General features: G+C 47.6%; 6 protein-coding genes, 1 long non-coding RNA gene and 1 other non-coding gene across 13 annotated transcripts in view; 2 read left to right on the top strand and 6 right to left on the bottom strand.

Moving 5' to 3' along the window:
- Rara (retinoic acid receptor alpha) overlaps positions 1-7,068 on the bottom strand; it is a 45,249-nt gene extending 38,181 nt beyond the window's left edge. Inside the window, exon 1 of the mRNA XM_059271720.1 lies at positions 6,968-7,068. The gene's annotated coding sequence lies outside the window, so the exon portion shown is untranslated. The remainder of the gene's footprint in view (positions 1-6,967) is intronic.
- A 5,624-nt stretch (positions 7,069-12,692) lies between these two features.
- On the bottom strand, positions 12,693-25,615 carry Cdc6 (cell division cycle 6). Its single transcript, XM_059271714.1, has 12 exons — positions 25,259-25,615; positions 24,484-24,677; positions 22,261-22,536; positions 21,939-22,138; positions 21,489-21,664; positions 20,957-21,063; positions 19,952-20,091; positions 18,658-18,758; positions 17,038-17,102; positions 14,771-14,973; positions 13,701-13,841; positions 12,693-13,408 (listed from the first exon to the last, which is right to left on the bottom strand). Exons 2-12 carry the CDS (start codon positions 24,662-24,664, stop codon positions 13,319-13,321), a joined length of 1,680 nt encoding a protein of 559 aa, XP_059127697.1. The 5' UTR covers positions 24,665-24,677; positions 25,259-25,615; the 3' UTR covers positions 12,693-13,318.
- Positions 25,616-29,968: 4,353 nt separating this feature from the next.
- On the bottom strand, positions 29,969-68,274 carry Wipf2 (WAS/WASL interacting protein family member 2). 3 transcript variants are annotated; one of them, XM_059271715.1, is made up of 8 exons: positions 68,043-68,274; positions 48,362-48,493; positions 43,113-43,245; positions 42,270-42,386; positions 40,558-41,214; positions 37,127-37,336; positions 33,966-34,067; positions 29,969-33,667 (listed from the first exon to the last, which is right to left on the bottom strand). In XM_059271715.1, the coding sequence occupies exons 2-8, from the start codon at positions 48,422-48,424 to the stop codon at positions 33,627-33,629; spliced, it is 1,323 nt and encodes a 440-aa protein (XP_059127698.1). In that variant the 5' UTR covers positions 48,425-48,493; positions 68,043-68,274; the 3' UTR covers positions 29,969-33,626. The 3 variants fall into 3 exon arrangements, with proteins under 3 accessions (XP_059127698.1, XP_059127700.1, XP_059127701.1); XM_059271717.1 differs by having other exon boundaries at positions 68,081-68,274; XM_059271718.1 differs by lacking the exon at positions 68,043-68,274 and adding an exon at positions 67,797-67,914.
- LOC131918099 (U6 spliceosomal RNA) lies at positions 62,085-62,189 on the top strand. Its single transcript, XR_009380847.1, has one exon. It is a non-coding gene; the product is annotated as a U6 spliceosomal RNA (small nuclear RNA).
- Positions 68,275-78,555: 10,281 nt separating the features above from the next.
- On the bottom strand, positions 78,556-93,456 carry Rapgefl1 (Rap guanine nucleotide exchange factor like 1). Its single transcript, XM_059269672.1, has 15 exons — positions 92,666-93,456; positions 89,999-90,074; positions 88,378-88,519; positions 88,052-88,149; positions 85,155-85,267; positions 84,859-85,026; positions 83,961-84,058; positions 83,726-83,848; positions 81,226-81,404; positions 81,031-81,121; positions 80,471-80,521; positions 80,286-80,373; positions 80,016-80,080; positions 79,602-79,656; positions 78,556-79,357 (listed from the first exon to the last, which is right to left on the bottom strand). Exons 1-15 carry the CDS (start codon positions 93,183-93,185, stop codon positions 79,233-79,235), a joined length of 1,992 nt encoding a protein of 663 aa, XP_059125655.1. The 5' UTR covers positions 93,186-93,456; the 3' UTR covers positions 78,556-79,232.
- A 4,837-nt stretch (positions 93,457-98,293) lies between these two features.
- Positions 98,294-125,078, bottom strand: Casc3 (CASC3 exon junction complex subunit). Its single transcript, XM_059271713.1, has 14 exons — positions 124,409-125,078; positions 124,018-124,045; positions 123,559-123,596; positions 110,264-110,419; positions 110,027-110,178; positions 109,189-109,365; positions 108,342-109,030; positions 103,628-103,692; positions 102,187-102,301; positions 101,875-101,973; positions 101,416-101,627; positions 99,786-99,908; positions 99,448-99,512; positions 98,294-98,605 (listed from the first exon to the last, which is right to left on the bottom strand). The coding sequence occupies exons 1-13, from the start codon at positions 124,634-124,636 to the stop codon at positions 99,489-99,491; spliced, it is 2,106 nt and encodes a 701-aa protein (XP_059127696.1). The 5' UTR covers positions 124,637-125,078; the 3' UTR covers positions 98,294-98,605; positions 99,448-99,488.
- A 1,749-nt stretch (positions 125,079-126,827) lies between these two features.
- Positions 126,828-138,821, bottom strand: Msl1 (MSL complex subunit 1). 4 transcript variants are annotated; one of them, XM_059271709.1, is made up of 9 exons: positions 137,850-138,820; positions 135,162-135,385; positions 133,781-134,163; positions 131,854-131,901; positions 131,335-131,399; positions 130,507-130,574; positions 129,992-130,116; positions 129,518-129,590; positions 126,828-129,271 (listed from the first exon to the last, which is right to left on the bottom strand). In XM_059271709.1, the coding sequence occupies exons 1-9, from the start codon at positions 138,618-138,620 to the stop codon at positions 129,181-129,183; spliced, it is 1,848 nt and encodes a 615-aa protein (XP_059127692.1). In that variant the 5' UTR covers positions 138,621-138,820; the 3' UTR covers positions 126,828-129,180. The 4 variants fall into 4 exon arrangements, with proteins under 4 accessions (XP_059127692.1, XP_059127695.1, XP_059127694.1 ...); XM_059271712.1 differs by lacking the exon at positions 137,850-138,820 and adding an exon at positions 135,744-135,867; XM_059271711.1 differs by lacking the exon at positions 137,850-138,820 and adding an exon at positions 135,720-135,845.
- Positions 130,276-132,516, top strand: LOC131917694 (uncharacterized). Its single transcript, XR_009380727.1, has 3 exons — positions 130,276-130,594; positions 131,731-131,934; positions 132,137-132,516. It is a non-coding gene; the product is annotated as an uncharacterized LOC131917694 (long non-coding RNA).
- Positions 138,822-140,817: the final 1,996 nt, after the last annotated feature.

Genomic DNA, 140,817 nt, shown 5'->3' with positions numbered 1-140,817 from the left:
GATGCTGTTTCAGGAGAACAGAGAAGTTAGATTATAACAAGAGTCTAGGAAGAGAAGAGCCCCCCCCCGGGGGGGGGGGACTCTTTAGGAAAGACTCCTAGGGCCTCTACTATCCCTGCACAAAGGAGACAGGCTCTGTGGGGGTGGGCAGGACACTTCCTCCCAAGACAAGAGTCCCTCTTCAGACTAGTGGAGGCCAGAGAGGGCTCGGATAGGTCATGACAGCTGTCCAGTGACAGCTCCCAGTCATGAAAGGAGTTGCAGCCTGTGGGAACTCCTGAAGAACAGCATTAAGCCAGGATGTGGGAGCACACACCTGTAACCTACAACACCAGCACTTGGGGTGGATGGTCCAGCAGGAGCACTGCTGGAGTTCAAGGCCAGTTTGGGCCAGCCATGGCTACAGAGAGAGACCGTATTTTCAAAACAGAACAGGCAAAGAGTTAGCATTACATTACGTCAGGCGTGGTGGTGCGTAGATATGACCTCAGCGTCCTGGGTGAGGTGGGAGCAAGCATTAGGAGTTTGCAGTATCTGAAGAAGAGGGCATGGGGAAAACTTGTCTCTCCAAGACCACCTGGAGGTGGGTGCGGCCAGAGGCACTTGCTAGAACCAGCCTTAACTCGTTCCTCCTCCCCCAGCCTCCCGGCTTACTTATCCATAAGGTATACTTCCCGCGATTATCTTGGATCCACTTCTTTCGGTCCAACACGAGTCCCGTTCCCATAGTACAGAATAGGAAACTGAGGCTCAAAGAGCAATTGCCAACCAGCTGGATGTGGCAGTTCATGCTTATAGTCCCAGCCCTTGGGAGACTAAGACAGGGGGTGGCCATGAGCTCTAGGCAAGCCAGGGCTACTAGTAAGTTCCATGCTGGCCCGGGCTACAGAGTAAGAACCTGTCTCAAATGAACAGAACAGAACAAAAATGAGCCAGGCAGTGGCGGAGCACACCTTTGATCCCAGCACTCGGGAGGCAGAGGCAGGCGGATCTCTGTGAGTTCGAGGCCAGCCTGGTCTACAAAGTGAGATCCAGGACAGGCTGCAAAGCTACACAGAGAAACCCTGTCCTCGAAAAAAAACCAAAAATCAAACAACAAACAACAACAACAAACGAATTGCTTTGCCAAGGTCATGCAGTCCGTCAGGGCAGATCTGGGATTCAGACTCAGCTGTCTGCTCCCAGCCTGGCCATCACCACTACACTCCCCGTTTCCTTCAGACCAAACATATCCCGCTCTGTTCTGAAGCCCTGCTACTTCCTCCTTTACCTCAGCAGAGCATGTGGAGGAGGCATCACACTTGCCTGGCTCTGCAGGTTAGTGGGTAGCGCCAGGAGATGAAAGAGACCAGGGAAGACACTGAGGGTACACATATAACCACCACCCTAGCCCGAGCATGATGCCCACCTACCAGGCGGGCATGGCCTTGGTGACTCAGCCGCATCCGGGGAAGATGCCAGGGCCGTGACTCACCTACCGAGAAGGGCTGAGTCTGGTACTTTGCCAGCCCCGGGACAGAAGCGACTTAGTCACTACCAGGGCTGTGCTGCCCAGCAGGCATGGCCTAAGGATCAGGGACAGGGGCCAGCTATGGCCTCCTTGGTTAGTGACATGCGCCCCCTGGTGAAGGCAGGCCTCATCATCCAGCACCGAACTGTGGCTCAGCTGGCCCCCTACCTCCGCACGATTGCCCAGCCCCACGATACCAGCTCTGCTCTAGCGCCAACAAGTTGAGTGAGACCCTTGGGCAGGGCCGCCCCGCCCCCTTACAGCCTGCCCCGCCCCCTTGCAGCCTGCCCCCCTGCCCATCACTCACCACCCACTCTCTCTCTCTGACTTAGCCCACCTCCTCCCGCCACCCAAGTTGTACCCAGGCTATGAGTCTCCTTTAAACATGTCTTGGCAGCACTCTTGCCCCCACAGTCCCTCTCACCCTCCCCACCCCCACATACACACACACACACACACACACACACACACTCCTGCCAGCAGCTGCTGAAGTTGTTGAACAGGAGGGAAATCGTGAGGGTGGGGCCAGGGATTGAGTTACCAAAGCCAATGGGGTGGGCTGTCACCCAATCCCTTCTCTAGCTCCTTCCGCATCTCCCTCACCCACCTGCCTCCCTCCCCACCTCTGGCTGGCAGCCCGCTGCCCTTTGAGCCCCTCCACCCCCACTCCACCCAAACTAGGAAATAAATGTTCAAGAGTATTTGTCATGCTTAGACCAGCCCAGCCTATGTGAGAGGGAGAACAGGAGAGAGATGGAGACAGACAGAGTTCCTGTGCTCCGCGCGTCTCTGTCTCTGTTAAACCAGAAAGGGGCAGACTGAACTTACAGGGTCCCAGCGGAGTTGGAGGGGCCCAAAGGGAGTCGACAGGCTGAACAGCCTCAATCCATTTGCTCTATTGATTTCTCACACACTGCAGCACGCCTGATTGGGGGGGGGGGGTATGATAAATCAGGACCCCAGAGACAGGGAAACTGAGTGGAGAGGGGGGGAGGGGCTCCTGTACCATAATTTGTGACCCACTCAGAGCTTCCTGGTGAGGAGGTGGCCAGCCAGAAAATGGGGAGGCTGAGTGGCAGGGGGCAGAGCAGGAAGTAGGTGTTAGATTTCAGCCCCATCTGCAACAACCCCCCCCTAGCTGGCAACACCGGAAGGTTCTGGAACAACTATAGGGGGGCGTCATTCACCTCTCTGCACCCATACAACATGGAGCCCCTCAGGGAGACGGAATGCAGACAGACAGATTCCCAAGAGACAGCGGTTCCCTACCTACCAAACTGTCTCCCCATACCAGCCTCTGCTCCTAGGCCTCAGAGGGCATCTGCTAATTGCTCTACTCCCTTTCTGTGCAGGAGGCAAGGGCATGGGTCCTGGGCATGGGTCCTGGGCATGGGTCCCGGGCATGGCAGGAGCAGGCTCACAAAGGGTTCTGGAGGGTCTGAAGATCTGGATCCATGTCCTCCATCTGTCTCCCCAACTCATCTCGCAACTGTGGACAAATCCTTGGCCCTCTCTAGGTCTCTAAAATGAAACAGCTGGACGGGATGTCCCTTCCGAAAGGTGGCTCCAAGCGCCACAGCTTGCCAGCCTGGGAATGTGCTGGAAGCTGTCCAGCACCTCCATTCACACCCGTGGCCACAGGCCACCCAAACAAACCCCAACCCCAACCTTCTTCCAGGCTGGATACAGACTCCTTCCACATGGTGGACATATAAACAAACCAAGCTGGGGTTTACAGAGACCCTGCACAAACAGGCACAGAGGGGAACCAGCCCTCCCTCAGGTCCCTGGCCTGAGGTTCTCCTTGCTGCAAACCGGGAAGGAAGCACACCCGCGTGGTAGAGACCAGAGAAGAAGGGTGCAAGCACCTGGAGCAAAGCTGTTAACTGGATGAGAGTCCTAGGGTCGAACATGTCCCTCTCTGGTTCCCCTCTGTGAGGGGAAGGGGCTTGTCTGGGCCTCAAAAGTCCCTTTCAGACCTGAGGGAAACTGAGAACCCTGAGGAGTCCCCAGAGCTCCTCCGCTGGTCTGAGCTGGGTCAAGCCCCTCTGTGCAAGGTTGCTCCCCTGGCCAACACACTTCCTTGTTCTATCGGCTACCCCTGGCACTTCCTCACTCCTCTGCCTGCCTTTTTACCCTCACCTTGGCCAGCCCCTCTGCCTGCCCCGTGCTTTTCTGCACGTCCCTCCTGCCAGGGGACAGACCAACTAAAAATAGTCAGTCCCCACAGCCTTTCTCGCCCACAGCTGCCCAAAGAGCAGGAAATGAGGGGGCAGGGAGGCCTGTGCCCTGCCCTCACCCACCAACTAACTCTCAGCTCAGAACAGTGTCCAGCACTCCAGCCCTGGGGCTAGTGCCAACTTGGCCATCTCTGGGGCATCCCACACTCCTTCCCTAGTGGGGGAAGGCCTGCTCATAAGTGCCTACAATCACAGAGTCGCCCCAGCCCTGTGGGAGAAGAAAGAACTCAATTGGTCTAGAGGGAACCCTTCCCAATTTCTGACAAATCAATGCCAACCACATTGTGGGTACCGAGAGGGGAAGGCCTGGCTCTACCCACTGGTCTTTTGAGGGCAGAGGGAATTAGCATTTGGTAAAGTTGGTGTGTCTCTTTTATCCCAGCCCAACTGGAGGGAAGACAAACTAGTACCCCAGTCCCAATTATGCTAGTCATTTGCTCCCCAAAATACACATGGTTCAGATACAGGGGTTTCAACAGGCACCCCTACCCCCCAGATACCACAGCCAACAGGGTAGCAGAAGATCTTGGATACCCACATGTAGAGCAAGAAGCTTGGAGGCAGGACCAGGCCATGTCCACCATGCTGGGTATGCACGGCCCCCAAGCTGAATCAGAGGTCGTGAGGGAGAAGTCTATTCTCACTGGCGCCACAGGCTATAGCACCTTGCGACCTATCCCATCCGGGATTTCTGACACCTCCCAGCTCTAGGGGAAGGCCCTCCCCATGCAGGACTCAGGAAACCAGTTTAGACTCTCTGGAGGCCGGCAAGGGAGCCCTGTACTGTGAGGCAAGAGGAAACCCAGGAGTCCTGGCTTCCAGCCCAGAGAGTGAATGAGAAAAATATCTCCAAGGAGAGGGAAGGAAACAGTCTCGATAGGGACACACACACACACACACACACACACACACACACACACACACACACATCACACCACACACATACACGCACACCACACACGGTGCCCTGGTAGCTACAAGATATGACCCATAGGAAGGTCCTGGCAAGATGGGCTGGATTGGAGCAGCAAATACTACTATGAACAGGAAGAGAGAAGAAAGCGGAGCCACAGGAAGAGGGGAGACAGCCTAGCTCCCACCTATGGTCCCAGGGTGCTTGCATTTTAAGGCTAAGCATCAACCATGGCCTCAGGTGTGGGATCCACCCCGACCTCCAGTCCCTAGTCCCTAGCCGTCCTTTTCCCTGGGCTTCCTCTGGCTCCCCTTCCCTGGGACCAAGCCAGGAGTCAGCAAGCCCAAGGTGGTGCTCTCTCTCTCGCGGGAGCCAGGGCAGTGCCAGGGGCTTCCCTCCCGCCTGCCTGCCTGCCTGCTCGCCTGCTTTCAGTCACCGCACATATCTCAGCTGTCCAATCCGATTAGGGCTCCTGCCCAGTGAGCCGGACAAGGAGGCCACTGGGCAGGGAAGAGACAGACAAGGACGCAGACAGGGATGGGGAAAGGAAGGTGGAGAAGAGGCTCCTGAACTAAGCTGTGTGGCCTCTGAGGGGAAGATAAAAAAAGAGCCTGGTGCAAAGATCTGTGCTGTCTGGCAAGCGCCCTGGTGACAGGGCCAGCTACTGCTCTGAGGAAGTTCTGCATCCTCAGGCAATAGCCCTGCAAGGCTCCTCTGTCCCCTGGGCAGTGGTAGAGGGAAACTGAAGAGAGAGACTGACCCAGATTTAAGGAGGGTTCCTCTCCTAGAGCTCTGCAGTCCTAACGAGTTTACACGGGGCTTCCCCATCCTTTATCTCCTGGGGCCTTCTATGGCCGGGAGACTGTCAGGTAAGCCTAGCTATGGCCAGAAGTCTTTCACAGATGAAGAAACTGAGGTTTAGCTGAAAGGAAGATTAGAAATGCATAGGGTTAAGAGTCTCAGGCCTTTGGCTCCCAGTCTGTTGTTCACACCCAGGAATCCATTCATTCCATTCCGGACCCTCTCCTCCAAAGCCAGCCCTCAGGGGGACCTTGGGAAACATGAAGGAATCCAGAGCACATAGCCAGTTTGCAGACAGGTGCATGTCACCCACCCTCACAACATCCTGAGAGCCAAACTATGATGGGTCTGGATCTTTTCTATCACATCACACCCCCCCTCCCATTCAGCTACCCCCAGAGGCAAGATACACACATGGCTACTAGTTATTCAGACAAACCACCTGCCCTTCACATAAGCCCACCAACCCATGATGAGATGCCCCCATCTTCAGGAAGCAGGGCCTGTCAGCCCACCACTGGAGGGGAAACCCAGCCAATGTAAACAGTAGGTACCATCCAGCTCTCTCCCAGAGAGCCTGCAGGAGGGCAGGAGCTCAGGGACCTCCCAGCTCTAGGGTAACACCAGGAGCCTGAGGCTCTGTAAGTCAAGGCTTGCAGGGAGCTGGCATGGCTGATAGGCCTTCCAGATCTGGTCCACACCCCCTTCCCCAGCCATCTGGACTGAGCCTGATCTGGCTCGGGCCTCACTGGGATCTCTCCCCTTGGATGCATACAGGAACCTTTATCCAAAATTTATAGGTCCTACAACCACATGGTTACACACAGGCACTCAAGGGAGGGGCTTCCGCACTAGGTACTGAGGTGTTGGCAGGAATGAGAGTTGTAAGCGGAAAGGACTTTCCCTAGAGAACAAGGTCAGCAAACCTCCGCCAGCCATCCACAAAGCCCTTGTGCACCCAAGTGTATCTGTATCGTCGTGCATCTGGAAGGAGGAGGACCTGGGCTCCCTACATAGTGAGAGGGAGTGGAGGCAAAGTCCCGAGCTCCAGGCTGGGAAGCCTCGAAGAAGCAAGGGAGAATCCCTCAGGGAGAGTAGGGTTCCCTTCATGCCCTCTCCACTTTTTCTGTCTGGCCATCACTTCCCAATTCTCCAGTCTAGGTGAGGTGGGGGTGGGAGGTTGAATCAATACTGCAAAGGAGGGTGCAAGGGCGTGGGGCCTGGGCAGACCTTCCCCCACTTTCCATTCTTAGCTAGAGAATGGAGCACGCCTGAGGGGGGGGGGGGGCGAATTGCGAGAGGCGCTCCGGGGGTCTCGGGTTCAGAGCTTTCCAACGCCCCAGGGTTCCCAGGCTCCCACCTCCCTGGACTACTGTGAGCAATGGGGGAGGAGTAATGGGGAAAGCCTGAACTGCCGAAGAGGGAAGCGGCCGGAGCACGAGCAGGGAGACTCCAGCAAAAGAAGGCCCAGGGAGAATTGGGAGGGGGTGTGCATGATCCTACCTGCTCAGGTGTGTGCCGGCAGGGGGGCGATGGGGTTCCCAGGAGAACCGGGGAAGCCCTCTCAGCTCGATTCAGGATTCCCCCCTGCTTCTGGGTTAGGCTGCTGCAAGAGGCACGGTTCCCGTTGGGTCCTAAAGCCCACTCTCCAGATTGTAGGCTTTCCCTGCCCTCTACTACCAACCCCCACTTGGTTAGCGGGTGCAGCGCTGAGGACTGATGGAGGAAAGCTAACCCACTGGAAGAAAGATGGGGGGATCTGAGCATGGGTAGGGGCCAGGAGCGGTATCAGATCTCAAGACACACCACACAACGACAGACAGACATTTCTTTCTGCCTCTCCTGAGCCTATGGATTTGGCCTTGGGCCCCGAGGATGGGGTTGAGGACTTTATTCTGCCACTCCCATTGGGCTATTTAGCTATATCAGCTATGGGACTGTCAGGGATGTCTGTCCTTTTAGACAGACACACACACACACTTCTGTCCTCTTTTTCGGACTATATCGGTCTACTCATCCCACACCATTATTCCTAAGTGCCTAAGGAACCATCCCAGGAGAAACCTTGGTCTTCAGCAAGAGGGCCGGATGTCTCAATGGCAGCTGGAGACTGTGGGTTAGGCTGTTAGACTACAGGGCCTACTATGGTGTACTAGGGAGCCTGTGGCGTGCACTCAGGTATAGGAGGGGCTGAGCAGGTGGGACAGGAGAGGAGGGGACGTCTTCGGATACATCTAGTACCAGAGATGGCAATTAGCAGGGGATGCATAAGACACAGAACCTAGAAGTCAGCCAGCGCCCTTGCTCAGCCCTCAACAGGACCTTGAGTCTTTTTTACCATAATGAACACGTTAAAGGGTATTTCCCCAGGTATTATTCTGGGACAGACATCTCTTAACACAGTAGGTCAACTTCAAGGTCACTGGCTCTGTAGTAGAGGATAATGGGCTTTCTCCAAGGTTGTTCCTTCTCTGGTCACCCTGAAAGAGAAATTCAGGCATGGTGGGCCAGGTGGACAGTGGAGAGAGGTCTGAGGAGTCTGCAGAGCGCTGGACTGAGAACATTTTGCAAGGAGTGTTGCGTACTATTTCCAACAGCAGCAGCAGCAGCAGCAGCAGCAGCAGATGCGGGGGAAATGTCATGGAGTGAAGGGCCAGGAGAAGTCCAGGGCATATTGAGGGATGGGAGAAAGCAGTGGCCTCTTCCTAGAAGGGCAGAGGGCAGCAGCCGAGTCTCCAAGCTCACCGTCTTGCAGGAAGAACTGGAAGGGAGCAAGACGGCATGGATGGAAGCCCCAGGGTGGAGTCTGCGGGGTGAGCTCAGGTCAAGCCTTTCACCCTAATGTGCCTCAGTTCTCTCCCAGCTGTTAAACAGGACTCGGGATTCTTCCCAGGCAGTTAATGAGTGTTTACCAAAGGGCTTGGAGATCCTCAGATCTCAGCTGGGCCACCACTACAGTTAGAAAGCTCAGTAAGAGCCCAGTGTTATTTGGGGAGGGGAGGAACGGAGGAGGAGAGAAGCAGACGACTCGAACAAGCTGAGGATGAAACCGAGCTCCCGGAGAAGCACAGGCCCAGCTGCCACAGGATATCCTTGTACCCAGGAATGGAGGTCACCCTCCCCTCCCCCTAACCACCACCGAAGGCCTCCAGCTAGCTGTAGGCAGAACCCAGCCGGGCAGCTGGCCTTCATTAACTCCAGCTTTTTCGCCCCCCACTGTGAACCCACAGCTTCTACAGGCCTAGGCTACAGGGGGCTGCCCTAGCCTGACCTTGCAGCTGACACTGGGGTGGGGGGGTACCACAGCAAAGGCCAAGTTACCAGCTGAAAGGAAAGTCAAGCGGGACTCCTTCTTCTTCCCACTGGGAGCCAGCCGAGAGGGAAGGAGTGTGGCGGTGAGAGGGTGGAGGTGGGGGAATTTAGGGCAAACAGCAGGCAGTGAAGTCAGCTGGATTGAGGCCCAGAAACCCCCACACCCCGAAGCCAAGTCTTACTCGAGCTTTGCTTTCAGCCAGAGTCTTGGCGAGGCCCCAGACTAGGGAAGGCCCTGGCTGCCCCTTTCCGCCTCCCTGCCCCCACCCTTATTAAATACACATTTTATCTCTCAGTATCTTCATTATCTTAACTGAAGGAGACAAGCCGTGGATGGCGGCAGCAGAGAGCGTCGGGGAGGGGGGGTGTGGGGAGCAGGCGCACCCTTGTTACAAAGTGCTGATCCAGCTCTTTCAGGCAGTGTGGGAAACGGAGGAGGGATCAAAGCGAATGAGGCTGATTCAGAACTCAATTAGAAATTAAAAAAAAAAAAAAAGAAAGAAAAAAGCCAACACGGAGCTGGCTCCTTTTGCCAGCCTTCACTTCGGCCTCTACCCAGGCTCCTTGCACCCTCTTAGCTTCCACCGGCAGGGTCTGGACTGGTGGAGTTGGAGTAAGAGAAGACCAGAGGGCACACTTCTGCCCCGTGCACCTTCCTCTGTGGAGGGGAAGCCGGCAGGAGGAAACTGAGCTAACTTCCCCCACAAAGCCAGAAAGTAGGACATCCAAGGTGGGTTCTTCCCCAGTCCCTTACAGACTAGAGGCCGTTTTTCTGGGAGATCTCTGGGGACATTAGGTAACTTCTGGACTGAACCACCTCTTCCTAGCCTGCAGGCCAGGTCTCCAACCCAGAGCCAAAGCCTCCCTGAAGCAACAGAGATTGCCCGAAGCCAATTACTAGGACATCCAGCCCAAGGGCTGAGGTCTGATCAACGAACATGCCCGGCAACTGCAATCGGGAGGCCTTTTGCAGGGGCTCAGCCCACCTGAGTGCCTGGGCAGCAGAGTTTACCTCCAGCTGAGAACCGTTCTCCAGATGGGGGGAAGGCTGTATCTTTCTTGTGTTGTTCACGGAAAAGTAGTTAATGAATAGCTACCAGAGTTAAGTGCGGGAGACCGACACAAATGTAAATAAATTCTCGCTCTGGGTTCAATCCCCTACACCATAAACAACAAAACCCCACTTTGGCTCCCCCGCCCCCCACAGTCAAGATATTTTTGTGAGTGTGTAGGCTAAAGGTCAACCGTAGGTATCATTCCCCAGGAGTTGCCAGGCTTGTTTTTTTACTACAGAGGCGACTCTTACTTACCTGACCTGACCACGTAGGGGCCCCAGGGGTCTATCTGCCTGTCTCAGCCTCTCCAGCGCTGGGATTGGATTACTAGTGTGTGACTCCGTGGTGGGGTGTCCTGGAGATTGGGCTTAGGGCCTCATGCCTGCAGTCTCCCCAGCCGGCCTTAGTGAAGGCATTTTTACAAACACAGGCTTAAGCTACTGGTCCTGACTGTGTCTTTCTTTTCCACCCCCACACCGAGGACCGAACCCAGGGCTTGGTGTATGCCAGGCGAGCACTCTTATTTCTGAGCTGGCCCTCTTTCATAAATTCTCCAGGTTGGCCTTGAACTCACTCTCGTAGTCCAGGCAAGCCTTGAACTTGTGATCCTCCTGCAGAGCTGGGATTGTAGGCCTGTACACCAGGTCCAGCTTATTGTGTATCTTTAGAGGGTACTTAATAAAAGTGGGGAGGACTGGGTAGTCGAGCGGTAAAGTTCCTGTGCTGGGGGTGGGGTGGGGGCAAGAGCAATGGGAGAGGATGGGGAGGGGAAGGGGCCTGCCAGGTTTCCTGACTTCTGGGTAGCTAGCCTGGACCTCACACACTCTTGCAGTTAGCTAGCCACAGGCAAGTCTTCATGGAGCCAGAACTGTCAGTGGCAGTTTGGGGTTGATATTCATACCAACTTTATTGGGTCCATGTTCTTTCCACAGCAATACCCAACACTATGGACGCTTAATCTGGTTCTTAAAAAGACAGACAGACCAGGATAGACACACACATCCCACCATCTTCAAAAGGAAAAATGTAGGTCAGCCTCTTTGCCACCACTGCTCCATGTGGAGTGGCCTACGATGATCCTGGCAAAAACTCGTAACCACAGGCCCGTCCCATCCTACTTAAACTCCCACCACCTTCCCATAGCTCTCAGCCTCAGTGAGAAAAGCGGCCAAGGAAAGGGCTCTCTTCCCTTCTGCCCCGGCCGGCCGTCTGAATCACACTTAAGACTTCACTGACATACATCAGCCTCTGCTCCCACAAGGGCAGCGGGAGCCAAGCAGGGACTCTCGGCTGCTTCACGCATCATTGACAGAACCAACCCCATTCCAATTGCCGAAGTCTTAAGAGTGGCAATGACCTAGAAATTGTCAGTGGGGGCACTGGGGCGGGGGGGGGGGGGGGGGGAGCTGAAGGAAACTAACAAAACAGTACACAGAAAGCCCTATTTCTAAACTGGGGGGGGCGCAGTGTCGAGAAAAAGAGAAAAGGTAGAGAGGGGAAGGAACTTGGCCCCTTTGAATCTGCAAATATGATCTTGGCCAGAAGCCAGGGAGGATACAGCACAGTCCCACTGAGAGTCAAGCCATGTTCCCGACTCAAGCCCCACAGCTAGAGGAAGGCGCCAAGCCTCAAATACAACGAGGTGGGGAGGCCGCTCCTTTTTGGGCAGGATCCTACTGTGGACACAGAACAGACAGCAGCTACCCACAGTGTGGAAACAAACTGTAAAGCAGTCACGTCTCTTAAGGCTGCAGCATCCAATAAAATGTAATTTAAATCAAGCCTCACATCTGTTCTCAATCCCATTCAGTCTCTGCTTTCCATCAGTCTTCGGACAATCTTTACAATTATGCTTGTTAACCCTTATAGTCCCAGACATTTCCCGAACTTCTTGGTAGAGAACCGTCCTCTCCACTTGTACATTGCCCCAGAGGGGAGGAACACTGTAGTAAAGGAGTGTGTGTGACATCCAAACTCCTATCTAGACTCTTCTGCTACACACACCAGCGGGCAGTATGCATTTCAGAGCGCTCACTGCCCTTCTATCCCATCCCACCCCACCTGCTGTGGCGCAGATCACTTTACAAGGATACAGTGTGCAGAATGAATCAAACAGTGGCCAACGGATCTTCTGTGCGCCTATCAAATTCCCAAACTCAAGGCCAGATCAGACAAGGAGGCAGCAGCCTCTCTCAGAGGAAAGAGGTTCAGACCATCCCTAGCACACTGTTTACAGCTGACCGTCTGCTCAGGTACAAAGGAATAGCAATTCCCCAAACAAGTCCTCTTCCTGCCCCTTCCCTCCAAAACCACCTCTGCCCAGTCCCACACTTTCAAAGCAGTGTTATAATGGTGCCCTCTGCTGTCCCTGTCACAAATTGCCACTTAAACCGCTGGAAATCAAACCCAGCAGTGTCCTCGGTGACCATATGGATAAACTTATCTAAGGAGACCATGAAGTGTTCAGATGAAAATCCAGGCCTGACCTGAGCCATTTTGAAACAACGGCTTCATCTTCGGGAAGCTAAGACCTTAGCACAGTATGAGAAGGCCTTTTCTGGGGTTTGTTTTTTTTTGTTGTTGTTTGTTTGTTTGTTTTTGAGACAGTGTTTCTTTGTGTAGGTCTGACTGTCCCCAAACTGGAACTCCCCTGAATGTGACTCTACTTAGAGACAACAAATGCAGGCCCACGAAATGGCTCAGAAGTAAAGGTGCTTGCTGCCACGCTTGGTGCCCCGAGCTCAGTCCCTGGGATCCGCAAGGTGAACAATGACTTCTGCAGTCGTCCCCAACACGAACACGGTGGCACCCATCTGCCCACACACAAAGGGGTGACAAAGGTAACAAATGCAGCCCAAAAATGAAACTTGAAAATAAATATATTTACAATCTGCAGTTACATTCTCCTTATCACCCCCCACATTGCGTGGGAGCACTAGAGAAACTCCCCGAGTCCTTAAAAAGTCCAACGAGGCAGTACCTGTCTGGGAATGTAGTAAACTCCAGAGTCCTTTGACCAAAAGATCCTTCAAATTTTCCTGGAGGCTTGTATATTTTTCTGGATCATTCCACTTCATCTTTAAACCTCAAAGTTCTTCACAAAATATATCGTTTATATTTAGAAAAATAATACATACAAATCCTTCAGCACAAGTCTGTATGTCCTTGCAGGCACATTGGTTAGGTGCAGAAGTGGAAAAGTTACCGAATAGTACTTTAAAAGGGTCATTGGTTTTGTCTTTAGAGTGTCTGATGTAGTCCAGGCCAGCCTCAAACTCACTATGTAGCAAAGGATGGCCTTGAACTCCTGATCCTTCTGCCTCTATTTCCCAAGTGCTGGGATTACAGGCATATGCCATCACACCCAGCTACTCAGTCATTTTTATGAGTAAAAACAGTAAGAGCCAATGAATCCATACACTAAAATGGAGATTCCCCAGTCTGCCAAATGTCAGCGGGACACTTGCAGGTGGGGTGGGAGAAGCATTCAGGGCAGTCCAGCAGCGAGGATATTACCAATGAAAGCTTTGCCTTTCAGGACATGCTCCAGTTCCCTTTCTTCAATCTTCAGAGACACCTGGGAAGAGGAAAGGGTTTTTCATGAGGAAGAACGAACACACACACACACACACACACACCCGCACACACCATGACACTCCCTATCATATTCCACGTTCCTTGGCCCGGCAAGTCCAACCCTGCTGTTTTCAATGGCCTAAATCACACCACTCCCTCCCCTCTCATCTGAAACCCTAGCTAGCAGAAAAACAAATTGCTCACTAGTCATTTCTAATCTTTACTCTGGCAAATGACACACTCTCTAGAACAGGACAATTAAAAGCAGGGACACCATAAGCTGTCACCTGTACCTTGGTCAGGCGGCTTTCCTTATTTTTCTTTAATCCCAAAATGCCTCTGGACTCCAGGAGTCCCGACAGGGACAAACACTCAGACTGGTCCACAGCCGCCATCTGCTGTTTGCGACAGATGCTGCTGTAGGCCTCGTATAACTGGGAGGAAATGAGGGGGAACAAGCGTCACTTAAAAGTCACATCTCATAACCTCAGATGAAAAAGCAAAAACAAGCCCAGGAACACCGTCTTAAGTTACCTGTATATTCTATTTCCCCCTCTTCAATAAACCCTCAAACAGGCAATACACCTTCTGCACTCCCCCTTCCTATACTTTAGGGTTCTCTTGCAAAAGATGTTCTTTAATTTCCTGGGTCTTGCTGGCATGTATTTATGTATGGGCACCGCACTCATGCCCAATGCCCATGGAGAGCAGAAAAGTTGTCAGGTCCCCTGGAACTAAAGTTAGATTGTTGTGAGGCACCACATGGGTGCTGGGAATGGAACCCAGGTCCTCCGCATGTACAGCAGCAACTGCTCTGGACTGCCGAGTCATTTACTTTAATATAAAATGTAGGAATTGCTTGTAGTTCTGGCTGGCGACCCTCTTTAATCTGCCTCCTAAGTACTAGAATCACAGGTATTGAACCACTCAGTTTCTTAGTTTTTTGGGGGTGGTGGTGGTGGTGGTGGTGGTGGTGGTGGTGGTGGTGAGGCAAGGGTCTTTCTACATATCCTTGGCTGTCCCTAGAACTCACTATGTGGACTAGACTGGCCTCGAGTTCAAAGACATTCACCTGTGTCTGCCTCCTAGCCTTTTGGGATTAAAGGCGTGGTCTACCACTGCCTGGCCTTAACTCATGTTTTTTGTTTTTTTTTGTTTTTTAAAGATAAGGCTACTATGTAGTCCTGGTTGGCCTAGAACTATGTAAGATCAGGCTAGTTCAAATCTTCAAAGATCCACATGCCTCTGCCTCCCAAATGCAGTAATACCAACATTTATTCTTACCGATAAAACCTATTTTTGACTCACTCCTATTGCCTAGAAGACCTGCATTCCACTCCACCTGCTGAGACCCCCAGCTTACCTTCCCCAGAGTGACCTCTTTGATCTTCAGCCGCCTGGTCAAGAGCAGCAAAGAGCAAACCAAGATCTTCTGCTGGAGAGGGAGGGAATCTTGTGTTGTTTCTTGGCTCAGAGTCACCCTGTTCCCATCCACTTCCGAAATGACTTGGGATATGTGAGCAAGGCCAACACGTTTGGGAACTGGCGCCTCAGAGGGTGATTGACCTGCAAGGTAAGCAAGCCAAGCTTTGTTCAGCCTCTAAAACTGTGTGTGCGGAGACACACAATGCTGGTGTTAGCTAATGTTAGCTAAAGGAAACCCAGGTGCGGGCACAACGGCAAAGTGGAGGTTCTGTCTCCAAGGCGGAAGAGGAGGAAAAAGCAGTTCCGGATGACTTGGGAGAGCAGGGCTGCCTTTTCTCTCAGAAGAATAATGATCTATTTTGTCCTTTAGGATACAACTTAATGTTGAGAAGACCACTGATCTACCTTCTGAATTAGCAAGAACCTGACAGAAGCCACCAAGTAGGGCTAACTGCCTCAGAGGTTGCCCAGTGCAGACCCCCTGGTGTGACTGATCCTCAGCACAAAACCCTGCAGCAAAGCCGACTACCTGGCAGTTAAGGAAGGAGAAGTACTAGTTGGAAAATTTATCTAACATTTTGAGTCAAATGAGTGGGTAAGTACAGACGGTAAAGTCAACCCCACTCGAAGCCCCCGCACCCCAGATGGCTTCCCTAGATGAACCCTGAAGTTTGTTCACCCCTCCAAACCGGTCTGGAAGACAGCAGACAATATCACTGGATAGAAAGCCTAGCTATCTACACGGGACCGTGGTCCCACTGTTTGGAGAAGCACGTCTGTGCGATAGTGGCAGGTTTTGCTCCTGAACAACCTGTGCCTGCACTTGCCCCACAACAACCCACAAGCAGGAAGCTGCACAGGGCTAATAGAGGAAGCAGGGCTCACAGAACAGCAGAGGTTCCCTGATGAAAGGAACTAGGAAGTCCCTTCTAAAACAATCCCAACGGGACGTCTACCCATTTTGTTGTTGTTCCACGGTTTAAGAAAGTCTTTCTATGCAGCCTCTGTTGGCCTTGAACTTATAGTGATTCTCAAGACTTCAGCCTCCTGAGGGCTGGAATCATAGGTATGGCCCACCAAGCTTGGCATCCAGCTAATTTTTGTTTGCCTATCTTCAGTGCTGGGGAACCTAGTTATTTCTATGTATTAGAAAGTTCCTGCCAGGTGGCAGTGGGGGTGGGGGTGGCGGTGGCGACGCACGCCTTTAATTCCAGCACTCAGGAGGCAGAGGCAGGTGGATCTCAGTGAGTTCGAGACCAGCCTGGTCTACAAAGTGAGTTCAGGACAGCCAGGACTATTACGCAGAGAAACCTTGTCTTGAAAAAACCAAAAAAGTTCCTTTACACAGAGAAACCATGTCTCAAAAAACAAAAACAAAACAATAAAAGACAGGAATTAGGGAGTCCCATAAGTTACTCCAGGACCCTGAAGCTCTTTCAGCAGTGTGCACTAGGTTCTCCCAGGGCCACTGACAAGCCTGTGTGTTACTGCTAGGAGTGAGGAAGGAGACAGAGAACATGACCGAAGTCCACACAGTGGAGTATGCAGCCTACTCACAGCCCAAGCACTAATTTGGGTTACTTCTAAAACCCTTTAAATTGTTTCTTTCAATAAATACTGACGAGTTCCAGGACAGCCAGAGCTGCTACAGAGAAACCCTGTCTTGAAAAACCAAAACTAACTAACTAAAAATAAAATAAATACTGATGAAAATCTGCCAGTGAAGAAAACAGGGTTGAGGAAAAGGGAAACTCAAGCTCGTTTGTGACAGCGTTTGGTTTCCTGGCCACAGACGTTTGTGCTCTGCCCTTGTAGACTGCCTCACGACACCGAGGTGAACTCCTCATCTGCTCAGTCCATAATACGACTGTCTTTCCTTCCCTTCCCGGCCACTGCTTTCTCCTACGTAAAAACTTAAAGGGCACTCATCGTAAGGAACCAGACAGAAGGTGACTCACCCTGAGAGCCTTGGAAGAAACCTTACTACCTGAGCCCCACCATTTAGGAACACCCCGGGGAACTCATTTCCAGTAACACACAGACTACTGGCAGGCAAGACTGAAATAAACTAGATGAGACTACACCTTGCTCCCTCGTATGTGCGCGCGTGCGTGGATTTAACTGTGTCTGTTTATCTTCCCCTTTCCTCAGGAAACTTAACTCTCCATCTACAGATGAAGACAGGAAGCAGGTTAAGCTACTCACCTTCAGACAGTGGTTTGAGGACCGTCTGGCTTTTGACGTCCGACTCCACAATTTCAATAGCTCGCCTATAAAAAAAAAAAAATTTTCTAAAATTTAGTCTCAGCCAAACCAAATACCACACCAAGGGACCATGCCTCAAAGCAGGCACATTAACTAAAAACCCGTTTTTAAAAAAATTAAGGTAGCCGGGCGGTGGTGGCGCACGCCTTTAATCCCAGCACTCGGGAGGCAGAGCCAGGCGGATCTCTGTGAGTTCGAGGCCAGCCTGGGCTACCAAGTGAGTTCCAGGAAAAGGTGCAAAGCTACACAGAGAAACCCTGTCTCGAAAAAACAAAAAAAACAAAAAACAAAAAACAAAAAATTAAGGTCCCTTCCAAGTTTCGTGCCCAGCACCTACACTAGGCAGCTCTCAATCCCCTGTAACTCCAACTCCAGGGGATCTGACACACTCTTCTGACCTGCACAGGCACACACGCATGAAGCTAAAATGTAAATCAATCTTAGAGGCCAGTCTGGTCTACACAGTGAGTGAGTTCCAGGGGAGCCAGTTACCCAGAGAGACCCTGCCTGAAAAAATAAAAATTAAGGTCCCTAAACAAACTGGGTTAAGTCGCAGCTTCAGGAGGACTTGACCGCCTTCAACATGAAAAGACCGGGGATTTGAGAGACATGCTACTTATCTTCCTCTGACAGATGTCAAGCAGGTTGCCACACATTAAGCCAGTAACATTTTAGATGAGGAAAAAAGTCATGGGCAGAGCGATATGCAGTGTGGGGGTGGACTAAGGAGGTCTTACAGCACTCCCACACAACAGACCCACAAGGGGAGTCCTCAGATAGACTCTACAGGACACATGTAGGCTAATCTTGCTGACCTACATGGCTATCACTCATAGCTGTAGTCTTTACTCAAGTACTTTGCTGACTAGGGGACTTTCACATTCCAGATCATGCAATCTAGCAACAGGAAGAGCGTCCTCTCCCACCGCTCTCTCTAAAGTGTTTTGCCCACGGGAAGCCATAAGGCAGACCTGGATCTTTGGCAGGGCAATAGGAGGAAGTTGGACCAGCGGGCCAGCACAGCAAGGATCATTTTAATGGACCCAGTGCCCCTACTGGGAGGAAAGAACTTTCATCAGTCAGCACAGAGGCTTTCCCCAGCAGGAGGGGCAGAGGGATGGAGGAGAGAAAGAGGTCTAGGGTAGGACTTGGGGGACCACCAACTGGAGGGAGGAAGGGGTGCCCACAAAAGGAAAGGAAGAAGAAAGTCTAAAGGCAAAGATGGTTCAGGTCCATAAATAAACCTGCTTGAGCCCAGCGAATGGAAAAGCAAACTGGAGTCTTTTTTAATACAAATGTAATTAACCAATCTATAATCACCACAGGGGGCGCCAGCAACATCTCATTTGTTTCCCCCTCTGTAGGTAATGGACTGATAATGTTTCAGACATTAACGCGGTGGAAACCCAGAGCTCCCCACTGAGAAACAAGTCCTCTTTTCTGAGCATAAAAAAGTAGCAGAACGGGGCCTCTTAAGCCACATTCATTTGAGTTCCATGAGACAACTGACAGCATTTCTTCTTCTTTTTAAGAAAGACAGTCAACACTGCCATAACTCACCTACAAACATCCAGTGCTTTACGGATGTCTCCGGAAACAGCAGATACTTTGCGGGCACAGAACTGAATGGCAGCACTGTCCAGAACCTGGTCTCTTGACACCTTCAGACAAGACACAGATAACAACTGAGTCAACCTTAGGAACGAACACAGGCCCATCCATAATCCTAGCTACCTGCGGACACTAAGGCAGGAGGAGCTAAACTCAAGTCAACCACAGCGAGGCTGTCTCAGATAAATATATAATAGCTGGGCAGTGGTAGTGCCGCACGCCTTTAATCCCAGCACTTGGGAGGCAGAGGCAGGTGGATCTCTGTGAGTTAAGAGACCAGCTTGGTCTACAGATTAAGTTCCAGGACAGCTAGGGCTGTTACAAAGAGAAACTCTGTCTCAAAACACAACAAACAAACAAACAAAAGAATCAAGTCACATCATTTAAAATAAATAAATATATAATAAATACAAAATAAATACAGCTCTGTGTAGAGCACTTACTAGCATGAGACCTTGTGAATCCCAGTACCATCAATCAATAAATAAACAATAAAATCTAACTCTGGGACTGGACGTATCACAAGGTCTAAACCTGATTGACCACCTTTAGGTGTAAGGGACATATTGCATATATTTAAGAATTTTATAGGAATGTGCAGAGGTTCCTGAACAGAATAAAAAAGTAAGTGAAACTACAAATGTTTTCCCATAGGCTCTCTTGTTTTTTGTTTTTTTGAGACAAGATCTCTCTGTGCAGCCCTGGCTGGCTTCCAACACTGGGCACTGTCTGCCTCTGCTTTCCAAGTACTGGGATAAAAGGTGTGCACCACTACACCAGGCTCATAGGCCCTACTCTTAAAATTTTATTCCGTTTGTTTATTTTTGTTTAGAGTAGGGGTGGGGCAGAGCATGTGTGCCAAACCTGTGGAGCTCAGCCGACACCTTCCAGGAGCTAGGTCTTCCTCCCACCATGGGGGTCTCAGAGATGGAACTCAGGTCATTAGAACTGGCAGCCAGTGCCTTTACCTGCTGGGCCACCTCACTGGCCCAGGCCCTACTTTTTAAAGGCCATTAAGGAAGCATGAGTCCTCTAATTCCTACTTTTATTTCAACAGTGAAGCAGCCAATAAATGAAACCACGTGTAGATATTCACGTAAAAATGTTCTCACTCATTATGGTCCATGGGAGCTTGCCACACCATTAATAAAGCAATCAAATCAAAATATTTCAAATCTATTGTTAGCTTTCCACCACAGAGATTATCCCTGCAACAGAATTTGGCACAATGGTCAACGCTCACCTGACTGAGTCTATCCTGCAGGATCGTAGCTATCTGATTTCTGGTGTAAGGGGGGAAGTTCAACAGCTGCGGCTTACAGTTTTCTCTAGCTTCAAGTCTCGGCAGAATTCTGTCTGTGAGATCTAGGGTATTAGCGATACCTGAGGAGAGAAATAACAATCAGCAGACAAATCACCCTACAAGGAAATTAAAGCCTTCGAAGGATAAATTCCCAGTCATAACCCAGTATTTCAACTGCTGCTCCCACTTGCTCTCCACCTCACACTAAAAGGTAAGCTGGACCTACTAGGGATGATACAGTGCTTAGGCAGGTATGGGGAAGCATGCTCATAGTCTTAACACATGGGAGAATGAGGCAGGAGGATGGCGGGTTTAAGACCGCCCTGAGCTATAGACCTTGTCTCCAGGAAGAAGGGAGTGAGAAATGAGGATGGGCAGGCAGATTTCCGTTGAATTCCAGGCCAGCCAGGGCTGCCCTGAGACCCTGCAAGCCAGGCGGCGGCGTGGTGCACTCATCCTCCCAAATAACTGGGACCACAGGGATGCAGTGTGGCGTCTGCCTTCTTTGTCATTTTTATCCAGACCTCACAAAATCTATTAAAATTACTATCACAGTAAATTTTCTTATTTCCATAAGACAAAAAGCTGGCTTAAGTATAAAATAACAGGTGGGGCTGAAGAAATGGCTCAGCGGTTAAGAGCACTGGGTGCTCTTCCAGAGGACGCAGGTTCAACTCCCAGCAACCACATGCCTGCTCACTACATTTGTAACTCCAGTTTAGGGAATCAGACATCCACTTCTGGCCTCCATGGGTATCCGGTATGCAAGTGGTGCACAGACCTGCGTGCAGGCAAAACACACACACACACACACACACACACACACACACACACACAAACACACACCCATACTATACCCATACTATACACACATAAGTTGAACAGATTTTAAAGGATTAACAAAATTTCAAATTCACCACGTGACAGTAACAACTGAGCACTAACCAATGAGCACCAATCGGGAATTGCTTAGCCACGGCCATTCAAACAGTGTGTATAAAACATCCTGCCCTTTGCTGTCCAGCTGATCCATCTCGTCCAACACCAACACACTACATACAAAGAGAAACAATTAGTACCAATCACATTTTCAGGCTTCCCATGCTTGATCTGAGCTCACCTTAGGTTATAGCCAGAAAGCTCAGCTCAGCTTGCAGACCATAGCTCATCTTGCCATTAGCCAGGGTTAGACTAGCATCCCCCATTACTAACAAGTGTCACCCAATTGTTTTCAAAGGACTTGCTTAAAAAAAGTTATCTCACACACACACACACACAGGGCCCTGGCTTTGAGTCCCAGTACCATCAATAAAGAGGTTAGTACAATGTTTTTAAAATTAGAAAATACATTATCTTTTTTCTTCAAGCATATGTACATACTTCTCAGAGCAAAGTTCTTTTCAGGGCAAGTTCTTTTTTTTCGTGGGTAACATCTTGAGGATTTTTACTGAGCAACACGCAGCCGAGAAATACTTACATCATGGGGCCCTTCTCTGCAGTCACATGCTTTTCCAGTTTTCTCATCAAGTCCTTCCCAGCTGGTCTGCATATTTCCTCCCGACCAATCTCCTGAGCAATAGCTGGGAACACAGCCTGGGCACTCCTCAAAGACATGCAATTCAGCAGGATCGTTTTAAAGCCTTTCACTTCCTTCTAGGTATATTAAAAAAAAAAAAAAAAAAAAAAGATGCAAACATGGGCGATATGTTGGCTTCAGACAAAAATTTACTGAAAGCTGATCTGGTCTCTGAGAGCTAAGAGAACACAAGAGCGAAGCTCTACTTTCCTTTGGAAAGATTTATACCCTGAAATAACAAGAATTCTTACTTCTGGGAAGCATTCAATCACATAACAGTCTATTCTTCCTTAACCCTTAAGAGTCAAATCTTTTTAGCAAGAGCATCTGTCACTCAGACTCTCAGCGTACCCTGAGGTCTTGCAGAATCCGGCTCAAGCAGGCAGTTTTTCCGGTCCCAGGAGCACCAGAGAGGTAGAGACTTCCAGCTTTTTTCCCACAGATGTGCTCCTTCAGGAAGGCCCTGATGACGTCCATCTCCTTTTCTCTGGCAGGCAGCCGATCTGGGACAGCTGTGTTCAGGACAAGCTTTGCTTGCTGATAGCAAGTTCCTGTGCCAGACATAAAAGGGCAGTTAAGACCCAACAGAAGGTGACTGAAAAGACTCCCTGGGTTTCATTCTGTGTCATCTCTGTTCCCAATGGCACACCAACAGCTGCCATTAAGAGCCCACCTTCTTGTTTGAACAGTCTCACACGCGCAGATTCCTTCTCCGGTGGACATTTCTGCTCAGAATTTGTTTCTTGACCTTTTTGAGCTGAGGGAAGTATTTGGTTTTGGTGAACTCGGTCTTGCTCTTTTTGGTTTGAAGACTTAACCGTCAGCTCCTCATCGAATACTAATCTGCATCCCTTCCGAGTACGTGAGTGAGGTGGGCCGTTTTCTTTCTTGCCCAGCTTCGGTGGGGAACAGGAAGACAAATGAGGAGCGTTGCACAGGTTGTCATCACCTGAACCGTTAAAACAGAACATGTCGGTCACAGCAATGCCATCCAGCACCCAAAACACTGAACGCAGACCGTGGTCCTTCACAGTGGAGGACAGTAAAAGGAAGTGCAAAGACTTTCCCACACCAAGAAGAGCAGAATTTTGTTTTCTTTCTTTCTTTCTTTTTCTTTTTTCCCCCCAGTTTTTCAAGACTAGGTTTCCCTGTGTAGCCCTGGTTGTCCTAGAACTAGCTCTGTAGATCAGGCTGGCCTTGAACTCAAAGATCTGCCTGCCTCTGTCTCCCAAATTCTGGGATTAAAAGCCAAGAAGTGAATTTCTACCTTAGTCAGAACCACAAAAGACACTTCTCACTAAGGAGCACACACGGCCACCAGATGGCACCATTGAATCTTATCAATTGGTAGAAACCAAATGAGTTCTAGTGAGGTGAAACTGTAAGTTATTTTAAAATAGGATTTAACACCAGCTGGTGGTGGCATACGCCTTTAATCCCAGCACCCAGGAGAGCTGTTACAGAGAAACCTTGTCTTGAAAAACTTAAAAAAAAAAAAAAAAAAAGACATCAATCTTGACGCCACTGACATCTTGGAATGAATAACTTTCCTCTGTAGGAAGCTGCTGTGTGCATTGTCGTGTTCAGAAGCATTGCTAGCGTTTACACATTGTTCCAATACTATCCCCTCAATTGTAACAGACTAAAATCTTCAGATATGTCCAGATCACTCCCCAACAACATATGCTCTGCTACCACTAAGCACAATCATATCTATCAATAATAATACTAAAGTTCTTAGACTGGGCATGTATAGCTAAGCAGTATAGCACTTCTTAGGAAGAACGAGGTCTTGTGCTCAATCCACAACAACCAGTAGCATCATCAACACACACAAGCCAAGTGTGGCCCGCAGTGATGGCGCACATCCTTAATCCCAGCACTCAAGAGCCTGGTCTACAGAGCAAGTTCCAGGACAGCCAGGGCAACACAGAGAAAACCCTGTTTTAAAAAACCAAAACCAAGGGTTGGGGATTTAGCTCAGTGGTAGAGTGCTTGCCTAGCAAGCGCAAGGCCCTGGGTTCAATCCTCAGCTCCAAATTAAAAAAAAAAAAAAAAAAAAAACAAGCTGGGCGGTGGTGGCACACGCCCTTAATCCCAGCACTCGGGAGGCAGAGCCAGGCAGATCTCTGTGAGTTCAAGGCCAGCCTGGTCTACAAAGCAAGATCCAGGACAGGCACCAAAACTACACAGAGAAACCCTGTCTCAAAACAAAACAAAAAAACCAAAAAAACCCAAAACCAACCAAACAAAAATGTATGGTAGTGGGAGAAAGATCACAAGTTTAAGGCAATCGTGGGCTACAAAGTGAGCTCCAGGCCAGCCTGAGTTAGAGAAATTTTTTTTCTCCAGAAAAACAAATGGAACAGTGAAAATGTTCAGTACTATTTTAAAACAAAAATAAAAAATATTAAGAATGTCACCCATTTGTTTCTTATTTTTACGAGTATGTAGGCAAATTTCATAAAACCATATGTAACTTTAAGGTAATTTTAAAGGACAGAACTAAGAAATGAAGATCAAACCTAGTAAGTCCCTCAGAAAATGATCTCTAGCCGGGCGGTGGTGGCGCACGCCTTTAATCCCAGCACTCGGGAGGCAGAGCCAGGCGGATCTCTGTGAGTTCGAGGCCAGCCTGGGCTACCAAGTGAGTCCCAGGAAAGGCGCAAAGCTACACAGAGAAACCCTGTCTCGAAAAACCAAAAAAAAAAAAAAAAAAAGAAAATGATCTCTATTAGTGAATGGCTTAACTGTGGAGTTCAGTACGTACCTAGCAGCCATTATGAAAACAGATACAGCCAAGGTTTTAACTGCCTGCCAGGCATCTCAGCATCAAGAAAAGGAAGGCCCGAGGGCTATTAGTCACACAGCTGTGCTTACAGAGTGGAAGACTTACCCAGACGTTTTCTGGGACTGAGAGGCAGAACTTTAGCGTTTGCACGTGGAGCAGAAGGTTCAGCCTGGACGTCTTTAAGTTTTACTTTACTGTCTCTGGAATTCGTTTTGCTCAGTGTCTTAGACAACTTCTTTTTCGGAAAACCGATGGTAGCTTGTGCCTGGGATCGGGTTTGAGGCATAATGACCACTCAACTGGGTTAAAAAAAAAAAAAGCCAGGAAGCCTGGATTTACGAAAGCAAAAAGAAAAACATACCGAGTTTATTTATATTGGTGACCAACGCTCACTTCATAAATTACGTTAACATGGTATTTTCAACACAGTTCTGCTTCCTATCCAAATCCATGTAAATAACAGGTAACATCTGTCTACCTAGTATGTGTAACATACCGTTACGCACATATTACACACTTCAGTCTTACCATAACTCAGATGTAGAAACTATTATCCCTCTCTTAGAGACAGTCACAGAAAAACACGGCTATCACCCCAAGCGTCCTGAAACCAGAATCCAAGCTCTTACACTTGAGCAATGCCAGTTCATCTCCAGTGGTTTCTAGAATACTTCTAGCTCCTTCACTCCAGACACATGAGACATCTTTAGCACTAGTTTAATTCCATTGCATCCTCCTCTGCCCAGGACTAGCCTGCGCTCCACACCGCTCTCAACCCCACCCTACACCGTTTCCTCCCAGCAGCTCTCGGCTCCTTCCCACCACTCCGGGCTCGAACGGCTTGCAGGCGCACAACCCCCTCCCTGACCCAGCCACAGACCTCAGGCGATCTCCGCTCTCCACAGGCCACGCTCGAACCAGCCTCAACTCTTTGGGCTCCGGGCCAACTCTCAGGCCTCACGGAGCAATCTGCCCCTTTACACGCTTCAAGGCTGTGTCGCCGCAGTGCACGTTCCTGTGTTTCGATCACAACCGCAAGGGATCTCCCGCCACAAGATGCACAGCTGAAGCGAACTCAGCTCGCGCCAAATCTGCCCTGCCTCAGCGTTCCCGGCTCGCGCCAAAGTCCAGCCACGCTTCTGATTCGTTGCCATTAATCACCACGCCTCCGCCGGTGATGACCTACAGCCAATAAGACAGCCCCAGGTCTCAGAGCCCAGCATGAAGCCACACCCACTCACCGGGGAGGGCGTTAACATGAGACCGCCGCGGGAAAGGCGCGCTTGCGACTCATTAGGTGAGCACGCCACGCCGCAAGGCCTGGCGGGAAGTGTAGTTTTTGTCCCCACGCAAGTCTACTTCCATTTTTTTTTTTTTTTTTTTTTTTAAATTTCTCCTGGGGTATCTTTATCCTTCCTCTCTGCCAAACATACCTGTTTTTTTGTTGTTTTTTTTCTTTTTTGAGACAGTTTTTCTCTGTGTAACCGCCCAGGCTGGCCTGCCACTGCCTCACGAGTGCTAGGATCAAAGGTGTGCGCCACCACCGCCTGGCGTACCTATCTATTTTCATTATGAGGGCTACCACACAAGGCTTACTAGTTTGTGAGTGGTCCTGTATGGCATGACGGTGGCGAAGGGCTGATAACTGAACCAGGGCTTTTTTAGGTCAAGTTCTATACCTGTATAAACAAACTGACATCATCTCCGTTATTTGTTGACTTGCACTTCAAAAGTGAGAAATAAGACCAATAAATACTAAATATGCAATTTTGTTTTATTCAAGGTAATATATTCCGTGTGCCTTGACATTAATCTATCTACACTTCGTAAGGAATAGAATTATATCCCTTGAATATCATTTATGGCCAAACACTAGGGTTTCGGGGCCAGGAAAGACAGTTATAGGAGAGCCAAGCTGAGCATTTAATGAAAAATATAAATTAGAGCAGCCATTTGCAGACCAGGTTCCAAGGCTGGAAATCCACCTCAGGTTCCTTTAAAGGCCAGAACCCAATTCTAGGTAACGGTAAATTTTATGTTTGTTTCAAGACAGGGTTTCTGTGTAGCCCTGGCTGTCCTGGAACTCACTATGTAGACCAGGCTGTCCTGGAACTCAGAGATCCGCCTGCATCTGCCTCCCACGTGCTGGCATCAAAGGAGTGGGGCCCCCACACCTGTCTTTCATCCTCCCCTATCAAATAAAATAGACATAAAGCTAGGAATAGGAAAACAACATCACAATCTATGGTTAACTCAAAACAGTTCATTTCAAATGGTTACCTCAAGCCAGTATGAGTCCTTAAGTGTGTAGTGGCTGAGTTCAGTATTTTTCTTTTCTTTTTTTTCTGGAGCTGAGGACCAAACCCAGGGCCTTGCACTTGCTAGGCAAGTGCTCTACCACTGAGCTAAATCCCCAACCCCATGAGTTCAGTATTTTACCTGTATCACCTTCATCAGTTTTTCCAAGCACCCTAGGAAGTTGAGGGAAACTGAGGCAGAGGGACTGAGAAAATTGGCCCCATGTCAGACAACTAGAAAGTGGAAGAGCTGGTATTTACACTCTAATGACAGAAGACCAAGCTCTTGACTACTTAATCATGGAGGATTAGAGGGGTGGGTTCTAAACAGGACAAGAGGTTGAAGGGGTACATTTTGTTAAGGCTTCCTAACAGCTAAGAACTCCAAAAGAAAACAAGCTGCCATCAATGGGGAAATACCATGGAAAGAAGGCTTTCAGATCATTCAGTGTTTCTCACTTAGCAGGACAAGGGAATTTAAGACCACCTCTACTTCTCACAAGTTTATAACCTGAGGACCTAGAGCCTACCCTCACAATCTGAAATAGAAATGTAAGCTATGGAAAGGATGGTTACAGGAGAGAGAGCAGGGAAACTGTGAGTGCTTAATGTGCACACCACGGCCCAAGAAAGCACTTACCAGGTTCAAAAGAAAAAAAAAGGCACCAGCTCAGGAAAAGTCTGCAACAGAAAATGACTACTGTGCAAGCAGAATGTGAGGACTGAACTGGAAAAGGTTATCCCCTGGAGGCTTTTCCTCCAGTAACCTCACACACGTGTCAGTTCCTCATTTCTGTACCTTTGTACCCACTGTTTCCTGGCTAGGATGTGTTTCTCTCCTTCCTGGTCAACGCCTATGAAAATCTTGCAATACCCTGCACAGGTTCCTTTGGATGACCGTAATCTACTAGACTACGGGGTTTGAAGGCAAAGACCATGTCTTAGGTAGGCTCCTGTGTGGACTTCTGCTATAAAGTACACGACAAACACTTGCCAAATGAAGGGATGAAAAGGGCATTATGTCAAGCTGATGTCCACTATTTGCATAAATGATTTTTATGGATGGATTGCATATATAGTCCTTTAAATCTCACAGCCATAAACCTAAGAGAATAAATTTAATTAGGTGTAAAAACAGTTCAGACTGGGCGTCAGTGGTGTCAAAGGTGAAACCCTTATAATTACTCTCTGGAATGGTCAGGATCCTGAGGTTGACTTTTTTTTTTTTTTTTGTTTTTTGTTTTGTTTTTGTTTTTCGAGACAGGGTTTCTCTGTGTAGCTTTGCGCCTTTCCTGGAACTCGCTTTGTAGACCAGGCTGGCCTCGAACTCACAGAGATCCGCCTGACTCTGCCTCCCGAGTGCTGGGATTAAAGGCGTGCGCCACCACCACCCGGCTGAGGTTGACATTTTAATCCTCTTACTACTGACAAGAGTATTGGGAAGCTAGAGAAAGGCAGCTTCCTTCCTGCATGTTGCAGCTCATGGTCTGGGCCAGGAAATACTTAAGAGCACGTCCCCAGCATGCACAGCTGGGCCTCAGTAATCATCAGTGAGCAATCTAATGTTCTTATCACCTAGCTTAGTGTCACGGAGCAGGAATCACAGCACACTGGAAAGACCTGTCTGGCATCTTTCTGAGTGTGTGTAAGGGTACACACACAGACCAGCAATCCTGTCCCAGTGAGAGAACTTACACGGTTGGGAAGTTGAGGGTCATTTCAGCAAGTTCCACATGCAGGCTACTAAGTTAGGAAGAACAATGAAATCAATAAATAGTTTATTAATCATATTAATAACAATGATGGGTCAAATAATCATGAATCCAGCCACTCTGATGGCTGAATGCTAATCTTCCCCCACAGGTTTTCCTATCTAGATTATGTGAGCTTGGTCCACACACCACCCATTCTAAGTCCGTAAGGCGGAACTTGCACTCTGCCAGCAGTGAAAGTACAAGTTAAGCCCAGTGGACTCCTGGTTCCGGTCAGCTGACCACAGTAACAAAGAAGCCTGGTTGAATTTTAACACCTAAAGTCAAAGTTCAAGAAAACCAGCTTAAGATTTCAGCTTGAAAAGCAGTGAAGATGTGGTGTTACATAACTTTGATCTCAGCCCCCAGGGAGGCTGAGACAGGTGGATCTCTGTGAGTTCGAGGCCAACGTGGTCTATAAATCAAGTTCCAGGACAACCAGGGCTACACAGAGAAACCTTGTCTGGGGAAAAAGAAAAAAAAAAAAAAAGACACACTCAGTAATCACTATTTCTAGACTTGAAAATGGTAGCCAAGGGGTGGTGGCACATGCGTTTAATCCCAGCAATCTGGGAGGCAGAGGCAGGAGGATCTCTGAGTTCCAGGACAGCCAGGGCTACACAGAGAAACCCTGTCTCGAAAAACCAACCAACCAACCCACCCAAACCAAGTAGTGAAGAGAACTAGACAGCACCTACAAATGGATTCTCCAGATCCCAAAGCCCCTCCCCCCCCACCTTTTCTCCCACCATCTGGTTGAGAATCAGCCTCAAGGCGTAGGCGCAGGCGCAGGGGCCACAAGGAACAAACACCAAGGAGAAGGGAGCCTCTGGGGCTCCTTGAGATCAAGTTAACAAATAAATACAAAACAGAATCACTGCTCAGTGAGGCCAGACAGCAATTTTTAAGACAGCCAGGCAGAGAGAGCCCTCGGAGAGCTGCTGGGGCTTCTGCCATGCACATCCGTCCACACGTGTCCTTCCTTGGGGACCTGAAATCAAACTGCCACGCTTACCCAGCAGAGAGGCAGTGGCTTTCCTCCCCTCCCCTTGCCATCACTTGAGCCAGTATTACTCATGACAAAAATACACAGTTTTCTTTTCTGTTTGTTTTTTTTGTTTGTTTTTAAGGTTTAATTAAACTGCACAGCATCCAGAAGAAAGAAATGTACCAAGGAATTCAACCTGAGACCAGATTATACATTTTATGTCGGGGGATGAAGGGTGTGGGGATTCGTTTTGCTATTGTGGAGAAGCACTGAAACCAGAATAAAAATTCCAAAATAAATCACACAATAAATTATTTTTTAAAGAAACTGATCCACATGCAGATGATGGACACACGCGCACATGCACACACATCACTCTGGTCTTTTATTCAGTGTGGACTGTAACTTCCAGACTGGAAACTGTGGGAAAGGACAAAAGGCAGACAGGAAAAGGGAGGGTTACTACAGCCCCTCGGCCATCAGGGAGTAAGACAAGACAGTCTGAGAAGAACCCCGTCGAGCTGAAAGAAACAGGAGCAGAAAGGAAACAGCAGTTATCAAGGAAGATTTTAATTACTTCACAGAGGGAGGAGGAAAGCACATAAATCTAACACAAGTAAAGGCACAATGAACGTGGAGTTGAGTGGAACCGAACCCTTCCTTCAGTTAATGGTTGCTGGGTTTTTTGTGTTTGTTTCTGCATGTGATTTTGAAGGTGGTTATTTTATTTTCAAGAAATGAGTCTTGAAGGCAGAATTATAATGGCCCCCTCTCTTCCCTCTCATTCCCTAAGTTTGGGTGGCTTAACAGAGTCACCTGGACCACATAGCTAGGGACTGAGAGTCACAGGGAAAGAAAAGTTACACCTGGAATGGGAAGACGGTTTCGCAGCTGATTGTAGGTTTGGGTTTCCAGAAGGACAGACCACGCAGTACAGCGCTATCGAAGGGCCTCCGGTGCCCTACACTCCACCCCCACAGCTTCACAGAACGAAGGACCCTGGAGTCACATTTCTCCCACACTCCCATAAGCACTCAGCCTACAGATTATTTCAAGTGATCAGGAGAATTAAAACACGCCCAACCCTGAGTTGCTCTGTAGCAAATCTATTTACAGTTATTTTTTTCCCCTCACCTCTCCCTGGAGGTAAGTCTGGGTTTCAAGCTGGGAAGCTACTGGTAAGGGGATCCCCTAGTGCAATGCCAGTGACCAGTTTCCTTGCCTTTACTAGGGAAGGGGGCAGGGACGAATTCCTGGCAATGACAGCCTCACATCCATTGGCTGGGATAGCCTAGGTTATCAATGAGCCTAGGCTGTGAAAATGGCGGGCTCTGCAGCTGCAGCCAATCCCCAGGAGAGAAAAACCACACCTGGAATATCGAAGTGCTTTGGTCCAGGTTTGGTAACTGGAGAAAGGAAAGAGGGGCATCTAGCTCATTTGAAAATCAGAGGCCACTGCCCAGCTTCAGGTAGGGCAGTGAGAAACAGTTACCAAGTGTTTCCTGTTAGGGAAAAACACCACAAAACTCAGAGGAGAGCTGTTGACAAAGCTTCCTGCTGCTTAGCTGGGCAATGTCTCTTCCCTTTGGGAGGGGACAAGGGAATTAAAGGGATAGGCAAGAGCCTCAACGTGAGACCACCCATCTTCCACTGAAGAGACAACATTCCCATGAGCAAGCAGATAAAAAAGCAGTTCAAAAGGGGAAAATTTTCAGGGCTCTTGCAGCCCACCCACTGTAAACCTGTATTACAAGCTTTGTACAACATACAAAATAGACCAACAATTTTGAGGATCACATTCCCATCTTCAATAGCAAATATACATGATAATAAATCTGTTATTAACAGCGGGACCAAATGATGTATAAGGCAAAGACATTTAAGTTAGGTGCTGTATCATAAACATGCTCTAGAGCAGCAAACCCATTTATTCAGATCTAATCCCAGGCCTTTTTTTGGTTGTTGTTCCATTGAAAATATAATCAATACCCACATGACACAGTCCAAATTTGGGGAATATAAAGGATGCAGTTCATGTGGAGGAAGGGATCAGCCCCAGTGAAAAGCTGAGATTTGGCTTTATTTGCTATATTATATATTCTGGTGTTCTATGTTTCAGTAGGGAAATCTCTATACACTTTGATAACATTGTACAAAAGGCATCAACTCCCATTTCAAACACAAATGGGAAGGACTTCACAGTCAAAGTTCAGTAATTAGCATCTCCCTGGAACTCTTGCAGGATCAGCTCTTCTCCTCTTAGCTCTGTTCACTTTAGGATGCTAGGGATACTCCTGGGAGGTGACTGCTAACGTATTTGAGAAGAACATAAATAGAGAACAATTAAAATCTGATGAGATCCAATCATTGCCTGTCTGAAGAGTCCAAGTGGTCCAGGAGACACCCAATAAATAAATAAACCAAGTTAAGCCCACCTTCACCAGCACTGGAAGATTTGGGTTTCACCTGGCATTATGCACAGATCCTTAGCCTATGTTCCACTAGATTAGAAAAGTCCCTATGAGCAGGGTGTGGTAGTGTACGACATTAATTCCAGCACCCAGGAGGCAGAGGCAGGTGGATCTCTGAGTTTGAGGCCAGCCTGGTCTATAGAGCAAGTTCCAGGACAGCCAGGGCTACACAGAGAAACCCTGTCTTAGAAAATAATAATAATAATGATAAAGAAAAGAAAGGTCCCTGTGACAGTTTAACCCTGTGAAGTGTCTGAAGGTTTTTAACTAGCTTCCCGACTATTCGATTCAAAGAACCTGGTCTCCCCACAGTCATACAAGGTTTGAGCAGCCTTTACCCATGGCTACGACTGTAAGAAACCAACTTCTCCAGTGTGTGGAGTCCCCGTGCCCCACACTGCTGTTGGAGAAGAGACACTCACTGTCCAATAGACCAACCTCAGTTGGAACATCCATTTTTCCTGTGCTGTTCACCTACAACTTGGAAGACAAAGAAACAATGTATTGCTGGCCGCCAAGGAAGACCCACTGACTGGACTGAGGCACACCTCCCTAAGTCTTTGTGCTTCTTGGTTTAGAAGACTCTGGATACGCCCTCAAAGGCCCCACGTATTTCCTGCCATTTTCTACTCTGTGGTCTTAGTCCTCGCAGCCTTGGGAAGGTAGGGTGGCAGAGAAAACAGGGAGAAACTGCTGGGTCAGATGGGTGTGAGGTGGGTATGAGCCCCCAGAGCCAGACCCTCCCGTGAAGTGCTTCCTCCTTCCCTTGGTCTCCCTGGAGCACTCTCCAAGAGCTGAAGGACCCTGAGGGCTGCTGACCACTTCAGGGCTAATCAGAAGAAACTGAGGCCAACTCGAGGCTGAGGTTAAGGTCCTCACTCCCTCTTTTCATCTCTCACAGGAAGTTTCTGGGGGTTGTGAACTGGGAATATGAATAATGGACCCAACAAAAAGTGGCTCTTGTCTTGAGGGACTGGGAAAGGACATCCTTTAGCCTAGCACCCCAGGGAAGGGCAGGGGGTCCGGAGTTCAGATGGCCCTGGCCCCTTAGCTGCAGAAGAGCTGACTAGCTCTGGAATGATTCTCAGTTTACTTCATCCCCTTCTTTTATTGTTTAGATCAACTGATTAGTATTTAGTGTATGTACAACTTACCCCTTGGGGTCCCCAGGGGAGAAGAGGGATGAGAACAAAACCAAAACACTCTTAAAAATAAAGAAGATCCGTTTCCTTGTCCTTTCTGTAACCTGACCTTTAAAACAGATCACTTCTCTGCAAACCCCTTTCCTGCTTCACGAAAAGTACCCTTTCCTCAGCAGTCCTGGCCATACCAACCTCCTAAACTATGGAATTTAGTGCACACACCATACTCCCCCTTGGTGAATAACAGCAGACAGGGGTACCATTTTCCACCCCGCCCAACGGGAGTCCATTCATTCTAACAAGGCACCTTTCCCTGGAAGAAAGCAGGAGACATGGAAGCTTTCCCCTCTTCTGGCTAGCAGGGCTTGCCGGAAGAGGGCTGGGCACAGGGCCTGAGACCCACTGCCAACAGAAAGAATCCAATCACCAGGTCCAGAGATAAGATGCACAGATGGAGCTGGGCCGGGAGGATGCTTAGAGTCTAGGGTTGGTTGCACTGGAGGAACACGGTAGGAGCTCTCATGCAGGTTTTAGGGGTTGGGGACCGTCTGAGAAGAGGAGGTCCATCCTTTTCCTGAGGAGCAGGACCAAGCCAGGCTTCACCTGAGAATGGGTGGCAGAGGTGGGGCTCCACGGGCAGCTGGAGAAACAAAAACCACAGATATTCAGCTCACATACCAGGCCCTAAGTAACATTTCTGAAATGAGACAGGCTCTAGAAGTCAATTTTTAACATCAAGGACTAAGGCTAAAGAGATGGCCTGAGGGGTAGATACTGGCTGCCCAGCCTGCTGACTGGAGTTTAAGGCCCAGGATCCACTTGGTGAAGGAGAAAACCAACTCCTGCTGACCTCTACTGTGCAGAAGCGCATTCTGACCCCAGAAAACACACACACTCTATGTTGCACACAATCATGACGCTCCCTCACTCCTTCGCACCTCGGTTTGTTTTGCTGGGGTACACTCTTTGAAGATGCTTATACTCTTCTGGAGCAGGGAAGTCCTCTACTGGGTGGAAGGAGTACTTGGACTCAAAGTCATCTGTGGAAAGAAAAGAGTATTACGTCATGCCTCCCACAGACTTCTGACTTCTTAGGACCCTCCTATTACTATTTCCTGTGGGTTCTGCTGTATGGAGAGCCTGCTCTACCCACCAAACCCAAGTTCCCGAGACACACCAAGCATCGCCCTGGGTGCCTATAGTGTACAGTGGATATCCAAAGACCCTTTATCTGGAGCCTAGGGAGGTGGCGTGGTCAATGAGGTGTGTGTCTGTGTACAAGTGTAAGGACCTGAGTTTGGGTTTCCAGCACTCATGTAAAAGGCTGGGTATGCTCACAGAAGCCTGTAACTGAGGGCTGTGGAAGCAGAGATCAGAGGATCACTGGGGATTGCTGGCCAGGCAGCCAGACCAACTGTGGAGTTCCAGATTCAGTGAGAGACCTTATCTCAGAAAAATATGGTGGAGAGCAACTAAGGAAGGCACCTAATGTTGACTTCTGGCCTCCATAACCACCTGTACACATATATATGCACACATACATACGCACATGTGAATACATACATACAAAAGAGAAAAATTAATTCTTTTAAATTGTGTGTGTGTGTGTATGGGTGTTTTGTCTACATGTACATTTATGTACATGTGCACACAGCACCCACAGAGGATAGAGGAGGGCATCAGATTTTCTGAGGCAGGAATTACAGACTCTTGTGGAGGCCCCATGTTGGTGCTGGAAACTGAACCTGGGTCCTCTGAAAATGTAGCCAATACTCTTAACTACTGAGCTATTTCTACAGGCTCTTTCTTTACATGTTAGATAGTTTTATGTTAACTTGACACAAGGTAGAGTCATCTGAAAGGAGGGAACCTCAATTGAGAAAATGCCTCCACAAAATCTGGCTATAGGGCATTTTCTTAATTAGTGATTGATGGAGGATGGCTCAGCCAATTGTGGGTGGGGTTGCCCCTGGGCTGGTGGTCCTGGGTTCTATAATAAAGCAGGCTGAGCATGGCCTCTGCTCCAGCCTGCCTCTGAGATCCTGCCCTGCTCGAGTTCCTGTCCCAACTCCTTCAGTGATGAACACAGTGCTCAAGTGTAAACCCTTTCCTCCCCCACTTGCTATGGTCACTGCAACAGAAACCCCAAACTAAGACACGTAACTATTAGTACTATTATTGTTAAAAAAGGGTTTCTCTGTGTAACCCTGGCTGTCCTGGAACTCACTCTGTAGACCAGGCTGGCCTCGAACTCAGAGATCCACCTGCCTCTGCTTCCCAAGTGCTCAAGTGCTGGGATTAAAAGGGTACACCACCACAACCAGACTAAATTAGGCAATGTTTGGAGCCCTGGCGTCATTAACCTCAAATGGGAATGTGTCTCTAGCTAGTGAGAATTTTAGCCAGAAAATTTTCTTTCAGCCTTGGATATCTATATTGCTCTGCAACCACAGTTCAGTCAGCCATGTCCTGCTCCATTCCTACTTTCTATGACCCTCTTCATAAGATTCAAAAGTCTTAGGGGTTTGGCTTGATCACACTTCAGGAGTTCCTTTTTCTAGTGAGAGCTTTCTTTTTTGTTTAGATAGGGTCTTGCTATGTATTACAGACTGGTTTTGAATTTAAGATTCTCCTGTGTCCACTAAACCCTGTGCTCTGGGATTACAGACACATGCCATGGTGCCCCACTACATTCAAAGGTTTCTACAATAGGCTGTATGTTCAAAGCTAAACCCTGGTGTGTCTGTTAAGAACAGGCTGGACTGTGTTGTGGGTAGTGATGGAGGAGCACCCACTGGAGAATCTGGAGTATTAAGTTTCAAGAAACCTCACGATCTATTCCACAAGTCTTCAACAGAGCCTGATAACACCTCTGGACAACTTTTACTTATGGCTCTATTCCAGACCATGAGGTGAATTCTCTTAAGTAAAGACCTCAACACTTAAAAGCTTGGAAAGTTGTGGTGGCCCACAGAGGCTTCCTAGTGAGACCTTACTCAGGGTCAGAAAATCTGAGCTTGCTTTACCCAGCAGGGCTGCATAACAGGATGATTTGGCCAGTGGCATGTTTACCAGGTGTTTGGAAGGGTCTACACTTGGCTGTACGGTGTGCTTTGAACTTGCAAGGGGATGGTCTTTTGCCTCTCCCCTTGGCATATTATAAAAAGTCCTTTTGAATAAAGCTCTGAGGAGTTGGGTATTGACCCAGGGACCTCCCGAAGCTATCCTGTGTCTGTCTTTCTCCTCACTGTCTAGGTCTATCTTTCTAACTATTATTTCCTCACTCCTCTCTCCTCTACCCAAGAACCCTTTGATAGGTGGAAGCAGGCCAGAGCTGGATTTCCACAGACTCACAGAAAGTTGATTCGATATGCTCCTGAGCTAGTCAATTTCCCGGTTCTGTACATAATAAAAATGGAGTACAAAGAAATGAAATGACTTCCTCAAAAACACAGAGCTGGTTCACCCCTGGCCTCTGTATATTCTGTTTTTGTAGTGCAGGGGCTCACACTGAAGGCCTCCATCAGCTAAGCGTGTTTGCCTTTTTGTGCTGTTTTGTACTGTGGGCTTGAACCCGGTACCTTCACATGGTAGGCCAGGGCTGCACCACTGAGCCTCTTGAGTTTTTAAATAACCAGGAAGGAACCCCCTCCTTAGATACCTAATTCTAGGACATATGTGAATAAAGAGGACAGTCGCTGATGGAAGGCCTAATCAGCGATTCTTGTGGAAACTTGAGAGCAGTTTTAGAATTAGCATGACCCCTGATGTCAATGGATTGGAAGCAGAAGTCAGAGGAAGAGTCAGGAGGGGAACTGCTGTCAACAGAGACTGCTCCTGGCTATTCTCCATCTATAGGAGCCCTCTGGCAGCTAAGGCACCAGAGTCAGTGAAGTCACCACTGCAACTACAAGACAAAGTCACTATTAGCTGGGGGGTGGGGGTGCACACCTTTAATCCCAGAACTTGAGAGGCAGGAGCAGGCAGATCTCTTTGAATTTGAGGCCAACCTGGTTTACAGAGTGAGTTCCAGGACAGCCAGAGCTACACAATGAAAGCCTGTCTTGAAAACCAAACAAACCAATCACTGACTACTTACCCAAGAAGGAACGAACGGTGGTGATGGAGTCTCTATGGCCATTCCTCAGGGGTGGCGGTGGAGGAGGGGGTGGTCCAGCTGGCGTCCTTGAGGGTGGAGGTGGGGGCTTTCCTCTGCTTGGAGGTTCTGATCCGTGCATTCGGTAAGGTGGTGGGGGAGGCGGAGCATCCCTGGCCCCATTTCGGACCATGGGCGGTGGGGGTGGAGGAGCTGCAATTAAAATCCAAAGCGGTTAGGCTTGGGTTGGAGCTGGCGAAGGAGAGAGGGTTTGAGAGACAGAGTAAGAGAGCAACCTGCGGAAGGCTAGCGAGGGAGCAAACGTGAGAAACGCACCGGGAATCAGATGGGGAGAAATGCTGTGACGAGATCCCTTGTTTTACACACTGACATAAAAAATCATAGACTACCAGGTAATGGTGGTTTTACACACTGACATAAAAAAATCATAGACTACCAGGTAGTGGTGGTTTTACACACTGACATAAAAAAATCATAGATTCCGGGCGGTGGTGGCGCACGCCTTTAATCCCAGCACTCGGGAGGCAGAGCCAGGCGGATCTCTGTGAGTTCGAGGCCAGCCTGGACTACCAAGTGAGTCCCAGGAAAGGCGCAAAGCTTCACAGAGAAACCCTGTCTCGAAAAACCAAAAAAACCAAAAAACAAAAACAAAACAAAACAAAAAAAATCATAGACTACCAGGTAGTGGTGGTTTTACACACTGGCATAAAAAAATCATAGACTACCAGGTAGTGGTGGCGCACGCTTTCTAACACTTTGGGAGGCAGAGGCAGGTGGAGCTCTGAGTTCAAGGCCAGCCTGGTCTACAGAGTCCCACGACAGCAGGGCTACACAGAGAAACTCTGTCTCAAAAAAACGAAACAAAGCAAACAAACAAATCATGGAAAATTAAAGAGAGCCTCAGACTCTCCAAAGGGAGCCTTGGGGTGGCAAGGTAAGTCTCAGATCCAGAGCTGCTGCTCGGCTCCCTCGCTCTCATTTGTCTGTTTAGTTTGGGTCTGTTGGGTGTTTGGGGTTTTTTTTGCTTTTTATTTATTTTTTTTATTTTTAAGATGGGGCTCATTTTGTTTTTTTGTAACGAACAGGGTTTCTGTGTGTGTTGCCCTGGCTATCCTGGAACTCACTCTGTAGACCAGGCTCATCTGGAACATACTGCTTCCTGCTCAGCCTCCACAGAAACAAATATGCATTAGCATATAACACTGTCACAATGTGATGTAACAGCAATAAGTCCATGAATTACTGAGGCGCCCTTTACATAAAACAAGTTTATCAGCGCACTGCATTTTTACAGACACTTCTAGCTTACACACACACACACAAACTCAAGAGACTCAGAGAAATTTGCCAGTGTTACACAACAAATACAGCCCCTGCTCAAAAGACTGTGGGCGGTCCAGCCTGCTGCTCTGGCTAGTGAGGGGCAGCAGGCGGAGGCCTCTTCTAGCTCATGCTGCTCATGGTTTACTGGACAGAATACAACCCATAACATATGAAAAGCAGGAAATCTGCAGGCACTTGAAACTACTCACCTCAACCATGTATCAATTTCATTTTCTCAGCTTTTATTACAGAATGGGATTATAAATATATGGGATAATTCACATGACGAGTCTTTTAAGGTGGCTAGAGAGATGGCTCAGTGGTAAAGAACACTGGCTGCTCTTCCAGAGGGCCTGGGTTCAATTCCCAGCACCTACGTGGCTGCTCACAATAGTCTGTAACTCCAGTTCCAGGGGATCTGACACCCTCACACAGACATACATGCAGGCAAAACACCAATGCACATAAAATAAAAATAAAAACAAAAACAAAAACGTAGCTTTAAAAAAAGTCTTTTAAAGCCGGGCGTTGGTGGCGCACGCCTTTAATCCCAGCACTCGGGAGGCAGAGCCAGGCGGATCTCTGTGAGTTCGAGGCCAGCCTGGGCTACCAAGTGAGTCCCAGGAAAGGCACAAAGCTACACAGAGAAACCCTGTCTCGAAAATCCAAAAAAAAAGTCTTTTAAAATCTCCAAGTTAAAAACTTGTATTTATTTATTTTAGATTTACTTATGTGTATACCTGTTTACCTGCATGTGTGTATGAACCATGTGTACACCTAGTGCCAGCAGAAGTCAGAAAAGAGTACTCTTCAGTGTCCCCTGGCACCGGGTACAGGGAACTGAAGAGCGGCCAGCATGCAACTACTGAGCCACCATCTCTGTAGCTGTACCCCAACCTGCTGTGCATTTTTTTCTTTAACCCTGAACTTCACAGAATCCTGAGCTACCTATGGCTCTAGGCAGGGAAATACCCGTCCCTGTTACCAGGCTGCCGTCTGGGGTGTCCTCTAAAAGACTGCTGCTGAGAGTGCAGTCTACCTGCAACATCGTCTGTATTTATTTTTATTTATGCATGCGTGCGTGTGCGCCTGCGTGTCTGAATGTGCACCATGTGCCTGATGCTCTCAGAGACCAGAAGAGAACATCAGAGCTCTTGAAATTGACGAGACAGACGGTTGTGAGCCAATGTGTGGGTGCTAGGAAAGCAACCCAGGTGCTCTGGAAGCGCAGTTAGTACTCTTAACCATTGAGCCACCACGAACGTGTCTGTTGCTGGTTGGTTGGTTGGTTGCTTCGTTTTCGAGACAGGGTTTCTCTGTGTAACAGAGTCCTAGCTGTCCTGGATCTCGCTCTGTGGACCAGGCTGGTCTTGAACTCACAGAGATCTGCCTGCCTCTGCCTCCCGAGTGCAGGGATTAAAACACTACGCCCAGCTAGCAATTGGTTTTTTGTTTTCATTTTAGTTAAAGTTTACTTAGATCCAGGTATGCTAGTGCACACCTTTGATCCCAGCATCCCAGAGGCAGAGGCAGGTGGATCTCCATGAGTTCAAGGCTAATCTGGTCTACATAGCAAGTTCCAGGCCAGCCAAGGATACACGTAGAGACCATGTCTCAAAACATCAACAACCAGTGGTGTGGGAGCAGTGAGCCCAAGCCTCCCAAAGTCCTCCACGCTCCACACTCTCCCGGGGGTCCAGCTTCCCACTTCCGTTCTGGCCGCCCCCTCACTCATCCAGTCCTTTCACAATGACCTCCCTGCTAGTCCCTGTCAGGAACAGTCCAACCTCAGACCTTCTTCACTGTTACCAGACAGGCTAAGTTTCTTCTCAGTCTACCCTCTCCCCCAATTCAAAACCCCCACCATCCTTCCCTATGTGTCTTCTTCCCTGGTTTGGCTTTCTCTAGAACATACTACACACCATTATTTACATCTAGTTACTAGATTGTGCACAAGTTTTTCTCTCCTCCCTCACAATTACCAGTACATAAAAAGGTACCAATAAACTGGGTGAATACATGAATTCTTGTTCTAATCACTGAAGAGATGCTCTTAGAAACAGCAAAGAGAAAAGCTTCCAAACACTTACCTGCTCCCCTACTAGGAGGGTCTCGGGCCGGCGGAGGTGGCCTGTTACTCAACAAAAAGGGGGAGGCTGAGGTGGGTGGAGGAGGTGCAAGGCCTCTAACGGGCCCTGGTGTCTTCCTATGCAAAGAATTGTGTCTCTGTGGCAGCTCAGGGGCTGACTCATTAGTGGGGCTTGAGGGCCCATTGGGGACCCCAGGAGGCTGGCGGTAAGGCGGTGGGGGAGGAGCCAGAGACTGGCCACTTGGTCCCGTTCTGATATTCACAGGGGAAGGAGGTGGTTTCAGAGGGGGTGGAGCAGGAGGTCCTTCTCGGCTGGGGTGCAGCCTCTGTCCAGGTGTTGGAGGCAAGGGTTTCTCCCTGTTGTAGACCTGGGCCTTGCTGCTGTGCATAGGTAGTGGGGTAGGGGGCGCGTTGGCACGGCGCCCTGGAGGCGGTGGGGGAGGAGCAGAGGAGCTGTGTTTCATGCCTGTACCGCTAGTGGCATTGGGACGAGAGAGGTCCGGTAAAGAGGGTCTCTGCATCCGGGGCAGTTCTGGGAGGGAGGCTCGGCTGCTGTCGGTATCATCTTGAGGACGCCCACTGGCTGTAGACACTGGAGGCCTTGGAGCAGCAGCTCGAGAACTGGGAACTTGTAGGGCTGGCTTACCAGCTAGAGTCTCTACAAATACACCAGACAACACCGGATTACCAGTTAAGTGTGTATCGCTCCGTCTCGGTTGACCCGGCCTCCTCAGTGCACCTTGCACAACAGCTGAGGAAGTACCGGCAAAGGTCTTGGGTTTGTTTGCTTTCCTGTGGCCCTGGGATCAAGCTCAGAGTGTCAGGCATGCAAAGCACTTGCTCTACTGCTGAGCTAGATCGCTAGCCCTACTTCTGAGTTTTAATCAGGTTTCAGATTCAGGGCCTGTTGACATAAGCTGAATACATTTGAACTGAATTACATTTATTTTACCTTCTTTGGGGGAGGGGAGGGGTGTCTATGTAGCCCTGGCTGTCCTGGAACTCCTCTGTAGACCAGGCTGGCCTCAAACTCAGAGATCTATCTGCCTGCCTCTACCTCCTGAGTGCTGAGATTAAAGGCCACCATACCCAGCTTGTCTTTCTGTTTCTGGCTTATTTCACTCGACGCACTTGGGGTGGGGGTGTGTGTGTGTGTGTGTGTGTGTGTGTGTGTGTGTGTGAATATTCTGAATGTAGTGATTTGCGTATTTAGAGACTGGGTATCATGTAACCTAGGCTGGCCTCAGACTCAGTATGTAGCCAAGGATGACCTTGAATGTCTGAGATTCTCCTGCTTCTACCTCCCAAGTTTTGGAATTACACGTGTGTACTACCTAGTTTGGTTCATGCAGTGCTAGGGACTGAACTGGGGTCTTCATACACACTAGCAAGTCTTCAACCCAGGACTTAAAATCTTTTTTGTTTCTTTAAGGCAGGTTCTCACAATTGTGGTTCAGTCTGGCCTCAAACTTGTGACTTTCCTGCCTCAGCCCTGCAAGTGGGACTGCAGTCACGCACCGCGCCACCAGCTCACATTTTCTCGACCTAAGCTAAACACTGTTTATTTACCTCACCTTTGCTTCACTGGGCAACTACTCCTGTTTCTTCCCCCTTCCACCCTCAACCCCAGTTCTCAACCAGACAGCACACTTGGAGCAGGTCCAGGAAACAGACACAGCTGGGAGACAGCCCAGGAGGTCATTTCTCAGATACCTGAAGCATCCTTGGCTCCCACAGGTCGCAGCTTCGGCACTCCTCCTTGGAAGAGACCTCCCTTGGGTTGCAGAGCAGCAGCTCCAGGGCCATAGCCACCACCACTCCCTTTGGGCTCTGGAAGGCACAGGGAAGGTTTTCATTTCACACGCTCTGAGCTGCCGACCAAGTCAAGCCTGAGATGAAACGATTCCTCTACCTAGGCTCTAATTCACAAACCAACCTACCAAGAAGCGGCAGCCACACCAGCATCACTACCACCAAAACACACAGACCAACCCACAAACACCCAGGCCTTGCGGCTGCACACCTTCATACAAGAGTTATTACAAGAAACAAGCAAAATAAACGGACAAAGGGAAGGAGGAGTCATTCTTATTTAGGGGGAAGGAGAACAACTCAATTAAAATAGATATGCTCGACATTGTTCTCTGGGCGCTCTTCCCCACAAGGCTAGCGGCTCAGGGGGATGAAGTGCGAGCAAACTTTGCTGAGGACTACAGGAACAGACACGCACGGCAATTGTAAAGCCATCCCTGGCTTCGGCCAGGAGGCTTCTCGGAATGTGGTCGTCTCCTAAGAGAAGAGCCATGGCTGTGCCTCGACAAACATTACCAGCATCAGGGGAGGAGTTTTAACCCGGAAAAGAGTTAAGGAGAACTTTCCTAACATTCAACTCCACAGCGGGGAAGGATGTCAAGATACCCAGGACACCATTTTCCCACTGGAGAGAGTACCCAGGACACCATTTTCCCACTGGAGAGAGTACAATGAATGTGACGGTCCAGAAGTCTTCCAATCCTGGGACCCTGACTCTACCCGAGGCCAAAAACGTAGACTCACTCTCGATGATGGGAGCGCTCCGATCGTTAATGTTGGTCACCTTCTTCAGTTTGGTCCCTTTGCAAATGTCCTGTAAGAGGGCCCCTCGATTCCGCTGCTCATCTCTACTGAGTTTGGGCTGCTCTGTGTTTGCCTGGAGGAAGAAGGAAATGTGTAACTTTACCCTAAAGAGCTCCTTTTTTTTTTTTTTTTTTTTTTTTTTAAGATTTATTTATTTATTATGAATACAGTATTCTGCCTGCATGTGTCCCTGCAGGCCAGAAGAGGGCACCAGATCTCGTTACAGATGGTTGTGAGCCACCATGTGGTTGCTGAGAATTGAACTCAGGACCTCTGGAAGAGCAGTCGGAGCTCTTAACCACTGAGCCATCTCTCCAGCCCTAAAGAGCTCCTTTTATCATAAGCTTGGAATAAATGACTTAAGCCAAGGGATTCTATAAGATGTTGCTGCAGGGGCTGGAGAGATGGCTCAGAGGTTGAGAGCACTGGCTGTTCTTCCAGAGGTCCTGAGTTCAATTCCCATCAACCACTTGGTGGCTCACAACCATCTATAATGAGATCTAGTGCCCTCTTCTGGTCTGCTGGGATACATGCAGACAGAATACTGTATACGTTTGTTTTGGGTTTTTTTTTGGTTTTCCGAGACAGGGTTTCTCTGTGTAGCTTTACTCTTTTTCTGGAACTCACTCTGTAGCCCAGGCTGGCCTTGAACTCACAGAGATCCACCTTCCTCTGCCTCCCAAGTGCTGGGATTAAAGGCGTGCGCCACCACCGCCCGGCTAGAATACTGTATACGTAATAAATAAATCTTAAAAATAAACCAACAAAAAGGTGCCACTGCAACACATTCAGACATATGTGCCAAGTAACAACATGAATGTGTACCATCATTCTTCCAAATTCCCTGCTTCCTCCTGTGAAAGACACAGACCTCCCTCCTATTCACAAGCTTCTGAAGGGAGAGCAAGACTAACCGTGAATTTGTGTCTTGGACATGTTAACATGGCACCATCACCAGCACAAGCTTTTACTGTGCACCTACCATGCCTCAGGCATTGTACTAAGTATTACTTAGATTACCTCATTTAAAACCTGAAATACTCCCACAGAAAGGTATGATTATCATCATCCACATCTGAAAAGTGTGGATCAGAAGCTGAATAGTTTCCGATGGTCATGCAACTAGTAATTGGTTGGACAAGAATCCACAGCCAGGGCTGGGGATTTAGCTAGTGGTAGAGCGCTTGCCTAGCAAGCGCAAGGCCCTGGGTTCGGTCCTCAGCTCTGAAAAAAAAAAAGAATCCACAGCCCAACGCTGACGCTGCAGAATCTCATCCCAGCACAGCCTGCTGCCTCCTATTACTCTATCTTATACATGATGTTATACAGTAGACCTTGAGAGTCCGCCTCCAAAATGAGGAAGTAACGGTTCTAGAACGTTCAGGGCACATGACTAACAGACACCAGAACCAGTATTTTAAACTTCAAAATGTTCTTTGTCATCACTGTCTATTCGAGGTCAGAGGGCACCTTTCCCGGGGTCCTGAGACAGGTGTCAGGTCCTGAACACAGGTGTCAGGCTTACACAGCGAGAGCCTGTGCCTGTCAAACCTGAGCTAAGTTTTAAATGCTGATGTCACTGCCTCAGAGTCCCCGTCTCTTTCCACAGCCTGTTCCTTTTCAGTTCCTTCATGTTCCTCTTATGTCACTTCCCAGAGTTCTATCCTTAGCCTCCATCTAAATGTTTCTGAAAAAGCCAATCAGGATTTGCACACTATATATAAGCCCCTAAATCTGGGGGGGGGGGGGTAGACTAGACATGATCATGTATATGTATGTGTGTGCACATGCATGTGAAGACCAGAGATTGACATCACATATCTTCCTCAACTGCTCTCTACTTTTATTTTTTGTATTTCTTTTTATTTTATTTTGGAGACCAAGTCTCATTATGCAGCCCTGGCTGGCCTGAACTCATAGAGATCCATTCAACTCTAGCTCCTGCTACACCCAGCTTTTTTTTTTTTTTTTTTAACATATGTGCTAGAATAAACTGAGGTCCTCACACTTAGGATGAAAGCACTTTACTGTCTGAGTGGCCCATCTCCCTGTCTCCCTATCCCATAGATTTTTTTTGTGTCACTCTCATGTCTGATCTGAGCATCACATACATACCAGCAAGTACAGTACATATTCAAATGAAAAACCTACACACACCTCAAATGTAACACACCACTGTCATGGTTCTGAATATACTTGTTAGACCTATGTGTATGCGTGCATGTGCATGTGTGTTAGTGCTGGGGATCAAACACAGGGCACTGTGCATTCTAGGCAAGTGCTCTATCATTGAGCACTAGCCCCAGTTCATCTGTTAAATCTTAACAGTGTTAATTACTATTAAGTGTAGAGCTGCTTTTCATTTTCTCCATTTATTTATCCTATGTGTCTATGTGTGCATGCACGTGCACACACACCTGCGTGTGCTCACATATGGAGGTCAGAAGACAACTTTCAGAAGTCAGTTCTCTCTCTCTACCATGGGATCAAACTCAAGTTGCCAGGCTTTGGGAACCATCTTTATCAGCGGAGCCATCCCGCTAGTCCACGGAAAGAGCGTTTTAAGCTCTCAATGAAACTTTTTGTAGACCATTAAAAATTAAAACCACTCTAAAGGTGAGTGTGACAGCACACACCGATACCCCTGATAACCTTAGCTGACTGAGGCAGCAGAATCTGGAGTTCAAGTCCAGCCTAAGCAACAGTGAATGTAACTATGAGCAAAGGCTCACGGTTTCTAACAACAGTCAAAGCACAGGGAAGGACTGAAATCTGCAGAACCATAACATAGAAAAATGTTTTACAAACCAACAGTTTAACCAAAGGACACGGCAATGAAAAATAAATGAAACAGCAAATAAGTATTTAAAAATTTTCAGCAATACTAAAATTAAAAAGAATGCAGGGCCGGGCGGTGGTGGCGCACGCCTTTAATCCCAGCACTTGGGAGGCAGAGCCAGGCGGATTTCTGTGAGTTCGGGGCCAGTCTGGTCTCCAAAGCGAGTTCCAGGAAAGGCGCAAAGCTACACAGAGAAACCCTGTCTTGAAAAACCAAAAAAAAAAAAAAAAAAGAATGCAGGGTCTGAAGAAATGGCTCAGAGGTTAAGAACATTTGCTGCTCTTTCAAGGGAGTTCAGTTCCCAGCATCCACATCAGTCAACTCACAACCACTCATAACTCCTGCTCCAGATCAAACATCCCACTCTGGCTTCTGTAGATACCGGCATGCATACTGTGCACATACATACAAGCAAAAACACTCATTCACATAATAATTTTTTTAATTTAAAAATATTTTTAAAACTAAAAAGAAAGGCTAAACTATAATACAGTTTATGCATTAAGTTAGTAAAGATTAAAACTATAGACTGTATAGCTTCAGGACAACAGGACCACTGCTCACTGCTCTACAGTGCCTGACATACGAAGGAAAAGTGCAAAAACTGTTTAGATGAAAGCTGAATCTGGTAGGAGGTTGAGCCAGGAGAACTATTCACATGCAGACCAGCTTAGGCTACATAGTAAGACCCTGTCTTAAAGACAAAACAGCAAAGGCTGAGCGTGGCAGGCACACCTTTAAGTCCCAGCACAGGAGCTAGGAAACCCTGTCTCAAAACAACAGGGGCTGGAGAGATGGCTCGGTAGTGAGAGCACTGGCCGCTCAATCAATGTCAGCAGCGCGCGCACGCACACACACACGCACACACACACACACACACACACACACATACACACACAAAATTGTAACTCTAGCTCCTGGGATCCTCTGGCATCTGAGGGCTACTGCACTCCAGTGTACACACCCATATGCAGACACACACACAGCTACACACAATTAAAAATAATAAAAACTAAATCTTTAAACATAATAAATAAGCCAGGCATAGTGTGGCGCACATCCTTAATCCCAGTGCTTAGGAGGCAGAGGCAAGCAGATCTCTGTGAGTTCAAAGCCAGCCTGGTCTACAGAGTGAGTTCCAGGACAGCCAAGGCTACACAGAGAAACCCTGTCTAGAAGCTCAGGGAGAAACACTAGCTCCGACTCCATGTGTCTAAATCTCCATTTGGAATGAATCAGGACAAGGAAACAAACTGTCAGTGCAGTCCTCAGAGGACCTCTCAGAAGTCCAAACCAGCTGGGACCCAGGCTTGTGTGTTCTCTATCTCCCTACGCTGCCTGCTATTAGATGTGTCTCCTAAGCATCTGCAAGAATCCGGGATGCAGCTGGGCAGTGGCTCAGGCCTCCAATCCGGAAGGCACGCAGAAGGCAGAGGAAGAAGGGTCACACTGCAATTTAGAGGCCAGTCTGACCTACAGAGCAAGCTCTCAGCCACTCACACAGCGAGATCCTGTCTCAAAATGCTAGGGAAAAAAAATCTAGTTACAAGTTCAAATATATATTAAAATTATAGATGGTATAAAAAGATTAGTGGGCATGGTTATCTCATATCTATAATCCCAGCACTTGGGGGAAAGAGGCAAGAGGACCTAAAGTTTAAGACCAGCCTGGACTATCCAGCAAGCACAAGACCAGCTTGGGTTACATAGCAAGCTCCTGTTACAAACACAATCAAAACCAAAACCACAAGAGGGGTGGGTGCTGGAGAGGTGGCTTGGTGGTTAAGAGCATTTGCTGCTCTTTCAGAGGACCCAGGTTCAGTTCCCAGCACCCGTATCTGGCCATACAGCTGCTTCTAACTCCAGTTCCAGAGGATCCTGAAGTCCTCTCCTGCCTCCTGGGGCACCAGGCACACATGTGGTGCACATACATACATGCAGGCCAAACACTCATACCTGTAAAGTAAATATAAAAGAAATTAAAGAAATAGAACTAAAGAGCAAGCTCAGAGTAAAGGAGTGGTTAGGTATGAAAATCTTGAAGTTTTTTTTTTTTTTTTTTTTTTTTTTTTTTTTTTTTTTTTTTTTGGTTTTTCGAGACAGGGTTTCTCTGTGTAGCTTTGCGCCTTTCCTGGAACTCACTTGGTAGCCCAGGCTGGCCTCGAACTCACAGAGATCCGCCTGGCTCTGCCTCCCGAGTGCTGGGATTAAAGGCGTGCGCCACCACCGCCCGGCTCGAAAATCTTGAAGTTTTAAACAAAGGGGACTGAAAAGAAAAGGAACAAACCAGTGTGTGAGTCTACCGATTTACTTAAAGGTTTGAAGACAGCCTAGTGGAGAGATTACGTACCTGATTAAAAGTGGGAGGTGGGGGAGGACCAGGCGGGGGTGGGGGGGGAGGAGGAATTGGCATCCTTGCCCTGCTCCCAGTTGGCACCGTTCTCTCTCCGTCTTTACTTGCAGCTTTAGGTCATTCATATACCTGTAAGCAAAACCAAAATTCAAAAGAACCGCTTTATAATTAGAGGCTCTGCATGCCCAGGAGGTCTGGAGGATTGGACAGGGACCAGAGACCCTGAACACTTCATCCCCTACATAAACACTCTCTGTGAAATGCCAACTTACAGTCTCCTTTTATACAATATTCTTTGTTAGTGGAAGTGGGAATGAAACCCAGGGCCTCAAGGGTGCTAAGCATGGCCTTCACCACTGATCTCTACTCTCAGACCAATTAAAACAAACAACAACAAAAATCACTTTATATTTTAGAAGTTTTAGGTTTATAGCAACACTGAGCAAGAAGTACCACAAGTTTCCATGCACGCATCTCATCCCACAGTGTGACTGCTGGATCATGCATGCATCTCATCCCACAGTGTGACTGCTGGATCATGCATGCATCTCCCCTCACAGTATGACTGCTGGATCATGCATGCATCTCACCCCACAGTGTGACTGCTGGATCTTGCATGTATCTCACCCCACAGTGTGACTGACTGCTGGATCTTGCATGCATCTCACCCCACAGTGTGACTGCTGGATCATGCATGCATTTCACGTCACAGTGTGACGACTGCTGGATCATGCGCTAAGGGTATGTTTGACTCTTTAAGAAGCTGCCAAACTTCCTCTTCCACAGTGGCTCCACCCATCTGGGGTTTGCACTAGCACTGAAGCCCTGCTGCTGCTCCACACCTCTGCCGCACTTGGTGCTGTCAGTTTGGAGTTGGCTACTCTAGTCAGCTTGTCTTCATTTGCAATTCCCACAAGTCCTCACGCTGATCACGTGTTCAGAAGCCTCCTTGCCATCTATGTATCTTCCTGGCTGAGGTGTCTGTTTAGGTCCTTTGACTTTGCGGCAATGGTGCTGAAGGTATGGTAAGCCTACATTCTACCAACGAGCCATTCACAACCCTAGCCTTACTTTTTTTTCCAATTAGACTTTTCCTTTTACTGTTGGGTTCAAGAACTCTGTCTCTAGTGAAATATTTTCTTCTAGTTTGTGTGTGCCTTCTCACTCTCTTAATTTTTTTTACAGCCTTTTAAGAATATGAAATCATTCTCAGTTTGTGAGGCATTCAAAAACAAGCTGTAGGCTAGATTTGACTCACAGGCCACAGTTCACCTGTACCTGGCAATAGTCACACCCATGGGACCTGATTAGAGAATGCATACCACGTGAGAAATTGCCTCCTGACTTGGTCACACAACACCTAGCATCTGAACCCTATGGCAGCTGCCCATTGCTGTGTGCTACATTTCAGACAGGACTAAATGAGGGAAGTGACTGACTAAGATATAACCGGAGCTCAAGAACAGCAAGTCCTCCAAAGCTTGGTCCCAAGAAAATCTCCTTTCCTGATCTCTACACATGGAAGCCAAAAGAGCATGGCACCATGAACGTGAATGACCAGATAGGAAAGACAGAAAAGAAAGGACCGCAGAGATGCCTCAGAGTTAAAAGCACTGGCTGCCCTGACAGCTCCCACACCAGGCTGCTTCCAACAGCCTGGAACTCGAGTTCCAGGGAATTCAATGCCCTCTTCTGGCCTTCATAGGCACCCACACACATGTGGCACACAGACACACAGAAACAAAAGCAAAAATAAATCTAAAGAGGGGAAAAAAAAGAATAAAGTCAATTAGTCAGTCCACAGAGGAACTGCTTCTAAATAAAGGAGTTAACGTAATTAGGGACCCCGGAGGTTCTCAGTAGGCCACAGTATAGATGGGAGACCATGTGTACCAAGCCAAACCTAAAGTCAAGCTAGCATGGCAAGTCACAGGAAGGCCTAGTTTTGAACTCCTTGTAGAGACATCCAAAATCCACTGTGAATAAGAAGTAATTTTAATAGTCTTTCAATGTCCTGGAGTGAAGAAAGGAAAGAGGAGATAGTCACAGACCAGAAACAGCTGCAGGAGAGTAGAACTGATCAGAAACTTGACTGGACATCTCCACCCCAACTCCTGCCTGTGCGATGTCCAACAGAGCCATCTGCTTCCAACAGACACAGATCTGAACAGTACCTGGATGGGAAGTTCTCACGGAGAATGACGTCTACACTCACTTCAAAACCAAGAGGTGGGGGGGGAGGGCCTTTGCCTCCAAGCCTGACAACCTGAATTCAATCCTCAGGGCCAACACAGCTCAGTGGTAGAGCACTTGCCTAGCAAGCGCAAGGCCCTGGGTTCGGTCCTCAGCTCCAGGGTGGAAGAGAAAAGAAAAGAAAAAGGCTCCAACAAGTTGTTTTCTGACTTCCACACACATCACAGGAGAGACTCCAGAGACAGCTCAGCTGGTAATGTGCAACAAGTTCAATCCCCAGAACCAACATTTAAAAAGCTGGGTATTGAGCTGGGCAGTGGTGGCACACTACTTTAATCCCAGCACTGGGGAAGCAGAGGCAGGCGGATCTCTGAGTTTGAGACCAGCCTGGTCTACAAAGTGAGTTCCAGGAATAGCCAGGACAACACAGAAAAGGCCTGTCTCTCACAAAACCAAAAAGAAAGAAGAAAAAAAAGACTGGGTGTGGCGGTGCACAACTTATAACCCTGGTGCTGAGGAGACTAGAGAGGAGGAGCCAGTCTAAGCTTTAACAAGTTCCAGGCAGTGAGAGACTGTTTCTACATAAGATGGGTGGACAACATTCTTAAGAAAGGGCATTCAAGCCGGGCGGTGGTGGCGCACGCCTTTAATCCCAGCACTCGGGAGGCAGAGCCAGGCGGATCTCTGTGAGTTCGAGGCCAGCCTGGACTACCAAGTGAGTTCCAGGAAAGGCGCAAAGCTACACAGAGAAACCCTGTCTCGAAAAACCAAAAAAAAAAAAAAAAAAAAGGAAAAAAAAAAAAAAAGAAAGGGCATTCAAGACTGTCCTTCCATGAGTACACACACACACACACACACACACACACACACACACACACACACACAGAGTAGTTAGCTCCCCTCCAAGGGAAATCTCATTTCATTTCTGGGTTCAAACCCGAGTGTGGCAGTCCCCCTTGACTATCAGAATATGCTAGGAGAAGCAGTGCCCAACACCTACGGTCCCAGCTACTTGAGAAGCTGAGGCAGGAAAATCACCTAAACCCAGGAGGTCAAGACCAACCTGGACAAAACAGGACCCCATCTCACTCAATGACCCCAAACAAATGCTCAGCTTCACTAAAATATTAATTAAAGTAGTAAATCTTCCTAAGTCGAAACCCTATCACCAAGGGGATACATTTCAAATAAACTTAAGGAGTCATTCTGGATCCAAATCCAGAACAGTCCTTCTCTAGCCAATAGGCCAATAACGCCAAAAGCCTGCATGAAGCAACAGCTTCCGACTCACAGTGAATCAGGAGCACAGTTAGCTCACTAATCCCACAGACACAACACAATCTCTTACCTTAGGACGATGGATACTTAGGCACTACTTAGAAGTCTTCTAGGGTTAAAAGTCACCACGTGGAATGTGCTTGCCTGTCTACCTGCCTTTTAATATTGCTTCTAAAAATCAATCCAAGTCTGATATGGTGGCATGTGCCTTTAAGCTCAGCACTTGAGTCAGGTGGATCTCTAAGTTTGAGGCCGGCCTGCTCTGCGTAGGAAATTCAGGCCAGCCAGGGATGTATAGTGAAACCAAGTCTCAAAAGCAAACCAACCACACAAAACAACAACAACAAAACAATTAAGTTGGGAAATCAGGAGTTCTTTAGCATGGTGCTGTAATGGCATCCAGTCCCCAGGACAAGGAACCTCAGTACAGAAAGAAGAGAAGGAGTGGTCAAGGGGATGGGCACTCCTCTCCAGGAGACTACTCAACAACAGGAACCAAACAGGTTCCTGTACTTACTGATGTCCACACAGAATCAAGCACACACATCCTGTGTTCTAGGTCAGGTTAGAGACGGTTCCCACTAATGCTGTTCTAGTGTCTCTAAAACACAATGAACCAGGCAAGAGCGACGTTCATGGTACACTTACTTTTCCATCACTACTCCATTAAAATGGTTATAGAGTTCAGAGTTCTCTTCTCTCAACAGAGAAGGTGCCAATTCTTTTCTGAAATTCAGTCCAGTCAAATGTCTGGTAACACAGATTTCTATCACAAGCAGAGATAGAGTTAAAATTCCAAGGTGAATCCCAGCACTTGGGAGTCAGAGGCAGGCAGATCTCAGAGTTCAAGGCCAGCCTGGTCTACAGAGCAATTCCAGGACAGCCAGGGCTACACAGAGAAACCCTGTCTCAAAAGGGGGAAAAAAAAAATCCCAAGGTGATTTCATGAAGGGAATTTTTCCTCAACTATAGGTAATTTTTTTAACATATAAATTTAACTGTGTAGCAAGCCTGACTGGCCCAGAAAGAAGTTAAAAATCAAATACTTACCATAAATATTTTTAACTAAAAGTCTTAGGTAGTCTAAAACAGATTATATATGGGCAGTTTTGATTTTTGTTTGTTTTTTTAAAGCAAAGTTCTAGCTGGGAGTGTTCGTGCACACCTCTGATCTCAACTCTCAGACAGAGGCAGATAAACTTCTGAGTTAGAGGCCAGCCTGATCTACACAACAAGTTCTAGGACAGCCAGTGCTACCTAGAGAAGACTCTGCCTCAAAAACCAAGGGATGGATATAGGAACGGATAAATAAGCAGTCTCAAATAGCTGTGGCTAGCGCTGAACTCTCTATACAGCCAAGGACGACCCTGAATTCTTGGCTCTCCTGCCTTGGCCTCCTGAGTGCTGAGGTTACAGGGACACGGCACAACTGGCTCCTTTACTCCAGGATGGTGGCTTTCCAGTTAGAAGAGGCACAAAAGCTGGGTCAGCAGCACACCTGTAACCCCAACACGTGGGAGGCAGAGGTAGACGGCTAGGTGGATGACAGCAGACCCTACCTACAAACAAACAAAACGGATACAGCCCAATCAGCCAGCTTTTTTCCCACGAGGAGCTTTCTCTTCTTGCCCTGGATTATTTTTTAAGCTCCAAAATGTAACTGTAGATGTCTACTTATTTCCTATATGTAAATATTAGGTTATTTCTAGATGCAGGAAAGCCCAGAAGGCAAGACTTCTTATCTAAAATGACAAACAAGGAGACAGGCACACTCACTCAATTAAATAAGCACAGTGCAAAGCATGGCTTCATACTAATGAAGACTAGAGATAACCAACACAAGAGAACTGCAGATTCAGTGTCTGAACAGCACCCCAAACACATCAGGGAGGGACCTCACTCAACACCTCCAGCCCTACCGTGCTCCTCCCCTCAAGGCAAAGACAATCCAGCTCCAACAGAGAAGCACAGAATACAATATTAACTGCAATAAATCGGAGGTAAAGACAGTCAGTGATGGAGAATCACAACACATTCACATTTTTTATTCGATGTTAGTTTTTCAACTTTGTTTACCCAAACTGTTTAAACTTGTAAAAGCATTTTAGAAAGGGTCTAGGATAGCATGGGCCAAGGAGGTGCCTCAGCAGATAAAAGTATTTGGCACGAAAGCCTGACAACCTGGGCTCAATCCCTGGAAACCATAGTGGAAAGAGGGAACTGACTCCCAAAAGTTGCCCTCTGGGCTCCACACGTATACCTGCACATGCATACACTGAATACACACAAAATCATTTTCCATTTCACCAGAGACATTACCATAGTCCTGAATTTTGACAGTTAAATGATAGAGTAGCTCAATGTTTATAATTAATATTTCCTCCCCACCCACACACACAAAATCATAATAAATTAAAGTTTTAGAAAAGATGGGACCTAGGGGTGTGGCTCAATGGTAAAGTATGTACGTAACATGCACAAAGCCTGGGGTTTATTCCTCAGCAGAAAATAAAATACATAAAACATAGAGCTGTTTCTATAAAGCCACTCATCAGAGAATGTAAATGCACTCAATGCCAGAGTCAATGTGTCTTAACTAACAGACACAGGGATTTCTAAGAACTGGTCACGATCCTCCGCAACATTAACTACAAGTACTACGAAGCTCCTGACCTCCAGGCAATTGACAACATCCAAGGAGTAGCCAGCTGCAAACATATTTTCAGCTGTTTAGCTGACTAGCAGTAAAGGACAAAGCAGTTCTTCTTTCCTGTGAACCTATCATATTAAGGGGAGATGCCAATGTGCCCTTCATATGGTCACAGTTAAAAAGCCAGGCTTGGTGGCACATGTCTACAATCCTAGCACTTGGGAGGTAGAGGCAGGATTGAGAGCTTGAGTTACTTGAGACCCTGTCTCCAACACCAAAAACCCAACTTCAAAATCTCAGTGCATTATCATCCCCAAAAAGACGTTGTGAAAATCCAAAGCAGATGATTTACATGTTCTTTCAAAGACTGCATCCATTTTCCATTTCACCAGAGACATTACAATAGTCCTGACTTTTGACAGTTAAATGATAGAGTAGCTCAATGTTTATAATTAATATTTCCTCCCCACCCACATCTCCCAGCAACCAGGGTGCTTAGAGACATCGGCAAGAAAAATGGAGTCACACAGCTAAAATTTATTACCATCAGCCAGCTTTAATACTAGGGAAGGTCAAGATTTAGGATACTGACTGACTTTGCTCCTTTACTAAAGAATTACCTGAATAAATTCCTCAAAAATGGGGGAAGCACTCTCGGGAAGAGAGGAATTAGTCAGACAAAAGACACATATTCTAATTTAGAAATCCAGACCAAAAGACCAAAGCTAGACAGACTGAAAACTGTGAATATAAAGGCAATACTAGAGAAAACCCACGGAGTTTGCCCTGGAGATGTAAGAGGGCACCAACGTTTACAAAGAACTCTTTTTTTTTTTTTTTTTTTGTTTTTCGAGACAGGGTTTCTCTGTGTAGCTTTGTGTCTTTCCTGAAATTCACTCTGTAGCCCAGGCTGGCTTTGAACTCACAGAGATCCTCCTGGCTCTGCCTCCGAGCACTGGAATTAAAGGTGTGCGCCACCACCACCTGGCTACAAAGAACTCTTCTAAAGCGGGGTCTCTGAGCTCACCTGTAATAAGTCATATTTAGGATATCTGTTTAAGAAACAAACGCAGAGTCAGGTGGTAGTGGCACACACCTTTAATCCCAGCACTCAGGAGACAGAGGCAGTCGGATCTCTGAGTTCAAGGCCAACCTAGTCTACAAAGCAAGTTCCTGGACAGCTAGGGCTATTACAAAGAGAAACCCTATTTCAAAAACAAAACAGGGGCTGGAGAGATGGCTCAGAGGTTAAGAGCACTGGCTGCTCTTCCAGAGGTCCTGAGTTCAATTCCCAGCAACCACTTGGTGGCTCACAACTATCTATAATGAGATCTAGTGCCCTCTTCTGGCGTGCAGGCATACATGAAGACAGAATACTGTATACACAATAAATAAGTAAATCTTAAAACAAAACAAAAACAAATGAACAAACAAAAAACCCTGGTGATATAATTCCAATCCCTAGAACCCACCTAAAGGGAAACAAAGAGAACTGACACATAAAGTTGTTATCTGACACACGCACACCATAGCACACCTATACCCACAAACACATCATGCACACACACAAAATAATAAAAAAAAATTTTTTTTTGGTTGTTTAAGACAGGGTTTCTCTGTGTAGCGCTGGCTGTCCTGTAATTCACTCTGTAGACCAGGCTGGCCTCAAACTCAGACATCCACCTGCCTCTGCCCCCTGAATGCTGGGATTAAAGTAGTGTACCACCACACTCAGTTCTATTTGAATCTTGAAACTATGTATGTATTTTTTTTTTAATGCATTGGTGTTTGACCTGTATGTCTTTGTGAGGGAGTCAGATCCACTGGAACTGGAGTTACAGACTATTGTGAGCTGCCATGTGGTTGCTGGGAATTAAACCCAGGTTCTCTGGAAGAGCAGCTAGTGCTCTTAACCGCTACGCCATCTCTCTAGCCCCTGAACTATGTATTCTTACTGTTTTAATAAGAAGACAAGCTGGGCCGGGCAGTGATGGCGCACGCCTTTAATCCCAGCACTCGGGAGGCAGAGCCAGGCGGATCTCTATGAGTTCGAGGCCAGCCTGGGCTACCAACTGAGTTCCAGGAAAAGGCACAAAGCTACACAGAGAAACCCTGTCTCGAAAAACAAAAAACAAAACAAAACAAAAAGAAGAAGACAAGCTGGGTATGGTGGCTCATGCCTGTAATCTATCTCTCAAGAAGCTGAGGCAGAAGTGCTTCCAATTCAAAGCCAGTTTGGGCTACATAATGCAATCGTGGTTTGGTTTTTGTTTTTTTAAAAAGAGAAAGAGAGCCATGTGGTTGGTAGTTCACGCCTTTAATCCCAGCACTCCATAGGCAGAAGCAGGCGGGATCTCTGTGAGTTTGAGGCCAGCCTGGTCTACAGAGTGAGTTCCAAGACAGCCAGGGCTATACAGAGAAACCCTGTCTCAAAAAACAAAATAACAACAAAAACCTGGGCATGGATGCCTGTGATTCTAACACCTGGGAGGTGAAAGCAGGCAGACCAGAAGTTTACGGACTTCCTCAGCTACAAAGCAAAACTAAGGCCAGCCTGGGCTACCTAGTGACTGTCTCACTGCTCCCCCACCACTTATTATTCATTTGTCTGTATGTTCCACAGTGTACATGTGGGAGGTCAGAGAACTCTGTGGAGTTGGTTTGTTCAGTTCACGTTTATGTGGTTTCCAGGGATTGAACCCAGGTCACCAGGCTTGAGTGGCAAGTGTTCTTTTTTTTTTTTTTTTTTTTTTGGTTTTCTCTGTGTAGCTTTGCGCCTTTCCTGGAACTCACTTGGTAGCCCAGGCTGGCCTCGAACTCACAGAGATCCGCCTGGCTCTGCCTCCCGAGTGCTGGGATTAAAGGTGTGCGCCACCACCGCCCGGCTCTCTGTGTAGCTTTGCGCCTTTTCCTGGAACTCAACTGGTAGCCCAGGCTGGCCTCAAACTCACAGAGATCCGCCTGGCTCTGCCTCCCGAGTGCTGGGATTAAAGGCGTGAGCCACCAACGCCCGGCTGGCAAGTGTTCTTATGAGCCATCTCTCCAGGCTCTATTTTTTTTTAATGATGTGTGTGTGTGTGTGTGTGTGTGTGTGTGTGTGTGCCCACGGTGCACTCTGATGTCAGAGCACAGAGGATGACTTGGGGAGTAAGGTCTCTTCTGTGCAGGTCCTGGAGATGGAGCTCAGATTGACAGGTTTGGCAATGAGTGAATTTACCCACCCAACCATCTCACCAGCCCATTCCCAGCTTTTTTACTTTAGTTCTGTTTAAGACTTACTTTATTTTTAATCATGTGTGTATTTGTGCCATGTTTTAAAAAGAGAGTATAAACAAAACTGCCTCATAAAAATAAGGCCCAAGCCATCCTGCCCTTGGAGCAGTGGTGACATCCAGCCCATCTGCTGCCAAGGACCATGCTGGGGACCATGGTCTTCCTGAGGCTGGGGTCTGTGCTCAAGTCTGGGTCCTGTATTGTCACACAGAGGCCCAGGGGTGGGGTTACAACCTGAGGCCTTGGTTGTGTCTGGCAGCCATTCCCATCTGAGTGGCCATTCCTTCCACCCACAGTCAGGGCCCTGGGCCCAAGCTGCTGCTGAGGGTCATGTCTGGGTCTGTGGTCCAGCTACAGCTGGGGTCTGTGTTGATGTCTGGGTCTGGGTCACCTCAGGAGGCCTTAGGAACCATTGAGATGAAATCAGAGGGCCATGCTGAACTGGCCCCACCCTTCGATGGCCCTGGGAAAGCTGGCCTTGCCTCTCGCTGGACAGAGGCTGAACCTACCAGGGTAGGGGAGCTGACTCCCCCTTGCCTGAGGAAGGTGGCCACAGTGGCCTGTACTGACCAGCTCGGCTACCACCCAGGCACATAGCCAGGCCTTGGATAGGCCCACACTAGCATCTACCCCATCTGGGAACTGCAGGAGCCTGTAAAAGGACTGGTGCTGTGGAACAATACCAGCAGGCTCTCCAAGACTGAGGGGTGGGGGTAGAATATCCCAGGGGAGCTCTGGTGAGGATCCACTGATGATGATGCACCAGAAACCAGAGGCTTTGAACCGACCAGTGACTCACTGCACTGAACATTTGCTAGTAAAGCTGGCCGACAAGGGGGTACACTATGTGATACACCGAGGCTCCCAATGCCACCAGGACCAATGATGAGATGTTGGAGAGGCGGGAGAGAAGGAGAAGCAAAGAGATTTTTGTTGTCGTTGTTTTGGTTTGTTGGGTTTGTTTTTGCTTCTGTTTGTTTGTCTGTTTGTTTTGTTTTGTTTTCTTTTATAGGGGGCGTGGCAGGGGTGAGAGGAGGATTTAGGGGGAATAGGAGGTGAGCAGAATTGGGGTGCATGATGTGCAACTCCCAAAGAGTCAATAAAGAAGTTAGATTAAAAGAAAAAAAGGCTAGGCAGCATTGGCACATGACTTTAATCGCAGCACTCGGGAGGCAGAGGCAGGCGGATCTGTGAGTTTGAGGCCAGCCTTGTCTACAGAGCGAGTTCCAGGACAGCCAGGGCTACACAGAGAAAGTCAGTGTTGGATATGTTACTAAAGCAAATAAATAGAGTAAAAAAGTTTACCACCTGTCAGCAAAGTGGCTCAGCAGGTAAAGGTGCCTGCCCCTCAAACCCAACAACTGGAATCTGATACCTGGAACCTAAGTAAAGGTGGAGGATAAGAAACCACTCCATACAGACATCCTCTGTATGGACACCACAGCAGACCACAAGCACATACTCACCAACAGTAAAGAAAAACTAGAAGGACATTAGCACTTGTGTCTTGCTTGAAACTCTAATGGAGTCACGCTGCTGGTGGTGACCTGGATCTGTGCCATAGTCTGGGTGTAACCATACGGTGATGAGTGATCTCAGCACTTACTCTATCAGAGGCCAAATACATGAGCAACCTCTAGGACACTAAAAGAAATCATGACCAAACGGGGTGTAGTGACACCCAGTCACAGTCCCAACTATTCAGGAGGCTGAAGCAGGAAATGGCTTGAGCCTAGAAATTTAGAGCCAGCATAGGTGACACAGCAGGACTTATTTCTTTAAATAAATTTTGTTTATTTGTTTATGTTTTTCGAGACAGGGTTTCATTATCCCCTGGCTGTCCTGGGGACTTACTCTCTAGACCAGGCTGGCCTCGAACTCACAGAGATCTGCCTGCTGCTGCCTCCCAAGTGCTGGAATTAAAGGCACACATCACCACCACCTGATGCCAATTTTTTTTTAACAGTAACATTACACTGAAAACAAGACCCAGCGGTCCAGGCCAGCCAAAACTTGGTGTGGGGGGATCTATTACAAACAAGAACGGCAGACACCTAGTCACTGACGGCAAAACAGGCTACTCTCGCTGTGTGCCAGCCATACCTCTTCTAACTAGCTGCCCATCTCCATCAGAGCGTCCGTCCTTCATGTCCACATCCCAAACACAATGCAGAACAGCACACAGACACAGGAAGAAAACCTGACGACAGACTCCACTAAGAAAAGGCCTGAAAGAAACTCAAGCAGATGCTCCATGAAGTCATCAGACTTCACACACAGAGGTGTCATGCCTCATTTCAAACAGAATGTACTAAGTCCCAACTCACCACAGATAATCTAATAACAGCGCCGTGACTTTTCCTGTTGAAGTCTCTTCTCTCACATTCTAATACCCTTGAGCCACCAGAAATGCAGATGCTTTGCGCTGAAATGCTAGAAAAACTCGCACGTTGTCATTCCTTGATCACCAGCGATAGGCTGCTAAATCAAGAGTCTACTTGAAGTTATGAAAGCAGGACAAGCTGATCCAATTACGTAAGAAAAGTGCTCCATCAAACAGGACCATCTGGGCTTTGAACGCTGTGATTTCTGAACGAAAGTCAGCACATTGCAGATACAAATGCTCTTCCACTCTTATAACGGTCCCAGATAAAACACTTACAGACATTCTGGGTCACGACAGCCCTCCCCTCGGGTACTCATTTACTTGCATGCACAGCAAGACTTATGTTATGTGTCCTGTGCGGAAACACAACCCAGATGATCAGATGACAGAACACTATTCACACCAGTTCAGAAGAACATCTGTATTCTCTCCTTGGCCCCAGGAAGACTCCCAAAGCCGTCATAATGCCCTACAAGTATAGACTTTTTGTCTCCTCCATAGCAAACTAACAATCCCATCATCCCCATAATCTAAGGACAGCACCCCAGTAATCTTAAAACCTAACCCAGCCAACCAGGCTTAATTTATAAGCCCTGGGGGAAGCTGAGACTAAAGGACAGGCTTTATTAAGGAAAATTCTGATGGAGAATGAGATCCAAACATGCTACAGACAACTTCAGCATCCACAGCAACAAACTAGCAACTGAAGAAAGTTACCTGCAAGTTTCCTGACGTTGAGTTCAAAATTCTCTGAAGCTGCAGCTGAGGGCAGAGCTCAGAGGCAGAGCCTGGCCTAGCCTGCTTGAGGCCCCGAGTCTGGATTCAGTACCACCAACATCAACAAGTGAGCTAACTGACGTACCTACCTCATCTTCCAGGAAAGCCCACACCCTTCCTTGCCTGACCTCTCTGCTTCTCACCCAGGCACTAGCTATGAGGGCCTTCTTTCCTCAAAACACATTCCTTCCTTAGGACCTTCCCCTAAATCACCCTTTTCATCCTTTTCATCCCCCTGCCCTGTCCCGAGGTGTCACCTTAAAAGTCCGTTTCTCCGGGCTGGAGAGATGGCTCAGTGGTTAAGAGCACCAACTGCTCTTCCAGAGGTCCTGAGTTCAATTCCCAGCAACCACATGGTGGCTCACAACCACTTGTAATGAGATCTGGTACCCTCTTCTGGCCTGCAGGGACACATGCAGGAAGAATACTGTATACATAATAAATAAATAAATATTAAAAAAAAAAAAAAAAGTCCGTTTCTCCAAGCTCTCCCCTGACAACAGCCGCCTGCACAAGGGCCGGCAGCAGGAGCTAGCCCTTTCTTCCAAGGAGGTCTCTCCACTAGACCGGAACTGTCACCAAGGCCAAAACTGCTCATTTGCTCTCGGCTGTATCTCTAACATCCAGCACAGTGCTTGGCACACATTAGGGAAACTGTCCTTCTTTTCCCAGCTCCAGAATCACTTCAAAGGAAAACATATTTTAAAAAAAGGTGAGCATGGCGGCACACACTTAAAGGCTAGCCTGAGCTACAAGGCCCTGCCTTGAGAAAACAAAACAAGGGGCTAGAGAGATGGTTCCACTGTTGAGAGCACTTGCTGTCCTTCCACATGACCCAAATTTAATTCCAGCTTCCCCACTGGCCGGCTCACAACCCCCTGTAACTCCAGCTCGATGGAGTCCGACAACCTCTTCGGTCCTCCACAGGCATGTGTGAGCAATCATGCACACGTATGTCATTTCTTTCTAATGAGCTAAGGGTTGGGTTATAGTTCAGTTCAGGAGACAGAGAAAAAAACCCTAAATCCAACTTCAAAAGGTCAATACGTTGTGGTAATTTTGGAGCATAGCATGTAAGAGTTTGAAACTGTATCAGGATAGGGCAAATCTATTTATCACTAATGGGGAATAATGACCAAAATACATTTAAAGACAAAAGATGTATGCTCAATTGGGAGCACATACACTAAAACTAGACCAATATGGAGAAGATTAGCACGGCCCCTGCTCAGGATGACATGCAAATTCATGAAGCGTTCCATGTGTTAAAAAACAAGAACAAAAACCAAAACCAAAAGATGCAGGTAGTATTAACAGTGTATGCTACACTGGTTTTCAAAACTGTCCCCTCAGGCTGCAGAGGTGGCTCAGCCACTGAGAACATACACTGCTCTTGCAAGAAGACCTGAATACGAGTCCCAGCACCCATGTCAGGCAGTTCACAACCCTGTAAAGATGGAACAGGTGAACTGAGCTGAAGGCAAGCCAAAGGCAGAGTGTATTATATACCCCTACCTCACCCCAATTCTGAGAATGGGACTTAGGGCCTCCTTGCACTTGTTAGGCAATTGTCCTACCACTGAGCTACACACAGCCTTTGGGTCTTGCCGTAGAGCTCAAGCTAACCTTGAACCCATGCTAGCCTCAAATGCAACCCTTCTGCCTTTGCCTTTGCGGTGCTGACATTGCAGGCATGAGTCAACATGCTCAGCTTCACTTATTCTTTGCCATTTGAATGTTGTATTACTTATTTCAAATAGAAATTGTATTTGTTTTTTTTGAACCAGGGTTCCTGTAGCCTACATAGGCCTTGAACTTGAACTCCTGATCCATCTGTTTCCACCTCCTCAATACTGGGATTATAAACAAACTCCACCACAATTTAACATATAAAATTTGCAAACACCAATTTCATCTTTATTTCTCTTTTGAAAGTTGTGTGTCAACTAGGCAGTGGTGCCGCACGCCTTTAATCCCAGCACTCGGGAGGCAGAGTCAGGCAGATCTCTGTGAGTTCAAGGCCAGCCTGGTCTACAGAGTGAGTTCTAGGACAGCCAGAGCTATTATACAGAGAAACCCTGTCTCAACAACAACAACAAAAAAAGTTGTGTGTGTCTATGTGAGTGCATGCCACATATGTGGGTGCCCACAGTATCCAGAAGGTGCAACTGGAGTTAGTCAGTTGTGAGCCACACCTGATGGTGTTAGGAACTTGGGACCTGTGAAGTGCCATAGAGTGAGTGAGACCTTATCTCCAAAACTCTTTTTTTTTTTTAAAAAAAGATTTATTTATTTATTATGTATACAGCATGTATGACAGCAGTCCAGAAGAGGGCACCAGATCTCATTACAGATGGTTGTGAGCCACCATGTGGTTGCTGGGAATTGAACTCAGGACCTCTGGAAAAGCAGTCAGTGTTTTTAACCTCTGAGCCATCTCTCCAGCCCTCCAAATCTCTTAAGAAGGGGGCCAGTGAAGTGGCTAAGTAGTGTAAGCCCCTCAAGAATGCAAGCCCGATGACCTGAGTTCAATCCTTGGAGCCCACATACATGTAGGAGAAAACTGAACCCATCAATCTGTCCTCTGACTTCCACATGTGTACAGCGGCATGAACACCCTTACCCCTTCAAAACACACACACACACACACACACACACACACACACACACACACACCTTTTTAAATCAATAAAAAGGGGGATGAATTTTACCACATTTCTTAGATACATACAGATTTGCCACTTTTCAGAAAAGAAAGATCTGGGACATAAACATAACTTGTATTGTTGCCACAATCAAAAATCAAAGCTCTGGACCAGAGTCAAAATCTTTATATCTAAACCTGTTGGCCTTTTTTTTTCCCCATAGGGAGAGGGATGCTGGGGACCCACTCTACCCTTGGCTGTGCTAGACAAGTGCTCTTCCACTGAGCTACATCACTAGCCACACTGCCAGGTTTTCAAATCTGAGTATCAAAAATGGAATATTCCAGGGCTGGTGAGATGGCTCCATGGCTAGCGGCACTTGCCGGGTAAGCTTGGCAACCTCACTTCAATCCCCAGAACCCACATAAAGGTGGAAGGAGAGAACCAATTCCACAAAGTAACCCTCTGACCAACCCACGTCCCAGCAAGTACTCCCCCTTACACACACACACACACACACACACACACACACACACACACACACACCCCATGCATATATACAATAATAAATAAATAAATAATAATCTTTTTTGTGTTTTGTTTTTTTCCAGACAGGGTTTCTCTGTGTATCATTTTGGCGTTACCGCCAACGTTATGAGGCTACTGCCATATAGTCAAGAAAACATCTTCATAGGCATCCTGACCCGAAAAATCCAGCAGAGAAAACATCATCTTCAACTACCTACCTCTTGAAGAGTAAACAATCGGATAGCCTGATAGCCAGGTAGCCAAGCCCTTGCTCAGGTATCTGATAACCTATGTGCCTCCACAGAATCTCTTTGCATGCCAAACCAAAACTCTTAAGTTATTAAAGACTGGCTTAGATATTAACACACCTATCAACAGTTTTTTTCTCTAACAATATCATTAAGTTCTTTAGATTCCATCCCCTTTAAGACAGGCTCTTACTCTGTAGCCCAGGCTGGCCTTGAATTTGCAGTCATCCTCAGTCTCCCAAGTGCTGGGACTATAGGCATGAGCCACATCTGGCTTATATTTAATATTTTTCAATATCCTTTTGTTGTTGTTGTTTTAATTTTATTTATTTTGTTTTTCAAGACAGGGTTTCTCTGTGTAGCCCTGGCCATCCTGCATTTAATCACCAGATAAATAGAAGTAGATTTGAATTTAGAAGAATTGCCAAACACACTGTGGAGAGTTCTGCCTCTATTTCCTTGCAGAGCAGCTCTTGAGATCTAGCAGAGGACTTCATTTGACGTGGGACGTCCCATGCACTCTAATCCAAGGCATACATCCCCAAAAGACAGTCAATCAACCGGAACTCTGCCAGCTTCTGCTTGGGAGCTGTGTGAAGAACAGTTAACAAGAGCTTACTTTGAGAAAGAGATCAACAATCACACTCTTAAAGAAAAGAAGTGATTTGGCAAAGGGATGCATGTTGCCAAAATGTTAGTCACAGCTTCCAGGTCCCAGTTTGTGTCTCTGCAACTATTCTTTGCCCTGACAGAGTCCATTCTCTGGCTCAAGAAATGCAGCTCAGCTTCTGTCACCCTCCGCATTTGAAGCAGTCAAGAATCCTTTCATTTTGGTGGCTTCCAGCTGTGACACAGACAGGATGCCCACCAGAAGAAGGGGGAGGGCAGCTTGCCACTAGCCACTTAGAACTTGAAGCAGCGCAATGGGAAAATGTGTCAAGACAGGAAAAATGAAAACCACTGTGTTAAAGAAACAAGCCATGCAGCAGTCACGAGCTTCTATAAGTTATAGCAAAACCCTCTTAAGAACAAACCAAAAGCCGAGCAGTGGTGGTGCTCGCCTTTAATCCTACCCCAGGAGGCAGAGGCAGGCAGATCTCTGGAGGCCAGCCTGGTCTACAGAGCCAGTTCTAGGACAGCCAGGGCTACACAAGGAAACTCTGTCTCAAGAAAACAAACAAATCAAAACCCAGCAGTAGGGGCTGGAGAGATGGCTCAGAGGTTAAGAGCACTGCTTGTTCTTCCAAAGGTCCTGAGTTCAATTCCCAGCAACCACATGGTGGCTCACAACCATCTGTAATGAGATCTGGTGCCCTCTTCTGGCCTGCAGGGATATGTGCAGACAGAACACTGTATACATAATAAATAAATAAATAAATAAAAAATAAAAAATAAAAAACCAGCAGTACACTATTACACAGGTTTTCATCTCCAGATGTGTGCACACACTTCATGCCTGCAGCTAGCTCTTCCTGGAATTGGTATGACTAGGGTTTGCTAGAACAGCCTGAACTAACAGGCCATGAACTTCAGAATTACTTGAGGGCAACAAGAAAAGCACACTCAAGTGTGCCAGGGAGCAGTTCAGAAGGTTAAAGTCAGGCAAGAACATGTGATGGTATTCCCTTCAACAGAACAGGATTCCTTTTCTTAAACTCCAGAGTAAAACTTCCAAGCTATATCGACTCGTCCCACTACCCTTCCCCTCCCCTGACTCTTACCTATGTGTCCACATCACTAATCAGCACCACCTCATGTAAACACCATTTCTGATATCAAGAGTGAGGCAGAATTAAAACTGCCCAGTCTTTGGCAAATCACATCAGACCTCAGAAATGCCAAGACTCTCAGAAACTCTTCTAGGCTAAACAAGTTCACTTACCAACTAAGTGTTCAGAGCAGCACAGTCAAGGAAAAAGCTACAAGAAAACCTCAAAGGACTGACAAGAAAGCATCTAATCCTGTCTACAAACAGTCTCTACCCTCTGACAACAAGGCCACAGATACTGACTGAACCAAGGCACATGGCTCACCTCTCTAAAATACTCAGGTAGTTAGAAAATAAAACACTGCATTCTCTAAGTCACTAACAGCTGCATTCATTCATTTCCAACTCTAAAATCCATATCTTCCTCTTGGTGGTAACCAACACAGTAACTTAAAAATTTTGACTATTAAAAATATTAAGATATATAAAGATATTATAAGACTAAAGATTATATATTAAAATGCATATAGATGCTGGGCAGTGGTGGCACACATCTGTAATCCCAGCACTCAGGAGGCAGAGGCAGGTGCCCACCCTCCATGAGTTCAAGGCCAGCCTGATCTACAGAGCAAGTTCCAGTACAGCCAAGGCAACACACAAAAAAAAAAAAAAAAAAAAAAACCACCAATAAACAGCATTATCACAATCTTGTTTTTCTTTACACAGACTTCAAAGATCTAATAGGTTAGCAGAGTCTTTTAGGGGAACAGATGGGTCAGACCTACATTGCAAAGGAAGAAGAGAATGAGAGTTTAATGATCTGTCGCAAAGTTACATGTAAATCTATACATGAGCTAGAGTACTTCTTATTCTCCAAAGTTCTCTTCTGGTTCATAAAAAGAGAAAAGAGTAGCCAAAAGTATGTGACATGTCAGAAGACACAACTATAAAGCAAAAGTAATAGCATGAAAAAAAAGGAATGGGTCCAGGGAGAGAACAATCTAGTACAATTCAGGTCGCTTTAAAAATGAGTTCCGGCTGGGCGGTGGTGACACATGCCTTTAAGCCCAGCATTCATTCGGGAGTTCGAGGCCAGCCTGGTCTACAGAGTGAGTTCCAGGATAGCCAGGGCTACACAGAGAAATTTTGTCTCGAAAAACCAAAAAAAAAAAAAAAAAGAAAGAAAGAAAAAAGAAAGAAAGGAAGAAAAAAGAAAAAAATTCCAGGGTTCGGGTGCAGGTTAGAGGTAGAGCCCTTGCCCAGCATACAAGTGGACCAGGATTCAATCTCCAGCAAGGAATGAGGGGTGAGGGTAGATTCCAGTACATACCAGCTTCCTCCAGCTTCTCGTTCCAATACTACCCTTCCAGAATATGCCTTCCTAATCATTCCTAATCAGTAACTCAACCGCACACACAGCCTGCGTTTAGCGCCTTCAGATTTCCACAGTCCCTCATTTCACACCGCTCCAACAGGAACCTCCAACTCCAGGTGCTTCCACACGCATCTCAGACATCTCTCCGACTCCCTCTCACCCGACACTCTCAAAACCTCCTCTAATGTAAACAGCTTCCCTCTCGACCACCCCTTTTCACCTGAATCGATTCCGAAATGTCACACCGGCCTCCTCAACTCAGAGCATCCTGCTAATAATTACCTTTCCCAACAGGTCCTCCCTCCCTTCCCCATCTCCCCCTCTGCGCACGGTTCCCCTCCTTCCTCGCCCAGAGTTGCCGTCTTACTCACCTCACCCAACCCTTCAGGATCTCTAATTTCCTGTCTCTCAAAAAACCTCCCTCCTGCCCATCTGCACTGGCCGCACCGGCCGCACACCACCGCCCTCCGCTCGGATGGCCCACGCCCCCTCTCCAGGGTCTCCAGGCCCCGCCCCCAGGCCCCCTCTCCGCCTCAGGCCCCTCCCCCGGCGTCCCCTCCCCCCCACCCCCCGGACCCCCTTCCCGGCTCTCCCTCCCACTCAGGTCCGCAGGTCACCTCAGCGGCGGGCTCAGCCGCCCCGGCGTCTTGCCCACCTGGCCGGGCCTGCTCCGGGAGCGAATCCTCCGTCACCTCCGTCCTGGTTTAGTCCTGCCCGTTCGCCCCGCGGCAGGCTCTCTTTCTCGCCGCCGCCCCTTTTACCAACCCGGAAATGGATCTGCTCCCACCGTCCCCAGCGTCCGCGAACAAAATGGAGGCGGGGGAAAAAGGAGGAGGTAGCCGGGAGCCCAGAGACGCGGGACGCATGCGCCTTGAGAAGCCTGCCCTCTACCGGCGCACGTGGGGGCGGAGCGCCACCGTCTTGAGAAGGTCGCAAGACGAGCTCCGCAGTTAAAAGCCAGGTCTGCATCTTGGGCTGCAGTTGGGACCGCCTGCGAGGCTTTCAATGACTAGTGAGGCCAGGGCTCAGCCCGTGAGATGCTTATTTAATTTGTCAAATTCAGTCTGACCTTTAAAATTGAGCAGATGATTTTAACTTCTGGCCAACGTAGAGAACCACTGAGCTAACCGCTGTTTCTTAAATGTGGGGTTTGTTTTTTTTTCGTGTTTTTTCCACTAGGCGGGTGCGCACGCACACACACACACACACACACACACACACACACACACACACACCATAAGCCCTTATATGGTCTAGAATTAAGGAAGAACACGACTCTGCTACCCTTGCAGGGTCCCAGTAGACAAGCTCCGGTTGTCATAGCAACCGAGAGGCAAGCTTCTCCTTACATGTCATCTGTTAGGTCATTCTAACCACTGAACATCCTCCTCAGCAGAGGTATCCCCAGCTCACTGGGCTGAGGGGTGGTGTTGTGAACTCCTCTAGGTTCTTGGATGAGAGCGAGGAATCCTCGTTCTTTGCTGACATCACTGCTAACTCTGTTGCAAATGACTAAGGATCTCTTCTTCCTACACAAAAGCTTGTCACCACTCCAGGCAACCCCATTGCTTACATACGTCTCATTGCTCCTCAGGTCAACCCTATGACCAGGGCTGAAACTCAAGTAAAAGAACAGTGTTGGGGCTTAATCCCCACTTACTAGCAATGTGCTCTTGGGCCTCAGCTACCTCATAGTGTTTGTCCTTTCTAATAGAGTCCATGAAGGCTCATCAGGTAATGAATGGGAAAGCATGTGATAAGCCATACGCTGTTATTATTTTTGTTTTCCCTCTGTTCTGCCTCAAGGGTTGGGCCCCACCCACTAGTGAAGTAAATGTCACATTGAGTATCTGCTATGGGTCATACACTAGGCTAGGTACCAGGAGATGGTTCCAGAGGTGACTAAGACAGAGCTTCTGCCCTCTGGGAACTCACCATGTTGGTGCACAGACTGACATGTAAACAGCTAGCTGAGATCCAAGTCAGCATGTGATTAGTGTTATGGTGACGTGTGCTGGGATGTCACAGGAGTGATTAATTCCTGCTGAAGAACAAGAAAAGATTTTATAAATGGCTTGAACTAGTCCTTGAAATATGAGTAGAATTTTGCTGGGTATGGTGGCCCTCAGGAAGCAGAGGCAGGTGGATCTCTTGAGTTTGAGGCCAGCCTGGTCTACAGAGCAAGATCCGGGACAGCCAGGGCTACATGGAGAAACCCTGCCTCAGAAAACCAAACAGAAAAGGAAAAAAAAGAAAGACAGGCAGAATTCCATTACTAATCAGCGAAGGCGAGGAACTCATGCCAGGCAGGATCAGTGGGTGTGAAGGTGAAGATGCGCAGGTCCCTACATCCTTCATACCTGACAGTGGGGTGACTGGACCCATGGGGCAGTGGAGCTAGACTGTTTCCTAGCTCTTTGCCCCATCGTTTTTCCTGTCTCATCCTTAGTGGCTCAGCATTATGTGAACCTACTTCCAGTTCCTGAAACATACAATGCCGTTTGCACCTCAAGGCCTTTGAACAGGTTACCCTTGTCTCGTCTTCATTGGTCAAGCCTTTGCTTCATGCCCCGCCCCCTCCAGAGGGTATTCTCTGCCCAGTACAGCTAAGCAAGCCCCTACTCTCTTAGTACATCACTCTATGTCAAGGGCAGCCACTAGAGTGAATACAGGGACATCTCATTTGGGGACATTTCAATAATAAGCTTTATGAAGAAAGAAACCAAGAGGCTAACTCGCCAGGCGGTGGTGGCACACACCTTTAATCCCAGCACTTGGGAGGCAGAGCCAGGCGGATCTCTGTGAGTTCAAGGCCAGCCTGGTCTACAGAGTGAGTTCCAGGAAAGGCACAAAGCTCCACAGAGAAACCCTGTCTCAAAAAAAAAAAAAAAAAAAAGAGGGTAACTCTCATTTTCTACATGAAGTCTGTATGAAGGGGCCAGGGTAGGAAACAAAAGAAAGCATTCTTGGCAAAAAATTGTTCAAAGCAAAAAGAATTATTTTATTCCCCCCACCCCCCTTTTTTTGTTTTGTTTTGTTTTGTTTTGAGACAGAGTTTCTCTGTGTAGTTTTGGAGCCTGTCCTGGAACTTGATCTGTAGACCAGGCTGGCCTCTAACTCAGAGATCCACCTGCCTCTGCCTCCCAAGTGCTGGGATTAAAGATGCATTTTTTGTTCATTGTGTGTAGGGGAGTACACCACAGGTCACGTGTGGAGGTCAAAGGACAATTTTCAGAAACTGCTTCTCCTCCCATCCTGTGGATTCTTGGAATTAAACTCAAGTTGGCAGGCATGAGGGCAAGCACCTGCACACCGAGCCCTCTCGCCAGCTTCGCCCTCCCAGAACAAGGGTTTCGATGTACCTAGAGCTAGAGTTCTTCGAAGGAGAAAGAAAGTAGGGTTTAAAAAGTAACTGAGGGGCTGGAGAGATGGCTCAGAGGTTAAGAACACTGGCTGTTCTTCCAGAGGTCCTGAGTTCAATTCCCAGCACCCACATGGTGGCTCACAACCATCTGTAATGAGATCTGGCTCCCTCTTCTGGCCTGCAGATATACATGCAAACAGAACATTGTATACATAATAAATAAATAAATCTAAAAAGAAAAAAGAAAAAAAAAAGTAACTGAGGGCCAGGAGGAGTGGCCTAGCCTTTGGATACAGAAGCAGACCTGTCTCTGTCAGTTTCAAGCCAGCATGGGGTATGTTGTGAGTTCCAGGACAGCCAGGGACACACAAGGAGACCCCGTCTCAACCAACAGGAAGACATGAGAGGAGGAGGGGGACATGTTGACAGAAGAGTTCCAGAGGGAGCGGGAAGGGACAAAAGAGGAGTGAGTCTGGTCAATATTTCTATAGATGTATGAAACTGTCAAAAACCAAATATTTTAAAATATTTGGTTTTTAAAATATTTGACATTTATTGCAATTTGCCATGTACCAGTCATTGTCATAACTTCACATGCCATCGTACTCCGTTTAATCCTCATAGTTTTCTCAAGAAGGTAATAGTACTCTCCTGCTTCCCAGGTGAAGGAGAGACACAGAGCTTAACCACCTACGTTCAAGTCACCGACCTGCGAAGCAGCAGACATGTCTTCCGAGTCTGTGCTCTCCATATTCCCACCAGTGCCTCTGTTCCCTCCCCTGTGGAAATGAGTGGTTCCTATGTGTATGCGTGTTCTGCCTGCACATATGTATGTGTACCGCAGGGGAGCCTGGTCACTTTGGGGGTCAGAAGAAGGCACTGGATCCCCTAGGACTAGAGTTGCAGATGCCTGTGAGCCACCCTGTGAATGCTAGGACTCGAACCCGCATCCTCCATAAGGGCCATAAGTGTTCATAACTGCTGAGCCATCTCTTCAGACCCACGATTGTAGTTTTTATTATTTATTTACGTATTTATTTATTTATTTATTTATTTATTTGGAGACAGAGTCTCACTATGTAGCCCTAAGTGGCCTAGAACTCACAATATAGACCAGGCTGGCCTCAAACTCATAGAGATCCACCTGCCTCTGCCTCCCGAGTGCCATGATTAAAGGCGTTCACCATCACACCCAGCTTATGAGACCCTATTTTTAAATATTAATAATAATAATAATAATAATAATAGAATTGGGGAGGTGGCTCAGTGGTTAAGTGCTTGCTGCCTAAGCAGAGGACCCGAGAGTCTGGCTCTTCAGCACCTATGTAAACGCTGTGTGATATGCACTTGTAACCTCAAAGGCGGGGGACAAAAACAAGTGGATCCCAGGGTAGCCAGCTAGGCTACTTAAATCAGTGAGCTTCAGTGAGAGACGCTGTCTCAAAAAATAAGATTGAGGATGGGCGTGCAACCCATACCCTTAATCCTGGCACTTCAGAGGCAGAAGCAGGCAGATCTCTGTGAGTTCCAGGCCAGCCAGAGCTGCACTGAAACCCTGTCTCAAGTGGGGGAAAGCTCTATGCCAGATTCCCACTCCTAGGCACCTTGAGAAAGTGTTCTCTGTGGTGACACCTGGCGGTTGAAAGCATCACTGCCTAAATTCCTTGCTCCCCCCTACTCACATTCAACAGGGTTCTAGTTAGGCTGGTCTTTGGACCACTCCAGATTCTTCTCATCATCTTACCATCCCATGAGACCCAATGCTTCTGTTCAAAGGGTGGATTTGAGGCCTCTCGTTGCTTCTGTTTTTAATTTTTTTTTAAATTTTATTTTATGTGCATTGTTGTTATGACTGCATGTCTGTCTGTATGAGGGTGTCAGATCCCCTGGAACTGGAGTTACAGGCAGTTGTGAGCTGCCATGTGGATTCTGGGGATTGAACACAGGTCCTCTGGAAGAGCAGCCAGTGCTCTTAACCACTGAAACATCTCTTCAGCCCCTTGTTGCCTCTGTTTTAAAAAATAAAAATTGTCTGTAGCCAGAGATGATGGTTTATGCCTATAATTCCAACACTTGGGAAGTGGAAGCAGTTAGATCAGGAGTTCAAGGTCATCCTCAGCTTCATGGAGAATTCCAGGTAAAAACAAAAGTCTCTCAAGTTCTCAAATTTTCAGCTAGAAAGTAGAGCTGACACAGCCAGCCAGCTCCAGGGGTTTGCTGGAAAAGAGAATATGAACAAACCCTAGAATCTCAGTACTCAGGAGGCTGAGGCAGGAGGATTCAGAGTTAGAGGCCAGGCTAGTAGAAAAGAAAAAAAAAAAAAACCTGAAGCTGAGCACAGGAAATGGCAAAGGCCCTGTCCTGTCATGTCACCCTGTAAGTAATGGCTGGTGGTTCTGAGAGTGGCTGAGACCAGGATGAGAGGCGCACACTAACTAGATCACTTCTGTTGCCCGCCCTGGGCTGGGAGCACAGCAAAGCAACATCCTCTGTACACAGCCGAAACTGCTCAGCAGCCACACTCCTGCTCGCCCTGGACGTCCTGTTCTGGTCCTATAGGACGGGGCAGCCCTCCAGACTGAGTGAAGCCCAATTCCTGAGTGACTCCCAGTGGCTCTTCTCTAGCTGTTCAGTTCCGTGTTCTGGCTGCCAATGGTGGTACATGCACGTAACCCAGCACTCAGAGGTTGGGGGGTGGGGGATGGAGAGTTTGAGACCAGCCTTGCTCCATGAAAAGACCCTCTCCCCAAAAACCAAACAACCAAGCACACCCGCAAGAAGAAAACAGCCAACCCTGGCCCAAAGGAATTTTTTTCTTATTTTCTCTGCTCCCTATTCCCAGACCAACCGTGATTCTCCTTGGCTTAATTCCTGGAGCACTTATCATCTTGCATTGTGTCCTGCTCCTCTGGTTCCTATTACAACCAACTTAATTTATTCATTCAACAAATATGTATTGAGTATCTGCTCCGTGCCAGCTACTATTGCAGTTACGGCCAATGAGCAAGAGCCACTCCCAGGGGTGACCCATTCTGGTGTGGGAGGTAACCACTAAGCAAACACCCAAAGACACATAAGTGATGTCATGAATGAGGAGTGCCTTGAGCAGAACACAGACTGGGAGAGCAGAATAGCGGGTGGGTTTTGTGTGAGTGGTCAAATCTGGCTTAGGGAATGGACAAGGCAAAGTCATTTTGCCAACAATGATAGCTACATGAACAAGAAGATGGTCACGACGGCCAGAGGAGAGTGAAGGACAAACAAAGGAGCAGGACATGTGATCGGGGATGGGGAGAAGGGGCTACATATTTAAAGATAGCCCTGGCTAGCCTGGAACTTTCTGTGTAGAGCAGGCTGGCTTTGAACTTGGCAGAGATCAGCCTGCCTCTACCTCCCGAGTGCTGGGATTAAAGGCATTACAACACATACACATTTTGCATGAACAACCCAATGGGTGTACACACACTTGTGGAAGGTTCACAATATGGGACATGTCTATTATTCCAGTAGGCCCCATCATGGCCATACAAGTCCTCAATACCCATCTCTGAGCACCACCCTTTTTCTTACTTCTCACCAGGCTGGTCTTGAACTCACAGAGCTGTCTGCCTCTGCCTCCCCAATGCTGGAATTAAAAGGCATGTGCCACCACCACCAAAAACATTTATTTTATGGATTTGTATTCTCCTGTGTTGTAGTTGTGTGTGTGTGTATGTGTGTGTGTGTGTGTGTGTGTGTGTATGCACGAGTGTGCATATGTGTATTTTTGTTTTGGGATGAGTTCTTCCTCCATAGTTCAGACTTGCCTTAATTTATGACCTTCCTCCCTCAACTCCCTAGAGTGCTGGAATTCTACAGGTATGTCGTTGTAGCCAGCTTTCTGTATGGTGTACGTGCATATGTGTATCCAGGTGCATTTGTACATGCATATGAATACAGAGACCAGAGGAGACTGTCAGCTGTCCTTTATTGCCCTCCACCTTATTCCCTTGAGACGGGGTCTCTCACTGAGCCTGAGGTTCACTGTTTCAGATAGGCTGGCTGGCCAACAAGCTCCTGAGAACTGCCTGTCTCTGCTCCCCAACACTGGCACTGTAGGTATGTGGGGCCATGTGCAGCTTTTATGTGGATGTTGGGAATTCAAACTCAGAATAGCAAGTGATCGTACCCGCTGAGCCATCTCCTCAGCCCCACACACAGCTTGCTTTTCTATCGTCTTTGTTGTTTTGAGATAGGATTCACTCTTTTTTAAACAGGTTATTTTATTATCTTTATGAATATGGATGCTTTGTCCGCATGTACATCTGTGCATCATGTAAACGCCTGGTACCTGCAGAGGCTGGAAGAGGACGTCGGATTTCCTAGAACTGAGTTACAGATGGTAGTGAGCTGCCACATGGCTTCTGAGAATTGAGCCAGGATCCTCTGGAAGAGCAACCAGTGTTCTTAACCGCTGAGCCATCTCTCTAGCTCTGTCCCCTTTTTCTGTTCTTTTCCTTTTCTTCCCCACCCCCAGCCCTGAGGAACTGAAAGGGTGTTCTGCCATCGAGCTATACTCCCCACGCCTCTGCAACGTAAGGTGTAACTGAAGCTAATCAACGTAAGCTGTAACTTGCAGCAACCTTCCTGTCTTAGCCAACCAAGTGCTGTTTAATTCATCACTATAAAATTGCTGTAATCACCTAAGTGGTCCACGGCTGTAATGTCAGAACTTGGGAGGCGGAGGTTAGATGACCAAGCTACATAGTGAGACTGTCTCAGAGTGGGGAGAAAAGAAGAAAAAACAACCATAAAACAAAACAAATAAAATCCCTCCATGGCCGGGCGGTGGTGGCGCACGCCTTTAATCCCAGCACTCGGGAGGCAGAGCCAGGCGGATCTCTGTGAGTTCGGGGCCAGCCTGGGCTACCAAGTGAGTTCCAGGAAAGGCACAAAGCTACACAGAGAAACCCTGTCTCGAAAACCCCCCAAAAAAAAAAAAAAAAAAAAAATCCCTCCATGATTACTATCATATATGTCTTGGACTAATTTCTCTTGGGTATATGCTCATGAGTGGAAATGCTAGGTCATGTACTATTTATTAGTTATATAACCTACTTTTAGCAGACATTTCCAGTTTTCCAAAGCGGTAGTACCAGTTTACACTCTCACCAGCAGCCTATAAAAGTTCCGGTGGTACCCAGGCATAGTGGTGCACACCTGTATTCCCAGCGCTTGGGAGGCTGAAGGAGGAAGACTGATGAGAACTGTGGGCTAGCCTGAGCTACATAGTGAGACCTTGTCTCAGAGGAGGGAAAAAAGTTCCACTGGGACTGGTCAGGTCTTTTTCACCTCGGCGCTGTGCAATGGAATAAAGGTTTTAGAAAGACTGTGCAGGTTCAGCGTAGAGTCAGCAGCAGGGAGGGATGGGCTGGAGACAAGACGCTGCTAGATTAGCAGGAGGTTAGTCTCGTCATCCAAGAAAGCTGGGACTGGCTGATAAAGTGAGCGAGGCTAGGCATGGCAGTGCACCCTTGTAATCCCAGCACTTGGGAGGCAGAAGCGGGTGGACCTGCTGTGAGTGAGACTACATAGTGAGCTCCAGGCCATCCGGCGCTATCTAGTGAGACCCTGTCTCAAAAGCAAGCGAGCGAGCGAGCGAGCGAGCGAGCAAAAAGATGAGGGAGAGTAAGTGGGAGGAGATAGGTAAGTTCAGATATTCATTTCAGACAGGGTCCAGCTATGTCGTCCACAGACCTCTCTATCCTGCCACCATCCCCCGAGTGCTGGGAGTACAGGCACGCACTACCACACCCAGCTGAACACTAGACTTGGTCAATGTGTTTGTGGATGTGCGCATGCGCAGAAGCCACAGGCGGTGCATAGAGGCCAGGGGACAATTTGTGATGTCTTTTCTCTCCTTCCACTTTTACACGGGTTCCAGGTTTCAAACACTGGTCGTCATCAGACTGGCAGGGCAAGCACTTTGCTCAGTCAGCCAGCTCACAGGCCTCTAAGTTCTGGCTTCTGCCTTGAAAAGCTGAGTGGAAACCCAGTCAAAAGCAAAGCAAAGTTGGGAGAATGAGAGGACTGTTTGCCGACAGCAAGATTCAGGGAGATGAGCTAAGGGCCCACATAAAGCTATGTAAGTGTGCAGTGTCTCCTGGAGGTCAGGCCACCACGAGCGTTAACACAGGCTCCTCCGTGTGTCTCTGCCTTGGCAAGACTGGTAACTGCCGGCTGCATGAATAGCTTGTGCGGCCTGCAGCAGGCAGACCAGGGCTAGGAGAGCAGGCCTGCCCCATCCAGCCCTATAACTTCACCTCAGACCTTGCAGGGTTAGAAGTGTGATCACGTATCCACGTGACCCGGAACAGGTGAGAACAGAAACATCTCCTGAGTTCCAGACACCAGACACAGATCTTGTGAGGCTGGCACCTTCTCCTCCCACTCACATTTTCCAGGTCACTCTAGACAGCCCTGCTGAGGAGGCTCGAGTGCTGGCAGGGCACCCCCTGTTCCCTTCCCCCCAGTTTCAGAGAGACACTGGAGAACACTGAACAGTTCATTCATAGACTTGAGTGTATTTTCTCTATCCAGCGGTTTCTTCAATGACAACTGGGCCTGTACAATACACACGGTTCACTCCATTAAAGCTACAGGGTTGGGGGGTTCGGGGCCCCTGAGAAGCAGTGGGGCAGGCATCACAACCAGAGGCAAGCAGCAGCCAAGGGGTCGGGGAGGCAGTGTTCTTGGAGGCTAGGGGACTAGAGAAGACTGATGAGGGGATATGGAAGAGGGGCAGGAAGCCTGGGCTGCAGGGGGAGCAGCCGGCAGCTGCGTGGGAGAAGCAGAGTATGGGGAGGTATGGTTACCATCACCATTATGGGCTGTGGGGTGGCGTGGTCACCATCACCACTAGGAACTAGGGGGAGTGGTATGGCATATCTGTGGATATTTTGACAGGAACTGCTGTATAAAAGGGACTGTACAACATAACCTATAATACAATGTTTACATATGATACAAGATTCTTTCCCTCTTTGGGTTTTAAAAAATAAATGTACAATTCCAGAGCTTTGGGTAAAAAATATATCCACTCCCAGAGCAGGAGCTACAGCTGATTTCACCGCTGCCACGGCCACCGGTACCTCTTCAGAAGGGCCAGGAAGGAGGGTGAGGCTGTGCCAGGAAGCCCCACCCAGTAGCTGCCAAGAGCCCCTGCAACCCCTCTGCCCTGGAGCCCGTGATGGGAGAGGGAAGGGTGCCTGCCGGAGAGGTAATAAAGGCCTTGCCGGAGCCCAGCTGCTTCTTTATAACCGCTGTTGTCTTTCCTCCCCACTCAGGGAGGCGCTAGCTGCCCTAGGTACTGACTGGGTCCACCCTGAGTCTATAGAAAGACAAAGGGCGGGGTGGGGGTGAAGATGGCCAGACTATGTGGTTGGCGGCAGACACAGAGCCAGAAGAAGGCTGACAACTCCCCCCTTAGCAGTGAGACACCCCCCAAAGCAGAGAGGTATGGGGAACAGGTGCCCCTAACTCCCAATACCACTGCCTTCTACCCACTGCCGGGCAGAGAGGCAGGGTCCTGGAGGCAGCGTAAGCCTGTGTTTCCCTGAGCATCTTTATGCCTCTCACTGTCATATACCCAGAGATCTTGGGGAAGCTTGGGTGTGGGATTTACAGGGGCTAATGGGTACTAACTCTCTTGCCTTCTGATATTGCCTGCCTTCAGGAACAGGTTGGCCCACAGTTTTCACATGTAGGACAGCAGGTGGAGTTGGGCAGGGAGGGAGGGAGGGAGGGAGGAAGGGAGGGAGACAGAGTCGACAAGGGTAGCACCAAACAGAAGGGATCCTCAAAAAACAAAAGCAAAATAAACCAAAAACAACCAAACAACAACAAAAACCCACTTGTGATACTCTCCCTACCTTATCAGATGCAATCTTGCTCCCTAAGAGGGAACATGTAAATCTCTCTCTCTCTCTCTCTCTCTCTCTCTCTCTCTCTCTCTCTCTCTCTCTCTCTCACACACACACACACACACACACACACACACACACACACACACACACTGTCTTGGGGGTGTATATCCAGGGATCTCAGCCCCGATGAGGGGGAAGTAAACAGGTGGCAGGAAGAAGGCTTCCAGTGCCTTCCGTACCACAGCTGCGATCCGGGAGCGGGTGCTTCCTTCCTGCTTGGGTCTGGAAACTCCATCTCTGGAACAGACCTCACCGGGAGAGGTCAGAAACCAAGAGTGTGGAGGAGCATGGTAAGAGGGCCTCAGCAGGACAGACAGACACGCTTATGCATTCTGGTAGGTCAATCCAACTCCTCCTTGTAGGATAGGAAGAGGCTCCAGGGGAAAGATGGCCGGATGTGGGTGGTTGAGGGCATCGTGCAAAGTGCTTGAGTGCCAGGTGCCAAGGACCTAGGTGGGGGCAGCTGGGCCCCTAAACTCTCACTGACTGTTAGCCTCCAACTTGTAGGAGAGCTCAAAGAGGAGATTCTGGTTGTCGATGACCTGGAACTGGCGCACATAGGCCTTGGTCTGCAGGTGGTGCGGGGAGGCCTCCATGTCCAGGCCTGGGGTGTAGAGAGGGAGAGGTGGTCAGCTCTCAGCTTCCTCTTATCCCCTATATGCATGCCGGGCAGGGCAGGGCAGGGCGAAGGGGTGTGAAAGGGGACAGCCATTGGCGAGCAGCCCAAGGAAAGACAGAAGAACTGAGCAGGGTAACAAAACATACACTCACGGAGCATGGAGTTCTCCCAATCCCTCCGCTTCCACAGCTCTACTGGGAAGCTAGCTCACTGAGTCCCCGGTACTCACAGAGGGCCCGGCTCCGGTATTTTCGGATTGTCCTCACTTTCTCAGCCACGGAATGCTGGGAGATGACAAGGAATTAGCCCTGAAGAGGGCACAGACAGCTGCTTCCCCCTTCATTCTCAACTGAGTTAGTCAGTTCTCCCATCTCCAGGCTCCAGTGATGGGGCCTCTGAAGGGCCAAAGGATGGGTCATAGCAAGGTGCCAAGAGGGGGAGGGAGAATTGCCCCCAAACTGCCTGCCGCTTTGCCTCTGGTGGGTGGGTTGCCACAGTGACGCCACCAGAGAGACAGTCTGGTGTCTGTTAGGCAAGCTGGGCACCAGAGAAGAAGGCTGCTATTTTGAGGAAGTGACAGGAGAGAGGCAGAGGATGGGTACAGCCCCTCACTCCCAGGACAGGGGCTGGCAGTGCCACTCACCAACTTCTCGATGTTCACCAAACCGTCCACGAGGGTCTTACTCCCCTCGTGCAGGAAGGTCAGGTCTAGGGAACAGAAAGACAGCTATATGTGAGGACTGAGTAGGCAGAGGGAACCCATCCCACCCTCCAAGACACAGGCAGCTTGAGGGGGCAGGCGCTTCTCTGCAAGTAGGCACTCACAGCTGAATTGAGAGGGGGCTCAGAGCCAGGCTTAGGGTGTGGGAGAAGGGATTGTGGGTAGGAGGAACACAGCATGGGAGGCACTGACCTTTGAGGATCAGGGGCACGAAGGGAATCACAGGGGGCTTCATTTTGGAGATGATTTCTCTGTAGCTTTTATGGTTCCGGCAGGGGTCCTAGCATTCCACAGAAGGAGCAGAAACAGATGGGCCCCTGGTACCCCCAAAGATGTTTCCCATTCTCTAGGAGCTGATGAAAGCCAACCCCACTCACCGTCAAGTTCTCAAATTTGCGGAAGAGGTTCTTGAATTTCCCTGGCAGTTTCTGCAGAGAGTTCGAAGGAAGAAAAGAGAAATGTCAGTGTGGAGCTTCTTGAATTTCATGGAAGCATGTGATTAGTCTTCCTTAGAGGGTTATGGGCGTACATGTCTTTCAGGGGAAGGAGGTGCTAGCAGGTGAGGACATAGAATCAGCCCTAAGGGTAAATCAGGGAGCCTGAAACTGCCTGAGGAACAAATTATTCTGGACATAGTAAGACCTCTGCCTATGCGGCTCCGTGCACAAAAGTGCTCCCAGTGAGTGCTGGCTGAGACTCAGCAGACGCTCATAGCGAGGGCACTTCGGCTGGGAGTCTAGCTTTTTACTAATCTGCAAAGACACGATGAGCAAAGCTCTGTGCCCTGAGAAGCAGAGGCCAGAAGAGGGCATCTGCTTCCCCTTGGCACAAAGATTCCCCACAGAGCAGCAGCAGCATCGGGAGGGGCACCCAGATCCTGAGGTGGGATGATGCGTCTGTCTGGCACTGTGGGGAGAGAAGGGAGAGGTCGCCTCACCTCCCAGGTGAGCCGCAGGCGGCTGACGGCAGCATTATCCAGTCCCATAACCACAGCGTAGAAGGACAGGAGATCCTGGTTCTGCTTGCAGCTGTGTAGGAGGGAGGCGAGGGGAGGGGAGGCGAGGTGAGGGGTGGCGAGGTGAGGGCGCATCAGGGAACTGCGACCTCCCCGGCCTCCAGCAGCAGCACTCACATGGCGGCGATCTTGATGAACTTCTTGAGCAGCTGGACCCGCTTGCCTGGGGCCTCACAGAGCAGCACCTCCGTGGCCACCCAGTGAGTGACCTCGCTGCAGCGTTGCAGCAGCAGCTCCAAGTTAGCTGTCTCCCGGCGACCACGCTCCCCGTGGAACACGTAGTCCACGAACTCCAGCTGCAACCGCGGGGCAGAGGGGAGGCCAGGGCAACGGGAATGTGGGTGCGAAGATGGCCGCACAGAGCACATGGAGAAGGAAAGACAGGAGTAGTGGGTACGAAAAGAGAAAAATAGGGACAGGAGAGGACATAACCTTGTGAGCATGGAGTGACCATGCACTGGCTGAAATCAGTGTTATTTTCCCTCTGGGAGACACTTATCACCGCCTTTTATCTTTCTATCTTTCTTTCTAAGATTTTATTTTAGAGGCTGGAGAGATGGCTCAGTGGTTAAGATCACATTTTTTTTTTTGTTTGTTTGTTTTTTGTTTTTGTTTTTTTGTTTTTCGAGACAGGGTTTCTCTGTGTAGCTTTGCGCCTTTCCTGGAACTCACTTGGTAGCCCAAGCTGGCCTCGAATTCACAGAGATCCGCCTGGCTCTGCCTCCCGAGTGCTGGGATTAAAGGCGTGCGCCACCACCGCCCGGCCACATTTTTTTTTTTAAATAACAGTTTAATTTTATTTATTTTTACGATTTATTTAGCTATTACATTATACAGTGCTCTGTCTGCATGTATGCCTACAGGCCAGAAGAGGGCACCAGATCTCATTATAGATGGTTGTGAGCCACCATGTGGTTGCTGGGAATTGAACTCAAGACCTCTGGTAGAACAGCCAGTGCTCTTAACCTCTGAGCCATCTCTCCAGCCTCCACATTTTTTTTTTAAAATAACTTATTTAACTTTATTTTATGTGCATTGGTGTAAAGGTGTCAGATTCCCTGGAACTGGAGTTACAGACAGTTGTGAGCTGCCATGTGGGTGCTGGAATTGAACCCAGGTCCTCTGAAAGAGCAGCCAGTGCTCCTAACCCCTAAGCCATCTCTCCAGCCCCAAGATCACATATTGATCTTGCAGAGGACCCAAGTTCAATTCCCAGCACCCACATCAGGCAGCTTACAACTGCCTGTTGCTCCAGGGAATCTGACACCTCTATGACCCTATACCCAGAAATAGACAAGTACTCGTGAATAAATAACAATAATATTTTAGAAAAGATTTTATTTGGGGGACTGGAAATATTGCTCAGTGGTTAAAATGTGTACTGATCATCCAGAAAACCTAAATGTGGGTCCCAGCACCCACAAAAGGAGGTTCACAACTGTCTGTAACTCTAGCTCCGGGGGATCTGATGTCTCTGGCCTCTGTGGGCACCTGCATCACATGTGTGCATTTATGCATGCATACACATGCACACACACATATACACTCACAATTAAAAATAAAATAAATCTTAAAATAAATTTGCCAGGTGTGATGGTGCACGCCTTTAATCTCAGCACTCAAGAGGCAGAAGCAGGCAAATCTCTGTGAGTTTGAGGCCAGCCTGGTCTACAGAGTGAGTTCCAGGACAGCCAGGGCTATATACTGAGACTCTGTTTCAAAAACAACAACAAAAAAATTAAGACTTTAATATTTATTTGTGTGTGTGTGTGTGTGTGTGTGTGTGCACATTCATGTAAAGGCCATGAATGGGCATCAGAGCCCCCGAAGCCGGAGTTACAGATGATTGTAAGCCACTGGTTATGATGGGGCCGGGACTCAACTCTGACCCTCTGGAAGAACAGCAAGCACTCTTAACCTCTAAGCCAATTCTCAGGCCTCATTTTTTTGTTTGTTTAATTTATTTACTTTTATTCATGTGCACTGCTGTTTTGCCTGCATGTATGTCTGTGTCAGGGTGTCAGATGTTGGAGTTACAGACAGGTGTTAGCTTCCATGTGGGTGCTGGGATTTGAACCTGGGTCCTCTGGAAGAGGAGTCTGTTCTCTTAACCGATGAGCCATCTCTCCAGCCCCCTTATTTTTTTTTTTTTGTTTTGATATGGGGTTTCCTGTATCTCCAACTCATCATGTAGCCCAGGATAATCTGGATTCTTCTGCCTCCTCTTCCCAAGTGCTGAGACTATAGGAATCCACCACCACACCTGATTTATTCAGTGGTGAGGGCCAAGCCCAGGGGTTTGTGCATGCTAGGCAAGCATTCCACCAACTGAGTTACACCCTCAGCTCGATAGTAAACATCTTTATGACTCCTGATATGAATTCCGATTCAGAGTCTATGTAGGCAGCACCCGAAACAGGCTGCTGTAGAGACTCTCTACTGTTTCCCCAAATGAGGGACAAAGGCCTACAGAGGTTATATTTGTGCACTGCCCACGTGTGTGCTGCAAGGGGGTCTTCTAGGCTAGGACTAGGACTGTCTGCTGCAAAAGCAGACCCCTACCAGCACGTTCCGTGCCCCCCACCCCACCCCTGCCCAGCACAAGCCTCAGTCCCACCTCGTGCACACATCGGAACAGCTCCCAGTGGAAGGCAGTAAGATGGTTGGCAACATCTTCAGGTTCCACCCGGTGGATCTCTGTGTCTCCAGGGGAGACCTGGATCTCCTCAGGAAGGGGTACCTGGTGGCAGGTGGGGTCAGAGGAACTTGGCTCCCTGCGGTAGGGTGAGAGCTCTCAGCAGCCCCTCCCCCCAGCTCTTGTTACCAGCCAAGGCCGGTGAAGAAATTCTTACTAGAGCCTCGTAGCTGTCCCGGGTACAGGCAAACAGGTGGCTGTTGATGCCCAGGGTGGTGAAAACACAGTCTTCTGTTGGCTGGAGGAGGACCTTCTCTGCAGAGGAACAGGCTGTTCAGCTTTGGCCACCTACACCTCTCACATACATACCTGAGCCACCATCACCTTCCCACCCAGAAACCCCTAACACTATGCTGACACATCCCAGACTAATGGGATTCTTATCATCACCAGCTTATACCATATTCATATGAAATTTGTCAAACGTTTTCTCCTGCATTTATAGACTCCACCCCATATGCAGCCCATCTCCCATTCTTTCGTCTCTATGACATTGGACAGGCTGGAGTACTTTTTCTTTACGGAAAATAAGGCAAAGATGAGCATGATGGAGCATGCCGGAAGTCCTGGCACCTGGGAGGCTGAAGCAGGAAAGACTGTAAATTCCAGACCAGCCTGAGGTTTTATACAATACACGCACTCACGCATGCATGCACGCTATACTACATTGCTGGCTCTCTGCCTCCCCACAGGGTTAGAACCTACCCTATGCAAAAAAAATGGAGCATACAGGATGCTGGGGAGAGATGTGTGTGAAGGACCAGAACACAGTCTCCAGGTGGGTATTAGGTAGTACCCAGGACAGAACCCAATGATTCTGAACCAGTGTGTCCCAAATTTAAATGTGCATAGAGATCCCCTGGGTGAGAGGGGGCCAGGTCTAGTTCAAATGTAGATTCTAATTCTGTAGGTTTGGGGTAGGGTCTCCTAGGTGATGCACCCACCAAGGCTGGACCCAGAATGACACTTCTGTATCAAGGATCTAGAATTTAGCATTTACTAATTTACTAATTTAGCAGCTACTTCTAACACCGGCCTAATGTGCTGACCCTCACCTCCAGAGGAGGCAACAGCTACCAGGATGAGGGCATCCTCGCGCTCTGTGGGCTCTTCCGAGTACTGCAGCTTCTCTGTCACAGAGCCCAGAATGTCCTGCACTGAGGCTGACAGGCGGCTGCGTATGGTCACGTAAGAGTGGTCAGGCATGTAGACCCGGCAGAAGACTGCGCAAAGACAGGAAGGGTTCTGTGAAAGGGGCTGAGGAGACTCCATTGAAGGTGCAGAAGGCCCAGGGACCCCATCCACCCTGATCCACCCCAGAAACTATGCTTTTCCTAATGGCCATACTTACTCTCATCAGAGCCCCGGAAAGCCACCCGGGTCTGCAGACAGGAATCGATCCGGCGGAAGTGGCGGAAGAGTGGCTTAACCTGCTTGCTGGGCGGCTGGCTCTCCTCTGGAATCCTGGCATGAACACAGCCGGGCATCAGCAAGCCCAGCCGGGCATCAGCAAGCCCTGCCGGGCATAGGGAACCCCAGGCAGGAACATTAAGCAGGGATAGGACAATGATCAGCATAGGACAACTGTCCAAGTGACCCAAATCAAATGCCACCTCTCTCTTTCAGTGCCTCCTCCATAGGCCACTCATCCAGGAGGCAAGGTCACACTCTCTTGTCTCAAATGCTATAAAACAATGGAGCAATGTTGTTTGTGTTCATGTCATCTTTTCTACAAGATTGACAGGTTTTGAGGAACAAGATTAGTTTATGCGGAGTGTTTTTCACCCTTCGGGATCTAGCACACTTCTTGGCACATGATAGGTATAGGACATCAGATGTCTGAATTTTGCCAAAAAGGACTTCACAGTCTGGGAAGGAGACAGACGTGTACGCAGCTACTTCTAACACCAGCCAGGAAGTGTTGGTGAGATGACAAAGGTATCGGAGAGTGATGTGGTGTGGGGGAGGCCGGAAACTCTTCCTGAAGGGGGAAATCTGAGATGTTTCCATGGAAGAGATGGCCCTTGACCCAGGCCTTAAAGGATCATGGGAAGAAAAAGTAAGAACGCACAAAAGTTGCCAGAGTAGCAGGTGAAGAGGGATGTATGAGAGGAGATGGGAAAGATCAGCAGATGGCAGGAAGGGAGGGGGGTGCTGATGCTGTGCTGGGGCATTTAACTTGGAGATGTTAGGGAACACGGATGCTTTGGGAACAGGAGGATGGAGGCATCGTTTGTGGAAGTCTGGAAAATATCTTTGGTGTCAGAAGAGAGAAGGGAGAAGATGCAAGGCCAGGAGCTGAAGTCCTGAGCGGGCTGTGGCAACAGTCTAGGCGAGAGTTAACGAACCTTGTAGCACCAGGAATGGAGAGGAGAAAACAAGATGTACTCCTGTCCCGAAGCTAGTGAGGTCAATTTGGGGGAATTCTGCCAACTGTTTGTTTAGGTAATAGCAGGGGTTAAACCCCGGACCTTACACATATTAGATAAGCAGCCCACCACTGAGCTACATCCCAACCCCTTAATTTTTTTTTTTTTTTAATTTGAGACATGATCTCACTAAGTTGTCCAAGCTGGCCTGGAATTGACGATTCTTCTGCTTCAGCCTCCCGAATACCTAGGATTACAGGGAGGTGCCACCACACCTAACTGATACATATTGTTTTTGTAAAATTAATTTGTATTTTAAATGTGTATGGGTGTTTTGCCTGCAAGTGCCTTGTGTACCACATGCAAGCACTACATTTGGAGGTCAGAAGAGGGCATCAGATCCTCTGGAACTGGATTTACAGATGGTGGCCATGTGGGTGCTGGGAATCCAACCTGGGTCCTTTGGAAGAGCAACAAGTACTCTTAACCATTAGGCTATCTCTGCAGTCCCTGATAACTGATTTTTTTTTTTTCAAGACAGGGCTTTGTGTAGCTTTAGCTGTCTTGGATCTCGCTCTGTAGACCAGGCTGATCTTGAACTCATAGAGATCCGCCTGCCTCTGCCCTCTCGGGTGCTGAGATTAAAAGTGTGAGCCACCACTGCCCCACAGTACGCTAACTTTCTAAGGACAGCTATTAAATATGTGTGTGTTCATTCATACACACACATTTTGAAACTTGAGGTCAAATAAATTATTATGAAAAAGACAGTGTCAAGCCAGGCAGCATGGCACAAATCCATAATCCCACCTTGGAGGCAAATACAGAAAGATTGCTTCAGGTTTCAAGGACGCTGTCTCAAAAGTAAATAAATAAAAAAAAAAAAAAAGAGAAAGAAATGGTAGTTTTCTAAGTTCTTTTTTGCTGTTTTGTGTTGCCCATGCTCCGGCTTTTTTACGCATATGTAACAATGTGGTGGAAACACTGTGTAACCACTACTGCAGATCTCATCCCAGCTCTACAGTCAGTGAGGCCTTGTTGATAGCTTGGTTAGAGAATTTACGCTATGAGAATCAGAGCAATCAACCAGGGCTGTTTCTCATAAAGCACAGGTTGTTAAATATCTGTCAGAACACTATCATATTAATAGACAAACTGATGGAAAAATGGACCAAAAACTAAAAAATCCTGGACCTGGGCCTGGTAGTACAGGTCTACTTGGGCCACACAGTAAGTTGGGGGTTAGCTTGAGCTATATAGTAAGACATGTTGCTTAGCCCTCCCTGCCAAAAAAAAAAAAAAAAAAAAGACTGGGTTAGAAACAGTGTTCTGTGGCTCTGTGTTCTGTGTTATTCTCCAGTAAAGGAAAGGAGCTGAGCCGGGCGGTGGTGGTGCACGCCTGTAATCCCAGCACTCGGGAGGCAGAGGCAGGTGGATCTCTGTGAGTTCGAAGCCAGCCTGGTCTACATAGTTAGTCCAGGACAGGCTCCAAAGCTACAGAGAAACCCTGTCTCGAAAAACCAAAAAAAAAAAAAAAAAAAAAAAAAAAAAGGAAAGGAGCTGAAAGAAACTATACTGAAGAGTTGAAGGGACTGGAGAGATGGCTCAGTGGTTTAGAGCACTGGCTGCTCTGTTCCCAGCAACCACATGGTGGCTCACAGCTGTCTGTGACTCAAGTTCCTGGGGACCCAATGCCCTCTTCTGACCTCAGCGCACCCAAGCATGCAGGTGATACACAGATACACATGCAGGCAAAATGATAAAAAAATAAATAAATAAATATCTCTAGAAGCAAGCAAGCAGACAAACTAATAGGTTGAAGCCACAAGACCAGAGGCAGCCCCATAATAGAGGAATTCAGGGAACCCCTCCCCCTCACTTTAGCTCTACTGTCTCCACCAGCTGGTGCAGCCTCAGAGTGTCCTCTCGGAGGTCTTGGTAAAGGGACTCATCCTTCATAATCAGCAGATACAGTTCCTAGGGAGAGTGTAACAGATGAGATGAAGGTAGATGTCTGATCCTAAGGACCACTCACTGTGAGGGCTGAGGCAGGGCCTCCATGCCTCAAGCACTCAGGAATCACATGGACCAAAGCCCACTGGCATCTTTTGCTCCAGATGCCCAACTTGCAGAGTGTGAATCCTTCAAAGGGCCCCCTCCCAGAGCTGAGAGCCAGCTCATACACTTTTCCCTTCCCAGGCCCACCTTGATAATGTGGCCGGCCCCTTCTTCCTCTTGTAACAGTCCTTGGTAGGTATCCAAGAAATGGAGGAGTAGAGCTAGACAGGCTTGCTTCCGGCCCAGCCCCTCTGGACCCTCCACATCCCTTGACTGAACAAAGCTGACCCCTAAGTTAAGTAAAAGTTCTGGAGAGCCAAGGAAATTGGGAAACGTAAATTGCCCCCAAATATTCTGGGCTTGGGTACCAGAGGAAAGGTTTTCAGGGCCTTGGAACCAAGAGTTTTACTCATACCAGCCATGGTTTTGCTGAGAGTACCAAGAGCAAGGGCTTCAGCTTGACCACATTCAGCTCTTGCCTGTTAAAGAGGTTCACGTAAGAATATTGCCAGGACATGCCGGGCGGTGGTGGCGCACACCTGTAATCCCAGCACTCGGGAGGCAGAGGCAGGTGGATCTCTGTGAGTTCGAGGCCAGCCTGGTCTCCAAAGCGAGTTCCAGGAAAGGTGCAAAGCTACACAGAGAAACCTTGTCTCGAAAAACCAAAAAAAAAAAAAAAAAAGAAAAGAAAAGAATATTGCCAGGACACGTCTAATCTCTGGCCAACCCACAAATCTGACCTTACCTCATGGTGAGGCCCGATTGTTCTAGGAGAGCCTGACATTCTACTCAAGGGCTTGACAGGTACAATCAGATTCTAAAATAATTCCAAGAAGCCAGGCATGGTGGTACAGTCCTGTAATCCCAGCATTTAGGAGGCGGAGGCAAGAGAACCACCACAGGTTAATGATAGCCTGATCTACATTAGAAGTTCCAAACTGGCTGGGCATGGTGTCACATCCCCTTAGTCTCAGCACTCGGGAGGCAGAGGCAGGTGGATTTCTGTGAGTTTGAGGCCAGCCTGGTCTACAGAGAGAGTTCCAGGATAGCTAGGAATATGCAGGGGAACCCTGTCTCAGAACAACAACAACAAAAGTCCAAACTACCCAGGATTACATAGTGAGACCTGTCTCTAAAAACAAACAAACAAGTAAAGTGAATGCTGTATGCTACCAAGAGACCCAACCAACGGGCCGGCAGTAGCTCATCTCTAGCTGACCCCCGTGAAGCACAGCCATGACCTAATGCTGGTATCAAACCCTACATTTAGAGCAAGATCTTTTTATTATTATTACTATTATCATCATCATCATTATTATTGTTGTTGTTGTTGTTGTTGGTTTTTGAGACAGGGTTTCTCTGTGTAGCTCTGGCTGTCTTAGAACTCGCTCTATAGACCAGGCTGGCCTGGAACTCACAGAGATCTGCCTGCCTCTGCCTCCTGAACACTGAGGTTACAGGTGCCTATCACCACCGCCCAGCTTGCACCTTCCAGTTGTATAGATCTTCCCAGAGCACTCCCACACCTGCGGCAAGGCTGATCCTCAGAGCGAGCAGCCCGGAGCAGAGCAACTATTGATCTCCATTTTACTGACTGAAGCAAACTGAAGCTCCAGGGTGTGAAGTGATCTGCCCAAGGTCACACAGCTGGTGAGATGAAGAGCTGGCTGTATCTTCTCAGGGAGAGTTTGCACTGCACTGTAGTTTGTGGGTGGGAATGACTCCCCTCCTGGTCTGCCCTTTTATAAGCTCCATAAAAGGATATTACTGGTGTAACTCTTGTAGAAACTTCTCTGTTGGCAGGAAGAGGGAATGGGTGAGGACAATGTCATCAAGCAGAATATCTGTGGAGATCAATGGGTGTCGCAGATGTCAGGATGGCGCTTCTAGAACCGTCTGGAAACCCTGCACCCTCATTTCTTGCCTCTTTAGTAAGGCTGGAGCCCCGGCCACCTGCCCTGTCATGCTCTGCACACGCGCACACACATGTATGAAGGTTCTGGGCAGCCGCTGCGGGGGTGGGGCTGGCAGCTGCCAAGGCAGCTGGAGAGAAGGGGGGGGTGTGCCTCTGAAGGCCATGCACACTTCTCTTCAGTGTGTGGGAAGTTGGTCAGATAATACACCATGCCTGAGATCTGCTAGGGAAAAAGGAGTCCACAGAAGGGACCCTAAACAGAGAACTGGCAAACACAGAGGTTATAGTCAGAGGGTGTGGGTGTGTGGGGATGTGTGTCCATCCTCCCCTCACCACGCCTTACCTCACAGCTTTGACAGGGCAGGTGGGGACCAGCCCCATTAAAGTTAGGAGAGGGACAGACGGCCACCCCTTGTTCTCAGGATGCCCAGAGGTGGAAGGGTTAATGATGAAGAGGAGAGGGGAGGGGTTCCTCTCACCACCCTTCTCCTTCCACACCCCTGTCTGGGCCTGGCTCAGCCAGTCAGCCAGGTACAAGGTCGCCCTGACTTGCAGCCAGCCTTGGGGTGGGGCAGGGCTGCTTGGCACACACAGACAGGCAGGGCACAGGGTGGGAGCCAGGTGTCCTCACCAGGACAGGTTAGGGCCAGGTCCCCAGGCACTGCTCCAGGACAAAACCAAGGCTTCTGACAACTGCCCTGCTGCCAGTGCCAGCCATGAAGGGAGAGGTGGAGAGGCAACACAAGATTGTCTACTTCCATCTATCTCATTTCACAGATGAGAAACTGAGGCCCACAGCTAAGAGGCACTTGCCTTGAGCCAAAAGAACCTAGATTACTGAGTTCTTTTCTCAATATAGAGACAAACAGGGTGTCAGAGTAGAATCTAGTGGCCACAAGGGGCTGCCTAGACTTCTGAGGGGCTCTGGCTGGGTGTGGAGAGCCCTCAACAAGCACTTGTTTCCTCCTACAAGCCTGGGAGGAAACCCAATGGCTTGAGGATGTGGCTTATGTTGGAAATATTGGAGTGGCAGGTTAAGCTGGTAGATTTCCCAAACCAGTTTCTCTGGGGATTCAGCCTGCCAAGCCAGAGAATATGGGTGACAATTTGGGAGTCTTAACCCAGGGGAAACTGAACAATCTGTGGCATCATGCCCCTGCAGAAGAGGAAAGTCAACCTCTCTCTCCCTCTCTGAGAGCTACCCTGCTGAATTCTGAAAGTAAAGGAGAAGCACTCTGGCCCTCATGCCCAGCTCCAGGGATGGGGCCTAGGCATAAGGTGGCCTGACATTCTTCCTTTATCTTTATCTCACTGGAGTGTGAATGCTAAAACCAGAGTGAAGGAAAAGGAACATGGGCAGAGTGGGGGAGATGCTGCTATGGGGGCTGCAGTTTGGCATCTGTCTCTTCCAAAGCAGGCTCTGGTCCAACGCACAGCCTCCCTGGGGAGTGTGTCATAGAGACACAGGGTGTGTGGTGTGGGCGGGAAGTTATGGTTAAGAGAGCTGTGTGTGTCTGATATTTTTTCTAATTAAATCCAAAAGGTGTCAGCTCCCCAGGGCAACTGCAGCTCGAGCCAAAAGAGAGGACCCAGACCTTCAGGAAAAGAAAAAAAATGAAAAAGAAAAGGGGGGTGGGAACCAACGGAGTAGAGGGGAGTGACATCTACTTCTAAAGACAGGAGCACTTTGCAGAGGATGAAGAGCAACGTGTAAGGCCCTCATCTTCAGGGTCTCAACTCCGGGCTCCCAAACCTAAGCCCCTTTTGGGTTCAGTGGAGTGTCTAGTTAGACCTACAGACCCTGATGTCCTCTACCTGAGTGCTAACCAGTAATGTGGGGCCTCAGTTTCTCATAAGCCCTTTCATAGGGTGCTGGTGGAGTGGGGTGAAATGGCATCATCATTTAGGGAATAAGCCTCTCGGGGTGTGGTTATTATTTTTCAAAGAAGCTTTATGCTGAGGCATGACATAGGAAAGGTGGGAGCCGCTGAGGCCCAGATCCTTCTGGATGCTGCAGTCTCCTGGTGCCTTCCTTAAAGACCTTCAAATTCACCCCCAAGGAGGACACTTTCCCTAAAGGCAGCCGGGCCCTATGCCTATCCACACTGCCCCACCAAGAGAGCCAGCCTGTGCTCTGCGGGTGTCTACACAGCCAGGGGAATCTTGTCAAGGTTTTCAGGCCTCGTATATATACGGTCTGGAGGGTGGTTAAACCTCAGCTGGAAAAGCTTCCTTCCATCAGGGTGTCAGGCCCTAATTTGGGGGCATGGGAGGAGGTAGGCAGTATCAAGGGCCACGGGAGACTGGCTTAAATGTCCAAGGGAGAGGGAGGATGGCTGAAGGAGAGGATCGTTGGCTTCTTCCCTGAGGATGAGGCTCATGTTAGGAGAAAGGTCGGTGGGCCTACCATGTCCCTTCCCCTATATTACTGCGGGGTAACCCTCAGCTCCTACACTGGTGCTAAGGACAAGAAAAGAAACCAGGGCACCCCCTTGCTCTGGGAGGGATGAGCAGACTTACCTGAGGCGCCGCTGTCCCTGGTAGTCCCTCCAGCCAGGCGCTCCAGAACCCGGTTCAGAAGATGCTCTGGCCGCTCGGGGGCGCCCAGGGGGGCCCAGGGAGGTGAAGCCAGGGGCTCGCCCGGGGATAGCTCATCTGAGGAGTACGAGGAAGGGGAGCGCAGAGGTACCCCGCACCCCAGCGGCCCGGGCTCGGGCACCTCCTCTAGCTGCAGCCAACACGGCCCCCCGCTGCCCGGCTCCTCCGAGACCCCTAAGGGTTCTCCCCCTTCCTCCTCGGCCGGCGGCTCCAGCCCGGACTCGGCTGAAGGCTCTCGGAGGAAAGCTGGGAGCAGCAGGCGAGACACGCTCTGACGCCGCTGCAGCGGCCGCGGTCCCCCGGTCGGACCGCCGCCCCCGCCAGGGCCGCCACCCCCTCCAGGCCCTCCGCAGCAACCCGGACCCCCGCCGGGACCTCCTGCCACCGCTCGCCCCGCCAGCTGCGACGTCTGCTTCTTCAAAAATTTCTCCAGTGGCTTCATGCCCCCCCCCCGCCCCTCTCCTAGGGGCCGCCGGGGGACCCAGGTGTCCCAGGCGCGGGCGGGGGGGGCGGGGACACGATGGTCAGAGCCGGAGGAGCAGAACCGAGGGCCGTGCCAGGCGCCGGACTGCCAGCCAGAGGTGGCCGAAGCTCGCTGGCCAGAGTCCAGTGGCCAGTGGCCGGGGGAGGTGCCAGAGGGGAGAGGAGCTCGCTCTCAGCAGCCCCCCATGCTGGCTGCGGCCGAAGGGCGGGCAGGCGGAGGGGCCGGTGTCCCCGGCTCAGTGCTCCGGGGCCGGGCTAAGGCGGCAGAGGCAGCGGGCGGAGCGCAAGGCTGAGGACGCGGCGGCGGCGGCTGCGCTCCTGGCCCCGGGGAAGGTGGCAGAACTGAGGCCGCGCCCCCTCATCCAGTCCCCACCCCTACCCTGCCTAGGCCCGCCCCCACCCGGCCGCGCGAGGCTTGAACTTGGGCGCTGGGGCTGACCGCGAGGGAAATTCGGACTTGGCTTCTGACAGTCGCAAAAGCTAAGGGCAAAAGAGGGGGCGGGGGAGATTTACCAATGGAGAGGGCTCCTGGTTCTCGGTTACTGGGTCTCTTACGATCATTTCAAATAACCAGGGAAAACCTTTGACATACACCTTGACGCGCCTACCTGTACACAGGTAAGGCTTAAAAGACTGCTGAACTCATTGCATCTTTCCCACAGTTATGTGGTCTTTATCTCCCACCCGTGAGAAGGGTTGGGACGGCATCTTGGGTGAACTGGCATTGGCACTGGGGGCGGTACCCACATCCTTCTCTGATAGGGTATAGGAGGTGGTGCAGGGCCGCCCTGTAAGGCAGGTACCGGCAGGTAGGAAAGAGCCAGGCAGACCAGCAGGTCGTGGCAGGTCTAATTGGGGTGAAATGAGATAGTAGGCAGCAAGAGGAGGCCAAGAGCACAAGGGCGCCTTAGCCCAGGTAGTAGTAGCAAAAGGAAGCAAGACCGAAGAGTGGGGTGGTAAGTCCCCAAATTGCTAACTATTGTCACCAAGCACATAACATTCATGGAATGGGAGAAATGTTGCCCTTACTCCTGATGGCCATGTCAGAGCATTTTGCCACCAAGGGTACACTGAATTGGAAGATGAGGCTGCAGAGACACAGTGTGAACACATCCAGGCTAGGTATACACAGTGAGGGAGTGGCACCAGGATCCTGGTGGGTTGGGGCTCCTTGGACAATTCCCCAACCCTGTTTACTGTACACCAGACAGGCATGGATGGACAGGAATGCTAATAGCTGGGAGTGGTGGGACTGACAGGGTGTGTACTACTTGTGTTGCTGTCTGTGCATACCCAGTTCCATGTGTGCATGTGTTCACAGAAATAAAGCTCTGCACACCCATCTGTGGATTTGGAGAGGGAACAAAAAAGAAAAAAAAAAAGATAGCTCTGATTTTGGCTAAGAAGCTAGGTTTGAGTATTGACTTTCTGGGTTCCCTTACTCGGACATTCAGTATCTCAAGGTTGAAAGTAGAAACTGGCTTAGAATGGCTTGGAGCTCCCCAGGTAACCTTTTAGGAACCAAATACGAAGAGGGGAGGGCTTCTCTTCTGCACATGCCACAGTTACCAGATTAAGCGGTTGCCTTGGTAACCTCCTCTCTGGGCAGGATTTGGGATTGTCGGTTAGGAAGGGTAAAAAATTAGGGAGTGTAAAGGGTGTGGGGGCTGGAAATAAAAGGGACTGAGATATGCCAGAAACTAAAGGCTTGGTTTCCAAACCCTTCCATTCAAGACCTTGAACCAGAAGAAAGGGAGGCACTAAGTACTCCCGGAACATTAGTGGTTTCCACTCTGGCTACACACTGGAACCACAGATGTTCTGAGCTTTTCAGAATTGCTGGTGCCTGGGTCACACCATAGATCAATTATGAGATCCTCTGAGGCAGGCCCGAGGCTTCTGTTAGCTTAGAAAGCTCCCCAGGTGATTCAAACAACCAGCCTTGGGCCAGGCAGTGGTGGCGCACACCTTTAAGCCCGGAGACAGGAGGATCTGAGTTGGAGGCCAGCTTGGTCTACAGAGCAAGTTCCAGGACAGGCTTCAAAGCTATAGAGAAACCCTGTTTCAAGGAAACAAACAAAAAACAAAACAAAAAACACCAACCAAAAAAACCCCAAATAGAGTTGGTCAACCCTAGCAGGCTGCAGGTATCAGAGGTATTTGCAATTGCAAATCCTTGCTGTTTTACCTACAAGGTAGGTCTATGAACTGACCCTCCTGAGTGTGGGGGGTAGGGTGGGGATTGATAGGGCCTCTGTATTACTATGAGAAAGGTAGGGTGGTATACAATTACTTAACTGAGGGAATGGAGGCCAACAAGCTTAACTGAACCTGCCCAACCCATGAGCTTCTAAAAAAGGTATTGGACAGGGCTACCCAAGGCAGTAATGTATCTGCCCCTTAAACTCCCATTACTTCTGCCCACAGAGAGGCAGGCTGGGAGGGCAGAGAGAACCTGAGGGCTTTGCTGAGCTTGATTTTCTTCTTGCTGAGCCGGTTACCAGGGCAACAGAGAGAGCAATGGGATCTAACCAGAGGACTGGGGAAGAGGCAGGGGTGAGGAGGAAGCATCCTAATATTCCTCTTTCCTGCCAATAACCCACTGCCAAAGTTGGTTGGCATTCTTTGCATGACCCAGGAGACCAGGCATATAGTTACCCATCACCTGTGGGACAGAGGGAAGATGTCCCAATGACAGCCACACCACCAGTGTAAAGCTTTGTGGAATCAAGAACAAATGTTTCCAGCCCCACAACACCCAAATGCTCTTCCATACCCAGGGTGACCTTTGTATAACAGTTGTAAACTTCCACCCAGGGAAAGTTAATTCAAAACTGGTAATTACTCTGTGTCTTCCAGAGTCTCAAGTGAAAGAATGAACCAGTTGGTTTTTGTTTTCCTTATCTTTACCAGTACCAAGACTGGTAGCTGTCCTTCAGACTGTAGGCCTTGGTATTTTAGTACCATCTCCCCCTCCCCCCATACCCCTGAGACAGGGTTTCTCTGTGTACACCTGGCTGGTGCTCTGTAGACCAGGCTGGCCTTGAACTCACAGAGATCCTCCTGCCTCTGCCTCCTGAGTGCTGGAATTAAAGACCAGCATTCTATGGTCTTTAATTTTACTATGCCCAGCTGCGTATAGTTATCTTTCTTGGAAAGTAAAGATAGCACTAAAAGCCAGTCATAGTAACCCACAGTTTTAATCCCAGCACTCGGGAGGCAGAGGCAGGTGGATCTCTGTGAGTTCCAGACCAGTCAGGGTTACATAGTGAGACAAGGTCTCAAAAAAACAAAAATAAATATATTAAAAAAAAATAACCTGCCAGAAATTGCGTGTGGCAGTGTACGCCTGAAATCCTAGCACCAGGGAGTGGAGACAGTAGGATCAGAAACTGAAGGGTGAGTTAAGAGGCCAGCCTGGACTGTATGAGCCCCAGGTCTGAAAAATAAAGAAAGAGGGATAGAATGAGAAACTATTGGTGAGCACACTCAAACTTGAGGCCTCACAGGGGCTCCTTACCTCTCTGACCTTCCATTTAACCAGTTTGTGCTGGCTCAAATTATGACTGTGATTCTATAGTGAAATTAGTCTCTTTCCTCCCAAATCAAGATACATATAATAACTGGCAACAGAGTCAAGTCTATAGTCTAAATTTTATTATCTCCAAGTCACAATGCTGATCACAAATATGCACCTTTAAAACAGTAACAAAAACAACACACAGGGTGAAATCTTTGCAACTAAACACAGTGGACCAACAGACAACTGTCACAGTGTCTTAAGGTCTGGGAATCTGGGCATGCGCCCACAGGCTTGAGGAAACATCTTCAGGTTTAAGGCAAAGGGAAGCCCATAAAAGGCACAACCACCAGCTACCCCTGGAAGAACCTCTTAGTTATTTCCTTCTTGGGGGTTACCCCCCCACCCTGACTCAAGAGTGGTTAGGCCAGCTGTAGGAGGGAAGAATAAAAAGTGACATTACTGGGGAGAGACAGCCACCACCTTTCCCTCAGGTTCTGTAGGAACCCTGCAGGCACAGTGCTGCAGTAACAGACTTCCGCAGGGGCACAGGGATGTGGTCTGGTGCCATGGAGAGGAATGACGGGAGGGAGAGCCTTTGCCCAGAAGGTGACTTGCTTCCTTAGGAGTCAAGGTACAGTTACCTTCTGTTTCCAAGTACAGGAGCAGAATTTGGGGAAAGTAAGGTAGTAACATCTAAAAACACTTGTAGCAGGGAAGGCATGGAGAAGAACTGCAAAAGACAAGGCAGACAGACTGCTGGATAGTATCTGTCTCTAGAGATGCACTGGTCCACAGCGACTGGGAGGGGTGTAGTAGGAGGGTGTGAAGAAAAGAAGCAGGGCCCACTGGTTCCACTCACCTCAAAGACAGCCCTGAGGACTCAGCCATGGGTCCCCTCATCGTGCAGGGGGTCTCACTCCATCCACCCTCCCTCCTCACAAAAGCATTCAGCTTGTTTTCTCTCTCCACAGCAGAGATTCCGCCTCCGTGGAGGACTGAAGCCCATCAGAATAGAGGTACTGAAGGAGGCTCAGACTTGTAAGACCTACACCCCAAACAAGGGCTCCTACTCACCTACTGAGCTCTCCTCTACAGTGGGATACTGGGTGCAGATAGCTTCCACAGGGTTAGGAGTTAGAGACTAATAAAGACCAATCACAAGGAAAAGGCCAGCTATTTTTACACTTGGTTGATACAGTCTCAATTATGTGGGAGTCAGGGAGGAGTCAAAAGGGACTCCAGAAAGGGTAGTAAACTAGACTGAACTTGTTTCATGTAAAGTCAGGGGACAGATCAAGGAAAAGGAAAAAAAAAAAACTAAGAATATTAATTTAAGAAGGGTAAGTCAGGCCGGGCGGTGGTGGCGCACGCCTTTAATCCCAGCACTCGGGAGGCAGAGGCAGGCGGATCTCTGTGAGTTCGAGGCCAGCCTGGGCTACCAAGTGAGTTCCAGGAAAGGCGCAAAGCTACACAGAGAAACCCTGTCTCGAAAAACCAAAAAAAAAAAAAAAAAAAAAAAAAAAAAAAAAAAAAAAAAAAAGAAGGGTAAGTCAGGCTTTAAAAATGAACATTCAAACAAATAAGCAGGAAGGAACTTCCCTGGGAGCAGAAGACACTTGAATTTCCGGGGAGAAAGTAAACAACAGTGAGATGCAGGCTTCTGACTCTGCAGGAATCTTGACTCTGAAGCCTGGGCTGTCCAGTCTCTGCTCCTATGAGTCCAGGCAGCTCAAGTGAAGAGTGGAGGTTTCTTCTCTCTCTAGCAGGCCTGTCCTCAGAGGAAGAGGGCCTCTCGTGCTCGGCTGGCAGGGTCACCCCACATTTCTCATCTCCCCCAAGTTTTCACCTTTCCTGTTCTATTGTGAGTTAAAAAGAGAAGAACTGTGTCAGTGGACCTCTGGGTATTCATATAAGCCTTCTCAGAAGGCCACATTTCTAAACAGTGTGGCTTATTTGGCGCCAAAGATCACCCTGGGCTTCTAAATAATGTGTTTGAATGACCACAAAACAAAACAAGAGCAATAAAAACAGCCCAGAGTCAGGTGTGGCAGCCCACACCTGTAATCTGAGCAGTCAGAGGTGGAAGCAGGAAGATGGAAAGTTTGAGGCCGGCTAGGGTTATACAGTGCGATCTTTTTTCCTAAACAAAACCACACTCCTCCAAAGCTCTGAAACAGTCCCACAGCCTCTCTCTTCTAACAGCTTTACAACTGGCTTCTCTGGCTATAACAACTTAAATTCAGGTTTTTTTCTTTCTTTGATCTAGTTTAGATTGGGCTCCTGTATTTTCATTCTTCAGTTTCCCAAACGAAACTTTGAAGGGAGAAATGGTTTCTCTTCAATTCTGCCCAATGCATTCATAAAACAATTTCCCTGAGATATCTCATGACTATAATGTAAAGCATTAATTAGGTGGTTTTACATTTATTTATTTACTTATTTATTTATTCATTCATTCATTCATTCGTTTATTTTGTTTTTTTGAGACAGAGTTTCTCTGTGTAGCTTTGGAGGCTTTCCTGGAACTCACTCTGTAGCCCAGGCTGGCCTCAAACTCACAGAGATCCACCCAGCTCTGCCTCCCAAGTGCTGGGATTAAAGGCGTGCGCCACCACCGCCGCCAGCTAGGTAGTTTTATTAAGCACGTAAGGGTGAGAATTAGTTTTAGACTAAGAGTCACAGCACACTGGGTACTTACTTTCACATGATGTTACACTTAAAATATTTGCAAACTCAGTATTAACTGGAACCCCTGCTTACAACCTGAAATAAAAAAATTGGAATTTGTTATCATGTCACACACAAAAAGACTTCTATTAGCCAGGTGTGGTGGCTCACATCTTTGATCCCAGCATTCTGGGAGGCAGAGGCAGGATCTCTGAGTTCAAGGCAAGGCTGGTCTACAGACTGAGTTCCAGGACGGCCAGAGATACATAGAGAAACCCTGTCTCAAAACAAACAAACAAAGACTTCCATAGAAACACACCCCCTGGAGAAAGCAAGCCCACATGCTTAAAGTGTGGGAGTGAGACTTACCTCAGGTGGAGGGGGCTTGATGGAGACTGGCTGGGGAGTCCTCCGGGGTGGGGAGGGTTTTGGCTGCACCTGCTGCTGGGCAGGGTTATAGTAGGTCACTCCTCCATACACCTGCGATGGAGCCTAGGACCCCCATAAAGCCAGGAGGAAAAAAAAGTTAAGAATTAACCCAAATTAGGAGAAACAAAACATTAGCCAGCTACAAAAATAAAAAGCATTGAAGAACTTCAATTTTTAAAAAAATAGGTGGGTTTTTTTTTTTTTTTTTTTTTGGACAGGTGGCATGGAATGCTCTACATAGTGAGACCTTGTCTCAAAAAAAATAAACAAAACAAAACAAAACAAAAAAAACAAAAAAGAAAATAGGCTGAGCAAGCCATGAGGAACAAGCCAGAGAACAGTACTCCTCCACGACCTTTGTTCCTGCCTCCAGGTTCCTAACCTGACTTCCTTCCATGATGAACAGTGATGTAGAAGTGTAAGCCACATAAACCTTTCCTCCAGGTAACACTGGTCACATGACTGCTTTTGTTTCACAGCAACAGTAACCCTAACTGAGACAGTGTCTGTGTGACTGTATGTTGGTGTCCTCAGAGGCCAGGAAGACCCCTGGAGCTGGAGTTACTGGCAGTTGTCAGCTGCCTGCCATGGGTGCTGGCACTGAACCTGGGTCCCTCTGCAAGAGCAAGTGCCCTTAACCATTGAGCCATCTTTCCAATTCCTGGTTTCCATCCTTTAAAGTAGTGTCCCACTCTTCCCAGTCCTTCCATTAGCTGACAAATAGAAAGGCTGAGCTCAGTGGTGGCATTCTAGATGCCAGATGATATCAAGTGCTCTTAGGACAGGGATAGGATATGTGGTCCAGGACAAGAATACACTGCTTCGTACAGCTGAATAACACATGGGGCTGGGTGGTGGCGGCGGCGCACACCTTTAATCCTTTAATCCCAGCACTTAGGAGGCAGAGGCAGGCGGATCTCTGTGTTCGAGGCCAGCCTGGTCTACAGAGCGAGATACAGGACAGGCACCAAAACAACACAGAGAAACCCTGTCTCGAGGAAAAAAAAAAAAAAAACTATAACAGATGGGGACACGCATGATATACTGTAAGATACTGATCCTTAAAGAAACTGAAGAGGCATGGTTTTCCCAAGCACTTAGGAGTCAGAGGCTGAGGATCATATATACATTCCCAGCCATTGAGACCCTGCCTCAAAAATAAACAAACAAACAAACAAATAATAAAAATAAAAAAGAAAAGAAAAATTGAAACACAAATCAAGGCCACACTTAGTAGTGCATGCCTTTAATCATAGCACTCAGGAGGTACAGGCAGGTGGATCTCTTGTGAATTTGAAGCCAGCCTGGTCTACATAGCAAGTTCCAGGCCAGTAAGGGATATATGGTGAGATATCCCACATCAAAAAAATGTAACACCAACAAAAAAATACTCTGAAAATAAGCAATGATAGACATTACATAATCTGCATTTCCAGCTCCTGACCACCAGGGGGTATTCTAGTGCCACACAGGAGAATCAGTGGCATTGAAATGATCTCACAAAATTCTTTTTAACATTTTCCCTGTGTGATTTAAAGGATGCATACCTAGAAAAAATTAAGCATCTTACCTGTGTGTTAGGATACAGATGAGGAGGTGGAGGAGGTAATGCTCCTGGAGCATAAGGGTAACTGGGGTTACCAAAATTCATGACACCTGGAGCAGAAAAGTAAGTAGGAGCAAGCAACTGCTGGGGTGGTGGTTGTCCTGGAGACATGGACACTGGTGGTGGGTAGAGACCCGGATTGGGCAGAGGTGCTGGTGACTGATGGGGATGTAAACCTAGGCAAAGAAAGACAAAAATTGTAAAGGAGGATATCACCTTTATCATGGGTTGGCTTAACTTGGACCACCGAGCACAACAGGTTAGACTGTCCTTAAGATGGACTTATAAAATTGAGTTTGCTCCATGAACAGCCAGGTGGTCAGCATCACTGGACAGCAGGACAGTGCTGAAAAGGCAGGGCTTGGAGAGTCCCTAGCACAGATCCTTGCACACTATAAGCACACAAGAGGGATGCAAGCATACCTGGGTGAGGAAGGTGCATTTCTGGTTGTACAATCATGCCCTGGGGAGGCAGTGGGGCAGGGCTGTCACCATGGGTATAGATTGGTCCCTGGAACTGCACTGTAAGATATATTGAGATTCTTATAAACCCCGACCCTTCATACCACATCAGCAACTCTTCTGTCCTGCAGACCTTTGATGCTCTAAATCTTCCATATGAAGAAAATAGCAACTAGACAATGTGAGATAACCACTGTGAAGTCAGAAGGGAATTAAACGGTAGAAGGCTGGACACTGACAAGAAAGGTATCCCAACAATAAGAAAGAACTCACATGGATCATAGTAATGTCCCTCCATGATACTGATATGCACAGGAGGAGCAGGGGGCTCTGGCACAGGTCTCTGCCGCTGGGATGAGTAACGTTTAGCTCGACCACCCTGGACACCCTGAGATAAAGAGATTTGATTAAGACTCCAGAAGAATGATTCTCAAGTCAAATCCTACCTGTTACAGGTTAGTAAAACTTGGTACATGGAAGTTTTTAATAAATATGTATAAAATGGACTGAAAATTTGGTGAAAAATATCAGCATTTGAATGAACCCAAATCCTCTACATTTGAGGTTCAAATTAAAACAAAACAAATCCAATGAATAATCAATGGAAAAACTGCTATCAAGAACTTATATGGGAGGGCTGAAGAGATGGCTGTTTTTTTTAGAGGACCTGGGTTCAACTCCCAGCACCTACATGGCAGCTCACAAATGTCTATAACTCCAGTTCCAGGGCTTCTGACACCTTCACAAGACATATGTGCAGGAGGGAAAAAAAGAACATAAAAATAAATTATAAAAGAAAAAAAATTTAAAAAGCTGGGCAGTGGTGGTTCACACTTTAATCTCAGAACTTGGGAGGCAGAGGCAGGTGGGTCTTTGTGAGTTTGAGGCCAGCCTGGTCTACAAAGCGAGTTAGTTCCAGGACAGCCAGGGCCGTTACTCTCAGAGAAACCACGTCTCAAAAAAACCCAAAAAACAACAACAACAACCCCACCAAACTGACACTGGCTGGCATAACAACCTAAGCCTGTAGCCTCAGAACTCAAGATTCAAAGCAGGAGGACTGAGTTTGAAGCTTACCTGAGCTATATGATAAATTCCAGGCCAGTCTGTGTTGAAGGATAAGAGACCATCTCAAATAATAAAAAGAGCTTATTTGGGTGTTTTAACAGTGAAAAAGTGTGGTCTCAATGAGAGTGAACCACATTTGAATACCTGAATCCCAGTTAGTGGAACATTTGGACAAGACCAGGAGGTGTGGCCTTGTTGAAGGAGGTGTGTCACTGGAATGGGCTTTGTGGTTTCAAAAGATGGGCCGGTCCAGGTGTGCTCTCTCTGCCTCCTACTTTCAGATCAAAACATCAGCTCTCAGATGATCCTGCTGCCATGTCTGTGCTTTGCCACCATGGCCTCTAGCCCTCCGGAACTGGAAGCCCAATTACATGCTTTCTTTTCTAAGTTGCCTTAGTCATGGTGTTTTGTCACAGTAACTAAGGTCCAGGCATAGTGGTGCACACCTTTTAGTTGAGAAGCTGACAGATCTCTCTAAGTCCAAGGCCTGCCTAGTCTACATAGGGAACTCCAAGCCAGCCGGAGCTAAACAGTGAGCTTCTATCTCAACACTTTTTTGACAGTACTGGAAGCTGAAGGAAGGCTGTCATGCATTCTCTACCACCAAGTATACACAGCCCCATTCCTCCTCCTTCCCATTTTGTACCATTTCTTCAATCCGGTTAAATTGAGGTGGAGGTCCTGCTCCCATATGGATGTGGTTGGGCATACCTGTAATACACCAAAAGTCACTGGTTGAACGCACATGTAAGTGAATAGGAATCAAAGGTCATCAAGAAAATAAGTGCAGCTGGGCATGGTGGTGGATGCCACTAATCCCAGCACTTGGGAGGCAGAGGCAGGTGGATCTCCATTAAGTTCAAGGCCAGCCTGGTCTGCAAATCAAGTTCTAGGACAGCCAGGGCTGTTACACAGAGAAACCCTGTCTTGAAAAACCAAAAGAAAAGAAAATAACAAATGCATTCTTCCCTTCTTTTAAACTAGCAAAATTCCGGTTGGAGATTTAGCTCAGTGGTAGAGCACTTGCCTAGCAAGTACAAGGCCCTGGGTTCGATCCTCAGCTTAAAACAAACAAACAAACAAACAAACAAAACCTAGCAAAATTCCTTTTAAAACCATATGCTTAACTTGTGACTCTTGCAGAGGACCTGGGTTCAGTTCCCATCGACCACATGCAAGCTTACAACCATCTGTAACTCTAGTTCCAGGGCATCCAATGCCCTCACATGTACACACATCAACTCAGGTGCACACACACATAAAACAAATATTTTAAACTGTCTGCTTACTGTCAATGCTAGCATTTGAAAATTTGCCCTTGTTGCCCAACATCTTTATTATAACAACAAAGTCCTTGAAAAAAGACTGGCAAATAAACTCAAGTTCAAATTTTTCCTACTAAGTAAGGTATTTCTCTATATAGAAACTTTGGGAGGTTGTAATTAGCACATTAGGAAACATACCATAAAGTGCTGGCCCAAATGTTTTCTAACAACACTAGCTATGAGAAAGAGAGTACATTCTCTCTGGATAAAAGTGACTTAGTGGTGGTGCACGCCTTTAATCCCAGCACTCGGGAGGCAGAGCCAGGTGGATCTCTGTGAGTTCGAGGCCAGCCTGGGCTACCAAGTGAGTTCCAGGAAAAGGCGCAAAGCTACACAGAGAAACCCTGTCTCGGGGGAAAAAAAAAAAAAAAAAAAAAAAAAAAGATGGCTCAATGGTTACAGCACTCACTGTTCTTGCAGAGGACCCAGGTTTGATTCCCAGCACTCACTTGGTGGCTCAAAGCCACCAATAATTCTAGTTCTAGGGAATCCTATCCCCTTCTTCTGACCTTGGCCTCCTCAGGCATCAGACATGTATATTGCACAATTATACATGCAGGCAAAATACATTCATAAAGTAAATAAATCCTAAAAATTTTATTTGTTTGTTTGTGTGTATAGGTGACCAAGGAAGTCAGAGATGTATTGGTTCCCTGAAGCCGCAGTTCTACGCAGTTATGAACTGCTTGATGTGGGTGCTGGGAATTGAACTGGGGTTCCTTTGCAAGAACAAGCCCTACATGCTCTTAACCAGTGAGCCATTTCTCTAGTCCTAAAGCAAATAAATCTTTTTTGGTTTTTCAAGACAGGGAGGGTTTCTCCGTGTAGTTTTGAATCTCGCTCTGTAGACCAGGCTGGCCTCGAACTCAGAGATCTGCCTGGCTCTGCCTCCCGAGTGCTGGGAATAAAGGCGTGTGTCACTGCAGCCTGGTGCAAATAAATCTTAAAAATAAACAAATAAGTAAGCAAGTAAGTAAAAAAATAAGATGGGGGTGGGAGGTGGGGGTGGCTCACACCTTTAATCCCAGCACTCGGGAGGCAGAGGCAAGTGAAGTGGATCTCTGAGTTTGAAGCCAGCCTGGTCTACAGAGTTCCAGAACACCCAGAGCAATACAGAGAAACCCAGTCTTGAAAAACCTAAATAAATAAATAAAATAAGTAAAAATGATTTTTTTAAGTTAAAGGGGAATGTTTTATAGACAGTCTCCCAAAGATAGTAAAGTATCAGTACAAAAAGTTAAACTTCTCTGTCCAGAGACCAACTAACTCTAGGACGAATACAGTTTATACTAATTTTCAGTGCTCAAAAGCTGCCTGCACCAGCCCAGAGACTCCTCAGCTGGAACTGGCCTGAAAGCCTCCTTCCTGGTAACTAGCTGGTGTGGTACCAGAAGGCACCATGCAGGCTTCCAAAGGAAAGATACCTGGCTAAGACATCTATGAACCACAATGAGGACCAGCATGGCCCGGATAACCCAAGGGTGTAGAGGGGCACCCAAAGCTTGGTGGGAAACAACAGCTCTCTAATTGGACTTAAGATCCACTCAACAAAAGGGAGATCATGCCTGGTACTGGAAGCCTAGCCAACTACCCACGGCAGTTAAGTAATGGATCTCGGAGGAGAATTCACAACCACCATTTTCCTAAGTCAGCATAATCCCTAACTACCTTCGAACATCTGTCCTTATACCCACAGATAATGTAGTCCTGATCACCCATCAAGGAAACTTCTCTTTGCAATAGATGAAGACCACTACAGAAAACCACAACCAACCAAAACTAGATACAAAGGCTAGAAAATGGTGGCACTCACACTTTTAATCCTAGCAATATGGATAAGATAAAAAGGGAGATTATGGAATCTACTTTTAAAAAAGGAACTACTTGTTTTAAATAGGATAAGTAATGAATTTTTTTTCTGAGTTTATCAAATATTACTGGAATGGACATTGTTAATATATATTAATGGAGTTTTTTGTCTGAATCTGTCAAATGTTAATGGACTAGACATCATTAGTGTAATCTTGACTGTGTATATTGCATATACTTATTGGATATCATTTTTCTTGTATTAGTTATAAGCTTTTTTAAATTTTAGACAAAAAAAGGGGAAATGTGGTGGTATTGTGTTCCCCAAAATATTGTGCACACTAATAAACTTATCTGGGGTCAGAGAAGAGAACAGCCACAATATTAAACATAGAGGATAGGCAGTGGTAGCACACGCCTTTAATCCTAGCATTCCAGAGGCAGAAATCCCTCTGGATCTCTGTGAGTTCAAGGCCACATTGGAAACAGACAGGCATGGTGACATACACCTTTAATCCCAGAAAGCGAGCCTTTAATCCCAGGGAGTGATGACAGAAAGCAGAAAGATATATAAGGCGTGAAGACCAGGAACTAGAAGCATTTGGCTGGTTAAGCTTTCAGGCTTCTAGCAGCACAGTTCAGCTGAGACCCATTCTGGATGAGGACTCAGAGGCTTCCGGTCTGAGGAAAAAAGGATCAGCTGAGGAACTGGCAAGGTAAGGTAGCTGTGGCTTGTTCTGCTTCTCTGATCTTCCAGCATTCACCCCAATAACTGGCCTGGGTTTGATTTTATTAATAAGACCTGTTAAGATTCATGATACATTAGAGCACAGTCCCAACAGATACATCTATAAAACAACTTCCACACCTAAAAATCAGGGATCACTGAGGAAGAGGGGGGCAGAAAAATCTTAAGTGCCAAAGGATCAGGGAGTCTGCTGAGATTTTATTTCCTAGTATCAAAAGAAGGCACATGCATCAAATCTCACAAACCTGAGCCGAACAATGACAACAACAACACACATGCCAAAGTGGACAGTGGAAAACCTACCAGGCCTTAACCCTCTACAAAGACCTACAAGCAACTAAGGAATGCTAAGAGCAGGGAAGAGCCACCTGATCCAATACCAGTCCGTCCTGACAACACATATATGCATGTAGCAACAGTTAATAAAAAAAGAGGCCATGAATTTCAAAGAGAGCAAGGAGGACGATATGGGAGGCTTTGGAAGGAAGGAAGGAAGGGGAAAATGATGTAAGTATATTATAATCTCAAAAATTAAAAGGAATAATTAAAATAAAATCACCTGTACCAGAGTGCCAAAATTCCCAGTGCTCACGAAGATTTCCAATCTTTAAGTTTGGCCTAGAGGGCTAGAGATGGCTCAGTGGTTAAGAGTACTGGCTGCTCCTGACCTGTGTTCAATTCCCAGCATCCACATGGCAACTTAATCATCTATAATTCTATTCCCAAGGGATCTGATGCCTTCTTCTAGCCTCTGTGAGCACTTATACATGGTGTACAGACATGCGTGTTAGCAGAACACCTACACACAAAAATAAATAAAATCTCCAAAAAAAGTTTGAGCTAGATTTCAAAAACTAAATGGTAACTGCTACATGTGCTTTTATTTTATTTTATTTTCAGAGACAGGGTTTTCTGTGTAGCCCTGGCTAACCTGGAGCTTACTATGCAGACCAGGCTGGCCTTGAACTCAGAGATCCAGCTGCCTCTGCCTCCTGAGTGCTGGGATTGAAGATGTATGCCACCACCTGCCAGTGCTATATGTGTTTTTAAAATTGATTAACTCAAAGTCCAATTCTTCCTTCTAGCCACATTTTAAATACCCTAAAGCACCAGCATTCTATGTAGTTCTAGTGTCTCATCTGTCTCTAGAAAGAAGGATATCAGAAGGGCTTTCCTTTTAGAACAAACTACCCAGACTCAAATTCAAGTGTGTTTCTGTCTTCAGTTAACCACTGGCTCAAACAGTTGGAAGATGCTATCTTCTGTCACTCCTTGTGCAAGAAGAGAAAATGAATCTTGACCGATGCACTAAGTACTGACGGGACAGGCTTGGGTAACACAGAAAACTACTCTGAGGACAGGCAGACAGACTGAGAATCTACACTTGTTAAGGAAAGAGCGCTTTCTGTCAGACACTCATTCCCTAGAGGGAAGTCCCAGGGACACAGAAAATCTAGTCCCCAGCCTGTAGTGCTTACCTCGAAGCTCCCGTGGCTGGAGAAACGAAGGCTGTCCTGGACTCCAGTTCTGTTCTGCTATATTGAGCTGTGCCACATCTTGCTCCAGTCCACCTGTGGTAGAATCTACTACTGGAGCCTCCCAGTTCCCAGTCTTAGCAGCTGGAGGTGGAGTTGTTTCTGGGATTGTGGCTGCTGAAGTAAGCCCTTCAGATGGAGGAGGAACCTCCTCAGCAGCTTTGACTGCATCCCCAACTTTGGTCCGGGTCCTTCTTGCCCGGGAATAGGATTTCTTCTCAATGGGCCTGTCAGGAGCTGGTGGTACAGTGTCAGGAACAGTAGCTGGTGTCTCTGAGGCCGCCTCTTCTTTCTCGGGACTGCCAAGCAATGGAGCATCTGGTTCTGGAGATGGATCCCTCATAGGAGTCTGCTCCAGACGCCGTGACCGGTAATTAGCTTCATGCTTATGAGTTTCACCAGACCGGCCACCATGCTGCCCACCAACCTCCACAGGCCTAAAACCAGTACGACCTTCCTTGAAGCCCCCAGATCGAGAATAATTCCTGGATGCAGACATGCGGCCAGTACCTGCTGCATTCCTGTTAATAAATGTCCTTGGTGGTAGGGTGCCCCCAGGACCCTGGTGGCGATGGGACTTGTTTGATCGATCACCAATCCAGTTTGGATCTCTTTGTGGAGGACTTCCAAATCTGAAACAGTAAAATTAAGAAAAACATAATAAAAGAGCCCTCCAAGTATATACTTGGAGTCAGGGAGTTGTTCACACCACATACTTACTCACTTGAAAGATTAGAAATGCATTTAGAAAAGCAGAATATCAGTAATCTAGGCTCCTGAATTTCCTTACCGAGGTTTCCGGATTCTTCGGGGTTTGATGTCATCGGGATTGTGAGCGGATCGAATATCATAGCCATAAAGAGCAATGAGCTCCTGTCGGGACTTTGGGGCCTGTTCATCTTCACGGAACTTATCATGCTCCCAGCGACCCTCATCCTTCCACAGCTTTCGCTGACGTCCTTTGGGTCTGGATCAAACCAACCAGAGGTGTCTTGAGACAATTAATACTTTGAAATTATCTCTCTACTAAAATGTAGCCTATAAAAACTTCCTATCTCAGGAGCCACAGGTTAAAGGCGATAGAGGTGTAATGATTTAGGATCTGAAGACAGACCACCCTGAATCTGGATCCCAGCTCCTTTACCACCAACAGTTACCAAATCTTTTCTTTTTTTTTTTTTTTTTTAAGACAGGGTCTCGCCACGTAACTCTGGCTGGCCTGGAAATTGCTGTATGTAGCAAGGCTGGCCTTGAACTCACCTCTCTAATATCCTCCTGCCTCTGCCTCCCTAGAGCTGAGATCAGGGGTCACACTAGCACACCCACCTCTTTTTGCATTATGAGACAGGGTCTCACTATGTAGCCCAAGCTGGCCTCAAGCTTATAACCATACTGCTTCAGACTCCTGAGTGCTGGGACTACAAGTGTATGATACCATGCCTAGCAACTAGTTACCAAGTACTGTAAGCTGTATTTCCCTCATCTGTACAGAAGGAATAATCCTAACACTTAAAATGTTCTGAGTAGTAAAGGAAATAATACAGGCGAAGAAGTCATCAAAGCATCCGACATAGCAAGCACTAAGCACAAGCTAGCCAGTAGTGGGAATAGCAAAAGATGGCTGTTACCGAACTTCCTCTTCCTGAGTCTGTCCTCGAAGATCATGCTCGAAGAAGAGCCCTTTCCTGGGTATATATGCTGGATTTTTCCGATCCTCATCATCATCCAAATGCTTAGGGCCTTTTTTACCCACTTTGTTCTCGACAGGCTCTGTGCTCTCCTGGAAGACAAAGGACTCCTTACTCTTCCAAGGAGGTGAGAGGCCCTATGCCAGCCCCCAAGTGGAGACTATGCTGGGTACTGACCTGTCCATCCCCACTTTGCCTCTCTCCGGTCACAGTGCCTTTAGTATCAGGCTTTTCTTCTCCCTTCTCTTTTGCTGAGGAATCAGCAGCATCATTAGCCTCGGATTTCAACTCCACTTTGGAGTTTTCCTCTTCACTGTATTCTCCTTCTTCACCCTGAAAAAGTATCCCTGTTAATCATGGAGATGAGATCTGACCAGTAAGTTTTTATTTTCCATTCTTTTGGGAAGCATTTTCTGACAACCTTTTACTAGTGTTAGAACGGAAACAGGCACTGCAAGTATGGCAGCACACATGTACAATCCAGCAGCTGAGAGACAAGAAGACTACGTACGTGTTCAAGATCCCTTCAGCTCATAGTAAGTTTAAGGCCATCCTGTGCTACATGAGACCCTGCCTCACAAAAACAAAACACATGGACTGGAGAGATAGCTCAGTTGATAAAATGCTTGCTGCAAAAGCATGAGGACCTAAGTTTAGCACCATGCACAAAGCCAGGCATGGTGGTACACATTTGCAATTCCAGAGCTGAAGAGACACAGACAGGGGATTCTTGGGGAATTGCTGGCCAGTTGAACTGACTCAATTGATAAGTCTCTGGTCTTCATGAGAGACCCTGTGTGAAAAAATGAAGTAGATAGCTCTAAGGAATAACACCTGAGGTTGCCCTCAGTCCTCCAGACACACATGCGCGCGCGCACACGCACGCACGCACGCACGCACGCACGCACGCACCATAAGCAATTTTAAAAAATGGATTTACAGTAGAAATTACCAATCTTTCTGATTATGTAGCTTGAGGTGGCACACACCTATAATCCCAGCAACTCAGGAAACTGAAGTGAAAAGACTTAGAGTTCAAGGCTAGCCTGAGTATCCCATTAATATCCTACCTAAAAAAATGAAATAAAATAAAAAGTAGAGTCCTTCTGAATCTAGCATCTCCAACTCTCAGGATTTCTATAAGCAGGCTGAGAAAACATGAAGACAAAAACTTTCCATGGCTCATGTGGAGGTCAGAGGACAATCACGTGTGGATTCCAGAAACTAAACTCAGGTTGACAGGCTTTATGGCAAGTACCCTTACTCACTGAGTAATCTCAAGAGTCTCTATACCCCCTCTTTTGGAGCTTGGGATTGAATCTAAGGCCTGGGGTATATTTATTCCACTGCTGAACTGCAGTCCTAGCTTGCTTACAGTTCATGACTTACTTTCCCCCCCCTTACTGTGGATCAGACTCAGGTCCTCAAACAGGCAATACAAGCACTAACCAGTGAGTTATGTGCACTACAGGCCCAAGTCACACCAATTTCTTGTTTTAGAGACAAGAGTCTTACTATGCAGCACTGCCTGGTTTGAACTTGTTTTGTAGACTAGGGTGGCCTGGAACACAGAGAGATCTGCCTGCCTCTGCCTCCCAAGTGTTAGAATTAAAGGCATGCACTCCCATGCCCAGCTTCTAAGACTGTATTTTTTTTTTAAATATTTACTGATTTTATGTATATGAGGGACCTGTCTTCATGCATACCAGAAGAGGGAATCAGATCCTATTATAGATGGTTGTGAGCCACCATGTGGTTGCTGGGAATTGAACCCAGGACCTCTGGAAGAGCAACCAGTGCTCTTATCTGCTGAGCCATTTCTCCAGCCCCTAAGATTGTACTTTTTATGTCTATGATAGGAGTACTGAATTTCCTACAGCATGAGATTCCCAGAGAAAACAAACCCTATCCACAACAACATCCTAAAATTAAGATTTTTTATCTGGAAAATCTTAGAGAATGACCTGCCATAGAAACGAAAACAAACAATGCATGAGTACTCTCTCTGAATTATTACTCCCCCATTACCACCCCTTTTTTCTCTGCCATGTCTTGACTGGCCTAGAACTTCCTATGTAGTCTGGGTCGGCCTCAAACCTGCCTCTCCCTCCTGGTGTTGGGATTAAATGTGTAAGCCACCACACCTTTTTTTTTTTCTCCTTCTCTTAACACACAAATTTGAATAATACAGTTCCTAACAATGTTAGGTCTCTCGGGGCGGTGGTGGTGCATGCCTGTAATCCTAGCACTGGGGGGCCAGAGGCAGGCAGGATCTCTGAGTTCCAGGACAGTCAAAGCTACACAGAGAAACCCTGTGGGGGGTGGGGAGGAAGAGGAATCATTAGCAGACTAAAGTGGGAAAAGAAATGAAGGTATGGCTAGCTCCACATAGGGAAAAGCAGTGGCTATAAAATGTGGTCATACTCTCTTCCCCATTCTCTCCAAACCTGATGCTTAGGAGACATAACTGGATTACAGAGGGAGTTTTAAAGAGCTATTAAGAACGCAAAGAAATGGGCTGACGGGAAGGTGGTTTAGTCACTAATGATGTGTTAAACTTCTGCCACCTGCTAGATGTATGCACACTGGCCTCTTACTCTCCTACTGTACCTGGCACCTAACCTAAATCAGACTGCCTTCTCACTTCAGGCTAGCCTACCAGGATCTGGTAAAGATACCATGTGAGAGTCCTGGCTAGGCTTGAAGCTTTCAATGTTCTGCCCTTTTTTTAAATAAAGCTAAGCTTGCCTAATTGACCTAGACAAACAAGCCAATTGATCCCTCTTTCCATTTCTATGTTTATACTCCAAAGTGTTGAGTGACAAGTCTCAGAAAAGAGATGGAGAACTAAAGAAGCTTCACTACACCTGCAACGTGACAACCAGTCTTTATCTACAGCTTAACAAGCACCCTTGATTCTTTTCATCCTCTGCAATTCTATTGTTTTCCCTCTTTGGGGGATGAGAGGATGGTAATCATTCAGTACTTTCCTTACTCCTAGGTTATGGAACGGACAAACAAGAACTTGCTCAGTGTACATACATACTTCTTCACTATGCTCTTCTACTCGTATGCTCTCTGAATTTCACCCTTAAATTTATTTTTATTCTATGCTTATATGTGTGCACCTGAATGTATGTTAAGTGGGCCACATGCATGCAGAAACTTGTGGCTGTCAGGAGGCATAAGATCTCTTGGAACTGGAGTTACAGGTGGTTGTGAGCTACCATGTGGGTGCTGGGAATAGAACCAGGGTCCTCTGCAAGAGCAGTAAGAGTTCTTCCCCACCGGTTTCCCACCCTCACCTCTGTCCTCTTCTTTCCTGAGGCAGGTCTAATTATATAGCTTCGGCGGGCTTGGAATTACGTAGCTGAGACTGGCTGTGAACTACTGAATGATCCCCACCCCAGAGCTACATTTATAGGCACGCTACCATGTCCAGCTAACTAATTTAAAGATTCAAAAGTAGTATTAGCACTATTAATGAGGGAATTTGTTTTATACAACATTTTATTTAGGCTGTGATGGAATGTCAATGAAGAAACGTGTATTCCTATTGAGAAACTAATTTTGCTGGTTGTAATGATACACACCTTTGAGACCAGTTTAGGGAGGCAGAAGCAGGCAGATATGTGAATCTGAGGCTAGCCTGGTCTATACACAGCCTATAGTCCTTGTATGCCCTACTTCCACACAATAATAAATGTCAAAGATGTGTAAGTATCTTGTGAAATATTATTTTAAGCTGTGTTACTCTGCCTGTCTACAAATACCTGATTGGTCTAATAAAGAGCTGAACGGCCAATAGCCAGGCAGGAGAGAGAAGTAGCCAGGGCTGGCAGGCAGGGAGAATAAATAAAGGAGAAATCTGGGAAAAGAAGATCTAGAAGCAAGAAGATCAAGGAGCGAGAAAAGAAGGAACAACCACCCAGCCACCCACCAGCCAGAGGATAAGAGTGAAAATAAGATATACAGAAGAAAAGTAAAAAGACCAGAAGCAAAAGGTAGAGGGGATAATTTAAGAAAAGCTGGCGAGAAATAAGCCAAGCTAAGGTGGGCATTTATAAGAAAAAGTCTCCATGTGTGATTATTTGGAGCTGGGTGGTGGGCCCCCAAACAATAAAGAGTAATAAAACAACCAACGACACAAGTGTCTGCAGAGGCTAGGAAAAGGTGTCAGATCCCAAGAAGCTAAAGTTACAGGTGGCTGTGAGCCACCCAAAGTGGGCCTGGGACCTGGGACTGAACTCAGGTTCTCTGGAAGAACAGCAAATGCTCTTAACTGCTGAGCCATCTCTCCAGCCTTATCTAATAATAAAATTTAAAGAATTTGTTTATTATTAATACACTAAAAAAGAACAAAGCACAATTCTTCAACAGGTGTGACTGACTCACACCCAGAACAAGTCCTTTAGAAATCTGTTCACTGCAGAGTTGGTCTCCTCAGCCATTGCCCACAAGTCTCTGAGGAAGGCCTGGATATGTAGGTGTAGACAGGAGGCCTGGCTCCATCTGCAACTATGTGAAAGGAGACTTACACTCCCATGTACCACTCAGACAGAGCCCGGGTGGTGAGACCACCTGGGTTTTCCACACTTGGGACTTTTTTTATTTAGACAGCAACCGTAGGCTTCTTCTTTTTTTTTTTTTTTTTTTTTTTTTTTGGTTTTTTGGTTTTTTGAGACAGGGTTTCTCTGTGTAGTTATTGGTGCCTGTCCTGGATCTCGACCTGTAGACCAGGCTGGCCTTGAACTCACAGAGATCCACCTGGCTCTGCCTCCCAAGTGCTAGATTAAAGGCGTGCGCCGCCGCCGCCACCACCACCACCACCACCACCACCACCACCACCACCACCACCACCACCACCACCACCGCCCGGCTAGTAAGCTTCTTTTAAAGAAGAGAAACAAGTTATAAATCTGCCAAGCATTCTACTATGAATGAGATACTTTCCCTAATTTCTTTGAGGATGCATTGTGCTTTAGCTTGTTTATATGGTGCATTACATGCATTAATCTACACATGTAACACCAACCTTGCACCTGTGGGATGAAGACATTTGTTCATGATGTATGATTCTTTGTTTTTTTGGTTTTTGGTTTGTTTGTTTGGTTTTTTTGTTTGTTTGTTTGAGATAGTGTTTCTCTGTGTAGCTTTGGAGCCTGTCCTGGAACTCACCCTACAGACCAGACTTGAACTCATACAGAGATCCTTCTGCTTCCCAAGTACTGGGATTCAAGGTGTGCCTCACCACTGCCTGGTTATGATGTATGATCTTAATGTGTTTGCAAGTATTTTGCTGAGAACTTCTGCATTTTCATTCATCTGAGAAAATGGTTTGTTGTTTTTGTTGCTATGTTTTTACTTGGTTTTGATTCCAGGACGATATTGGCTTCATACAATGAATTTGGCAGTGTTCCTTCTCTATTTTGTGGAACAAATTAAGAAGGACCGGGAGGAGATCTTCCTTAGAAGTTTGACAGAATTCATCAGTGAATCCATTTGGTCTCAGGTTTTCCTTTGTGGGGAGATGTGCTGGCTAGTTTTATGTCAACTCGGAATAATCTTAGAGAGCTGGAATAATCTCAGAGAAGGAAACCTCAATAAAGAAAATGCCTCTATAAGACTGGGCTGTAGCCATGCCTGTAGAGCATTTTCTTAATTAGGGATTGATGTGGGGCCCAGTCCATTGTGGTTGGTGCTATTCCTGGTCGTAGGTTCTGTAAGAAAGCAGGTTGAGCAAGTCATGAGGAGCAAACAGTAAACAGCACTCCTCATGGCCTCTGTATCAGCTCCTACCTCCAGGTTCCTGCCTGGTTTGAGTTCCTGCCTTGGCTTCCTGTTGTAGAATATTCCCTTACACTGTATAAAGATGTGTCACTGTGACTGATTTAATAAAGAGCTGAATGACTATTAGCTAGACAGGAAGAAGTTGGTTAGGTGTGACTTCTAGGGACAGAAAACTCTGGGAAGAAGAAAGGAGGAATCGCCAGAAGATGCAGAGGGAACAGACATGCAGGAGTAAAAGCCATGAGTCACTTGTCAACACGTAGATGAATAGAAATGGGTTAATTTAAGTTATAAGAGCTAGTTAGAAACAAGCCTAAGCTAAGGCTGAGCTTTCATAATTAATAAGTCTCCAAGTCGTTTTTTTTGTAAGCTGGTAGCCCCCCAAAAAACCAGGATATGTGAGTCAAATAAACCCTTTCCTCCCATGTTGCGTCTTGTCATGGCATTTCATCACAGCAATAGTAACCCTAAGACAGGACACCTGATTATGGCCAAGAATTCTGCAGTTTTCTGACATCTCCAATACCCTGGGGTCTCCACTGCAACTTAGACATCACCTTTACAGCCTCAAGCACTAGCCTCCCAGAGCCCTGATGCAGGGAATCCAACCAGGCACACACTGCCTGACTTCAGTTCCTTTCTTGAACCTTAATGCAAGCCTCCGGCAAACCTCTCATTCTTGAATCCTGCCCAACTCTACCTCTTAAAACAGGTATTTGCCAGGCAGTGGTGGCGCACGCCTTTAATCCCAGCACTTGGGAGGCAGAGGCAGGCAAATCTCTGTAACTTCAAGGCCAGTCTGGTGTACACTGTGTGTTTCAGGTTAGACAGGGCTGCCCTATCTCAAAAACAAAACAATAAAAATGTTTGTCTGGGGCTGGAGAGATGGCTGAGAGCTTAAGAGCACTGCTTGCTCTTCCAAAGGTCCTGAGTTCAATTCCCAGCAACCACGTGGTGGCTCACAACCATCTGTAATGAGATCTGGTGCCCTCTTCTGGCCTGCAGGGATATGTGCAGACAGAACACTGTATACATAAATAAATAAATCTTAAAAAAAAAAAGTTTGGCTCATATTTTCTCCCATATTTTGTCTTTTTTCTTTCCCTTACTACGTGTTCCTCCAATTTTTAACTAAACTGGAGTCTCTCCCAAATAAAAAACAAATCACCGTTTGACCTTGAAGTATTCTCTCTAGCTTTCCTTTCTGTCAAAATTTTCTTTGTTCTTTTACTCAATACTGGGTTGAATCAAGTGCCCTCCCACTGAGCTCCAGCTCCAGCCCTTTTTTAATTTTCTTTTATTTACTCTTTTTTGTTTTGTTTCGTTTTTCGAGGCAGGGTTTCTCCATGTAGTTTTGGTGCCTGCCCTGGATCTCATTCTGTGGACCAGGCTGTCCTCAAACTCACAGAGATCCGCCTGGCTCTGCCTCCCGAGTGCTGGGATTAAAGGCGTGCACCACCATGCCTGGCCCTAATAACATTTTTAAAAAAAGGTTTCTTGGACCACTCTGGGAAAAATGGAAGTAACACATCTTTTTGGTTGTTTTGTAATACTGGAGAATGAACCCAGGGCCTTGTAAATACTTAACAGTCTATCACTGAGCTACAAACCCCAACCCTTTTTCAATTTTTTTTTTGTTTTTTTGAGACATGGTTTCTCTGTATATCCCTGGTTGTCCTGGAACTTATTCTGTTGACCAGGCTGGCCTTGAACTCACAGAGATCCACCAGCCTCTGCCTCCTGAGTGCTGGATTACAGACATGAGCCACCACCGCACAGCCCTTTTAAAATTTTTATTCTGAAGCCTGGCATGGAAGGATATGCTAAGGCAGAGGCAAGTGGATGTCTGCGAGTTCAGGACAGGCTTGATCTACAAAGCAAGTTTCAGACCATCAAGTACACATAGATCCTGTCTCAAATTGAAATAAAAGAAAAAAATTCTGAGACAAGATTTTTCTATGTTGCCAGGCTGGCCTTTGTGACCTCTTGCATCACCATCTCAAGTATCTGATATTAGAGATGAGTACTACAATGCCTGGCTTCAGCAACACAGTTTATTTCTCTTCAATCTCTACATGGAATGATAGCTTCTAGACAGCAAAACCCAAACCTTTACCACCAAACTATGTTAACAAGGTGTGTCTTAAACTTTCAACTCTAAATGTATACACAAAAGTACTGACAGCCATAGCACTTGCATAGTGCTGGTTTAGGAGGAAGCAGAGATGTAAAGAGACCAAAGAACAGGAAAACCCTGAAATAACCAACAGTCATTGACTGCTGAGACCAGGAGGGGTTATACCATGTAAATGGAAAAGCTTATGGTACAATCTCAGGGTCCAACTGACCAGCTGTCAAGGCTCCTTCTTGAACACGAACAGCAAAGAGACGACTGAAAAGAGAACAAACCAATCAGCACAAGAAAGTTCCAGCACAAGCTGGGGAGAAGAACGAAAACAAGAAACCTCAGAAAGCTTCCCTTATTTTTCACCATCACAGAAAAATGGGAGAGGGAGCTCTGTGAAGTGAGAAAAGGTACAGTACCTTTCTAACAGTACCCTAAACATGCTTTCTTCTAAAGGGTTAAGAAAAACAAACTTATACAAAAACGAATAGGTAAATGGCTGGAGAGACTTTCAGTAGTTAAGAGCACTTGCTGATTTTTGAAGAGGATCCAGGTTCAGGTCCCAGCACTTATAGATTCACAACCATGAATACTCAAGTTCTAGGGATCCAACATACTTTGAGGGCACTAGGAATACATGTGTTGCACATACATACACGTAGGCAGAATATTCATACATATAAAATAAATAAATCTTAAAAATAACTATGGCCGGGCGGTGGTGGCGCACGCCTTTAATCCCAGCACTCGGGAGGCAGAGCCAGGTGGATCTCTGTGAGTTCGAGGCCGGCCTGGGCTACCAAGTGAGTTCCAGGAAAGGCGCAAAGCTACACAGAGAAACCCTGTCTCGAAAAAACCAAAAAAAAAAAAAACATAACTATGTCTTAAGTCTACCCTCGTTGTGACCTCTGTATAAATCGGGACCCTTTAACATTCCCTCTCCACCTGCAAGCCTGCACAATGTACCTAAAGAAAAAAGTTCTCCCACTCAAGGACAGAATCCTGTGGTTAAGAAAAATAAGGTTCAGGCCAGCTAGGGCTATAGAAAAAGAGACTCTGTCTCAATATAATAAAAAAATTAATAAAAACAACTAGGTATGTTCTCCTCCTAACACCTTCATTAGATTCTCTTTAGATTATCCTTCTTGGGTAATTTTTGGTTTTGTTGTTCTTTTTTATTTATTTTTTCTTTCTTTTTGAGACAGGGTTTTACTATGTAGCTTTGGCTAGCCTAGGACTTGCTGGGTAGGCCAAGCTGACTTCAGACTCAGATTCACCTGCCTCTGCCTCCCATTAAAAGTGTGCGCCACCATGTACAGCTTTATCCTTCTTTTCATCAATCAACTGCCTCATTCTGACTTGTCCCGAAATCAAGCACCCCAAGAAGGAATATTTGAGTAGAACCCCCTCAAAGCTTTTAGCAGGGTTCACAGGCTGAACTGGCAACCACACTGAACTGCATTTCCTGCTGCAGCTGACAGCCACATAGAAAGGATAAAAAGAACAGCATTCCTACAAACAACAAAGGGATGCCAGGCTATACCCTATCAAAAGTATAACTTCACACACCTTTTTTTGTTTTTGTTTTTTCGAGACAGGGTTTCTCTGTGTAGCTTTGGAGCCTGTCCTGAAACTTGCTCTGTAGACCAGGTTGGCCTCGAACTCAGAGGTCAGCCCACTTCTGCCTCCCAAGTGCTGGGATTAAAGGCATGTGGCACCACTGCCCTGCACACAACTTCACACACTTTTAATCCCAGCACTCGGGAGGTAGAGGCAGGCAGAACTCTGTGAGTTCATGACCAGCTTAGTCTATAGAACAAGTTCCAGGACAGCCAAGGCTACACAGAGAAACCCTGTTCTGAAGGAAAAAAAAAAAAAAAAAAATTGCCTCATTATGCTGAGTGGTGGTGGTCCACGCCTTTAATCCCCCAATTTGAGAGGGAGAGACAGGCAGATGATCTCTGTGAGTCAAGGCCAGCCTGGTCAACAAAGTGAGTTCTAGGACAGCCAGGGCTACACAAAGAAACCTTCTCTTGAAAAACAAAAACAAAATAAATATATACAACACACACACAATTTTGACTTCAAAATTAGCTTGAAAATGTCACAAAACTAGGTGTGAGGCAAAGGAAATGGCTCAGATGATAAATGCTGTGGGATGATCCTTCTGTACGCTGTGAATGTGTGTTGCTCTCATTGGTTGATAATAAAGCTGTTTCGGCCTATGGTAAGGCAGGATAAGGTTTGGCAGCACAATCAAACTGAAGACTGGGATGAAGAGGATGGAATTGGGAGCAGCCCAAGGAACAAGATGTCAGAGGACCAGTAAGTCATGGACCATGTGGCAATAAATTGATTAAAAGAAATGAGTTAATTTAAGTGTAAGGGCTAGTTAGTAATAAGCCTGAGCTATCTGTCAAGCACTTATAATTAATATAAGCCTCTTTGTGGTAATTTAGGAAGCGGATGCCAGATATTTGAGACTGGGTGGTTGGGACAGACACTCTAACTCCAATTACAAGTAAAGGTATTAATGACCTGAGTTTGATCCCTGGGACCCACATGGTGGAAGTAGAGAACCAACTTCTACAAGTTGTCTTCTGCTTTCCATATATATGATATGGCACAAACACACATAGGACATACACAAATATATAACTAAGTGTTCAAAAACACTTTTTTTAAAAAAAGTAACCAGGTGTGGTAGTGTACACCTTTAATCCTAGCACTCATGAAGATGAGGCACAAGAGTGGTTAGTTCCAGGCTAGTACAAGCATAAAGCAAAACCTAAAGTGGAGTGGCAAGATGGCTCAGCAGGGAGGCACTAGTTACAAGCCTGACAACCTCAATTCACTCTCTAGGACCCATATGGTAGAAGAAGAGAACTGACTCCCACAAGTTGTCCTCTGACCAGCACAAGCATCCTGTTGGACACCCTCAAACCAAATAAATAAAACATTAAAATTGAAAATAGAGGAGGAGCCCCCTCTAATCCCAGCACTTAGGAGGCAGAAGCAGGTGGATCTCTGTGAATTCGAGGCCAGCCTGGGCTACAGAGTGAGTTCCAGGGCAGCCAAAGATACAGAGAAACGTGTCTTGAAAAATTAAAAAAAAAAAAAAAAAAAAATCATGTATTAAACTTTAACACTTGAAAGCCTCATAGGTTCCTTTCTCTTCAAACATCCCAAACCTGGTTGGGTGTTGCTTAATGTTAGAGCACCAGCCTCAGGGACAAGCCCTGGATTGGAGCATAAAAAAATAAAATTAAAAAGCCATCTAAAACCTAATCCACTACTGAATTTCTAAGTATTGTCTCTTTTTTAGTTATTAACTCCATTAATCAATCTAAACACTGACTTCTTCTTTAGACACCAAATTAGATTTAATTGAGGGGGGAGTCCTTTAGTCCAACCAAAATAACTCTCACACTGGTCTACATCTTGCCAGTCTCACTAGATGTCTAGGGAACCACCATGAAGTTCCTTAGATTATCTTAAAAAACATTTTTTAAACCCTTTTTTGGAGACAGTTTGCTATGAAGCCAAAGGCTGGCCTTGAACTCTTGATCCTTTAGAGTGCTGGAGTTATAGGTGCGTTGTATATTATGACACCTAACTCCTAAGAAACTTCAATGTCTACTTTGTAGTCTTGCCTCATCCACAGTTGATGTTGTGCAAGCCTTCTGTGCGATTTCTCTCTTTGCTCTCAGAATTACATCCAAACTCCTTTATAAACAGAATGGTAAGCCACTCTACACTTACAGTGAGGGGCGGGAGACTCAGCAGTTAAAAAGCACTCGCTGCTCTTGCAGAGGACCTACCTGGTTTCAGTCCTCACCACTCACATGGTGGCTCAAAACCATCTGTACACATGAACACGGTGCAACACATAAGTTCAGGCAAAATACACATACACATAAAATAAATCTTAACAAGCCGGGCGGTGGTGGCGCACGCCTTTAATCCCAGCACTTGGGAGGCAGAGACAGGCGGATCTCTGTGAGTTCGAGGCCAGCCTGGTCTACAGAGTAAGATCCAGGAAAGGCGCAAAGCTACACAGAGAAACCCTGTCTCAAAAAACAAAAAAAAAAACAAAACAAAACAAAAAAAAAACTTAACAACAACAAAAAAGTTTCATTTTCTGTTTTGTTTTGTTTTTTTCCTGATAGGGTCTTGTTTATAGTCCAGGATGGCCCTGAACTTGAAACAATCTTCTTGCCCCTGCTCAAGTACTAGATTTTGAATATGTCTGTGCAGACATGTGCACATATATAAACACGCATGTAGAGCTCAGAGGATTAGGTATTCTTTCTCAGGAAAGGTGTCCATCTTACGTTTCCGACACAGGTTCTCTCTGTGGTTTGGAGCTCACCAGGAAGACTAGACCGTGGCCTCTGGCACTCTGTTTCTCCCTGTATTACACATGCCATCACACCCAACTTTTTACACTGGTTCTGGGGGTTGAATTCAGGCCCTCTTTACCAACTGAGCCACCTACCCAGCCCTTATTTGAATTTATATTTTGCTGAATTTATTTCTATGCCACTAGCTTTTGTTTTCTCAGTTTTTCTAGAGTACTGTTTCCTTCTAAAATAGGAATTTTGAAATAATGTTTCCTGTTACACCTCCCAAGTTGTAATACAGTCTAAGACAGTCAAAATCCTAGGAGATATATAGGATAAGGGCTGAGGTAGTAGCCTCAGTGGTAGAACACTTCTCTGCATGCGCCCACCTCTAGGCTCAAGCCCTAGAATCACAAAACAAACAAATCACAAAATCTAACTAATGAAATAAACATATTTATAGAGCAAATCCTTGACCCACAATCCAATTCTCCCCAAATATAACCCCATCACCAAAATACAAAACTCAGAAGTCTGTTCAACTCTGGGGCAGGTCATTCTAGGACAAAGTTATTCTGACAGTATCCACAGTTATCTAGCCAATCAAAACAAAACATGCTGTCTGCCCTGGGAAACACTCCCATAGACACCAAAAAGCCCTATCTATAAAATAAGGGATGGACCTCCCCCCCCCCCAAACCATTCAGAATGGGAAGGAGGGGTCCAAGTGGCTGTCTTTTCAACCTAGATGGTATAAAGTGAATTGTCACATCACCTAAAGCATTTCAGTGTCTTCTCATTTTCTGCCTCGAAACTCACTTTGTTCAAATGAGAATAAACCAATTGACACTGTGATCCACAGCTTGAAGAGACATGGCTGCAAGTTGCTGTCATCAGCTCAACAAGATCTTCTCTCTAAAAGACTTTTTTGTCATTGTTTTTTGAGACAGAGTTTCTCTGTGTACCCCTAGCTGTGCAGAACTTGCTCTGAAGACCAGGCTGGCCTTGAACTCACAGAGATCCACCTGCCTTTGCCTCCAGGACTGGGATTAAAGGCGTGTGCCACGACCACCACCGCCCTGCTTCTAACAGATTTTTAAAAGCATAAATGAAGAACACACAGAGAAACAAGTCAGTGAATTTTTGTACCACACAAATGTAGGTTTTAAAAGGACATTTTCTGACCATAAGGAAAAAGAATCTATCACACTCACTTCTGAATCTTCTGCACTTTCATAATCGGAAAGAACAGCTGCAAGGAAAACACAAATATGTGAAAGGGGGGAAGAAAACAATAAAAATTATTATCACTACATTCCTGACTGATCGCTTTGGATCAGGCTAAAAACCTCAATTTGGACAGCAACTTTTGAGACGCGTGAAATTATAGTTTCTATTTATTTACAGATGGAGAAGTTGGTGACTATGCTGACAAAAAACTATGGTATTGGCAGGTGGTACTGTAAGTAACTGCTGTGATCTCAATCTGTCACCTTCCAGAAAGGAACCAAAACAACCTTGCTCGTGATCACGATGGTACAAAACGCTACTCCTGGGCACACTCCCCGAAAAAAAAAAAAAAACCTTAACAATCCGAGAGAAATCCACCGTTAGAAATACGTGGTCTCGGTTCATGTCCAAAAACCTCACCACGATAAAGTAAAATCACTCACCATCGCCTTCCATGCCATCTTCACTCTCCTGAGAGGAAGAAGATGACACCGGTTAGAGCTGTAATATCCAGACGTGGGGAGCCCACCCGCAATTAAATGTGAGGGAGAACCGAAAAATCTACACACATGGTTGACTAGGGATATGGAGACAGGTAAATCTTTCTAAGTCACAATCAAGAAGGCCAGTTCTCTACACCTCCAGACCCAGTTTCCGTATAAACATCCGCGTTGCATGCCCGGCGCTCAGAAACCACCCAGCCCTTCTTCCCAGGGGCTGGATGCAAATTCGCAGCGGGATAACCTTCCCCTCTAACAGGAGGCCCAGCCGCTCGCATCACCTACACCCCGCCCCCTTCCCGGGTCGCCGCCCGGCGAACGCTCGCTCACTCACACACTCCGACTCCTCGGCGCTCTTGACGCCCCCGCTCTCCACCCGCCGCAGGTGAAGGCCCCCGCCGCGGCCGCCGCGCTGAGAAGGCAGCGAGCCACTACCGCCGCCCCCGGCGCTCCCGCTGCAGCTGCCGCCGCCCCGCGCCGGAGAGCCGCTGTCGGAACCCGAAGCACCGGATTCTTCGTCCTCAGTGTCCTGGGAAGCGCGCTGCCGACGCCGGTCCGCCATCTTACGGAGAACGGCCACCGCTGGTCAGCTCCTTACGCACCACGCCCGTCGCAGAGGCTGCCGGGAGGCTCGAGAGGCGTCCCGGCGTGCTTCACGTCCAGGGCGGACCGCCCCTCTCTCCGTGGGGCGGGGCCTGCTCCCTGCGGCACGTTTTCGGGAGAGCGAGATTACGTATGTCGGTGATGTAAGGGGGCGTGGCTCGGCACTTCATGTCCCCCGTGCGGGCTTAGGGCGCGGGGACCGGTCTCCTGTAGCTTCTCTGGGTGCCGGGCTCGGCCATCTTGGGCTTTCCTTGGGGAGGGCTTCGACCTGTTACAGCTCCACTGTGGCGTTGGAGCTATTGCATGATTTTCGTTTTCCATTTCTCGCTTCTCCCTGAGTTTTAGACAGAGCATTTTACTGTATTCCTTCGCATGGTAAAATCACGAATCCAGGTGAAAAAGCCTTAGTCCTGCGTCAGATTTGCCAGCTCTTCACCTCAGTCTAAATTTAGAGGAAAGGAGAAATTGCAGTGGAAACACAGTACCGCGGTGTTTGCTGTGTGTATTCAAATTTTCCTTTCTCTGTGTGTCTTCCCAACCTAGTTATCACATTTTTAGAAGTTCAGGTTGGTAAGACATTTAGGGCTGGATCATCCTTGGCTACGTAGTTAGAGGCCAGTTTTGGAATCATGTCTCCAAAAATAGAAAGAAAAAAAAAAGAAAAGTTTCGGCATATTAGTAGAAACCTAGCGTTTAAAATCCTGATGTGTTATCTGATAGAAAATGCTTTGGGCAATGCATGTCAGACAAGAAAAAAATCTCGATACTGCTACCTCAAAACAGCATATAGTTCGTTACCTGTTATCAGTGCACATTGATAATGTACATCGAATCGTCATAAGGCAATAGGATTCTGAGCTGTTTTCATAAATAGTTATAAAGATCCCACTGCTTACCAGATTTACAGACAGTATGAGACTAGAAGGAATCATGAATATTTGCAGGGGCTGGTTCTCTCAACTGGAGACAGGTGACCAAATGTATCATGGAGTTCAGCTCCAAAACCAACTGCCTGAATTCAAAATGGAGGATGCATGATTTAATAAGTGTGAAAGGCATTAAGAATCTTATCCATCACAAGCTAAAATGTGCAGTAAGACTGCCAAGTTTAGTGTCTAAATAAGGAAAAGGATAGTCTGCCACTTTGTCCTTTGTTGGTCTGAGTCTATTTTTTTTTTTTTTTTTTTTTAGACAGAATCTATGACCTCAGGCCAGTCTTTTCGCACTCATGATCCACCAGCTTCAGCTTCCCCAGGTGCTAGGATTACAGGTGTGCACCACCATACCCTGCTTGGTCCAACTTTGTGTTTGAGACAGGGTCTTCTGTAAGCTAGGCTGACCTCGAACCTGGGGTTATCTTGTGTGAGTGCTTGGGATCACAGTCCTTCTGAGAAACAGCTCTTAAGAACCGTGCATGTTTAGCATGAACAGACGGTCTGGGATACCAGACATCTTATTAGAAGAACTGTGAGGGAAGAGATTATCTCTTCTCATCACTCCAGTTACAAAACAAGAACCAAGGGGTTCAAGTTACGATGAGGGGTTTCAAACACACAGAAAAAGATGTGCTGGGCAGTGGTGGCGCACGCCTTTAATCCCAGCACTCGGGAGGCAGAAGCAGGGAAAAAAAAAAAAAAAAGATGTGTGTAGAAGACATAGTTTAAGCAGATCTGGACATTTGTCTGGACTGTTATCCAGGAGAAATCATGTATCAGGGGCTGAGTTGATGACCTATAAGGTCTTGTTATGAGCTTTGTAATTTGCCATTTATGTACAAAGAAGGGCTCAGGACAAAGGGTTGAAACGTGTTCTGTACTCTGACACAAATGGAATGAGCCCCTTATTAAAAGGGGGAATACGCCGGGCAGTGGTGGCGCACGCCTTTAATCCCAGCACTCAGGAGGCAGAGCCAGGCGGATCTCTGTGAGTTCGAGGCCAGCCTGGACTACCAAGTGAGTTCCAGGAAAGGCGCAAAGCTACACAGAGAAACCCTGTCTCGAAAAACCAAAAAAAAAAAAAAAAAAAAAAGGGGGGGAATACTGTGTTGTTCCATTTTATTGGAGAATAAGACTTTCCCAATCTTTCATATAGACAAACAATTATTTAATGTTTCCCAACAAATCTAATAAATTGAGGCAAAAGTTCAAAAATTAACGGCCACAATAGTTTATTTACACTTGAACTCTTTGTAAGATATTTACAAGACAGCCGACTGTACACATCAGAAATGGTATCAAAAGTATGAATACAGCACAGACAACCATATGAAACGGCATGAAACAAAGCTGAGCTGGAGAGACAAGCAACTTCTCTTTTAATTTATTAACACTAGCTTAAACTTTGTTAAAGAAAGAAATAAGGAACTATGTTTTAGGAGAACTGCAGGGCCTTTCTTTCTGTTGAAGACTGAATTTCACAGTGTTGTATCCCATGTAGGGAAAAATAAGACTAATTTTCCCCACACTCTTAACACACTGTAATTTCACTACTGGAACTTCGATTCAACCTCCTTCTCAACAAACCTCACATACCCAAACCAAAGGAAATCTAGAAGAGGACATAACAAGTATTAGATCCTCAGGGAAAGGAGAACCAAAGCAATAGAATCCACTTAAGTCCTGCCAGATAGCACCTCATGGATTCCTCTCAGTCTAGCAAAAACAGGATCTGTGGACTCCTCTGTGAGAGGTTAGGTCTGCTAACCCACACCCAAAGTAGGAATCTGACAAATCATAGTAGCAAGAAGAAACTGAGAGGGATCAAGGAACAAAGAAAGAGACAACTGACTGAGGTTATTCCTTTTGGGAGGAGCAAATTCTAAAGAGCCCTAACATAGGTCAGAGTAGGAGCACTAACCAGCTTGCCTCATTAAAACAAACAAAAGACAAAAATCTGGCCCAATTTTTCTAGATATATCCTCATCGTTAAGGTGTGAGATGAAAGCTCCTGTGGAATAAGTCCTCTTCTCTCTACATCCTTGCTGCAGTGAAGTTTACGGCAGCTCCCATTACAGAGAGACCACACTCCTAAGCAGATGGAGTTACAATGAAAACCCATAGCCACACACAAACACACACACAAGAGAATTGAGAGCAGCAAGATCATCCAAGAATACTACATGTACTGCTGGAATAATTCCTTTCAAAGTCAAACCCAGGGAGCACAGATAACATCTCAAAAAAAGCTTTAGCAGTGGGAGGCCCCTGAGGAACTTTTCTTCTCTTCCCACAATGGCAATCCCATTCTCTCATGCTCAGCTGATGGGCCAGCCACACACCCTACAATACCTTGGCTTCTCCTCTAAAAGTGCTAATAATCCGGGGACATATTCTCTTCAAGGATAAAAGCCCCTACCTCCTAGGAGATCAGACCCCTACTTGTTTTTATACAATAGTCCTGAAGACTAACGAAAGGCAATTCCTATATATAAGACCAGAGGTCTCGGTTCTATTTTCCCTCCAGATAGTTCACAGGGATCTTACACTGAGACCAAAGTGGCCTGGGAGTGCTGTCCGTCCTGATTTTTTTTTTTCTTTTTTTTTCTTTTGGTAACAAAACAAGGGCAGGAGATGGGAACCAAGATGGTACATGTATAAATCTATCTTTACTAAACGAATAGAGGTTCATTAGGTACAACTGTTTGTTTCAAGATGTAGACATTTGCCAGCCAAAGGAAGCATATCTTTCCATACCCTTCCCCCCACCCTCCCCAAATTTTCTACCTCACCACCAAACGTTTGGCTAATAGGATGAAACCCCACTAAGGAATACTTGAGAAGTGATGGGACACAAGGACATCTATACAGATTCTGGCATGCCATCCCCAGATGACAAGGCATCTGTTTAGTACTGTAACTAGTTGGAAATGTACATCCCCAATCTCTTTCTCTGAACATTTTCTTTTTTGAGGGGTGCAGAAGAACTTCGGTTACCCAATTAAAGTGATCAGCCAGTTTTGAGAGAACCAACTTTCACACAACTGCTCTAACTTCTTCCTCTGTTGTTCCTCCTTGGGCCCTAAAGCTCATGGTAAGGTTCTTTTGTCTTATTTTAGTGTCAAATCTATTCTACCCAAACTATTTGGAAGGCGCACCAGGGAAGCACAGGGTCAGGGCAGGCACAGCTCCTATGAGGCAGGGGTTGCTCCATCTTCGACATGGCTAAGGAAGAGCCCTTGTACCCCTTTAACATAGGCAAGTGAGCAGAAGCGGCTCCTGAAAACTCCAAATCCACCATCCTATAGGATGAGCTCCAGAGCTCATTTCCCCAAAAAGGGAAAACAAGTCCCAATAACTCTCCATAATCACAATTAGCCCAATGCAAGAGGTTTTTGTTTGTTTTGTGAAATCAGAGTGAAAAAAACAAAACTCAAAAGGGAGTATGGAAAGGCATTACCAGTGAATGATAACATACATGAGGACATAGGTCACATATACAGGTCTCTGCCATTCTCTTGGAATGGCATGCTACAACTATCTGAAGACAGGGTTCTTGCCAGTACAGCTACTTCCTACACGTCCGGTGAGGTGTTTGCTTCTTCTGGATCTCCAACCTGCAACGGCTTCGCTCATCCAGCCAGGGTAGCTCAAAGTTCCTGGCAAAAACCATGAGGAGAACAGAGTGAGAAGGCTGCATCAGAGCCTAGCAATAGTCAGCTCACCACCGAAGTGGCAAATCACCTGCTTCTGACTTAAACAGCATTCCTACTTCCTGGCTTATCACCAAAGAATCATGACTATCCCTAAGCCATGTGGTCCCCATTTTATCTAAGCTTCATAGAGTCTGAAAAGGAGGTCCAAACTACCTGAAAAAGGAGAAGGGAAAAAACCTTTATACTTACTGTGGAGTTAATTTTGGTAATGGTCGTCCAAATGCTACAACAGGCAAGAAGGGGGTAATCATCAAACTTTCAACTATGGAAGAAAAGCATACAGGACGACCTTGTTAGCAAGAGGTGAGAAATATGTAACAACTATACTACCTCCAAAACACAGCTTACTCATCAGAACAAGCTGTGCTGTAGAGACTTGAACCCTTTTTTTTCCATGAAGAGTCTACATCTGTAAGTTTATTTTGCTTTATTTTGTATTATGTGTTTATGAATGTGTCTGTGTGTGTGGATTTGTACACGTGAGTGCAGTGCCCTCTGAGGTCAGAAAAGGGCATCAGGTCCCCTGCAACTCGAGTTACAAGCAGTTCTGGACTGCCCAATGTGGGTGCTGGAAACCAAACTCTGGTCTCTCCAAGAACACAAGTGCTCCTAACCACTGAGCCATCTCTCCAGCCCCAAAATTTTTAGATAGATACAACTTACCATCATCGGGCTCAGGGAAAAATGAGGTAACCTCAGGCTCAGATTCCTGAATTCCTTTCTTTTTATACATTCTGAGCTGCAGTCGCTGTAAAATTCTTTGTTCCCTGATCCTCTGAATATCCCATCTGGGAAAAACCAGACAAACACAAACAAACCTAGCATTACTATTGATCTAAAAATTGTCCTACAAAAACAATTCATTTTCTGGATGCTAGAAGTTCCTTATTTAAGTCCTCTAGATGAGGTAAAGGGAACTGACTACCTGGATAAGGAAGAACTCTAGCAGTCTAGATTATGTGTTGGTGTTCCACACAAAATAGTACTGAGGGTAGAAATCCAAGAAATGGCCAACATGTTTGTTTGCCTGTAAGAACAACCGCCCCAGCTAAGACACTCAGCTAACTAGGACACGAGTACCACATGAATGTTAAGTGCCCTAAGACTCTCCCCAATATGGAAGAGGGAGTCTCAGTCCTGGGGATCAGATGTTCCCAGGATGGGGATCTTGGCCTTACCTTTTTCTCCTCTTCTCATCTAGCTCCAGTTTTGCATGCCTCTTTGAAAACACACTGTCATCCAGGTTCTGGAAGAGGAACAGCAGGGGTAAGCTCCTTATGACCATGCTGGAATAACTCAAAGTTTTCAGGAGTGTAAAAATGTTCACCTTCAGGTTCTAAAATTATCTAAAGAGTTCTGTAGATCATGTAAATCTTCTGGTAAAAGACTCAATCAAATAAACTCCTGTCCTTACCCCTATCCTTTCAGAAATCCCAAATTTCAAATTTAATTCCCATAACTTTCCAGGATAAGTCATGTCAAATGCCTGTGAGAGGGCCATAAACTCTCCCTACCTCTATACTTTATAAGAGTCTGAATTCAAAATATCCTTTTTTCAATAACCAAGTAAGTTTGGAACGTGGAATTATGTTGCCGAGTGGCACAGCCTAACTTCTGTACTCAGTATGGAATCTACCTTAGTTTGGAACACCATCTCAATACCAAGTTTGAAAAATAACTTAATTATTCTAGAACCCACTTTTCTCATCCATAAGATGGAAAACAAAGACTAAATAAATAATCTCAAGTTCCTTTCTGTTCTTAGAAGTTCTTTTAATCCATCAACAGTTATTAAGAAATATAAAGGTCCTCCCCTCCCCCCATGCCCTTTTTGAAGATAGTATCTCCCTATATTGCCTAGACAAGCCTCAACATCTTAAATTCAAGGAATTCTCTCGCCTTAGTTCCTTGAGTAGCTAGGACTATATGCCAACCACAGGGGCCAGTTGTACCCCCCTATATTCTATTGTTTCCAATTCTCTTCATTAACAGTTCTTGGTACTTACCTCCAAAATGTCTGAAGGATTTGGGTCCCTTAGAGGCTCTACTGAGTGGTCCCTCCAAGAAGGAACTGAAAAAATAAAGAAAAAGAAAAAGAAAAAGAGGAGGGGTGGAAGCACCCTTAAATCCAAAGTCACACAACTGTCCGACTATTCACTAGGACAAGCGGTCTCTCCCTAGGTAAGACAGTTACCAAGTGATAGGAATCCATTCTATGGCCTCACCCAAAGCCATAGTCAGTATCCTCGCTATGGTATGAAAGAATCTAAAATGCCATTGCAGTCCTGCCAAACTCAGGATCACAAAAACCCTACGCCAATACCTGACAATTCATATAATGGATGCTACTGAAGTTCCTGAAAAACAACTGAAATGTGTTGTCATTTTGTTGTCTACGGTAGTGTCTTCAAACACCAAGGAATCTTACTCTTCCACATCCAACAGACGGAGAAGGAAGCTCCCAACCAGCCACCATCCCACCAATCCCCAACCCAGGCCCGGCCAGCAATTCCTAATCTACTCACCAGCCAAGACTGAAGTTTCTCCTGCAACACTTGATGGCATCAGACACCCTAAATAATGCAGGAAAGAAGAATCATCTCAGTGTAAAAAGAAAAAAAGCCCATACCCAAAATGGAGGAAAGGAGCATCACTGATGTTCTCACTAGGAAGCCATTTTGTTTTTTGAGTTGTTGAGAATTTCTCTCTGGGGAAGGGGAAGAGGGAACAACAGACAAAAGAAAAGAAAATAAGCCCACCACTTTTTTTTTTTTTACACTGAGACGACTTCTTTTCTTCATTATTTAGGGTGGTTTCCCTGCAACAGTTGATGGCCAAGGATACCAAACCTTAAACTCAGAACATGGCAGGTGAGTAAAAGTCGACCCTAGTTGTCAAATAAATAGACGAGTGTTCTCAGCACTTACAGACGGAGTCTTCTTAAAGTTCCTCCTCCCTCCACACAAACTACCTTGCTGGTCCAGCCTGAACAACACACACAAAGACTTGGGCTTCCTTAGGATAAGTCATTGAGACTTCCTCTTGAGATAGGGGCGTCATACAATAAGGGTTCACACATTTATGCAGAACTCCGGCTCCTCAAGAGACTGGGATCTCCCAGTCAGTCACACTCCCTCATAGTGTTAAGCCCACAATCTCAGATGTGTTTGGAACTTGCTCTACTAGAGTAGACAGGGTTTTTCAAAAACAGCCAGTCACACAGAAGAACTCCAGACCAAGCCATTTCCTAATTCCGGATGGGAAGTTGCTTCACGGTTTCTCCTAAAATTGTTACACAGCATTGCTGTAGCAGCAAAAATTAACTATTAAGATGAACCTGTTCAACTGACTGAAACAACAAAAAGTATCAGACTCTAGAGCAGGACCCTGGTCTGTCTCGTATACTCAAGTGTGAGGCCTACTAAAGGTTAGATCATTCATCTGTCTTCCCCACAAGAGCCAAACAAAGCCTGGAGATTGCTCACATCTTATTGGAATGGATTCCCATCCCCATCTCTGCTATAGTAAGGCACAGGGGTAGAAACTTAGGTCTAAGGCTCTACCTAAGAAAGCTTTCCCCACCATGACCCAAGAGCACCCACAATAACTGTCATAGACTAATATAACACACTTGAAGACACATCAGTTACTGGTTCATATAGAAGGTGGGGATCATCTCTGTGTGGAAGCCATTAAGAAAATAAACAGGAATAAAGACCAAGTTCCCACACCCCACCCCCTCCCCAAGCAGCTCAGATATCCCAAGATAGTCCTTATTGTTTGAAAAATAGTTTGTAGACCATTTTATTTAAATATATGAACAACCAATGGGCTACTGCAATCCAAGTCAACTCTTCACATCTTAGAACCTTGTGAAGTGCAGTAAGGTAAAGTAAGACTGTTGGCCTTTGGCAGATCCCTCCTGCCCCCAGACCGGGACATAGAGATACAGATAAATGTTTATGTAGTTAGAGAGCGGAGGCCCAGGTGAAATTCCCCACCCCAAGCTGGCTCCCCAACCAAAGATTACCATTGGCCCCTGAGAACACCCAAAGACCACCCTCCCAGGTTTCACACAATATCAATGCAGGAACAGTCGTGCACGGCAAAGTGTAAGTTCTATGCGTTTCACAGCACAGAAAACCCTTCTTTCAGAGGGCATGCAAGTTGCCGGAGATTACACCCCCCAAGTCTGGTGCTCTTGTGATGAGCAACTTACTGGCAAACACATCTCCCAGTGTTGTAAGCAGACACATACATTGAGCACATTTTGCTGTGATTCCATCTATTTGCAATGCCTGCACAGTGTCTGTCTCTGGCTGTTAACTTACTCATTCTTGACAGAACTCTGCTTTATTGATTGCACTTTTTAAAAAATGCCAAAGGCATTTCACACTTGTTAGCTTGACCGCCACCACTAGGGTATAAGAGCAAGTGTTCTCTATGCCTTACTTGCTACAGTCTCCTCCTTCTTTGGAGAGGATTCCCGTAATGGTAACGGTGATGGGGGAGGCTGGTGCCAACGACACAAATACATTTCTGTGGTGGAAAGGTACGGCAAATCTTCCATCTCACTTGAGAAGGCTTTCTCCTTGGGGTGGGCGCTGGGTCCCTTTTGGGGAGTGGAGAGTCTTGGTGGGGTATCCACTGAAGAGCGGGGCTTTTCTGGGGTTTCTTGGCTCCTCAATTCACGTTTACAAACAGTTTCTGATAAGGAACCACAGGGTTCCTCTTTAATGGGAGAGTGCTTAGGAGTTTTTGTTTTGACTTTTGAAAATTCAGGAGCCAGCTTTTTAACAGGAGTCTTTCTTTCTGTATTTCCAAATGGGGTTTTCCTATTAGGTAGGAAAGAAAATGTTACAAAATTAATTGACTTCTGAATAAAATCTGATTAGAATATTTGAAGACAAGAGCAGTATCCAGGTACCTAAACATCCATTGTTCATTTGGAAGACATGGCAGCAAGTGCCATGCTTGAAAAGTATACGGGGGGGGGGGGGGGGGGGGGGTTAAAAAAAAAAAGAAAAAGACAAAAGAAAAGTATACAGAACAGGTCTTTGGTAAATGAGTAAGCATCTATGCTTAAGAATATCTGAGGGCTGGAGAGATGGCTCAGTGGTTAAGAGCACTGACTGCTCTTCCAGAGGACCCGAGTTCAATTCCCAGCACCCACATGGCAGCTAACATGTCTGTAACTCCAAGATCTGACACCCTCACACGGACATATATACAGGCAAAAACAACAATGCACATTAAAAAAAAAAAAAAAAAAATCTAACTGAGCCAGGCGGTGGTAGCACACGCTTTTAATCCCAGCACTTGTGAGGCAGAGACAAATTGATCTCTGAGTTTGAAGCCAGCCTGGTCTACAGAGCAAGTTCCAAGGCAGCCAGGAATATACAAAGATACCCTGTCTTAAAAATAATTAATTAACTGTTCTATTCCCTACTAGATTCAACAAGGTAACACTTTTTACCCATTCTCTTTAAGATATACTCTGCATTTGTATTTAGTACCGTGACCCAAAAAAAAAAAAAAAAAAAAAAAAGTTTCAAGACAATTTCTTACACAGAAACTTGGAGGGGGGCAGGTGTTTGTTTAAAACAAGGTCTCTGTTGCCCAGGCTGGCCTTGAATTCACAACAGTCCTCTTGTCTCAGCATCCTAAGTGCTGTGATTACAGGTGTGAGCCACCATGCCCTTGGCATAACAGACTTCTCAATTCAGGCTCTGTGTGTTATAAAGCCAATCCATAAACCCCAATCCCAAATGCCCAGTCATCAGTAACAGTTCCTCATCTCGTTCAGACAGCTGGAGTAAAGTTATCAGCACACCTTTTGTGTCCCTTTCCACTCCGTCCACATGAGAAAGGCTTGGAAGGCAGAGCCTGGGATGTCTCGCAAAGCTCCGGCTGGCGCTCCAGTTTAATTTTCTCAGTCAACTCTGTTTCCTCTCTCTCTTCAGTGTCATAGCCCTGAAACAGCTTGTGCCTTTCTTTCTCGCTATCCCTCTTTACCAACTGCATCCGCCTTTCCATACGTTCAATCCGAGCAAGGAGCTAAAACAAAACAAGATGCAGACTTACACACTCAAGTTAAACACGAGCACTTAGCCCCAATTAGGAATCAGCAGTCTTCTGCATGTTGCCATGGACCCTACCAATTCAACTTTGAGTTGGCAGACACAAATCTGAATAGCTTTCCTTAAACTCAAGAAAGGCAAAAGACAACTGCAGGAGTTAGTCTGGATGGTAAGAGGGATGGGGCAATTCTAAGCTCATTCTTCTGAAAGAAGATCCTCTCTACTGGGCTGGGCCAGTGTGCCCTTTAATGAGAAGGCCTCACTTCAGCTAGCCATGTGGCTGCAAGTCATTTGGGAGTCCTGAAGCTAACCTCATATATGTGAAGAATACATACTCTTCACTGTTGTATGTGATGCTAGGGACAGAACCAGGGCCTCGTGAGTGTGCTTGGCAATCACTCTGAGCTACATTCTCAGCTCTGTGTTCTTTTAAAGTATCCTAAGGTTATCCAAATTCTATCTGCTCTATGTTCACTCCAAAACTCCAGACACAATGGAATGTTCAAACAGTACAGTAAAAAAGAATCAGGAGCGCAGAGAGTGTCACTAGGAATAGTAGTGTTACATGAAAATGTTATGTGTGTATAGTTCAGGGAGTACTTCTAAAACATACTACACTGGAAAGAACTATAATAGATACAGTATTATATTAATACCAACAAATATGACATATATTCTGCTTTGATTTTGAGACAACAAAAAAATAACTTATCTAAGTATTTATTAAAATTACTTTCATTCTAATTGAAGTGAACCACAAAAATCAAGCAGAAAATAGAAGTCTATTGTCATAAAAACTTATTATATTTACACCGGACTACAGGAATTTGCCTGGGTTAAACAGTGATATAGATGCTGCCTTCATTACATCCATAGCCTAGATTTCAGCAGAGGCCAAACAGTAACTGTGATAAGAGGAAGGGGCTGAGGCAATACTCGACTGCAGCACATAAGAGAAGCAGTGAACGCCAAGTTCAGACAGGTCCTTTATCCTTACCTCACCCCACTTTTTCCTACCTCCAAAAGCCTATGAAGGGGACATTACTTCAGGGACTCAGCAGAGCTCTCCCTGTCAGCCATCCTCTCATCTTCTGTTCTGGTTCACAGCCTTAGCATTACTTAACCATGTTTTGTGGGTGACATATTCTTGATGTCTTCTCCTTTACTGGTCTTTCTCTTCCCACCCCCTTCCCATGGAAGGAAGGATATGATGTGTTGTAATTACAGTACCATCACACCCTTAGACTGCAGTACAGTAGCTGAGCAGGGCCACCTCCATGTTGAGTAACTTCCACAAACCAACACTGAGGGGTTTCAGTGAGAGCTGCCCCAGCTCCCATGCCACCTTGCAGAAGGCAGTCTCCGATGAGACAGTCGCCGGATGGCGATTCATTTAGAGAACCAACAAATGAGTAGCTCTTCTGCTCCCTGCTCAGCCCTGGGTGCCCACAGCACCAGGGTGAGAGGAGAGAGGAGAGAGGAGAGCGAGAATGAGAGCGGCAGCCTCAACACAACTGTAGAAACCATGTTTATTTTTAGGCAGTCAAAAGGTATGTTAGCACAGAAATACCCCGCCACACCAGCTTCCCTGGGCGGGAGGCAGTATGCTTAACATGGAGGTACCCAAGACTGCTGCTGCAGTGGAAACAATCCTATGTAGTCATGTTCCTCAGAAGTACAAAGAAATAGCAGGGCTTCTCTACTACCTCAAGGTTCTGGGAGGTAGAAGGAGCGACTGAATACACTGAATAGGCTCATGTCTCAAAATCTTCCCGCTTATTCAAGAGACTTGGTCAGTGGGTAGTGTTTTATAACTCAGATTCCTCCCCCTCCCCCATAAAAAACACCAAAAACTGCCTGAAATCAAAGGCAGTGATTCTCATCTAGCAAAGCTAAAACAGGATTCCACGTAATCCATCTTTACCCTCTACCGGCTGAAAGACCTATGACGACCCTCCTGTCTAAAGATGCTGCAGCAGCGGTTGGGGCAACAGCTGTTATGTCCCTCTCCTCTACCATGCACTTCTAACGCAACAGCGCTTTAATTTAACCCTTCCATACAGCCACCACATCTGCACCCCACCCTATCATCTTAACCCCTCATAAATCGGTCTTTTCCCACTCTAAACGTCTTTCCCACAAGTCTGGGGCTGTCATTTTAAATTAACCCTTTGGCAACCGAAGCCTACACACACACACACACACACACACACACACACACACACACTCTCTGAAGGTTGCCCTTTAACCCTTCCCTCTGACCCAACGCTGTCAGTGAGCCAGGCTCCTAACGACCCAGCAGCATCTAAGGCACTCCTTCCCTGGTGGCCAACTTCCTCTAACCCTAACCAAGCGGGGACCTCTGCCTCCTACAGCCCCCCTTCCCCCGAGCATGCGCACAACTCGCTCCCGGCCCTCCTGCAGATTAACCCCTCCCGTACCGTGTCTCTCTCGGACTTCAGCTCCTCGATCTCTTTCTCCTTGGCCTGCAACTGTTGCTGCTGCTGTTCGATGAGGTCCAATTGCAGCAGGAGGATCTGTTTGAGGCAGGCGGCCTGACTGGAGGCTCCCGAGCCGCCGCCACCCCCGAGAGGGCTCTTCCTCATACTCTTCCATCTGCCCTCGCTGGCCGCCAGGGTCCCGGCAGTGGCGGTGGGCGCGAGGGGTGGCGGCGGCCCGGGCAGAGGTAGTGGTGGGGGTCCCGCCGGGTCCGAGGCGGTGGCAGCTGGGGGAGCCGCCCCACCCTTGTCCCCAGCCCAGGGCGTAGGCTCTTTGGCCGTCGCCACGAGAGAGCCCGTCTGAATGGGCAGCACCGCCTGATACTTGGGCCGGGGGCTGCAGCCGGCGCCGGCTGCGACCGGCTCCCCGCCGATGCCGGCTTGTTTGGTAGCTGGGGGCGGGCAGGGCAAGGGCACCGAGCCGCCCCAGCTCTCTTCCTGCTGCCCGGGGGCCGCCCCGGCCGGGAGTACCAAGCCCCGGCCCTTGCCGCCGCAGCCGGCTGGAGAGGGCGCGGGACTCCCGCCCTGGGAGGAGGCCAGCGGGGGCCCCGGCTCCTTGAGCTTACGATGCCGGGGGAGGAAGTGGGCTTCGGCCGCCCCGGACTCGTCCTCGGGCCCACCCAGCGCCGCCGCCCGCTCGTAGTCCAGTCGCTGCTCGGGGTTGCCGCCGGCAGGAGCCGCGGCCGCCTTGAACACGGCGGATCTCATGGTCATAGTGGTCCGGAGCGGCGCGGGGGACCGAGGCGGAGGAGGGGGTGGGGAAGGGGCGAGGTGCGGGGGGTCGAGGACGGAGGAGGGGGAGGGGAGTTTGGCGGGCTCGCCTCAGCAGAGCGGCCGCAGGCCTCGGCTAGCGCGGCTGCCCCGAGGCCCCGGCGCCATCCCGCCGGCGAGCGGACGCGTGGAGGCCGCGGCTGAGGCCCGCCGCCGCCGCCGACCCATGGGGGCCTCGCCGCCGCCTCTGCTGCTGCCGCCGCCACCGTCGCCTTCGCCGCAGAGGCAGGAGCTCGCACCCAGCCGCCCCCGAGCTCATCCCCGGAGCTCGCTTCGGCCCCCCCTGGCCCGGCCGGGCCCGCCTCGTCTCCCCACCCCGCACCCCCCCTTCCCCGCCCCGGCCCCCCGCCCCGGAGCTCGCCTCAGCCGCCCCGAGCCTCCATTTCCCCCCCCCTCCCTCCCTGCTCCTCCTCAGGAGGGGGTGGGAGGGACGGGTCCGCCCAGAACCCTCCTACTCCGGGAGGGGGGGTCTGCCGCCTCCCCCCGGGGGTCTCCGCGGCTCCGGGTCCCCCTCCCCCACAGTCACCCCCGGCGCCTCAGCGTTTCCCTTTAAAAAAAACGGAGCCGCCGCCGCCGCTGCCGCCGCCGACCGGAGCGCGCATGCGCCGAGAGGGCGGCGGGCCGGCGGGCGGGCGGGAGCGAACCGGGAGCCGGGAGGAGGGAGGCGGGTAGCGCTATTGTGAAAGGGGCCGCGGCCGGCACGAGGGGGAGGGGACCGGGGCGCGGGGGCCCACGAGGGGAGGCCGGGGACGGGGGCGAGGACGCCGGCGCGGGCGAAGGTGGGCTGCAGAGGCGGGGGCGGCCGCGGGCGGCCGGGGCATGGCGGAGAGGAGCCCCGGAAAAACGAAGCGCGAGAGGATGGGGTTGGGAGGAAGGAAGGAGGCAGACGTGCCCGCCCCTCGCGGTCGCCTCCCGAGCGCTCCGCCGAGCCTGCCCGCCCGCCCGCCCGCCTCGGGGGCCCGTCCCCGCCCGGCAGCCTGGCCCACGCCGGGGCCCCACGCACCCTCCGGAGCAGCCCCGACCCAGGCTCCCCCCGGAGCCGGCGGGTGTTCCGTGGAGTGGAAGGTAGAGCCTCCACCCCGTCGGCTCCGTGAGACCGAGTTCTTTGTCTCTAAGGGATCCAGCGCCAGAAATGGAGGGACCTCTGGTTCCCGGAGCAGCAAAACCGATGATGTCTGCTGCCCGGGGGAGTTATTAACCACCACCTTCTTGGGGTGAAGGACTGCCGAGAGCCATGTCCCCCCCCAGCCTTCTTGAGCGAGTGCTAGCATCTTCTGGGAGAAGGCGCGGAAGTCCATGAGGAGATGTATGCTTGTATTACACTGAGCGTTCTCTGGGGCCTTCTCTTTTGAGCACTTCTTCCCGTTCTCCGGGTTCATAGTGTCCTGTGTGTGTGTGTGTGTGTGTGTGTGTGTGTGTGTGTGTGTGCGCGCGCCAGTTACTTTCCAAGCAACTTGGGCCACCAAGTCCTCACATTTCCCTATGGGAAAACTTGTCAACAGCTGTAAATTAATGGGTTGCTTTTCTGTCTGAAGTGCATTTCTAAGAAAAAAAAATTTTATGGAGACAGCCGGGTGTAGTGGTGTACGCCTTTAATCCCAGCACTTGTGAGGCAGAGGCAGGAGAATTTCTGTGAGTTCCAGGACAGGCAGGGCTACATGGAGAGACCTTATCTCCAAAAATAAGTAGTGCAGGGATAGAACATCTGGCCCAATGTCAAAGCTTCTAGTTAGAAACTCCCTCTGCTTTGTGGGCCACGAAACCCTTGACAAGCTTGAGGGAATGGGTGTGGATCTCCAGAGTCCCAGCCCTCTTTCCGGCAGACTGGCCTCAACTCTGCCAGGGAAGTCCTGGGCTTAGGGGTACAGGAGACTAGACTGTGGGGGGGAGGTGAGAAGTTTGTAGGATGTGATCTTTCTCAGTATGAAGACTCCCCACCGTCTCACTATCAATTGGCATACACCGAGCCCCCCAGATTGTAGCATTTCAAAGTCAAGCTTTTGACTATGCCACCAGAGTCCTGCTTCCCCATATCCAGTCAGTTAGTCCATCTTTCTTTCAAAATACAAATCCAAAATAAGACACTTCTGCATCATCTCCACAAGTCCCACCGTGATGTAAGCCACAATCCCTGCTTTTT

Source organism: Peromyscus eremicus, chromosome 8a, assembly GCF_949786415.1.
Source record: "Peromyscus eremicus chromosome 8a, PerEre_H2_v1, whole genome shotgun sequence".
Lineage (NCBI taxonomy): Eukaryota > Metazoa > Chordata > Mammalia > Rodentia > Cricetidae > Peromyscus > Peromyscus eremicus.
Note: the sequence above shows the minus strand (reverse complement) of the source record. Positions and strands in the feature narration are given on the sequence as shown.

Coding starts and splice junctions, on each gene's coding strand:
- Casc3 (XM_059271713.1), bottom strand. CDS start 124,636: ATGGCGGACCGGCGTCGGCAGCGCGCTTCCCAGGACACTGAGGACGAA. Junction 102,302..103,627: donor TTAACCGGATTGAAGAAATG/GTACAAAATGGG, acceptor TCTTTATCTCAG/GGTGTCCAGGGTGGTCGAGC. Junction 101,974..102,186: donor GGGACATTACTATGATCCAT/GTGAGTTCTTTC, acceptor TATATCTTACAG/TGCAGTTCCAGGGACCAATC.
- Rapgefl1 (XM_059269672.1), bottom strand. CDS start 93,185: ATGAAGCCACTGGAGAAATTTTTGAAGAAGCAGACGTCGCAGCTGGCG. Junction 80,081..80,285: donor CGTGCCCCTGATCCTCAAAG/GTCAGTGCCTCC, acceptor TCTGTTCCCTAG/ACCTGACCTTCCTGCACGAG. Junction 79,657..80,015: donor TGGTGAACATCGAGAAGTTG/GTGAGTGGCACT, acceptor GTCATCTCCCAG/CATTCCGTGGCTGAGAAAGT.
- Cdc6 (XM_059271714.1), bottom strand. CDS start 24,664: ATGCCTCAAACCCGATCCCAGGCACAAGCTACCATCGGTTTTCCGAAA. Junction 22,537..24,483: donor CAGTCCCAGAAAACGTCTGG/GTAAGTCTTCCA, acceptor TTAACGGTTCAG/GTGATGACAACCTGTGCAAC. Junction 22,139..22,260: donor GAGACTGTTCAAACAAGAAG/GTGGGCTCTTAA, acceptor TGTCTGGCACAG/GAACTTGCTATCAGCAAGCA.
- Wipf2 (XM_059271715.1), bottom strand. CDS start 48,424: ATGCCAATTCCTCCTCCCCCCCCACCCCCGCCTGGTCCTCCCCCACCT. Junction 43,246..48,361: donor CACCTCCCACTTTTAATCAG/GTACGTAATCTC, acceptor TTCTTCCTCCAG/GCAAACACAGAGCAGCCCAA. Junction 34,068..37,126: donor CACCGTTCGTTCCTTCTTGG/GTAAGTAGTCAG, acceptor TTCTTTCCACAG/ATGACTTTGAGTCCAAGTAC.
- Msl1 (XM_059271709.1), bottom strand. CDS start 138,620: ATGACCATGAGATCCGCCGTGTTCAAGGCGGCCGCGGCTCCTGCCGGC. Junction 130,575..131,334: donor ATCCTTCAGACATTTTGGAG/GTAAGTACCAAG, acceptor TTCCTCTTCCAG/AACCTGGATGACAGTGTGTT. Junction 130,117..130,506: donor GATGAGAAGAGGAGAAAAAG/GTAAGGCCAAGA, acceptor GGTTTTTCCCAG/ATGGGATATTCAGAGGATCA.